This window comes from Lissotriton helveticus, chromosome 2_1 (genome assembly GCF_964261635.1).
Source record: "Lissotriton helveticus chromosome 2_1, aLisHel1.1, whole genome shotgun sequence".
NCBI lineage: Eukaryota > Metazoa > Chordata > Amphibia > Caudata > Salamandridae > Lissotriton > Lissotriton helveticus.
Window position 1 is genome coordinate 740,010,407 of NC_136059.1, and position 144,179 is coordinate 740,154,585.

A 144,179-nucleotide genomic window follows, 5' to 3' on the forward strand; every position below is an offset into this window, starting at 1 on the left:
TTCAATCATAAACAGTGCTCGGTGATTGTCAGAGGAAAAAGGGGGGTTTTCAGTAGGGTAGGGTGTGGTTGGAAAAGATTGAGGGACAAAGAAAAGGAATTGTGTCCTGTAAACAATTCTATCTCAATCCAGTGAGGACAAGCATCCGCACTGTGCAATCAGTGCAAACAGCATTTTCCCTAGCGCACTACGCAGCTTGCAAGTACGAAGTGCACTCAGACCTATTTTTCCTTTCATCCTGATTATTTTTGCTTACCCCAGTAGAAATGCAGAAGTAGAAGAATGTAAAGTGAAACAAGGCTTAATGATTTACTCCCTTCAGCCGGACAACTTTTCAATAGGGCACTGAACAAATGGTGAAGCACCACTATTGGAAATGTACAGGAGCAGCAGTGGCATGTGCTATGGTCCTTATGTTATTTTTCACTGCAAGCACTCCTTTGTTTGTGCTCCTCATGCCTGAGTATATTTCTTTTATCTTGCATCCTAAGGCGTAGAGATAATGTTTAGTTTCAAGTCTATGATCTGGGCATTTTTTGTACTTTACAATTGAACAGCAGATGGTCCTGCATTTACACACCCCTGCCGGTGATACTAAAACCACACTCCTGTCAGTGATACTAACAAAATTGAGGTCCGCCAGCTCACTCTTTATATTTCAGTGCACAAGCCCTACCGGTTGTAAACGTCTCTGCACTTGAAATTTTACATATTACAACTGGCAATCCTGGTTTGCCAGCGCTTAAACACAATGTCCACATTGCTCCTCAAGCATTATAGATACACTAGTGGTAATTGTCTCCTTTTTTCATGCCAACTTGTGAATTTGGTTACCACCATTATCTTTGAATACTTGATGAATGTATAATGTTACACAGCACGAACTGTAGCATGTCCTTTTAGAGGTTGTTTTCATTTACTATGAATGATCTGTTGCTATTAAAAGGGGTGTAGCTACCATTGGTGCAGCAGAAGCAGTGGCAACGGGCCCAGAGCCCTGAGGGGCGCACTGAACCCTGAAAATTGCTGTATTTTTGTAGCAACAATAAAAGTGGTTATTTTCTTTGCTTGCACCAGGGCTCATGGCATCATTGCATCACTACTAGCTATTACCACTCTTCACTCTGCATACTGATCTTTGCAAAGAGCTGCATAAACCCAAGCTACATGTCACTGCAAGCACTGATAGAGTGTTGTATTTTTGTCAAGAAATTGGATTTGTACGCAACCGACACAGTTAGGATGACAATTATTACGAGCCACTGCAGCACCACTGCCTGGGCTGGAGAGAACCCTTCGTTTACCGCTTCTTGGTTTATGCAGACTTTCCTTCTACCTAAAATACAGTTTTCCAAGTGTTTCCTTTAAAAGCACAGTTTGCTTCATAAATGTAACAGTATTGTTAGATTTTAGTGTGCATGACTTAAAACCAGTGAACAGTGCGTGCAATTGTAACTGCATGTGTTTTAGAAATACACAAAACACACACGTCTGTGTGTGTCACGTCTTGCATCAATTGTTTCAAAACTATCCAGGTCCTGTATCCATTATGCACTACTTCACATATGGTTTAAGACCATACAGCATTTGGAGAGGATACTTTTATAATAATAAGAGTCCAGGCTATGTTAGATTTTAAAAGAGATATTAACACGATCAGTCTTCAAGCCTGTGCTGTGCAAGCTGCAGATCTCTGCAGTGGATGTGCTAACCATCTGAGCTACATTACACGTTTACTAAGACACAAGCATAACAGTGTATGTGTGTAAAGTGTAACTGAGGAATACCAATTTTTATGCTGGTTTAGTAGCTCTAAACACTTTTTTTTCTTTAGAACATTTCACTGTGCATTTTTTGCTCATTGTGTTGTGGCTCACCCAATGGACAGCTGTGGCTCGTACGCTCCTGCCTGGCTCATGTCACTCTATAATCAGTCAATTTAAAACAAAATACAGTAAGGCACATGGATGCTTCAAGTATTACTTCAGCCTGCGTTTCCTGAGAGGATTGTTTTTTTCAAATGTTGTGTAGTTGTAGTTTTTTCTACAACATATGAGACTTTTACAGTGCATATTATGAATTGGACTACATCCAATTGTGTTATTGAGTAGAAATTGTGAGTGCATGATTATGATAGGACATGAGTGATAGCTCTGGATTTGAGACAGAATGCAATGCCAGTTTTTCACAGTGCCTGGCACTGGGCTGGGTCCTAAATGCGTTCATACTACACGCAATTCCAATGTTTGTGCTCTCTACAGACCACAGAGAGTGATGATCACAAATGTACTAATTGTAACTGTGGCAATGATTTTGGAACACTTACACAATTGCAAAACAAAACAGTGCCAAAGGGGAACAAATGACAGTGTTTACAGCAGGTGGATGGTGTATGTGTGGGGTGTTATTGAAGTAGATGAGATGAAAGGAAGTATGTGCATGACAGTGAAAGGATGGTGCTTAAGAGGAAATAGATGACGGGCAAGATATGCATATGGGGGATTTCAGAAAGAAGTGGGGAGAAAACAGGCCTAGGTGTAGAGAAAATTGGTGTGAAGACCAGAAATTGTCAGTTCTCATTTTCACAACAAAATATTTTGATACAGCTAGCAAGTAACTAAAAGGCCAAATGGTCTGTTTTTTTTAGGTTTAGGTCTGTCATTGTGTCTGGATGCAGAAATAGAAAACTCAGAGGAGCTCAAATAATGTTTAGTTTTTCTATGCACAGGATTCTTGGTCACGTTTTCAACCATACCTCTTGGAAAATATGCTTAGTTACACTTCTCTGGCTGTGCACCTTTAAGAGATCCCTCACTAATTTCAATGCTTTTAAAGTATTGCCACAGCAGAGAATAGAAACACACATTCTGTCTATAGCTTCTATGAAGGGCCAAGATCAAAGTGTTTACATGTCTTCTCTCCTCCTCCAGACATGCATGTACATTCAAAATCACTCTACATAATGATGGTGGGATAAAAGAATAAACTGTGCTCCAATTGAGAATGTTCAGTAAAGTCTTACAATCGTGCAATCGTCATAGTACTATCCTTTTCTTAACCTGCAGTGTACTTGCCTGTGTGAACAATTCATGTCATGGCATGTGAATCTACATTAAAAACTGTCTCAAGAACTTATTAACCCCTTCGACGCTCATGACGAGCTGGGCTCGTCATGGCGTAGCCTCCTCGCACGCTCATGACGAGCCCAGCTCGTCACGTAAAGTGCGCTTTTTAAAAACCCAGCGTAAGGGCGGAATTCCGCCCGCACGCATGCGGTTAAATTGAGCTAAATGTGTGGAAATAAACTTTTCACTCTTGTTATAAACAAATGTGAAGAGTGGAATTTGCCACTGCTTTTTTGTAGCTGTGCTCGTATGCATAGCTGTTTTTTTCGTGCACATAGCCTTGGCTACCGTACACAGAGATATTACACTGCCACACACAGAGGAACAAAATAAGTGGGAACATTGGCCTTGGTGGTTGCCCATGGTCACCAACCTGGTGGGTGACGGGTGGCCTCAGTGGGCACCAGGGCAGCCATCCATAATTTAGAAATGCCCTGGAGAATGCAGTCCCAGGGTCCATAATATGGTCTCCAAGGGGGCCCCCTCTTTATAATAACATGCAGCCTTGGGGAATGATGTCCCCAGTGCCTAATAAGGCTTGGGAGTGGTGCCTCATGCCCCTCTTCCCCTTTATATTGGAATTCAGCCCCGGTAGATGGATTCCCCAGGGCCTATTAAGGATCTGAGAGGGGGTGTAATATACTCATTTATCTAACATTAATTGATCAGAACTTGCTGAGCGGATTTACACTAAATCACATAAGCATTCTTTGAGGCCAAGTTCTAGCTTTCTGCCAAATTTAGGGCCTCATTATGATGGCGGTGGGACTGCCACCATCACCCCGACGGTGGCGGTCCCACTGTTATCGGACCCAAATTGACCGCCCGCCACGTTATAATGGCGGGCGGATGGTAGGAGGTGGGAGAGAGCGACTACCATGGATCCGATGGTCGGAGGGGCTTGTATCCCTACAACTGTGGCGGTGCCTGCTCAGGCACCGCCGTAAGGATTACAATGACCCTTTCCGCCTGCCGTTAGGCAGGTAGAAAGGGACATAAGTGGCCCGTAGCAGGCTCCCCTTTCCCCTTGGTCCGCCAACATAGGCCCTGAGGGGCACCTATGGTGCTCCCTACATATCCCTGCACTATGTATGCCACAAAGTGCAGGAAAATATACAGGGTCCCTGCAGCGTGTTGTATTGTGGCGTGTGCTGCAGCTGCATGCACACGCTGCAATACAAAAGAAATAGATTGCGACCACCTCAAAGGCAGTCGCATCCTAATTCCTATGGCAGGACCTCCGACAGCCAGTCGGGCGGTCCCATTTCCAAAAGGATGGCAGGTGTAGGAAAGTCTGACCGCCATCATAATGAGGTCCTTAGTGTTAATCCGTTCATAGGTTTGGTCTGTGGCTCAGTCTAACATTCCTATGGAAAAACATTTTGGGACCCCTTTCTGTCTCAGCCCCCCTTGATGGATCCCTTCTAAACTTTCCATGAGCGAACTAGTCAAAAGTAGCACTTTTCATTACACCTCTCTGCAATGCAGCCCCCTGGCGCATACTGGAGGTTCCTGGCGGGCTCGTTGGCCCCCAGGGACCCCCAGTATGCAAGGGGAATTAGTTCCCCCTCTGAAAAAGCGCCAGGTGGCTGCGTTGCAGAGAGGTGTAATGAGGTCACGCCCCTTTTAACACCTCTCTGCAACGCAACCCCAAGGCGCATACTGGAGGTTCCTGGTGGGCTAGTTGGCACACAGGGCCCTCCAGTATGCAAGGGGAATTAGTTCCCCCTCTGAAAAAGCGCCACAGGGCTGTGTTGCAGAGAGGTGTAATGAGGCCACGGCCCTTTTTACACCTCTCTGCAACGCAGCCCCCTGGCGCATACTGGAGGTTCCTGGTGGGCTAGTTGGCCCCCAGTATGCAAGGGGACTTAATCCCCCAACTTAGAATACGGTACGGGGCGCGTTTGCACAGTGGTGAAGGTAGGGGGTGGGGCTAGAGGTGATATGTGTGCAAACATGCCCTGTGGCGCGTTTTAAGTTGAGGAATTAATTCTTCTTCAATCCAGAGGTCCCCTAGGGGCCAACTAGTCAAACAGGTACCTCCAGTAAGCACCTTGGAGCTGCGTTGCAGAGTGTTGTAAAAGGGGGCATGCCCTCTGAATACCTGTCTGCAACGCAGCTCCCTGGCGCATACTGGAGGTACCTGGTGGGCTAGTTGGCTCACAGGGGACCTCAGGATTGAAGAGGAATTAATTCCGCAACCTAAAACGCGCCCCAGGGCGTGTTTGCACACATGTTACCTTAGGCCCGCCCCCTTCCTTCACTATTGAGCAAAATATTCCTGTAAAATCAGAAGAACTATGAATTCCGATTTACTCACCTGTTATCACAAGAGACGTCAGTACTGCATCTTTGAGCTTACTACTAATCCTGAAAAGTAGTTCTAACCATACTTACAGTAACTTAAATTTCCTTCCATAGGCTAACATTGACTGGTTTCACTTGGAAATTTTTCTAAGTGTGGAGTTTTGGAACTTTAAAAAATGCCTCAAAAATCAGCCGAACTACGAATTCCGATTTACTCACCTGTTATCAGGAGATACCTCATTGCTGCATCTTTCAGCCCACTATTGATCCTGAAAAGTAATTCTAATCGCAGTTACAGTAACTTGAATTTCCTTCCATAGGCTAACATTGACTGGTTTCACTTGGAAATTTTTCAAAGTGTGGAGTTTTGGAACTTTAAAAAATTCCTCAAAAATCAGCCGAACTATGAATTTTGATTTACTCACCTGTTATCATGAGAGACCTCAGTGCTGCATCTTTCAGCCCACTACTGATCCTGAAAAGTAATTCTAATCGTAGTTACAGTAACTTGAATTTCCTTCAATAGGATATCATTGCCTGCTATATAAAATATATATAAATTAAAAAAATATTATAAAATATAAAAATATTACAATTTCAATATTTTTAAAAACATTTATTTTTTTAATTTATATAAAAAATATGTAATGTATTTAAAAAAACGTAGTAAATCCGTATAATAAACAATATAACAAATAATATATTTAAAAATTATCATTTACAAAACCTTTTAAATTCACTGAAAAAACCATAGGTTTCAGCCACGTTATAGTTAGGAATTAGCATTTATAAAACCTTAAAAATTCACTGAAAAAACCATAGGTTTCAGCCACGTTATAGTTAGGAATTAGCATTTAAAAAACCTTAGAAATAGGTTGTTGTAACTGGTATTGGTATCTCCATTTTTTTGAAAATTTTAATTTCTATTTTTGAATCTGTGTATCAAAGGTTATATTAGGGTGAGAGGAGGTCTGCCACTCTTTCACAAGGATTATGTCATCAGTGATGTCATCAGTGATGTCATTTGAGATGTCATGAGTGATGTCACTGACCATGTCATGAGTGATGTAACATGTGACGTCATCAGCAGTGCATTGTGGGCGCTCGAGTTCTAGTTAGCTGAACTAACTATAACGGGGGAATTTCAATGGTTTTGTATGCGTGAAATGTCCAGCTAACTATAACATGTATGAAACATATGGTTTTTTCAGTGAATTTCTAAGGTTTTTTAAATGCTAATTCCTAACTATAACGTGGCTGAAACCTAGGGTTTTTTCAGTGAATTTCTAAGGTTTTTTAAATGCTAATTCCTAACTATAACGTGGCTGAAACCTATTTTTTTATAGTGAATATATATTTAGATATACACATATATATATAAATTTTGCATTGGATTGTAAAAAGAAACACAAATCTGAGCAATTTGCTGTTCTGCGTAACTTTGCATCAAATTGATGCAAATCCCTATCTACAAAGAATTGCAGAGATTTACACAGAAATCCTGCGCCTCTTTCAAGCAGGTGTAACAAGGAGAATGTTTTTCATTTCTCTTAATCTTCTCCTCTTTGCATGTGTTTTGCATTCTACAACAGGGAAACACCTTAAATCACAGCTTTTGTACTGGAACACCTTCCAGTACAAAATCTTTGCTTCCCACGACACAGACACCCCTTTTGAGACTGTACAAGGGTGTCTGCGTTGGTGCATAAAGTGCAACTGCAACAGGGAGGTAACAGAACAGCGCCACACCCTAGCAAATGTGGTGGCATACTGCTCTCTCCCATTCATGTAATGTAGCACATGAACTTTACTTGCTGCACTGCGCTGCATATTCTTTACCAAATCAGGGCCCTTGTTTCTAGAAGTTGTGGGCTTGCTTTTAAGATAGTGTGGAATGTTTTATCCAATTAAGTGGTTGCTTTTTTGGGGGATGGGGATTCTCCGATCTACTGTGGCTCCAAAAGATACAATGCTTTGGTATCTCTCTACACTTGTGGGATCGGGAAAGTGAGACTTCCTTTTTGGATACCGCATCTCGGAAACAAGTACCGCAGATCCTATACATTTCTGTAAAGTTGAGTTTGAAATGAAAAAGACCTTTATAGCAAAGTTGAGTTTGATAAGGAAAATAGGCATTTTATTGTTTGAGGCAGGGCGTTGCTAAAGTCAAACAGTAGAGATACTTTTCAATGTTTCCACAGTTTAAGCCTTTTATGGAACTGCAAGACAGGACACCGGAACTGTGACTTCAGGACATTCCCTTGGTATCACAAAGGATTTGCCAATCCTTGCACACCATTGCAAATATGTAATTGCTTAATGTGAGTGTATCATTCGATGTTTAAACAGTTATTTTCCTTTTTATAGCAATGACTTTACTACTTGCAATAGGAGAGATCAACAGCAAAGGAGGGTAGCTGGGTGTTCTGCTTCAGCAATGACTTTTCTGCAGATGAACCGCACAGGGAGTACGAAGAGCTAGTAACTGCTCGGGAAAGCAGTGAAGATCAGGCTGAAAATCCACCAGAGTGTGATTCGTAAAATTCTTCATTATCTCTGTTCCAAATATGTCACATGTACATTAGTGAAAAAAAAGAGTAAGCAAAGTTGTGTGAAATATTTGTTTGAAGCATTTTCAATGCACAAGCACATTAATGCTCTGCATCAACGCCAATTTGCAGCAGAAAAAAAGGTATTCCAAAAAGGAAGCATTTACACCTGCCGCCGTATTACATCCAGCATGCATTCCTCCACATGACACAATTTCACAGGACATCCTTCAGCAGGAGAATGATACATGCTTTGCAAGGTTTATAACGCTTGGACTTCAGAACATCTTTGAAGCGTTAATAGATAAGTACGATGGCGTCTGAAACCTGGGTGTCTAGTTACCAAACAGGTATGTTTTCAGAAGTTTAGACAAGACTGATTCAGAGGGCGCGAAAAGGAGGGTTGAAGGCAAAGAATTACAAAGTCTGGGAGTTAAGTACGAAAAGGAGTGACTGACTCTTCTTGACTTTCTTATCCTCAGGACATATAAAAGTTTTTGTCCATTGGAGCGAAGGGCTCTCACCTGAAGGCAGTCTTTTTCTCAAATAGCCGGGGACAATATGTTCAAATCCGCACATTAGCAAGTTTAATGTGCATGTAAGAGACCTTTGCAAATTCACATCTGTACAACATTAAGTTTCAAACACAAAAAAAGAATTGTCCTGAAACTTGCACTTTCTTTCTTGGTATTCTTTTAAATAAAAATATGTAGTTGTTTGGTTAATGCACTTGCTGATGTATGTTTCACTTCGAAAGTTTACAAATGGTCAGCAGTACAGTATTTGGTATGAGAATGCATTAATCAATTTCACTTCAATGACTAAACCTCATTTATTATCTCATTCATTTGTCACTTAAAGACCTTTATACTAAACAATCCCCCCAGACAGTAATGTAAGAAAAACCTCAATAACACAAAGCAGTGGAGTTCTAAAACTTCTGATTCTTGAATCCTTTGTAGGAAGTCTGAGGAATATTCCAGTGAAACCCTTAATAAGCATATTTAGCGACACATATCCTCTCATCCTCTTAGAGTTAGGCAAATAATCTAATTGGAGTTAGCTTTTTAAAATTATTTTTGCAAACAAATGTATTGATTGAACTTGGTATAATCTTAATATCTTTACCCAATAATAAAAAGTCTATTTCTTCTGAACATCATTTTCTAAGGTTAACCATCAGAGCATATTTTCAGTTTCTAGTCAGGTCAAAAGTTCCCCCTGTTTAGCCAGTATAGACTATAACTTTAAAAACATTGGTAGTCCTTGTTATCAATTTACTGTAAAGCCCATGCTTTGTACTACATTGTTTCTATTTGCAAAGCTCAGAAGACGAAGCTGTGTTTTTTTGCGGTGGGGGCACATTATATTGGTTACATCTGACTGGGCCTTTATTTTGTAACCTATCATTTTCTTCAGTCTCCCAGACTGCAAGACTGCATACATTGAATTTAAATGTATTATTATTTTATTAAAATCACTTCTTGTTGAGGATTTCCCATTCTGGACGTTTACAAAGACTTTAGCAGCATGATTCACATGTGGCTCGTTCGTCACTGCTTTGTCCGGTAGACTTGTGAGCATGCTAAAACTTGTAGCACGGGCAAGGACGTTAGCATGCCTTATATGGACATTAGATGGATTCATATTCATGCAATAAATGCCATCATGCCTTTAGTGGAAAGCAATTTGAATTTTGAGCAACCAGATGTAATGATTAAGCATTGTGGAGGGAATGATTTAGGCACTTACTGGTATGGCCATATCAGTTGAAATGAAAGAAACTTTTGGCAAGTTAATTCATGCTTTCCTCCTTACAGCATTTGCTTATTATTTCAAAGGTAAAAGTCCCCAGATAGAGAAACATGTCAAGACAATTATTTCCACTCACCTCTGGGATATACAAGAACAACCTCTAGTTCAACATGCCTTGAAACTTCTAAAGAGATGGAGTACATTTGACAGCCAGAATAAATAGGATCTTCCTCAGCAAATGTATCCATTTCTATCCATAAGTCTGCACAAAACACATCATGGCCACAAAGGCTCTGTTCAGTCTCACCTGTACTGTTTACATTAGTTCGTTCAGTGAAATATCAAAACAATAACTATTGTGATACCAAAATATTGTAGAGGGGAGGGAGATCCCACATTCCACTGTTTCCATTGCAGGGCAATATTTTGCCCTCTGGTAATGTGTAGTTTACAATAACATGATGGGCTTTATCCACTTAATTTGATATCATCAATATTTGGATTTCAACTTTCGGATGATTTTTGGAGGCAGATTTGGGACACTCTTTCCTTGGGATTCACTACGTTTAAGCCCACGCATCATTTATTCTGGCATTAGGTACCACGGTATCCCTCAGTAATTAAGATATTTAAGTTTATTTATGTTTATACAAGATACCACAATATGTATGTATTTGATATTTGTTAGGCGCCTGTATCACCCGTAGGTCTCACAGCGCCAGCGGGTGTGGAGGGGATGAATTAGTGACTCACTCCTGCCGGAAGAGCCAGGTTTTCAAGAATTTGCGGAAGCTTCTGTGGTTGCGTTGATCGCGTAGCTGAATGGGAATGGAGTTCCATGTGTCAGGACCAAGTTTAGAGAATGCTCTGTTCCCTGTTCTGATAGTTCGAACTTTAGGCACAGCTAAAAGTAGTTTGTTGGAAGAGCGGAGGGCTCGGACAGGTGTGTATCTTCTTAGTTTGTTTGCGAGGTACACAGGTCCATTCCCGTTGAGAGATTTATGAATTATGCAACAGTTTTTAAGGATGATCCTTTTTTTCACTGGCAACCAGTGAAGGGCCTTCAGAAAGGGAGCTGAATGAGAGCGGGAAGGAAGATTGAGGACCAATCTGGCTGCCGTGTTCTGCAAAACCTGGAGTTTAGACAGGTGTTCCTCGTTGCTGCCTGCGAGTAATGCATTGCCATAATCTAGGCGGCTAATGATGAGGCCCTGGACAAGGGGCATCCGAGAAGAGAGCGGAATCCACTTAGAGATTTTTTTGAGGGTTTTCAGGATGCCAAAGCTGGTTCGCACAGTGGTGTTGATGTGCTCGGCCATGGACAGTTTGTCGTCGATGATAAAGCCTAAATTACGTGCTGATTTTTTAGGAGGAGGACATGGGCCTAGGACCAGAGGCCACCATTCATTGGTCCAGACCTTGTGCGCATTACCGAAGAGAAGGATCTCCGTTTTACTGGCATTCAGTAACAGGTGGTTATCAGCCATCCAATTACTGACTGAAGCCATACAGTTGGAGAATCTGACTTTGGTGTCTTCCGGGTCTGTCCCTATCGAGATCAGGAGTTGCGTGTCATCAGCATATGAGACTGTGTCAAACCCATAGCTACGGATGATTTTTGCTAATGGGGACACATAAAGATTGAAAACGGTGGGGTTTAATATCGAGCCTTGAGGGACGCCTTTGTCAATGCTCTGTTTTTTGGATGAGAAGGGGCTGATTTGGACCTTAGAGGACCTTTCGGACAGGTAGCTCCTGATCCATCCTAAAGCTAAGCCTCCGACACCGATCTTAGATAGACGGAGCAGCTGAGTGCTATGGGAGATGGTGTCGAAGGCTGCGGAGAGATCAAGCAGGATCAGGACTGCGGACTGCCTAGCATCGAGAGAAAGCCTTATGTTGTCTAAAATTTCTAGAAGGGCGGTTTCCGTGCTGGGATGGATCAAGTAGTTTATTTTGTTCCAGGTAGTGATAGAGCTGATGATTGATCAAGGATTCCATTGTTTTTCCAAACAGAAGTAAAAGGGAAATGGGGCGAAAGTTGGAGAGTTGGGTTGGATCTGCAGTAGTTTTTTTTAAAATTGGACGGATAGTGGCTTCTTTTCAGTAATATTGTGATATGAGGGGAAGAATTAGTGACTATGAGACAGACACATCTGGTACATCTGGCAGCAACATCCCAGGGAGCAACCACAGCAGTAAACCGGCTACTTTTTTAGACGAGTACCGGCTTTTACGTCATGGCTGAAAAACGACGATGGGGACACCAACCACAAAATCCAGGGGCCAGAGGGGCAGAGGAAGAGGAGGATGTCGTGGAGGAGTCGGAAGAGGAGAAAAAGAATCAAACAAAGATGGGAAACGAGGCAGAGGAAGGGGTGCATGAGAACCAGCACCACAGGCTGCAAAAGAACAACATAATGGATAGAGATACGGTGATACGGTGAATAGAACCATTGTTAAACTCTCTAGCAGTCATTTGAGTGATATAGAAAGAATTACACTAAAGTTGAAGAAATGGCAGACTTAAGTCAGGAAGAAATATAATGACAGAGGGACATTCAGACAACATTCCGGAGTTAGACCTGAACATTGGGGACCTTGATACCCTCCTGACATTGCATCAGTTACAAACTGAAACTGACATAAAAAGGGGTTAGACCGAACATGGATAGCCTTCTGAATGGATTGGGCATTACATAGGATGCTGCAGCCAGGACCAATTTTAAATCATGCTCCACTTTCTATCCCTTGTTACCACACGATAACATTGATGACTTTTATGAAAATGTACTGAGTAATCAGAATAGATTACGTAAGAAGGCATGTTTAAGAATCGTCCACACCAGAATCGTATACTTATAGAAAGGCAGGCTCTCAAATCCCTGGCAGAGGACACCAACATTGCTGTGCACCCTGCAGACAAGGGTGGCAACATTGTCCTACCTAGAAGAGATATGTATATCACTGAAGCTAAGCATTAACTCAGTGATAAAGATTTATTTCGCCATTACACAAAGAGAAGCATGTGCCAACAGTGTGTTAGAGATATGGGACAATTATATTGGAGGTGGGGGAATATTCTTTCTTAAAGAGAAACATTCCAAAACTCCTGGTCCTTTATTTGTTACCCAAAGGACAAATTACCTGTGCAACCCACTAGTCAGGCTAATAATATCATCTAGGGGAAGTGCCCTGGAAAACGTCTCTAAATATGGCGATCATTTTCTCAGGAACCTGGTATTTTATCTTGCTTTCCATGTCAGAGGCACAAAAGACTTTTTAGGCACTGTGAGATTTGGGGGTCTCTAGTTGGCAGAGGTAGGTACCTCTGACCAAATAGGGACCCTTGCGTCTAGTCAGGGTAAGGGGCTACACTCCTAAAATAACCCCTGCTCACCTCCTTGGTAGCTTGGCTTATCTCAGAGGCAGTGGGTAAAGCATTTGTGAACAGATACAGTAATACTGTGACAACACCACAGATGGACACCACACAGGTTGTATGATAAAAATAAGTATTTTTATTTAGACTTAACACAAGACCAAACAACAAAAATCCACGATACTCTACTCAAAAAAAGACTTTAAAATGATTGAAAATAGCTCACTTCTCTCAGGTTGTAAATGCGTGGATGAGCTTGAGGTGAGATAGACCTCGTCTTTGCTTGCAACTCGGAGTGCCTGGGAAAGGGCTCCTACCCTGCACTTTTAACTTCTGAAATCGCCTGCATTTTTAAATTAAACAAAGTGTAATCACTGTCACTGCCTGCAACTCGGAGACCCTGGGTAAGGGTCTCCTGCGCCTTCACTATTTTAATTGCAGCATTTTAAAAAAATTAAACCAACTGTAATTACTGTTATTTCACCCCGCACTCACCCTTTTAAATTGCACTTTTCCCCGGTCCACCGCCGATTCTTAGGTTTATTGTGGAAGGAATCACAGTGCAAGCAGGAAGTGACTGCCACTTCCGACAGACCCAGTAAGTCAGCTGACCAGCAGCTGACTCTTCCCCCTTAATAATCAGGATGCCACTCACTTCGCGTAGCGGGCGCGCCGCCGGCGCACCAAAGGAGCACCAAAGGCAGGCCCGTCTGCGCCCCTCTGTGCCCGTCTGCACTTTCTGCACCCGACCGGGACCAAGGGTCACAACCCCTGGCCCAAATCCAACAGACAGATCATTGTTCACACCCCGTCAACTACAGTCTCATCATCCCCCAGTTCTCCAAGACTGTACCCTAATCCACAGAGATGGCAAGATAGGGAAATGTCTCTGCTGTGGCTTTTCCGTTGACAGTACACAGAGACTAGCAACCAGTCCCTCGAGCAAAACTAACATAACCTGTCCAGTGGCCCCAAATGTAAAAGACTTTACCTCTTTAAACACTAACTGCTCCTCACTCCCAAAGCACGAAGCTGACATCTTCGATCTCCTGACAAACGAGCAACCTGATGCACTGTTTCTAACAGAGACCTGTCTGCATGAGAGCGCGGGTCCCGATGTTGCCGCAGCTCTGCCATCAAACTATGCTATAGTTAGGAAAGACCGAAGCCCCAAAATTGGAGGGGGCATACCCATTACATTCAAAAAGATTTACAGTGCAAATTCAAACCACTAACCTTCACGAATTGCGAAGCAGCACTTTTCAAACTGGCCCTTACCCCCAACTATACTTTTTTAGGTATATTAGTTTACAATCCTCCTGGACACACAGCTTCCTGGGCGGCTTCTTTTCCTAGCCTCATAACCTCTTTGCTCATGAGCTCAGCCATTTTTTCAATTTTTGGCGACCTAAACATACACCTGGATGATCTCACTAATACTACCTGCACGAATCTTGTCTCTGATTTAGCAGCCATAAACATTAATCTCCTCAACACCGGCTCTACACACAAGCCAGGTCACTTACTGGACCCCATATTTTACAATTTATCCTGCATCCGACCATTTTTTAACCAAGTTTAGTTTAAACCCACCAATCACTCTCAAGACCTTCTTTCCCTCCATTTGGGTATTTAAAACGGACTGGAAAGACCTCAACCTGACCACCTTAAACCACCTCTTATACACCAACTTACTCATCATTGACTTAACGGTGAATGCGCTTTCTGACACTGTACACAAATGGCTTCTGGATGCTATAGACACCTGCCTTCCTCTTTCAAATAAAAAGATTGGTAACTATCGTCCGCCTGCGCCATGGTATACCGGCACTCTTAAAAAAGAGAAAGCCAAATGCAAAGTGCTGGAACGTAAATGGCGTAGAGTCTACGCTCCCAAATCTAAAAATATATACAAAAAGTCAAAAAAACTGTACCATAACCTCTGTAAATCGGCCCGAGCTACGTTTGTCTCTACAGCCATATCTGATTACTTGCACTGCTCCAAAACCCTTTTTGGCAGAGTCAAGCAGCTAGCAGGCTCAGAGACCCTAGCGAAACCCCCCCTCTTAATAAAAGTGAATGTGACGACCTTGATCTTTTCTTTATGCAGAAAGAGGAGAAAATGTACTCAGACATTGCGGTTAATCACTGCGGCAGCCCCTTTCAGCCACAGCCTAAACCCTTCCCCCAGCTCACACCTTCTTCACACATGGCTAGCAATTCACCCCATGACCAAGTCAAAGCGCATGATACTCCAACAAATGTACTGGACTCTTGGCCCCTTCTCAACGAAGACTCTTGTAAAGTTCTTCTAGACAGTGTGAAATCTGGCTCACCTAATGACCCTTTGCCAATCTCGGTGCTCAAACATGTTGAGACACCTCATCTGCGAGTCATTATGGACCTTCTAAATGCCTCTCTCTCTACTTGAATCCTCAGTCCCGTCAGCCTGGAAGCATGCCATGGTGACCCCTCTTCTAAAAAGACCCAATAACGACCCGAAACACATTCCAACTACAGGCCTATTTCCTTTCTGCCTTCTCGAAAATTCTTGAGAAACATATCTACACCCAGCTCTCCAAATTCGTAGAAACCAATACAATTCTCCATCATATCAATCTGATTTTTGTACGGATTTCTCTACGGAAACTACAATATTTGGGGTTACGGAATGCTGCGGCATCATCTGGACTTCGGAAATACTGTTGCACTTATACTATGAGACCTAAGCGCCGCATTCAAAACAATATCCCATTCAATACTTGTAAACACGCTGGAGTCACTTGGAATCTGCAGCACAGCTTTAAAATGGCTAACGTCCTGCCTGTCCAACCGTACCTTCCAAATCTTTTCCGCAACTGCCAGCTCCAACAAATACTGTCTACCTTATGGGGTGCCCCAGGGATCCATCCTTAGCCCCTTGCTTTTTCACCTGTATGTCAGACCCTTAGCTGACATCACAGTAGAGGCCGGGCTAACTCTTTTTTCCTACGCTGACGACTCCCACTTTATCTTCTCTCCCTCTAATGGATTTAACTATCGAGGATGGGAGGCACATTTTTTGCCTACCTCAGCCCCTCTCTTTTGAACTCACTCCCCCCAGCTATCCGAAAAGAAACAGTCTACACCTGTTTCCGGAAAACCGTGAAAACCTGGTTGTTCAGACAATAATTCTCCCCAAGCTGTTAACTTTCCAGCCAGTCCACTCCGGTGCCGGGAAACCCTTTTTGGGTAGCTGCTGCGTCTTACAAATTCAACTAATAAATAAATAAATAAGTACCTGGATGCTAACGCAAAGAAAATAAAAGAGTCACAGGGAAGGTGAAGCGTCGGTTCCTTACATGGAGTGGATTGGATGCGTCGGTTCCTTACTGCTGCGCAGGGGAGTTGATGCTCGCTTCCTTACTGTGTGGGTAGGTGATGCGTCGGTTTCTTACTGATCTCCGGTGCGATGCGACAAGATGGCACCGAGATGTGATACTCTTCTCCGGTGCGATGCAACGAACTGACATCTTGGTTACGATGCTACAACGTTGATGGGAAGCGTGCATGCCCGATGGACGTGCGGCGGCTCGATGATCCTTAGAGCCGCAACAGGCTCTGTGACATGCTTCTCTGGTGATGCGATGGCGAACTCTGCGGCGGTGGCACGCTTCTCCGGGGATACGCCGCGCTTCGGCGATGCGATGATGGCAGTGGCCGCTCGCTTCTTCGGCGATGCGATGACAGCCGCTGCGGCGGCGACATGCTTCTCGTCGTTGCATCGCGCTTTCAGCTCCCAGCAACACTCAGTCTCTCAGAAGGCCCAGCACAACAACAGGCACTTCAATTCCCAGAAAGGGAATCCAGGGGGAGTTGGTTGGTATAGTCTTGTATCCCTGAGACTTCAGGCAGGTGGCAAGCTCTAGTTCAAACCCTTGAAGATTCTTCTTAAAGTTGATGAAAAGCAAACTCAGTCCCCTTCTACTTTCTTTGGCAATGAAGCAACTACTGCAGGCCAACCCCCAAACACACAGCACAGGGGTAGTCTCCTCCTTCAGCTTCCCGGTTCTTCTCCTCAGCAAAGGTTTATCTTGATTCCCAGAAGTGATCTAAAGTTCTAGGGTCTGGGTCCCCTCTTTTATAACCAAAATCCTATGTCTCTGAAGGCAGAGAGTGTCTGTGCCTAGTCCAAACCAGTTCTGTTCAGTCCTGGAGCACTTTGTTTGAGGACTCCTCCTTTCCTTTGACAATGTGGGCCATGGATATCAGACACATCACAGGAGGTGGGGCCCGCATTGTGGAAGGCAGGAACAGCCCTGTTCAGGTCCAAGGTGCTCCACTCCCCTCACTCCACATTCATATGGGTCTGTTCAGCCCTGTGCTGACTCACCCTGTCTCCTGGAATCCCCCAGACCCTGTCACTCAAACTCTAGACACGGAATACACAACCTAGCAGAGGCAGGCTTGGACAGTTAGGCAAGAAAATACCTCCTTTCTAAAAGTGGTATTTTCAAACACAGACTGTTAAAACCAACTTCACTAAAATATGTATTTTATCATTCTGAGTTCAGGCATACTAAACTTGAATTTCTACCTAGTTCCCTGAGTCAGTTAGGATTATGAGATGTTACAATCAAATTGCCCATTCTGGCCAATAGGAAACAGGTAGCCTTGCAATAGTGAAAAACGAAAATGGCTGTAATTCACTATCAGGACATGCCACACACATCAGTGCATGTCCTACCTTTTTACTTACAATGCACCCCACCCTTGGGCCTACCTTAGGGGTGAAAACATGTATAAAAGGGAAGGTTTAGGGACTGGCAAGTGGGTGCACTTGCCCAGTTAACATGGCAGTACCAGAATGCACACAGGCTCTGCAATGGCAGGCCTGAGACGCACTTTACAAGATGCTCCGGAGGATGGCACAATAAGTGCTGCAAGCCCACCAGCAGCATTTTATTTACAAGCCCTGGGCACATGTATTGCACTGTACTAGGGTCTGACAAGTAAACCAAACAAGCCAGTCATGGAGTCACTAATCCATACATCAATAACACTGGCACTGTGGCACCGAATAGCAGTGGCACAGTGCCCAAAAGCGTCTAAAAACAGCAAAAACATAAGAGGCAACAGCAAAAAATGGAAGGGAGACCCACGCCAATGGCGCCAGATCTAACAGTCACACTTGAATTAATTCTTTGGGAAGATTTCTGATTGATCACATTGGATGTCAATTCCTTGTATACTATAATTGACCACAAGTAGGACATACACGCTTGTCAACATTTTCTTCAGACTAGACACATACGTTACAAAGCTCATACAGATATGGTCCTAGATAGGATAGAACATTGTTTAAAGAAAAACATCTTCCTATTTGATGGTACTTTTTTCAAACAGACACTGGGGACTGCAATGGGCACATGCTTTGCCCCAAGTGTTGCCAACCTTTTTTTAGGTCTGATGAGGAGGAGAAATTTAAAGATACTGAGAAAGTTCCAGAGGGTGAACAGGTCATACTCTGGCTCAGTTATTATTATTATAAACTTTATTATTTAGTTAATTAAAACCATAACAAAACGAAGATGGAAGAGAATTTAACATTACAATAAAATCAATAAAATTTCTACATAGTACAGTTTAAAATGCAAAATTTGGGATGATACTGGTAGGAGCTTTATCCGAGTGTTCGTCGTTAAAATAGTTTATAATACTGAACATCTCATTTTAAGATATCAAGAGCTTTCAGCCGCTTTTCAAAGGCTATCAAGAATTTTATACATTTGCAATTAAATATTGGGTCTGTTGAGTCTAAGGCACCAATAATGGCTGATCTACAGGTGCGTAGGCGTTTGGCCTTAAAAATGTTCTTTAGAAAGAGTGTTCGCTCCTGGGTCAGTGTTTTGCAGTGGCATATAATGTGGATTACATCTTCTTTTGTAATGCCGCATAGTCGGCAGGTGTTAGCTTCTAGGCGTTTCCAGGCGGGTTCATCCGCCAGAGTCAGTAGTTTGCCGAATCTCTCTGCCATCAGCCTTTTTTTTATAAATACAGAGTATGTTGATGCAAGGTAGGTAGCTGGGATGAGATTGTTATAGCTGGTAATCACGGTCCATGCGTGGGAGAGGTCGGCGAAGATGGCTTTGTCCGTAATTAGTGAGTGAAATTTGGCCGCTTTTTTTAGAACCTGTTTAAAGGACGTGAATGGTAGGTTTTTTCCCCACAAGGTTACCGTGCATGTTTGCTCCAGAGCGCCTGTCAGATATTTGTTTGCGGCAGAATTTTGGTGATTTTCTAATTCCTGCCATAACAAGCTATCCAAGGTGTTATTTGTAGAATTCGATTTAATTCTATACCATGCTCTAATGCTTGTATAGAGTCTTCCCAGTGTCTCGTTCATCAGGCCAAATTCTAAACGCGTCTGGGCAGGAGAAGCTGAGCGTGGAAGTTGCAAGACCTTCTTGTAGATTTTTGCAGTAAGGCTGTTTAAGGTAATGTCATCCTTTCCCTACATGGCTATGCTTGCATAGGATAATGCTGGAAGTACTTTGGTTGCCATCACTGTTAGTAGAGGTTTCAGCGAAGGGCCTTGCAACTTTTTTGCCAGTGAGCTAAGTGCGAAAATTAGAGCTCCGGCTCTCTGCTTCATATATTTTTTTGGGGCGTTCAGAGTGAGCTTGTCATCGAGGTAGTAACCTAGGTATTTGTAGTTTGTTACTCTTTCAAGTGTTTTTCCCTCAAATGATATGTTAAGTTGCACTGTACGACGGTTGGTTATCGACATAGTTTTTGTCTTAGCTAAATTCAGAGTGAGGTTATTTGCCATCAAAAATTGTGATGTTACTGACAGTAGTCTGGACAGGCCCACTTTAGTTAGGCTCATAAGAACAATGTCATCAGCGTATGGGTAAGATGAAAATTACCAAGTTTCGGTGCGTGCGCATTACAGATGTTTAAATTTCCCGAGAGGTCTGATATAAATAGATTAAAAAGCTGTGGTGCTAAAACGCAGCCCTGTTTTAAACCGATCGATGTGTATACTTTTCTTGATAGATGTGATCCATCCCCTAACTTGATTTGTGTCCAAGTATCTGTGTAGAATAGGAGTAGCCCCCTCAGTGTTTTCTCTGGAATGGCCCAGGCTTTCAGTTTCGACCATAATAGTTTGCGATCAACGCTATCGAAGGCCGCCTTCAGATCGATAAAACAGAGGTTCAGGTCCTGCTTCGAACGGTGGCATTTTTCCGCTATCATTGTTATTGTTAGTATGTTAGACATAGTTTCGATGCCGGCTCTAAAGCCGGTTGGATTTATTGGAATTATAGCTTTATCATCTGCCCAGTTGACAAGGTCTTTTAAAAGGAGAGAGGCAAAGTATTTAGCTTCGATGTCCTGGAGTGTTATTAGGCGGTAATTTAACCCCTTCGCTGCTAGGCCTTTTCCCCTCCTGTGCTGAGGCTTTTTTTGGCGTTTTGGAGTAGTGCGCGCTTAGGCCCTTGTAACTTTATGACCACATAAGGTATCCACGCCAAATTTGCGTCCTTTTCTTCCAACATCATGTGGATTCTAAAGGCGCCCAGGGTTTGTGGATTCCCTTGGAGGGGTCCCAGAAATTAACCAAAATATAGTGATTTTTTTGTTTTTTTCAGAAAAATGGGAAAAACGGGCTGCAAATGAAAGCCTCTGGGTTTTTCCCTGAAAATGGTATCACAAAAGGGTTTGTGGGGCTGAAATCTACATTTTCTCAGCTTTCAGGGAATGACAGTCTTTTGTCAGAGAACCGAAATTTTTCACTCAGTTTTGGCATGTTTCTGGGACATAGTCTATTTTTGCTATTTTTAGAGCTTTCCACCTCCTTCCAGTTAATGGTAGAAATGAGTTTGAAAGCAATAATGGATCCTGGAAAGCTTTACATTTTCGAAACGTAGACAATATTCTGAATTCAGAAAGGGGTCATTTGTCTAAATCCATGAAGGTTTCGTTATAGAAACTAACATTTATATTTTGGAATAATTGAAAATGTGTTGAAAAAAACAGCCTTTTGTCTCAACGTTTTCACCTATAACTTTTTCTAATTTTGACAGCTCTTGGAAAGCGATATACCGTTACATCCGTTAGACCTTCCTGGTTGTGGGGATATATAGGACTTGTAGTTTCACCAAGAACCCGACGAACCCAGATCCAAAAACTGAGCAGCAACTTGCAATGGTATTTTTTCATTTACTGGGTATAGTGTACTTTGTCTTGGAAAATGTATACATGGAATAATCTGTATGAAAGACACCTATGTATTTATGAATTGGGTACAAATTATAGAGTTCAGAAACAGTATGTAATTGCACATTTTCAAAGTTGGGAATACTCATACTAGCATGAGAATTATTGGTCATTTTTCATAAAGATTTTTTTTTTACACAATGTCTTTCATTCAAAGGGAGAAATGCTTGAAAGCTCAATTGGTAATAACAGTTGCTTTACAAATCTGAATTACCCCAAGTGTCCCGATAAAAATGGTACCTCACTTGTGTGGGTCGGCCTTGTGCCTGCGACAGGAAACGGCGCAAAATGCAACGTGGTCACACCTAAATTTTGCAGTTACAAATTGACCCTTTTTTGGCAAAGTGCCTACCTGTAGTTTTTGTACCCTAGCTCTGCCGGCACCTAGGGAAACCTAGCAAACCTATACATTTTTGAAAAGTAGACACCCAGGGGAATTCAGGATGGGATGACTCAACTGCCTACCACCAGGTTTTACTACCCAGAATCCCTTGCAAAGCTAAGATTTTGACAAAAAAAACACATTTTCCTCACATTTCTGTGGTGGAAAGTTCTGGAATCTGCGTGGATCAACAAATTTCCACCCACCCAGCATGCCCTCAGGTTTTTCAAAAAAAATGGTACCTCACTTGCGTGGGTAGGCATAGTGGCTGCGACATGAAACGGCGCAAAACGCAGCATGGTCGCACCTCAATTTCCCAGTGAAATTTAGCACTTTTCGGACAAAAAGACTACCTTTTGTTTTTGCACCGTAGCTCTGCCAGCACCTAGGGAAACCTAGCAAACCTATACATTTCTGAAAACTAGACACCCAGGGCAATTCAGGATGGGGTGACTCGTCTGCCTACCCCCAGGTTTTGTTACCCAGAATCCCTTGCAAACCTAAAAATTTGACAAACAAAACACATTTTCCTCACATTTCTGTGGTGGAAAGTTCTGGAATCTGCATGGATCAACAAATTTCCACACACCCAGTGTGCCCCCAGGTCTTCCGAAAAAAATGGTACCTCACTTGCGTGGGTAGGCATAGTGGCTGCGACATGAAACAGCGCAAAACGCAGCATGGTCGCACCTCAATTTCCCAGTGAAATTTAGCACTTTTCGGACAAAAAGACTACCTTTTGTTTTTGCACCATAGCTCTGCCAGCACCTAGGGAAACCTAGCAAACCTATACATTTTTGAAAACTAGACACCCTGGGCAATTCGGGATGGGGTGACTCGTCTGCCTACCCCCAGGTTTTGTTACCCAGAATCCCTTGCAAACCTAAAAATTTGACAAAAAAAACACATTTTCCTCATATTTCTGTGGTGGAAAGTTCTGGAATCTGCGTGGATCAACAAATTTCCACCCACCCAGCGTGCCCCCAGGTCTTCCGAAAAAAATGGTACCTCACTTGCGTGGGTAGGCATAGTGGCTGCGACATGAAACAGCGCAAAACGCAGCATGGTCGCACCTCAATTTCCCAGTGTAATGTAGCACTTTTCGGACAAAAAGACTACCTTTTGTTTTTTCACCGTAGCTCTGCCAGCACCTAGGGAAACCTAGCAAACCTATACATTTTTGAAAAACTAGACACCCAGGGCAATTCAGGATGGGTTGACTCGTCTGCCTACCCCCAGGTTTTGTTACCCAGAATCCCTTGCAAACCTAAAAAGTTGACCAAAAAAACACATTTTCCTCACATTTCTGTGGTGGAAAGTTCTGGAATCTGCGTGGATCAACAAATTTCCACCCACCCAGCTTGCTCCCAGGTCTTCCGAAAAAAATGGTACCTCACTTGTAAGGGTAGGCATAGTGGCTGCGACATGAAACAGCGCAAAACGCAGCATGGTCGCACCTCAATTTCCCAGTGAAATTTAGCACGTTTTGGACAAAAAGACTACCTTTTGTTTTTGCTCCGTAGCTCTGCCAGTACCTAGGGAAACCTAGCAAACTTATACATTTTTGAAAACTAGACACCCAGGGCAACTCAGGATGGGGTGAGTCGTCTGCCTAACCCCTGGTTTTGTTACCCAGAATCCCTTGCAAACCTAAAAATTTGACAAAAAAAAGCACATTTTCCTCACATTTCTGTGGTGGAAAGTTCTGGAATCTGCGTGGATCAACAAATTTCCACCCACCCAGCGTGCCCCCAGGTCTCCCGAAAGAAATGGTACCTCACTTGCGTGGGTAGGCATAGTGGCTGCGACATGAAACAGCGCAAAACGCAGCATGGTCGCACCTCAATTTCCCAGTGAAATTTAGCACGTTTCGGACAAAAAGACTACCTTTTGTTTTTGCGCCGTAGCTCTGCCAGCACCTAGGGAAACCTAGCAAACCTATACATTTTTGAAAACTAGACACCCAGGGAAATTCAGGATGGGGTGACTCGTCTGCCTACCCCCAGGTTTTGTTACCCAGAATCCCTTGCAAACCTAAAAATTTGTCAAAAAAAGCACATTTTCCTCACATTTCTGTGGTGGAAAGTTCTGGAATCTGCGTGGATCAACAAATTTCCACCCACCCAGCGTGCCCCCAGGTCTCCCGAAAAAAATGGTACCTCACTTGCGTGGGTAGGCATAGTGGCTGCGACATGAAACAGCGCAAAACGCAGCATGGTCGCACCCCAATTTCCCAGTGAAATTTAGCACGTTTCGGACAAAAAGACTACCTTTTTGTTTTTGCGCCGTAGCTCTGCCAGCACCTAGGGAAACCTAGCAAACCTATACATTTTTGAAAACTAGACACCCAGGGCAATTCAGGATGGGGTGACTCGTCTGCCTACCCCCAGGTTTTGTTACCCAGAATCCCTTGCAAACCTAAAAATTTGACAAAAAAAACACATTTTCCTCATATTTCTGTGGTGGAAAGTTCTGGAATCTGCGTGGATCAACAAATTTCCACCCACCCAGCGTGCCCCTAGGTCTTTCGAAAAAAATGGTACCTCACTTGCGTGGGTAGGCATAGTGGCTGCGACATGAAACAGCGCAAAACGCAGCATGGTTGCACCTCAATTTCCCAGTGAAATGTAGCACTTTTCGGACAAAAAGACTACCTTTAGTTTTTGCACCGTACCTCTGCCAGTACCTAGGGAAACCTAGCAAACTTATACATTTTTGAAAACTAGACACCCAGGGCAACTCAGGATGGGGTGAGTCGTCTGCCTACCCCCTGGTTTTGTTACCCAGAACCCAGCGTGACCCCAGGTCTCCCGAAAAAAATGGTACCTCACTTGCGTGGGTAGGCATAGTGGCTGCGACATGAAACAGCGCAAAACGCAGCATGGTCGCACCTCAGTTTCCCAGTGAAATTTAGCACGGTTCGGACAAAAAGACTACCTTTTGTTTTTGCGCCGTAGCTCTGCCAGCACCTAGGGAAACCTAGCAAACCTATACATTTTTGAAAACTAGACACCCAGGGAAATTCAGGATGGGGTGACTCATCTGCCTACCCCCAGGTTTTGTTACCCAGAATCCCTTGCAAACCTAAAAATTTGACAAAAAAAGCACATTTTCCTCACATTTCTGTGGTGGAAAGTTCTGGAATCTGCGTGGATCAACAAATTTCCACCCACCCAGCGTGCCCCCAGGTCTCCCGAAAAAAATGGTACCTCACTTGCGTGGGTAGGCATAGTGGCTGCGACATGAAACAGCGCAAAACGCAGCATGGTCGCACCTCAATTTCCCAGTGAAATTTAGCACGTTTCGGACAAAAAGACTACCTTTTGTTTTTGCGCCGTAGCTCTGCCAGCACCTAGGGAAACCTAGCAAACCTATACATTTCTGAAAACTAGACACCCAGGGCAATTCAGGATAGGGTGACTCGTCTGCCTACCCCCAGGTTTTGTTACCCAGAATCCCTTGCAAACCTAAAAATTTGACAAACAAAACACATTTTCCTCACATTTCTGTGGTGGAAAGTTCTGGAATCTGCATGGATCAACAAATTTCCACACACCCAGTGTGCCCCCAGGTCTTCCGAAAAAAATGGTACCTCACTTGCGTGGGTAGGCATAGTGGCTGCGACATGAAACAGCGCAAAACGCAGCATGGTCGCACCTCAATTTCCCAGTGAAATTTAGCACTTTTCGGACAAAAAGACTACCTTTTGTTTTTGCACCATAGCTCTGCCAGCACCTAGGGAAACCTAGCAAACCTATACATTTTTGAAAACTAGACACCCAGGGCAATTCAGGATGGGGTGACTCGTCTGCCTACCCCCAGGTTTTGTTACCCAGAATCCCTTGCAAACCTAAAAATTTGACAAAAAAAACACATTTTCCTCACATTTCTGTGGTGGAAAGTTCTGGAATCTGCGTGGATCAACAAATTTCCACCCACCCAGCGTGCCCCCAGGTCTTCCGAAAAAAATGGTACCTCACTTGCGTGGGTAGGCATAGTGGCTGCGACATGAAACAGCGCAAAACGCAGCATGGTCGCACCTCAATTTCCCAGTGTAATGTAGCACTTTTCGGACAAAAAGACTACCTTTTGTTTTTTCACCGTAGCTCTGCCAGCACCTAGGGAAACCTAGCAAACCTATACATTTTTGAAAAACTAGACACCCAGGGCAATTCAGGATGGGTTGACTCGTCTGCCTACCCCCAGGTTTTGTTACCCAGAATCCCTTGCAAACCTAAAAAGTTGACCAAAAAAACACATTTTCCTCACATTTCTGTGGTGGAAAGTTCTGGAATCTGCGTGGATCAACAAATTTCCACCCACCCAGCTTGCCCCCAGGTCTTCCGAAAAAAATGGTACCTCACTTGTAAGGGTAGGCATAGTGGCTGCGACATGAAACAGCGCAAAACGCAGCATGGTCGCACCTCAATTTCCCAGTGAAATTTAGCACGTTTTGGACAAAAAGACTACCTTTTGTTTTTGCTCCGTAGCTCTGCCAGTACCTAGGGAAACCTAGCAAACTTATACATTTTTGAAAACTAGACACCCAGGGCAACTCAGGATGGGGTGAGTCGTCTGCCTAACCCCTGGTTTTGTTACCCAGAATCCCTTGCAAACCTAAAAATTTGACAAAAAAAAGCACATTTTCCTCACATTTCTGTGGTGGAAAGTTCTGGAATCTGCGTGGATCAACAAAATTCCACCCACCCAGCGTGCCCCCAGGTCTCCCGAAAGAAATGGTACCTCACTTGCGTGGGTAGGCATAGTGGCTGCGACATGAAACAGCGCAAAACGCAGCATGGTCGCACCTCAATTTCTCAGTGAAATTTAGCACGTTTCGGACAAAAAGACTACCTTTTGTTTTTGCGCCGTAGCTCTGCCAGCACCTAGGGAAACCTAGCAAACCTATACATTTTTGAAAACTAGACACCCAGGGAAATTCAGGATGGGGTGACTCGTCTGCCTACCCCCAGGTTTTGTTACCCAGAATCCCTTGCAAACCTAAAAATTTGTCAAAAAAAGCACATTTTCCTCACATTTCTGTGGTGGAAAGTTCTGGAATCTGCGTGGATCAACAAATTTCCACCCACCCAGCGTGCCCCCAGGTCTCCCGAAAAAAATGGTACCTCACTTGCGTGGGTAGGCATAGTGGCTGCGACATGAAACAGCGCAAAACGCAGCATGGTCGCACCCCAATTTCCCAGTGAAATTTAGCACGTTTCGGACAAAAAGACTACCTTTTTGTTTTTGCGCCGTAGCTCTGCCAGCACCTAGGGAAACCTAGCAAACCTATACATTTTTGAAAACTAGACACCCAGGGCAATTCAGGATGGGGTGACTCGTCTGCCTACCCCCAGGTTTTGTTACCCAGAATCCCTTGCAAACCTAAAAATTTGACAAAAAAAACACATTTTCCTCATATTTCTGTGGTGGAAAGTTCTGGAATCTGCGTGGATCAACAAATTTCCACCCACCCAGCGTGCCCCTAGGTCTTTCGAAAAAAATGGTACCTCACTTGCGTGGGTAGGCATAGTGGCTGCGACATGAAACAGCGCAAAACGCAGCATGGTTGCACCTCAATTTCCCAGTGAAATGTAGCACTTTTCGGACAAAAAGACTACCTTTAGTTTTTGCACCGTACCTCTGCCAGTACCTAGGGAAACCTAGCAAACTTATACATTTTTGAAAACTAGACACCCAGGGCAACTCAGGATGGGGTGAGTCGTCTGCCTACCCCCTGGTTTTGTTACCCAGAACCCAGCGTGACCCCAGGTCTCCCGAAAAAAATGGTACCTCACTTGCGTGGGTAGGCATAGTGGCTGCGACATGAAACAGCGCAAAACGCAGCATGGTCGCACCTCAGTTTCCCAGTGAAATTTAGCACGTTTCGGACAAAAAGACTACCTTTTGTTTTTGCGCCGTAGCTCTGCCAGCACCTAGGGAAACCTAGCAAACCTATACATTTTTGAAAACTAGACACCCAGGGAAATTCAGGATGGGGTGACTCGTCTGCCTACCCCCAGGTTTTGTTACCCAGAATCCCTTGCAAACCTAAAAATTTGACAAAAAAAGCACATTTTCCTCACATTTCTGTGGTGGAAAGTTCTGGAATCTGCATGGATCAACAAATTTCCACCCACCCAGCGTGCCCCCACGTCTCCCGAAAAAAATGGTACCTCACTTGCGTGGGTAGGCATAGTGGCTGCGACATGAAACAGCGCAAAACGCAGCATGGTCGCACCTCAATTTCCCAGTGAAATTTAGCACGTTTCGGACAAAAAGACTACCTTTTGTTTTTGCGCCGTAGCTCTGCCAGCACCTAGGGAAACCTAGCAAACCTATACATTTTTGAAAACTAGACACCCAGGGAAATTTAGGATGGGGTGACTCGTCTGCCTACCCCCAGGTTTTGTTACCCAGAATCCCTTGCAAACCTAAAAATTTGACAAAAAAAGCACATTTTCCTCACATTTCTGTGGTGGAAAGTTCTGGAATCTGCGTGGATCAACAAATTTCCACCCACCCAGCGTGCCCCCAGGTCTCCCGAAAAAAATGGTACCTCACTTGCGTGGGTAGGCATAGTGGCTGTGACATGAAACAGCGCAAAACGCAGCATGGTCGCACCTCAATTTCCCAGTGAAATTTAGCACGTTTCGGACAAAAAGACTACCTTTTGTTTTTGCGCCGTAGCTCTGCCAGCACCTAGGGAAACCTAGCAAACCTATACATTTTTGAAAACTAGACACCCAGGGCAATTCAGGATGGGGTGACTCGTCTGCCTACCCCCAGGTTTTGTTACCCAGAATCCCTTGCAAACCTAAAAATTTGACAAAAAAAACACATTTTCCTCAAATTTCTGTGGTGGAAAGTTCTGGAATCTGCGTGGATCAACAAATTTCCACCCACCCAGCGTGCCCCCAGGTCTTTCGAAAAAAATGGTACCTCACTTGCGTGGGTAGGCATAGTGGCTGCGACATGAAACAGCGCAAAACGCAGCATGGTTGCACCTCAATTTACCAGTGAAATGTAGCACTTTTCGGACAAAAAGACTACCTTTAGTTTTTGCACCGTACCTCTGCCAGTACCTAGGGAAACCTAGCAAACTTATACATTTTTGAAAACTAGACACCCAGGGCAACTCAGGATGGGGTGAGTCGTCTGCCTACCCCCTGGTTTTGTTACCCAGAACCCAGCGTGACCCCAGGTCTCCCGAAAAAAATGGTACCTCACTTGCGTGGGTAGGCATAGTGGCTGCGACATGAAACAGCGCAAAACGCAGCATGGTCGCACCTCAATTTCCCAGTGAAATTTAGCACGTTTCGGACAAAAAGACTACCTTTTGTTTTTGCCCCGTAGCTCTGCCAGCACCTAGGGAAACCTAGCAAACCTATACATTTTTTAAAACTAGACACCCAGGGCAATTCAGGATGGGGTGACTCGTCTGCCTACCCCCAGGTTTTGTTACCCAGAATCCCTTGCAAACCTAAAAATTTGACCAAAAAAACACATTTTCCTCACATTTCTGTGGTGGAAAGTTCTGGAATCTGCGTGGATCAACAAATTTCCACCCACCCAGCGTGCCCCCAGGTCTTTAAAAAAAATGGTACCTCACTTGCGTGGGTAGGCATAGTGGCTGCGACAAGAAACAGCGCAAAACGCAGCATGGTTGCACCTCAATTTCCCAGTGAAATTTAGCACTTTTCGGACAAAAAGACTACCTTTTGTTTTTGCACCGTAGCTCTGCCAGCACCCAGGGAAACCTAGCAAACCTATAAATTTTTTTAAACTAGACACCCAGGGCAATTCAAGATAGGGTGACTCGTCTGCCTCCCCCAGGTTTTGTTACCCAGAATCCCTTGCAAACCTAAAAATTTGACAAAAAAAACACATTTTCCTCACATTTCTGTGGTGGAAAGTTCTGGAATCTGCGTGGATCAACAAATTTCCACCCACCCAGCGTGCCCCCAGGTCTTTCCCAAAAAATTGTACCTCACTTGCGTGGGTAGGCATAGTGGCTGCGACATGAAACAGCGCAAAACGCAGCATGGTTGCACCTCAATTTCCCAGTGAAATTTAGCACTTTTCGGACAAAAAGACTACCTTTTGTTTTTGCACCGTAGCTCTGCCAGCACCTAGGGAAACCTAGCAAACCTATACATTTTTGAAAACTAGACACCCAGGGCAATTCAGGATGGGGAGACTCGTCTGCCTACCCCCAGGTTTTGTTACCCAGAATCCCTTGCAAACCTAAAAATTTGACAAAAAAACACATTGTCCTCACATTTCTGTGGTGGAAAGTTCTGGAATCTGCGTGGATCAACACATTTCCACCCACCCAGCGTGCCCCCAGGTCTTCCAAAAAAAATGGTACCTCACTTGCGTGGGTAGGCATAGTGGCTGCGACATGAAACAGCGCAAAACGCAGCATGGTCGCACCTCAATTTCCCAGTGAAATTTAGCACTTTTCGGACAAAAAGACTACCTTTTGTTTTTGCACCGTAGCTCTGCCAGCACCTAGGGAAACCTAGCAAACCTATACATTTTTAAAAACTAGACACCCCGGGCGATTCAGGATGGGGTGACTCGTCTGCCTACCCCCAGGTTTTGTTACCCAGAATCCCTTGCAAACCTAAAAAGATGACCAAAAAAACACATTTTCCTCTCATTTCTGTGGTGGAAAGTTCTGGAATCTGCGTGGATCAACAAATTTCCACCCACCCAGCGTGCCCCCAGGTCTTCCAAAAAAAATGGTACCTCACTTGCGTGGGTAGGCATAGTGGCTGCGACATGAAACAGCGCAAAACGCAGCATGGTCGCACCTCAATTTCCCAGTGAAATTTAGCACTTTTCGGACAAAAAGACTACCTTTTATTTTTTGCACCGTAGCTCTGCCAGCACCTAGGGAAACCTAGCAAACCTATACATTTTTGAAAACTAGACACCCAGGGCAATTCAGGATGGGGTGACTCGTCTGCCTACCCCCAGGTTTTGTTACCCAGAATCCCTTGCAAACCTAAAAAATTGACAAAAAAAACACATTTTCCTCACATTTCTGTGGTGGAAAGTTCTGGAATCTGCGTGGATCAACAAATTTCCACCCACCCAGCGTGCCCCCAGGTGTTCCGAAAAAAATGGTACCTCACTTGCGTGGGTAGGCATAGTGGCTGCGACATGAAACAGCGCAAAACGCAGCATGGTCGCACCTCAATTTCCCAGTGAAATGTAGCACTTTTCGGACAAAAAGACTACCTTTTGTTTTTGCACCGTAGCTCTGCCAGCACCTAGGGAAACCTAGCAAACCTATACATTTTTGAAAACTAGACAGCCAGGGCAATTCAGGATGGGGTGACTCGTCTGCCTACCCCCAGGTTTTGTTACCCAGAATCCCTTGCAAACCTAAAAATTTGACAAAAAAACACATTTTCCTCACATTTCTGTGGTGGAAAGTTCTGGAATCTGCGTGGATCAACAAATTTCCACCCACCCAGCGAGCCCCCAGGTCTTCCCAAAAAAATGGTACCTCACTTGCGTGGGTAGGCATAGTGGCTGCGACATGAAACAGCGCAAAACGCAGCATGGTCGCACCTCAATTTCCCAGTGAAATTTAGCACTTTTCGGACAAAAAGACTACTTTTTGTTTTTGCACCGTAGCTCTGCCAGCACCTAGGGAAACCTAGCAAACCTATACATTTTTGAAATCTAGACACCCAGGGCAATTCAGGATGGGGTGACTCGTCTGCCTACCCCCATGTTTTGTTACCCAGAATCCCTTGCAAACCTAAAAATGTGACAAAAAATACACATTTTCCTCACATTTCTGTGGTGGAAAGTTCTGGAATCTGCGTGGATCAACAAATTTCCACCCACCCAGCGTGCCCCCAGGTCTCCCGAAAAAAATGGTACCTCACTTGCGTGGGAAGGCATAGTGGCTGCGACATGAAACAGCGCAAAACGCAGCATGGTCGCACCTCAATTTCCCAGTGAAATTTAGCACTTTTCGGACAAAAAGACTACCTTTTGTTTTTGCACCGTAGCTCTGCCAGCACCTAGGGAAACCTAGCAAACCTATACATTTTTGAAAACTAGACACCCAGGGCAATTCAGGATGGGGTGACTCGTCTGCCTACCCCCAGGTTTTGTTACCCAGAATCCCTTGCAAACCTAAAAATGTGACAAAAAAAACACATTTTCCTCAAATTTCTGTGGTGGAAAGTTCTGGAATCTGCGTGGATCAACAAATTTCCACCCACCCAGCGTGCCCCCAGGTCTTTCGAAAAAAATGGTACCTCACTTGCGTGGGTAGGCATAGTGGCTGCGACATGAAACAGCGCAAAACGCAGCATGGTTGCACCTCAATTTCCCAGTGAAATGTAGCACTTTTCGGACAAAAAGACTACCTTTAGTTTTTGCACCGTACCTCTGCCAGTACCTAGGGAAACCTAGCAAACTTATACATTTTTGAAAACTAGACACCCAGGGCAACTCAGGATGGGGTGAGTCGTCTGCCTACCCCCTGGTTTTGTTACCCAGAACCCAGCGTGACCCCAGGTCTCCCGAAAAAAATGGTACCTCACTTGCGTGGGTAGGCATAGTGGCTGCGACATGAAACAGCGCAAAACGGAGCATGGTCGCACCTCAATTTCCCAGTGAAATTTAGCACGTTTCGGACAAAAAGACTACCTTTTGTTTTTGCCCCGTAGCTCTGCCAGCACCTAGGGAAACCTAGCAAACCTATACATTTTTTAAAACTAGACACCCAGGGCAATTCAGGATGGGGTGACTCGTCTGCCTACCCCCAGGTTTTGTTACCCAGAATCCCTTGCAAACCTAAAAATTTGACCAAAAAAACACATTTTCCTCACATTTCTGTGGTGGAAAGTTCTGGAATCTGCGTGGATCAACAAATTTCCACCCACCCAGCGTGCCCCCAGGTCTTTAAAAAAAATGGTACCTCACTTGCGTGGGTAGGCATAGTGGCTGCGACATGAAACAGCGCAAAACGCAGCATGGTTGCACCTCAATTTCCCAGTGAAATTTAGCACTTTTCGGACAAAAAGACTACCTTTTGTTTTTGCACCGTAGCTCTGCCAGCACCCAGGAAAACCTAGCAAACCTATACATTTTTTAAAACTAGACACCCAGGGCAATTCAAGATAGGGTGACTCGTCTGCCTCCCCCAGGTTTTGTTACCCAGAATCCCTTGCAAACCTAAAAATTTGACAAAAAAAACACATTTTCCTCACATTTCTGTGGTGGAAAGTTCTGGAATCTGCGTGGATCAACAAATTTCCACCCACCCAGCGTGCCCCCAGGTCTTTCGAAAAAAATTGTACCTCACTTGCGTGGGTAGGCATAGTGGCTGCGACATGAAACAGCGCAAAACGCAGCATGGTTGCACCTCAATTTCCCAGTGAAATTTAGCACTTTTCGGACAAAAAGACTACCTTTTGTTTTTGCACCGTAGCTCTGCCAGCACCTAGGGAAACCTAGCAAACCTATACATTTTTGAAAACTAGACACCCAGGGCAATTCAGGATGGGGAGACTCGTCTGCCTACCCCCAGGTTTTGTTACCCAGAATCCCTTGCAAACCTAAAAATTTGACAAAAAAACACATTGTCCTCACATTTCTGTGGTGGAAAGTTCTGGAATCTGCGTGGATCAACACATTTCCACCCACCCAGCGTGCCCCCAGGTCTTCCAAAAAAAATGGTACCTCACTTGCGTGGGTAGGCATAGTGGCTGCGACATGAAACAGCGCAAAACGCAGCATGGTCGCACCTCAATTTCCCAGTGAAATTTAGCACTTTTCGGACAAAAAGACTACCTTTTGTTTTTGCACCGTAGCTCTGCCAGCACCTAGGGAAACCTAGCAAACCTATACATTTTTAAAAACTAGACACCCCGGGCAATTCAGGATGGGGTGACTCGTCTGCCTACCCCCAGGTTTTGTTACCCAGAATCCCTTGCAAACCTAAAAAGATGACAAAAAAAACACATTTTCCTCTCATTTCTGTGGTGGAAAGTTCTGGAATATGCGTGGATCAACAAATTTCCACCCACCCAGCGTGCCCCCAGGTCATCCCAAAAAAATGGTACCTCACTTGCGTGGGTAGGCATAGTGGCTGCAACATGAAACAGCGCAAAACGCAGCATGGTCGCACCTCAATTTCCCAGTGAAATTTAGCACTTTTCGGACAAAAAGACTACCTTTTATTTTTTGCACCGTAGCTCTGCCAGCACCTAGGGAAACCTAGCAAACCTATACATTTTTGAAAACTAGACACCCAGGGCAATTCAGGATGGGGTGACTCGTCTGCCTACCCCCAGGTTTTGTTACCCAGAATCCCTTGCAAACCTAAAAAATTGACAAAAAAAACACATTTTCCTCACATTTCTGTGGTGGAAAGTTCTGGAATCTGCGTGGATCAACAAATTTCCACCCACCCAGCGTGCCCCCAGGTGTTCCGAAAAAAATGGTACCTCACTTGCGTGGGTAGGCATAGTGGCTGCGACATGAAACAGCGCAAAACGCAGCATGGTCGCACCTCAATTTCCCAGTGAAATGTAGCACTTTTCGGACAAAAAGACTACCTTTTGTTTTTGCACCGTAGCTCTGCCAGCACCTAGGGAAACCTAGCAAACCTATACATTTTTGAAAACTAGACAGCCAGGGAAATTCAGGATGGGGTGACTCGTCTGCCTACCCCCAGGTTTTGTTACCCAGAATCCCTTGCAAACCTAAAAATTTGACAAAAAAACACATTTTCCTCACATTTCTGTGGTGGAAAGTTCTGGAATCTGCGTGGATCAACAAATTTCCACCCACCCAGCGAGCCCCCAGGTCTTCCCAAAAAAATGGTACCTCACTTGCGTGGGTAGGCATAGTGGCTGCGACATGAAACAGCGCAAAACGCAGCATGGTCGCACCTCAATTTCCCAGTGAAATTTAGCACTTTTCGGACAAAAAGACTACTTTTTGTTTTTGCACCGTAGCTCTGCCAGCACCTAGGGAAACCTAGCAAACCTATACATTTTTGAAATCTAGACACCCAGGGAAATTCAGGATGGGGTGACTCGTCTGCCTACCCCCATGTTTTGTTACCCAGAATCCCTTGCAAACCTAAAAATGTGACAAAAAATACACATTTTCCTCACATTTCTGTGGTGGAAAGTTCTGGAATCTGCGTGGATCAACAAATTTCCACCCACCCAGCGTGCCCCCAGGTCTCCCAAAAAAAATGGTACCTCACTTGCGTGGGTAGGCATAGTGGCTGCGACATGAAACAGCGCAAAACGCAGCATGGTCGCACCTCAATTTCCCAGTGAAATTTAGCACTTTTCGGACAAAAAGACTACCTTTTGTTTTTGCACCGTAGCTCTGCCAGCACCTAGGGAAACCTAGCAAACCTATACATTTTTGAAAACTAGACACCCAGGGCAATTCAGAATGGGGTGACTCGTCTGCCTACCCCCAGGTTTTGTTACCCAGAATCCCTTGCAAACCTAAAAATGTGACAAAAAATACACATTTTCCTCACATTTCTGTGGTGGAAAGTTCTGGAATCTGCGTGGATCCACAAAATTCCACCCACCCAGCGTGCCCCCAGGTCCCCTGAAAAAAATGGTACCTCACTTGCGTGGATAGACATAGTGGCTGCAACAGGAAACGGTTCAAATTTTATGGTGGTGAATTTACATTACCTTATTGCAAAACTACCTTGATTTTGGGGGGGGGGGGCATCTGAGTTTGTGGCCCGGGCTCGGTGGTATTCTTGGAAAGTAGCAAACCCAAACAGTTCTGAAAACTAGACACCCGGGGGAGTCCAGGGAGGTATCGCATGCGTTGGTCCCCCAATGTTTTCTTACCAAGAACTCCTTACAAACCTTAAAATTAGGTAAAAATAGCACTTTTCCAAACTTTTTGGCGTGGGATCGCCGTGCCGGCAAAAAAGTCCTACCACCCTGCGTTCCCCTTGTTCTCCCGAGTAAAAGGATACCTCACTTGTGTGGGTGCCCCAAAGCAGAACACCCCAAAAATGAATTTTGAAAAAAGTAGTTTTTAGTCATATTTAAGTTTTACAAATTAAGCCCCCCAGCCTGAGTCACATGCCTTTGGCCCACCCAAACAAGTGAGGTATAAATTTACTCGGGAGAACAAGGGAAACGCTGGGTGGTAGGACATTTGTTCCGGCAGCGAGATCCCACCCGAAAAAGTGGGTTTTTTGACCAAAATTTCAGGTTTGCAGGGGTTTCTGGGTAGGAAAACATTGGGGGACCCACGCATGCCATACCTCCCTGGACTCCCCTGGGTGTCTAGTTTTCAGAACTGTTTGGGTTTGGTAGTTTCCAAAGATGCCCGCCAAGCCCCGGGCCAAAAGCTCAGGTGACCCCCTCAAAAAATAAGATTATTTGGCTAAAGGTAATGTTTTGGTCGCCACAGTATAAATTGGGCCTTTTCCTAAAGCAGCCACTATGCCTACCCAGGCAAGTGAGGTACCATTTTTATCGGGACACCTTGGGGAACACTGGGTGGGAGGTAATTTGTGTGAGCCCAGTGATGCCACGCTTTCCCACACTAAAATGTGTGAAAAAACTGATTTTTTCAAAGCACAAAATGAGGTTTGCAAGGGATTCTGGGTAAAGGAACATTGGAGGATCCACGCAAGCCATACCTCCTTGGAAGCCCCCGGGTGTCTACTTTTCAGAAATGTGTGGGTTTGGTAGGTTTCCCTAGATGGCTGTCTCGCACGGGGCCAAAAACCCAGGTAACCCCTCTTGCAAAAGCTGGTGAACTTAACATTTTCACCATTGTTCCTCAAAGACACACACATACAGGTTGGATTTGGCACGAGGGCGAGTGATGGTTCAGTACATAAAATTTTATTAACAAGATATTTCAAAAAAATGAAATGGTCTGTCAATAAATAAATGCATAAAAACCGAACCAGTGACTCGCAACTCGTGAGCTGTAAAGCCACGACAAGGCACCAACCGTTTTACAGGCCATTAACGCACCTTTCATACCTGATACAAACCAGACCATTGACAGCATCCGAATGGAAAAGCAACACATTACAACAATCACAATAAGGGACAAGGTACACCCTAATGCAGAAAGAGAAAAAAAACAGCTATTACTGCACACCCATCTAATCCGCAAGCACACACATATACTGGTTGGATTTGGCACGAGGGTGAGTGATGATTCAGTACATACAATTGGATACGCAAGTAATTTCATCAAAAATGAAATACACTGCGTATAATTGAAAGTATGATAAACTGAACCACTGACTCACAGCTCGTGAGCTGTAAAGCCACGTCAAGGCACCAACCTCTTTACAGGCCATTTATACACCTTTCGTACGCGTGACACATACAAAACATTCACACCGCCAGCCGCGGACCCATCACATTTCAACACTCACACCAGCAAACAACGCCATTCAAGGGCCCATCACTTTCACACGCCCACATTTCTGACACTGCAACTACACAAAATGATGGACTGTGTGGAGTGTCACTCAACTAGCAGTGTGTGTAGTGACCAACAGAAAGTAACTACTCACACACCGCCTGCCGAGCGCCAGTCTACCCACACCACCATCCAAGCACCAGACCATGCACACTGCCAGCCAAACACCACTCAGCGCACACCGACAGCCAAGTACCACTCCACACACACCACCAGCCAAGCATCACTCCACGCACACCACCAGCCAAGCGCCACTCCACAAACACAACACCAGCCAAGCACCACTCCACACACACCGCCAGCCAAGCATCACTCCACGCACACCACCAGCCAAGCGCCACTCCACAAACACAACACCATCCAAGCACCGCTCCACACACACCGCCAGCCAAGCATCACTCCACGCACACCACCAGCCAAGCGCCACTCCACAAACACCACCATCCAAGCACCACTCCACACACACCGCCAGCCAAGCACCACTCCACACACACCGCCAGCCAAGCACCTAACCATGCACTCCGCCAACCAAGCAAAAATCCACGCACCCCCCAGCACAACTCCAATCCATGCACTATGCCAGCCAAGCACCAGACCACGCACACCACCAGCCAAGCGCCAGTCCATGCACACCAACAATCCAAGCACAATCCTGCACACACCACCATCGAAATTAGAATTTTTTTAAGAATTACCACAAATCAAATGTAGAAACCTACAAATCTGCTAACACAAATTCAAAAACTAAATGCTTTGCACTAATGCAAACCTTAAAGCAGACTAAAAAATATTACAGAAAACAGACCAGACAGTACACTTACAAGCTCAATGAAACTCCCAAAACTTCTTTTGTGTGTGGTACGATTTAAAACAAGCTGGCACACACAATCCAGGATTTGAAGGACAGTCAGGACAGTGCATACGAGACTCCCTCCGCACTTCTCTTCGCCAAGAGACTCTACATCTTTTAGTGGGATTGTCTTTTGCAGTTGTGGGAGGAATGTATTCTGGAAAGTGGCGATCTTTCAGTCTAGCCACTTCCTCCACCACTCCAAATCTTGCCACACTTGCCTGTTCCACTAGTACAAGGCTGCCTATTATAGTCTCCTGAAACTTAACAAAAGGCATCTTTGACTCAGGACAAGATTTCTGGAAAACAACAAAAGCATTAAAGGATGCCAAGTGGAAAAGATGGATAGCCAACTTCTTGTACCAAACGTAAGCCTTTCGAAGAGCAGCATAAGGTTCCAACCTCTGATCTACTCTGTCAACACCACCCATGTGCCTATTATAGTCTAAAATGCACACAGGTTTACGCACTTCAGCAGTCTCACCCCGAACTGGCAGAGCTTCAGTGCTTTCGTCATGGATAGTAGTCAGCATGTAAACATCTCTCCTGTCTGAAAACTTCACAGCTAGAAGCTTCCCACATCGCAATGCAGTAGACTGTCCCCGCACAAGCCTTTTGCAAACAAGTTCTATTGGGAAACCTTTCCGGTTACTGCGCATCGTGCCACATGCAACAGTGCCCACTTTGGCCAACTCCTTGAACAAATGCACACTAGTGTAGAAGTTATCTACATATAAATGGTGGCCTTTGTTAAATAATCGTCTACCTAGTTCCCACACAATTTTCTCAGTCACTCCAAAAGTGGACGGACAAGCAGAAGTGTTAATGCTGGAATCCTTACCGGTGTACACCCTGAAATTATAAACATATCCAGTATCACTGTCACACAGCATATACAGTTTGATTCCATAGCATGCCCTCTTACTAGGAATGTATTGCCTAAAAACCAAGCGGCCCTTGAACAATACCAAAGACTCGTCCACAGCTATTTCTTTTCCAGGTGCAAAGATCTCAGGAAAACGATCAACAAAGTGATCAAGGACAGGCCGAATCTTAAAAAGACGGTCACAATCAGGGTGATCGCGTGGCAATGCTAAATCATTATCAACAAAATGCATCATGCGAAGAAGAAGCATATATCGATCACGAGTCATAACTGCTGGAAATATAGATGTTGCCATCAAGGGACTAGTGGACCAATAAGAAGACATTGATGGCTTCCTTAGCAAGCCCATCAAAAAAGTTAATCCCAAAAACTTCTTCATCTCTTCAACATATGTGGGAGACCAATGGGTAGCTCTAGAATGGGGCTTAAGGCTGGCACTGTGGTCCCTCAAATACTGCTCTGCATACAAATTAGTTTGCTCCACAATCTCCTGCAAAAACTCATCGTCAAAAAACAACTGAAAAAATTGAATTGTCAAAAAATTGTCAGTATTCACTCTACACCCTGGAACACCAGTGAAGTCTGGCAAGTCCGGCTGCACCATGCCAGGGGCAACCCAGACGTCATCACTAACATCAGGAGAAGAAGCCACCCTAGCTTGCAGGCCAGATGCCTCTTGCTGCACTACATCAACGGGAACACTAGCATCCCCAGATGCCTCTTGCATCACTACACCAACAGGAATACTAGCATCCCCAGATACATTTTGCATCTCTACACCAACAGGAGAACTCACATCCCCAGCTGCCTCTTGCATCTCAACATCAACAGAAGAACTCGCATCCCCAGATGCCACTTGCTGCTCAACAACATCAGAAAGACTAGCAGCACCAGATGCCTCATGCTGCTCTACAACAGGAAGACTAGCAGCACTAGATAACCTTTGGCGCACCACAGCAATGTGAAACCTTTTGGGCGCAGCCTTTACCACACTTGCCTCTTCCCGACGAGAAAAAAAGGGAAACCTTGAGGACCTAGGCTGCCGCTCACATGGCTCTTGCCTCTCTACCGGCACATCAATGTCCCTCTCTACCACAGGCACTTCATCAGCACTAGAAGAAGAATCATCATCCGATGATACCATGCGAAGAGAAAACTCACTGCCTGAATCTTCTGCACCTACCTCATGCTCCGAATCGGAGTCAGTGTCTGGACCATGGTCAGAGGAAGACTCAAAGAGCAAACTAACAACCTGCCTAGCAGTCATCGTGCGAGCAGCCATTATCCTTACAAAGCAAGAAGACTACACACACAAGTGAACAACAACCTACACTGTACACTCAAAAACAATTCAAATCTAACCAAATATAAGAACACTCACCAGCACCTACTCTGCTGAAACACAGCAAAAAGAAAGGAAATCCCACTGGAAAGAAAAAAAAAGTATAGATTAGACAAAGTACACATCAAGCAGCAATACAAAAAAAAAGTTAACAATCAAGAAACACAAAGCCACTCAAACAGCAATAACTTCACTTTTCATAAAAACACATTCATCTAGGAAAAGTAGTACAAAAAACATTTACTTACCAAGCACATGCAACTACACAAGCTGCAAAACCAGCATTAACTGAACCACAACCTACACCAATACAAACAGCAAAAGCCTGGATCAAAAACAAAGAAGAAAAAAAATAAATTAATACTACATTTCACAAACAACATAACAAATGAATAAACAACACACAAATTTACCCCCAAAATCACATCCACACAGATGGGCCATCAAAAAGGGCAAAACGGCCAAAAGTACGGGTCGATTTGCCCACCGGGGGGGGGGGGGCAGAAAATCTAAATTTAAAATCCGACCCACCTGGAAGCGACCCTTGCCCAATGGGTCACTTCCTACAATCTAAAATAAGATCCCTGGTGCTAGTGGGGCCATTTCCACCGCACAATCGCAATGCTGTGCACGACCGTGAGGCAGAAATGCCCTGCAAAGAGACATCAGAAGAGAGGAAATTCGCTTACCTCTCCCCTGATGCCTCTTTGCAGCCCCAAACCCCCCCAAATATCTCAAAACCAACCTAACACCTCCAGGCGCAGGAAGCAAATGGCTTCCCGACCGCCTGGGAATCCCTGAAGATGTTGGCGCGTGCTGTGCGCGCTGACGTGATCAGGGATTCTCATGGGGAGGGGGATAACAGAATTACTGTGGTTAACTGTGATGCTGGACAGAGGCACTTGCATCCTTGATTTTCACAAGCGCAATCCAAAAACAATTCCTATGACCAGGAGCTTCTTTCTCCCCATCTGCTGCTCTCATCAGTCTCTGACCATTTATACACATAAGAGGCATGTGAACTCACACAGAAGATCCCCGTTTGGCAACGCCCACCAACTAGCGGAGTGCACCATCTTTCCTAAATTTACCCACTATGATGGACAGCTCACTCAAGGGACCTGTGCACACATTGGTGCGATGGCATAGTAACACACACGGTCACTGGAGACAAAGCAAGCGCTCGAGTTGCAGCACAAATTCAGGAAAACAATCATCAGCCCAAAAACATTTGAGACCTTCCCACTATGATGGACAGCTCACACAAGGGGCCCCTGCGCACATCTGTGCAATTGCATAGCAACGCACACATGGACACTGGAGACAAAGATGGCGCTCGAATTGCAGCACAAATTCAGGAAAACAATCATCAGCCCAAAAACATTTGTGAGCTTCCCACTATGATGGACAGCTCACTCAAGGGACCTGTGCACACATTGGTGCAATGGCATAGTAACACACACGGTCACTGGAGACAAAGCAAGCGCTCGAGTTTCAGCACAAATTCAGGAAAACATTCATCAGCCCAAAAACATTTGTGACCTTCCCACTATGATGGACAGCTCACTCAAGGGACCCCTGCGCACATCGGTGCAATGGCATAATAACACACACAAAGGTCACTAGAGACAAAGCAGGTGATCGAGTTGCAGCACAAATCCAGGAAAACATTCATCAGCCCAAAAACATTTGTGGCCTTTCCACTATGATGGACAGCTCACACAAGGGACCCCTGCTCACATCTGTGCAATTGCATAGTAACGCACACATGGACACTGGAGACAAAGATGGCGCTCGAGTTGCAGCACAAATTCAGGAAAACAATCATCAGCCCAAAAACATTTGTGAGCTTCCCACTATGATGGACAGCTCACTTAAGGGACCCCTGCGCACATCGGTGCAATGGCATAATAACACACACAAAGGTCACTAGAGACAAAGCAGGTGATCGAGTTAGAGCACAAATTCAGGAAAACATTCATCAGCCCAAAAACATTTGTGGCCTTTCCACTATGATGGACAGCTCACACAAGGGACCCCTGCGCACATCTGTGCGATTGCATAGAAACGCACACATGGTCACTGGAGACAAAGATGGCGCTCGAGTTGCAGCACAAATTCAGGAAAACAATCATCAGCCCAAAAACATTTGTGAGCTTCCCACTATGATGAACAGCTCACTCAAGGGACCCCTTCGCACATCGCTGCGATGGCATAGTAACACACACATGGTCACTGGAGACAAAGCATGTGTTCGAATTGCAGCACAAATAAAAAAATAAAAAAAATAAAAAACTGCCCAAAAACACTAGTGAGCTTTGCCTAGGCAGGACAGGTAAGTTTTTTAGCCACTTCAGATAAACACAAAGTAATAGAAATGAAGGACAGAGGCACTTGCATCCTTGATAAATATTAGCACAATAATACTATTTTCAAAATGTCCCCCATAAGCATTTTATTTTGAAAAATCGACCATTCCTCAACATAGGAGGCACACAAAGACATCCAAATTAATGATCCCCCAAAAAGGGGAGCGACCCTTCCCCAAGGGGCCGCTCCCCGAACAACGAAAATGGCAACAAAAAAAAAATAAATTAAATCCCTACCATTCCAGCTGCACGATCGCACGATCGTGCAGCAGGAATGCTCTAAAGTTGCATCGAGGGAAAGGAAAGGCCTTTCCTTCCCCTCGATGTACGTTTCAGCAAATTCCCCCCTGCCCCAGCCGCAAAACAAACCTCTTTGCAATCCGACGCGCAGGAAGCAAATGGCTTCCCTGCGCGTCGGTAAACAAAAGGAACCTCCAGTGACGTCAGCGCGCCTCGCGCGCTGATGTCATTGATGACGCGGGCGGGGAGGGCGGGGGAAGGCAGGGGAAGGTCTTCCCCTGCCATCCCGGCAGAAAAGCAGAAAATCGGGCAGACTCGGGGGGAGCGCTGGCGCTTCCCCCGAGGGTGGGGCTCATGACGAGCTGGGCTCGTCATCAGCGTGCGAGCGCCCTGCTCCATGACGAGCCCAGCTCGTCATCAGCCCCGAAGGGGTTAAAGGGTTTGCGCTGTCTCCTCCTTTGTGTATTGTGGTGATGATAGAGCCTTTCCAGCTTTCTGGGATGCGGTTATAACTTTGAACGTCTGTTAAAAAGCTCTTCGAGATGTTGTGCCCAAAAGTCTGGTGCATCCTTAAAGGCAATTTGTGGGATGCCGTTCGGGCCCGGCGCTCCATTTCTTTTTCCCTTTCAGATGATGGTGATGATCTCGTCAACCGTGTACCAGCCATCTGTGGCTTCAGTACACGTATATGTCCTTTGTGCCGTTGTCGTGCGGTTAGTGTTGTGGTGTTCTTCACAGCTGTTTAAATGTGGTTCCGCAGGTCCCAATGTCTGTTCTGGAGCTTTCCATCGATTTTCTTCAAATTTTGTCGACAGGAAAGTTGACCATACGGTTTCTTGAATATTTGAGGACAAAACATTTTGTGGCCTTGTCAGCTGGTTTATTGTGGTCCAAAATGTATTCGAGTCCTGTAACTTAGAGCTGGCCAGTAAGTGAATCCAAAAGTCGTCGTTCGCCTTCTTTTTCAGCTCCCAGATCCCTTTTTTATAAAGTTTTCTGCGGACAAGAAACGTATTCAAGCAGCTCGGGTCGTTCGCTTTTAATTGCAGATTTTTTTGGCTTCTCCGTAAGGCCCTTCTTTGTTCATTTGGTCCCCAGGGCAGTTTCTTAGTCGGGTGCTTGGTTTTTGCCGATCTTTTTGTTGGTTTCATTATTAACTTTAATTTCGCAAGAAAAAGAGACCGGGCTTGTATCTTATCTGTTGTAGCTCTTTTTACCTCTTGGAGAGCGTCCTTTATTATTAAGGTCCAATTCAGTTTAGTCGAACTGTTCCAGTGTATTCGTTTCTGGGTGATTGTTCCTAATTGGCCTTCCAGGGAATACACCGGTTGCAATGTGTCAGAAAAAAAGTTGAGTTTCAGATGTTGCATGCTGTGATCGCTCATTGTTGTATATTCGATATAAAAAGTGAATCAATGGAAGACTTATTATCATAAAGTCCAATGTGGATTGACTGTAAGGACCGTAGAACGTTTTCTTTGGTGGGTTGTCTTTCTCTGTTCTGCCGTTCAGTACTCGCATACCTAGGTACTCTAGGTCAGTTACTAAGTGAGTGGCTAGGCTGTCCTTTCGACTCTTTGTTGCACCTGTTGCCTGCTGGGGGACGTTCCAATGTATGTTATCTGAGGTTAATATCTCGTCTTCCTCTGGTGTATAAATGAGATTAGAGTTCAAATCTCCCGTTAGAATGATGTTCCAAGTTGGTTCAGAGTTCCGAAGTTTTAGTATTTCCTTGCATAATAAGTTGTATTTTGTCTTTTTTATCTGATGATTCGGTTGGGTGTAGTAATTGATCAATATTGTCGTTTTATGACCATGCTTTTTTTGGCATGACAATTTGATTAACTGTAAACTTGGATCAGGCGATTGGAGTTGTTCTGTCTTAATTTTAAGAGCAGTAGACACATATACCATTAGGCCTCCGATTGCTCTTCCGTAGCTTTTGCATTTTATAGCTGGCACCGTGTAGTGGATGTAGCCCGCCAATGCAATTTCTTCCTGCAGCCATGTCTCTTGCTCAGGTACGTTGATGACCTGTTCATCATCTTGAAAGGAATAAAGGTTGAGATGGACAAGTTCATTGACAAACTCAATTGTAACATTCGGAACTTAGCGTTACATGTACCATCAGCAGTAAAACAGTTGATTATCTTGATGTCAGGACTGAAATCATACGGGACACGATACACACCAAATTCTTCCGAAGGAGACTGCAGGTAATAGCACTTACACTCCCTCAGCAGCCACCCAGATATCCTGAAATGGAGTATTCCATTTGGGGAACTACTGAGGGCTAAACTTAACTGAAATACAGAAGAGGACTCTCTAGATGAACAGGCAATTATGATTGAAAGATTCAGAGACAGACACTATCCTCAGTGGGTACTCAATAATGCCATCAACAAAGTGAGCAAAACCAGTAGGAATGATACATCATTCAATGCCAAAGAGCAGCACAGATGATGAATGTAGGGAAAGCATTAGATTCATCCTGACAATGACAACTCTAATGACATCAAGAGAATGTTGGTCAAAAGTTGGGATATACTTATGAGTGACCCCACCATAGGCCATTCTGCACAGGAAAGACCTAAGATCACATACAGGAGGGGATGAGGTATGAGAGATATACTCATCCACAGTGACATCACCATGCCCAGAGCAGGAATGGAACATAACCTTCAGGGTTTCTTCCTATGTGTTCACTGTACAAAATAGTTACATGCACAACGAATATACTACAGGCAACCACATTCTGGTATGCCTTCCAAGTAGGTCTGTAATTTATACTTGATATGTATATTTAGTATCTTGTATTTCAGTATTGTAATCTTAAATCTGCACAGGAGGAAATGAAGGGACCCATTCAGCTCTACAGAGACATTGACACAGGTTACCTACCATTTTCTTCAAAGGTGCAACTGGATGATGCACCTTCATATAAGAATCATTACACATTTCTTCTGTTTCACTGAGACTTTTTCGTTCCTTTTGGACTTTCAGAAGTGTTGCAGTTTATTTTGGGTACCTGGCAAGATGGTCATAGATTGATCTCCCGTATGAAATACATAATTTCAGATATGGGCCTTAGTGAGTAATATGCCTTTTATGAGAAGGTTTTCCAGTGGATTTATACTAGGTTTCTTCGCTTCCTTATACCTGAAGCATACAGTTGTCATTCTCACCATTTGAGAGAGTATTAGAATGGGGCAATAGCTATTTATGAATTTTTTGTCTCCCTTCCCACTGTGGGTATTGCTTTCTTGGGCCATCACCTCCCAGGGTCATGGAATCCTGCGAGGAGGGAGATCCTTCCAACCACTGCTTCCATTGCAGGACAACATTTTGGCCTCTGGTAATGTGTAACAACATAATAGGCTTTAGCCAATTATTTTTGTATCCTCAATAGTTGGTTTTTAACTTTCAGATGATTTTTGGAGGCAGATTGGGGAACACTCCTTCCATAGGATTCACTACCTTTAAGCCCACATATCATTTATTCTGGTTATAGGTACCACAGTATCCCTCAGTAATTGAGATCATTACGTTTATTTATGTTGTACAAGATACTACAAAATCTGCATATTGTGAAATTGGTGTTTGAATTTGTGCAATATAAAAATGTGTTTACTGAATGTTACAAGACGGCCGACGAGGTCGGTTCCGACAGTCCATGATTGTTGTTTATCTTTATAATACACCTGATTGGTGGTAACTTTGCATGCGATCAAGGCTGTGTGGCAGCCAAAACGCATAGAGCGAAGATGAATAATTGGATTTTTGAAAGCATTTGTACCTTGTCCTGGGAGTGCGTTTTAGACATTTGTGAAGAAAATATATAGAAAGATATTTACATACAAATAATGATATAAAATAAAAACTATAACAAATAAAGTAGAAAGCACTTTAAAATCATTACAATTTTATTATACAAAAAAAGTAAACCACAGTAAAAAATAAATTTTCTAAAAAATATCTTAGAAATTACATATATTTCTTAATATAAAAATATATAATTAAATATGCAAACAAATAATAATGCATAATTAAACAATAATAACAAAACTATTGCATTTCAGAAATAATAAATATACTATTCCCACTCCAGTAGATGCTAAAGTAGGGAAATCGTTAGACTAAGGAGGGGAAACATTTACTAATCCCACTCCGGTCAGTGCAAGAGTAGGGAAAGCATTGGACTCATGAGTGGCAAAATTTGCTATCCCCACACTAGTTAGTGCAACAGTAGGGAATGTGTCGTACTCAGGAGAGGTAAGATTTACTATTCCCACTCCAGTTAATGCAACAGTAGGGAAAGCATTTGACTAAGGAGGGTGTAATATTTTCTATTCCCACTCCAATAAGTGCGACAGTAGGGAAAGCGTTGGATTGAGGAGGGGGAACATTTGCTATTCCCACTCCAGTCTGTGCAGCAGTAGAGCTCACTTCAAATAGATACCATATTTTAAAACATGTATTAAGTGAACAAAAATAAAACTATTAACATAAAAAGTCATATATATGTACATTTTCACAACAATTAAAAAGTTACAGAATTATACATCTTTAAAATAATTATAAAATAAAAAATGTAATTAATTGATTGTTTAGTTAAATTCCCACACCATATACCCACATAGCCAGCAGCCTAAATTTAAAATATATTAAAATACAAAATGATAACACAATCAACATATTAAATGTGTTAAATAAAATACACAAATGAACAATTAATTATTCATTAATTATTACTTAAATATCTTTCAATTCTATCCCCCCTAAAAACACAACACATGCCTAATATATAACATAACATTATATGTATTAAATAATGTACATATTTATAATTGGAATAAACGTTTTTTAATAAATATGTTCTTTAATTAAAATGTAATATTTAATTCATTAACTTCCCACCCTATAGACCTACAAACACAACAACTCGCACATAAAATATAACTTTAAAAATATAATAATTAGACAATATACATAAGTATCAATTGAAAAATGAATACCTAGTAATTCCAAAATTGCTAGTGATTTAACTTCCCAACCTATACTCCTGCAAACACAAGAACCTGCACACAAACATAACTTAAAAAATAATATTTACACAATCGACATAATTGTCAATTGAATAATTAAGAATTAATTAAGAATTAATCAACTATTACTGAATTAACTTCCTACCCTATACCATATGCCCCTACAAACCCAGCAACCCACACATAAAATATACCTTAAAAATATAATAATTACAAAAATGAAATAGTTATCAACTGTATAATTATTAATGAACTAATAATTAATCAATTATTGTTTAATAAACTACCCACCCAACTTAATAAAATATTAATTAAAAAATGTACATAAGTAATTTATCAATTAGATAATGACATTAATAAAAAATATATAAATGAATTATACTTTCCATCCTGTACCCCTATAAGTCTCACAACCTGCTACAACACTATTAATTACTATAAAAATTAAATGAAAAGTATAAATAACTTACAATTACAAACTATATTAAAAAACATTAACAACAATTATACAAACAATATATAACATATACAATTAAAATAATATTTAAAACACATAAGGATAATTAAAAAACAATATTCTATACAATGATAATATTGTACATGATATTCACAACAATGATATGCTTGAAAACAATATTACTTACCTTACAAATTGAGCTCACTTAATGGTTCCACAGAAGAACCATGGATCCTATAAACTGCTAAAAAACATCGTTGGTTATTAATCCCATAAACTGCAGTGAGGGTGGTGTTCACAGTCTGTCCAAAGGGCCAGATTTGAGGCCCTCAACCGCACTCAGCATGACCATCCAACCCCCACTGTGCACAACTGAATAATGTCTGTAGCAGGGACGGGGCTCAGGCCTTCATCATTTCTTTAATACCACATTCATTCATGTAGCATTTTAGCAGAGTTGTATATCTCCATAACTAAGGTACCCCTAGGTGAAAATCTATACAAATCACATACATTCACTTCTACACCAATACACTTCATTTATGACTTCACAAAATACTGTGGAAGAACTATATAGTGTACATAAAAACATATTAAACCTATTATATTTATAATTAAAGTCCTCTGTTTATTATTTTGCTTTATATATCATACACCATAAACAACAACACAGAAACATACATCACAATGACAAGCGAGTAAACATGCAGAATTGTTTTTATTCATAATTCATTACAACTGTGCATTTTTTGAGCATATTATTTTTAAATACTAGACATGCCATCTTGTGGACTGCAAGGTCTGCATAGGGGTGACTTACCTAATAATTTAAAAGTAGGGTTCCTTCCTGTTAATACAGCTTATTTTGATAGGTTCATTGGCGGGTGTTAAAGCTGCAGCAGTCAGGCTACACAAGTAGGTCTAACGCCATGTTTTTCATTGTCATCCAAGTGCATGGCACAGCATGGGCAGCAGACCACAAATTACTTCTAACTTTCCTTCGCCATGTGCTATGGCCTTACTGGAAAGTTTAATATGCCAAATAGAGATTCAGAGGTTTTACCATGTTTTAAATGGCTGAGCACATACAGTGGGGGCTGGACAGCAGAGCCCACTGTGCTGAGTAACAAAAAAGCAATAATGACAATCAGCAAAATATGGGGGTAATCATGCAAAAAGAGAAATTTGCTCACAGCCACCCATTGTATGATGGTGACATTTGTAACAACTCCAGCAGGGATTCCATTAGAACATTTACTTTTATTCAAACATATTTTCTTCAAACATATTTTTTAAACATATTTTATGTTACAATTACTGCTCCAACATGCACAGTGTATGTATCAATATAACCAATATCATATTTTATAACATACGTTTGATTTCAGTACATAAAAATAAATAACATCATACAATAAACAATCTTGTATTGTCATTCAATGTTGTGCCCAATGCAAAAATGTGTAACATATTCAGGTGCTCTTGTAAAGTGCTCGAATGCTCTTCGGCAAAGTTTGAGGTTTATAAAACTGCTAAAAACAAGTGGGTTCCTTGGCACATTTTGGCCCTGTAGACACACTGTGATCATCCATTCTATATTGATTAACATTAACCACTTCAGCGCTAATGACAAGGGTAACTCGTCATGGACTTTCCATTGATTTCAATGGAAAGTCAATGGAGCTCGTCGAGGACCCTTAGCAGCCAAGTGGTTAATAATACATTATGCTAAGCTCAGGCATTATTGTGGTTTTCCTGGCATAACTGTGGCCATCACTGGCACGATTGTGACTCTGGTATTTTGTTGGCTTGCCTGTCATAAAAGTGGCTACTACTGGCATATTGGTGGCTTTCCTCACTGATTGGCGATCTCATCAGAAGGTGGCTATCCTTGGAATATTGTAGGCATCCTTGGCATAGTGGTGGCTGCCACAGACATAGTGGAGGATATTGTTGGCTACATTATAATAGTCCTAACAGAATGGGAAGCTGATGTTTTGGACTAACGTCATGTTTACTAAAAATAATAGCTCACATTTGGGAATAAATACATACTTACAAAAATGGCAAAGTTTACTTTGGGGAAATTAACTATTCATCCAAAGGACATTGATTGTTAATCCAAAATTAAATTGTGGCGCTTGGATATGAAAAGATCTATTTGTGAAAAATGTGTTTATTTCACAAAAATGGCAACATTATATTGAAAGTCAAAATACCTGTGTTTTAAGAAAAAAGCAATAGATGTTTGAGCATTTCGTATCTGTAATATATTTAAAGTTGATCATTAAGGGATAATTCATTTATAATTATGAATCTTTTTTGCGTATAATTTCTTTCTGCCAGATGACTTCCAGCAGTTATTTTACACTCAAGAAAGCATTTAATCATGTATAGTGACATAGCTTGTAATGAAATCATCCATGAGCATTACTGAACGCTGAGGATTGAGGAACCTCCGCTCTAAAGGAGCATCTCCCCTCAAAATCCCACCATACAAGAAAAAAACCATGGGTGGCACATCCTTCTTTGTTCAAGCAGCCAAACTATGGAACTCTTTACCCCCAAACATAAGATCCACCGACAACCACCTTATCTTCAGAAAACTACTTAAGATCTGGCTCTTCCCCACATAAGCACCATACGGAAAAATACATTTACAGCATATCCCTCTGTATATAAGCATTTGTTTTCACTATAGATATATACCTATCTTTGTGTATTACTTTATAAAACATGTAAAATAATTATGTTGTTAAGAGAAAATAAAAAATAAAAACATAATAATAAAAATAATAATAATAATAATAATATTCATCAATAAATAAAAATCATCTTTGGTCTACATGTACATACTTCCATTGTGAATCTATGTACCTTCCATGTACTTGGATCTGTGTGTCTGTTACTTTTCTCCTGAAAAAGCATATCCAATGCACTACCCTATTTCTCATCCTGTGCCTCTATCAATATATTTAATCTAAATATACTTCTTCCTTTATGTATCTATATACTTTCAATGTACTTATGGATCTATATATTTATCAGTTTCTTATAATTTAGCATTTCCAATGCACTAGCCTATTTCTCAGCCTATACTTTGCTCTATATATCTTCTAGCTTCTTTCTACTACTCCTTCTAATGCACCACCCTCAATCAATATATTGTCTACATCCACTCTCTCATTTATCCCAAACCCCATACTACTATGATCGCCAAAATAACCCTTTCTAGACTCTTTCCTGCTCTACCCCTCCTTGCATCATCTGACACCTCTTTTTACTACACTGATCCCCTAAAACAAACCTTTCTAAACTCTACCCTCTGACTCTTTCCCTCCAAAACTCCTTTTTACTCATCCATAAACCTCTTCCTACTGCTAAGACCTTTAAAAAAAAAAGAAAAAAATCCTTCACTCTTTTATCCCATCACTATCCTTTTCAATCAAAATTAACAGACTAACATGTTCTCAAATTCCATATTCCATATTCAACTATACTAATATACTGCCCAAATAACTGAATAACATATCGACTACTCCAATTACTTCATATTTATACTATACTAATTTTCAACACTAATCCTTTATGGGTTCCGGAGTGGCGTGCTACTCGCCAGAAAAGCGCTTCAATACCCATCAGGGGTAACAAGTGCTATATGAATGCAAATCTTTCTTCCCCTTTTATCCATCCGCTATCCTTCTCACTCCAAGTAACAGACTAATATCCACCACTGAAATTACCTCATTTTTCACCATATTAATTCACCACTAATCCTTTATAGGCTTCCTGAATAGCATGCGTCAAAAAGCGAACGATAAATAAATACAAACCTTTGTCCTCCTCTATCCTTCTGCTATCATTCCAAATCCAAATAACTGACTAACCTATCCACCGCTTAAAATGTACTTGCATGTTTCACTATTCTAATTCAACACTAATCCTCTATGGGTCCCGGAGTAGCGTGCTACCCGCCAAAAAAGCACTTTGACGCCTCGTCAGGGGTAGTAAGCGCTATATAAATGCAATTACAATTACAATTACAATGTATGCACTGCACCCAGGGCAGCTGCAAACTTGTGCTGACCTGGAGGCAGCACATTCAAGGGAAAACCAGAACAACAGCTTTACAGCCGCTCCATGTTTTCACTGTGCAGGCTGCACCCGCCTCCACTCTTGAAGGGGATTAGAGATCCTCATGCAGGTGGGCGCAGTAAGTGACTGCACCCACCTGCAAGGGGATGTCTGGGAGACTCCATGGTACCCCCATTCCCCCTGCCAGAGGGCTGCCATTAGGAGACGGGAGTGCGCCTTCTGAGGGATTTTTTTCCTCAGCGCCCGAATCTGTACTACAGCGTGGGCGCAAAGGCAAAGGGTTTCCCTCATTTGCATGGGGCACTCCCCCATGCATATGAGAGAATGCACCTTGCAGATAGTGTTGGCGCTTTAAGTGTGCAAACACTATTAGTACTACAGATGGGGCCGCACAAGTGTCTGCGGCCCCTTCTGTAATACCAAAGTGCCCTGGGGCACGCAAAGTGGGTGCAAAGGGCCATTGTGCCCCTTCCGCACTTCATGTAATGCGGTCCCTGATGTCAGAACTTGAAATACATCCAGCACACTTTGTACACAAATGTAACAAATATACAGTCAAGAAGTGCAAAGTTGTTTCAAAGACGAGTCGATGTTATGTTCCAATTCATCCTTTATTTTTCATTGTTAAAACCTTTTGAAACCGCCAACGCGTTTCATCCTATCCAGGGACTTCTTCGGAGTTTTTAGAGTCAGTTTGTGCGCTTCCCTATAGGTTTACATTCCATGTAGTTTTAACAGGTAATTTTTCTTGGCCCTCTGCAATGTCAGTCCTCAGAAGGTTCGGGATTTGCCCTATCCCGAACCTTCTGAGGACTGACATTGCCGAGGAGCATTTGGACCGGAACCACGTCATCCGGGATACTGTTTCTACCAAAGAAAATTACCTGTTAAAACTACATGTATTGGAGCAATACGCAAAGATTAACCACCAGTTACACCTAGTTTTGTGGCCCAGAATGCATGCGATGGCGGCAGGGAGACAAAGGGGCAGTAGGTGGCAGGATGGCCCATCTTCCTTGATAGGGGGCAATGCTTTTCATCTACATCACGTGCACATTATAAAGCCTCTGCCTAAGAACACTCATAAAGGGTTTGACACTAGTTTTTATGTCCCCAGTCAAGCTGGGGCCAGGGCAGGGAAGCAGTAAATGCTAATCCTGCTACCCTACTTGCTGAGAAGGAAGACTGGACCGGCACCCTCCATCCCAGGATGAAGTGACTCCAAGGGTCAGCTGACTGACCTCCCATTCTGAGTTACAGGGACATAGCAAGATCCAACATTATCCATGCATCTGCATAGCTGACCTGCTGCATGGACATGCTACATGGACCTGCAAATAGACCTGCCTGAGCCCTTCTGGCCTCTTCTGGCACAAGTTACTGATCCCCAAGAGGTGCCCCTCAGGCCCAGGCCCTTTTTGGGGCATTAGTTGAGCTCCCCATTCAAAGAAAGTAGTCATCCTGAAGTTTTAGGCTCTTAGTGTCTGCGAACAGGCCTTTTCATGCCAAGATCTTGGCACCTGCACCTCCCACCAATGCAAAGCCCTGGGAACCGACAGGGACACCTGCAATGCAAGACCTGCACTTTGCTCTACTGCACCAACAGTAAGCGGTGGCCATCCATGCAAGCCTCTAGCAATGACCATCTATGACACGCAATAGGATCGTTGTGCTACAACAACCATCGGCGACACCCAACCTGGTCTTCATGCTACATAAACTCCCATCTTTGATGCTCTCCCTTCTCCTGGTGCTGTTCTCCACCGTAAAGAGAACTCTTCGCACGCCACTTTTGAAGGTAACTGTTTAAGCAGGAATAACATGGTCCCTGCATTAGCCGCATTCCATTGCAGTTGCCATGATCTTGTGACTTTCACCTGGACTCGCACGACTAGATAACCTTGAGTGGTGCTTTGTGCTTTAATGTGTTTTACTTACCTCAAATCCTTGAAATTGCATATCTCCGGTTCCACTGATTGTATTTTTGTTTCTTTATGTCCAAAATAAATCTTTACATTTGTCTCTGTTTTTCTAAATTGGTGTGAGATTTTTCTTGTGTTGTGTTTTTCACTATTACTGATTGAAATGCTGCATATATACTTTACATATTGCCTCTAAATTAAGCTTGAGTGCTTTTGTGCAGAGCTACCAAAGGGTCAAGCTGCCGACTTAGGAGCTGAGCGGTACAAAAGGGGGTGGTGATGGACGGAGCATCTGAACCAATTAAACACTCACACCCAGTCAACAGATCTGGGTTTAATCCATCACCATTCTTTAGCCCACTCTGCCACCCCAGATCAGACATGGCCATATGCAAATCAGTCTGACTCTGTGCCTCATGGGAACAGTCCAGCTAGAACTGCCAAGCCATGCCTTCCCTGGACCGGAATCAAGCTTCCTAAGACCGTTTTTGGCAATTTCAGCCATCTTCAGCCAGGCTTGCTTGAATCCAGTGGCAAAGTGAGCAAAGGACTCAACGTCTGAGCATACCCTGCCAACTTATGGCGAACAAAGCGGCACAAAAGGGGGTGGTGATGGACGGAGCATCTGAACCAATCAAACACTCACACCCAGTCAACAGATCTGGGTTTAATCCATCACCGTTCTTTAGCCCACTCTGCCACCCCAGTTCAGACATGGCCACATGCAAATCAGTCTGACCAGGTGTCTCATGGAACAGTCCGGCCCGAACTGCCAAGCCATGCCTTCCCTGGACCGGAATCAAGCTTCCTAGGACTGGTTTCTGGCAATTTCGCCATCTTCAGCCAGGCTTGCTTGAATCCGGTGGCAAAGTGAGCAAGGGACTCAACGTCTGAGCATACACTGCCAACTTATGGAGAACAAAGCGGTACAAAAGGGGGTGGTGATGGACGGAGCATCTGAACCAATCAAACACTCACACCCAGTCAACAGATCTGGGTTTAATCCATCACCGTTCTTTAGCCCACTCTGCCACCCCAGTTCAGACATGGCCATATGCAAATCAGTCTGACCCTGTGCCTCATGGGAACAGTCCAGCCCGAACTGCCAAGCCATGCCTTGCCCGGACCGGAATCAAGCTTCCTGGGATCGGTTTCTGGCAAATTCAGCCTTCTTCAGCCAGTCTTGCTTGAATCCAGTGGCAAAGTGGGCAAGGGACTCAACGTCTGAGAATACCCGGCCAACTTATGGCGAACAAAGCGGTACAAAAGGGGGTGGTGATGGACGGAGCAACTGAACCAATCAAACACTCACACCCAATCAACAGATCTGGGTTTAATCCATCACCGTTCTTTAGCCCACTCTGCCACCCCAGTTCAGACATGGCCATATGCAAATCAATCTGACCCTGTGCCTCATGGGAACAGTCCAGCCCGAACTGCCAAGCCATGCCTTCCCTGCACTGGAATCAAGCTTCCTAGGACCGGTTTCTGGCAATTTTAGCCATCTTCAGTCAGGCTTGCTTGAATCCAGTGGCAAAATGAGCAAGCGACTCAACGTCTGAGCATACCCTGCCAACCTATGGCGAACAAATCGGTACAAAAGGGGGTGGTGATGGACGGAGCATCTGAACCAATCAAACACTCACACCCAGTCAACAGATCTGGGTTTAATCCATCACCGTTCTTTAGCCCACTCTGCCACTCCAGTTCAGACATGGCCATATGCAAATCAGTCTGACCCTGTGCCTCATGGGAACAGTCCAGATCGAACTGCCAAGCCATGCCTTCCCTGGACTGGAATCAAGCTTCCTGGGATCGGTTTCTGGCAATTTCAGCAGTCTTCAGCCAGGCTTGCTTGAATCCAGTGGCAAAGTGAACAAGGGACTCAACGTCTGAGCATACCAGGTCAACTTATGGCGAACAAAGCAGTACAAAAGGGGGTGGTGATGGACGGAGCAAATGAACCAATCAAACACTCACACCCAGTCAACAGATCTGGGTTTAATCCATCACCGTTCTTTAGCCCACTCTGTCACCCCAATTCAGACATGGCCATATGCAAATCAATCTGACCCTGTGCCTCATGGGAACAGTCCAGCCCGAACTGCCAAGCCATGCCTTCCCTGGACCGGAATCAAGCTTCCTAGGACCGGTTTCTGGCAATTTCAGCCATCTTCAGTCAGGCTTGCTTGAATCCAGTGGCAAAGTGATCAAGGGACTCAACGTCTGAGCATACCCTGCCAACTTATGGCGAACAAAGTGGTACAAAAGGGGGTGGTGATGGACAGAGCATTCGAACCAATCAAACACTCACACCCAGTCAACAGATCTGGGTTTAGCCCATCACCATTCTTTAGCCCACTCTGCCACCCCAGTTCAGACATGGCCATATGCAAATCAGTCTGACCCTGTGCCTCATGGGAACAGTCCAGCCCGAACTGCCAAGCCATGCCTTCCCTGGACCGGAATCAAGCTTCCTAGGACCGGTTTCTGGCAATTTCAGCTATCTTCAGTCAGGCTTGCTTGAATCCAGTTGCAAAGTGAGCAAGGGACTCAACGTCTGAGCATACCCTGCCAACTTATGGCGAACAAAGCGGTACAAAAGGGGGTGGTGATGGATGGAGCATCTGAACCAATCAAACACTCACTCCTAGTCAACAGATCTGGGTTTAATGCATCACCGTTCTTTAGCCCACTCTGCCACCCCAGTTCAGACATGGCCATATGCAAATCAGTCTGACCGTGTGCCTCATGGGAACAGTCCAGCCCCAACTGCCAAGCCATGCCTTGCCCGGACCGGAATCAAGCTTCCTGGGACCGGGTTTTGGCAATTTCAGCCTTCTTCAGCCAGTCTTGCTTGAATCCAGTGGCAAAATGGGCAAGGGACTCAACGTCTGAGAATACCCGGCCAACTTATGGCGAACAAAGCGGTACAAAAGGGGGTGGTGATGGACGGAGCAACTGAACCAATCAAACACTCACACCCAATCAACAGATCTGGGTTTAATCCATCACCGTTCTTTAGCCCACTCTGCCACCTCAGTTCAGACATGGCCATATGCAAATCAATCTGACCATGTGCCTCATGGGAACAGTCCAGCCCGAACTGCCAAGCCATGCCTTCCCTGCACCGGAATCAAGCTTCCTAGAACCGGTTTCTGGCAATTTTAGCCGTCTTCAGTCAGGCTTGCTTGAATCCAGTGGCAAAATGAGCAAGCGACTCAACGTCTGAGCATACCCTGCCAACCTATGGCGAACAAATCGGTACAAAAGGGGGTGGTGATGGACGGAGCATCTGAACCAATCAAACACTCACACCCAGTCAACAGATCTGGGTTTAATCAATCACCGTTCTTTAGCCCACTCTGCCACCCCAGTTCAGACATGGCCATATGCAAATCAGTCTGACCCTGTGCCTCATGGGAACAGTCCAGCCCGAACTGCCAAGCCATGCCTTCCCTGGACTGGAATCAAGCTTCCTGGGATCGGTTTCTGGCAATTTCAGCAGTCTTCAGCCAGGCTTGCTTGAATCCAGTGGCAAAGTGAACAAGGGACTCAACGTCTGAGCATACCAGGTCAACTTATGGCGAACAAAGCAGTACAAAAGGGGGTGGTGATGGACGGAGCAAATGAACCAATCAAACACTCACACCCAGTCAACAGATCTGGGTTTAATCCATCACCATTCTTTAGCCCACTCTGTCACTCCAGTTCAGACATGGCCATATGCAAATCAATCTGACCCTGTGCCTCATGGGAACAGTCCAGCCCGAACTGCCAAGCCATGCCTTCCCTGGACCGGAATCAAGCTTCCTAGGACCGGTTTCTGGCAATTTCAGCCATCTTCAGTCAGGCTTGCTTGAATCCAGTGGCAAAGTGATCAAGGGACTCAACGTCTGAGCATACCCTGCCAACTTATGGCGAACAAAGTGGTACAAAAGGGGGTGGTGATGGACAGAGCATTCGAACCAATCAAACACTCACACCCAGTCAACAGATCTGAGTTTAGCCCATCACCATTCTTTAGCCCACTCTGCCACCCCAGTTCAGACATGGCCATATGCAAATCAGTCTGACCCTGTGCCTCATGGGAACAGTCCAGCCCGAACTGCCAAGCCATGCCTTCCCTGGACCGGAATCAAGCTTCCTAGGACCGGTTTCTGGCAACTTCAGCTATCTTCAGCCAGGCTTGGTTGAATCCAGTTGCAAAGTGAGCAAGGGACTCAACGTCTGAGCATACCCTGCCAACTTATGGCGAACAAAGCGGTACAAAAGGGGGGTGGTGATGGATGGAGCATCTGAACCAATCAAACACTCACTCCTAGTCAACAGATCTGGGTTTAATGCATCACAGTTCTTTAGCCCACTCTGCCACCCCAGTTCAGACATGGCCATATGCAAATCAGTCTGACCGTGTGCCTCATGGGAACAGTCCAGCCCCAACTGCCAAGCCATGCCTTGCCCGGACCGGAATCAAGCTTCCTGGGATCGGGTTTTGGCAATTTCAGCCTTCTTCAGCCAGTCTTGCTTGAATCCAGTGGCAAAATGGGCAAGGGACTCAACGTCTGAGAATACCCGGCCAACTTATGGCGAACAAAGCGGTACAAAAGGGGGTGGTGTTGGACGGAGCAACTGAACCAATCAAACACTCACACCCAATCAACAGATCTGGGTTTAATCCATCACCGTTCTTTAGCCCAATCAGCCACCTCAGTTCAGACATGGCCATATGCAAATCAATCTGACCCTGTGCCTCATGGGAACAGTCCAGCCCGAACTGCCAAGCCATGCCTTCCCTGCACCGGAATCAAGCTTCCTGGGATCGGTTTCTGGCAATTTCAGCAGTCTTCAGCCAGGCCTGCTTGAATCCAGTGGCAAAGTGAGCAAGGGACTCAACGTCTGAGCATACCAGGCCAACTTATGGCGAACAAAGCGGTACAAAAGGGGGTGGTGATGGACGGAGCAACTGAACAATCAAACACTCACACCCAGTCAACAGATCTGGGTTTAATCCATCACCGTTCTTTAGCCCACTCTGTCACCCCAATTCAGACATGGCCATATGCAAATCAATCTGACCCTGTGCCTCATGGGAACAGTCCAGCCCGAACTGCCAAGCCATGCCTTCCCTGGACCGGAATCAAGCTTCCTAGGACCGGTTTCTGGCAATTTCAGCCGTCTTCAGTCAGGCTTGCTTGAATCCAGTGGCAAAGTAAGCAAGGGACTCAACGTCTGAGCATACCCTGCCAACTTATGGCGAACAAAGCGGTACAAAAGGGGGTGGTGATGGACAGAGCATCTGAACCAATCAAACACTCACACCCAGTCAACAGATCTGGGTTTAGCATCGCCATTCTTTAGCCCACTCTGCCACCCCAGTTCAGACATGGCCATATGCAAATCAGTCTGACCCTGTGCCTCATGGGAACAATCCAGCCCGTACTGCCAAGCCATGCCTTCCCTGGACCTGAATCAAGCTTCCTAGGACCGGTTTCGGCAATTTCAGCCATATTCAGCCAGGCTTGCTTGAATCCAGTCGCAAAGTGAGCAAGGGACTCAACGTCTGAGCATACCCTGCCAACTTATGGCGAACAAATCGGTACAAAAGGGGGTGGTGATGGACGGAGCATCTGAACCAATCAAACACTCACACCCAGTCAACAGATCTGGGTTTAATCCATCACCGTTCTTTAGCCCACTCTGCCACCCCAGTTCAGACATGGCCATATGCAAATCAGTCTGACCCTGTGCCTCATGGGAACAGTCCAGCCCGAACTGCCAAGCCATGCCTTCCCTGGACCGGAATCAAGCTTCCTGGGATCGGTTTCTGGCAATTTCAGCAGTCTTCAGCCAGGCTTGCTTGAATCCAGTGGCAAAGTGAGCAAGGGACTCAACGTCTGAGCATACCAGGCCAACTTATGGCGAATAAAGCGGTACAAAAGGGGGTGGTGATGGACGGAGCAACTGAACAATCAAACACTCACACCCAGTCAACAGATCTGGGTTTAATGCATCACCGTTCTTTAGCCCACTCTGTCACCCCAATTCAGACATGGCCATATGCAAACAATCTGACCCTGTGCCTCATGGGAACAGTCCAGCCCGAACTGCCAAGCCATGCCTTCCCAGGACCGGAATCAAGCTTCCTAGGACCGGTTTCTGGCCATTTTAGCCGTCTTCAGTCAGGCTTGCTTGAATCCAGTGGCAAAGTGAGCAAGGGACTCAACGTCTGAGCATACCCTGCCAACTTACGGCGAACAAAGCGGTACAAAAGGGGGTGGTGATGGACAGAGCATCTGAACCAATCAAACACTCACTCCCAGTCAACAGATCTGGGTTTAGCATCGCCATTCTTTAGCCCACTCTGCCACCCCAGTTCAGACATGGCCATATGCAAATCAGTCTGACCCTGTGCCTCATGGGAACAGTCCAGCCCGTACTGCCAAGCCATGCCTTCCCTGGACCTGAATCAAGCTTCCTAGGACCGGTTTCTGGCAATTTCAGCCATCTTCAGCCAGGCTTGCTTGAATCCAGTTGCAAAGTGAGCAAGGGACTCAACGTCTGAGCATACCCTGCCAACTTATGGCGAACAAAGCAGTACAAAAGGGGGTGGTGATGGATGGAGCATCTGAACCAATCAAACACTCACACCTAGTCAACAGATCTGGGTTTAATCCATCACCGTTCTTTAGCCCACTCTGCCACCCCAGTTCAGACATGGCCATATGCAAATCAATATAACCCTGTGCCTCATGGGAACAGTCCAGCCCGAACTGCCAAGCCATGACTTCCCTGGACCGGAACCAAGCTTCCTGGGATCGATTTCTGGCAATTTCAGCCGTCTTCAGCCCGGCTTGCTTGAATCCAGTGGCAAAGTGGGCAAGGGACTCAACGTCTGAGCATACCCGGCCAACTTATGGCGAACAAAGCGGTACAAAAGGGGGTGGTGATGGAGGGAGCAACTGAACCAATCAAACACTCACACCCAGTCAACAGATCTGGGTTTAATCCATCACCGTTAATTAGCCCACTCTGCCACCCCAGTTAAGACATGGCCATATGCAAATCAATCTGACCCTGTGCCTCATGGGAACAGTCCAGCCCGATCTGCCAAGCCATGCCTTCCCTGGACCGGAATCAAGCTTCCTAAGACCGGTTTCTGGCTATTTCAACCGTCTTCAGTCAGGCTTGCTTGAATCCAGTGGCTAAGTGAGCAAGGGACTCAATGTCTGAGCATACCCTGCCAACTTATGGCGAACAAAGCAGTAGGCGCTGGGCATCCGGGTTCGAGTCTCAGCATCGGTGCAACATCCTGTGATTTTGGGCAAATCACCTAATTTCCCTGTGCCCATGGGTGACAAGCTGCACTATATAAATCTACAAACTTTAACTCAATCAGTCAGGCTAGCTTGAATCCAGTGGCATAATGAGCATGGGACCCATCACTGGGCATACCCTTCCCACTTAGGGCAGCAAAAGCAAAAGGAACAGATGATGGACGAAATGCTTTTAAACCTGTGTATTGTTTTTTTAATCTGAGTGTGTTATACTTAGTTTGCCGGCACCCAACCGGGGCTTTACCTCCTGGGGCATCCATTTTTCTGGTGCCACGTGCTTCCTGTCTCATTTCCTATTTAAATGAGCAGTGAACGGACGCGCAGCGCCTGACAGGTTTCTTTTGTTGCAACATTTGCACAGTTGGCTATCAACAGTATCTGCACTGAACTAAATTGATATGCCCTTTAAATTAATTTTTATAGAATTGTTTTGTATACTGCTTTTTAACCTGTGTATTGTTTTTTAATTGGATTGTGTTATACTCAGTTTGCCGGTACCCAATCGGGGCTTTACCTCTTGGGGCTGCAATTTTTCTGGTGCCACGTGCTTCTTAGTTAGCCCTCTAGTGGCTGCACGCTGGTCTTATTTCCTATTTAAATGAGCAGTCAACGGATGCACAGCACCTGACAGGTTTCTTTTGTTGCAAAATTTGCACAGTTGGCTATCTGCACTATCTGCACTGAACTAAATTGCTATGTCCTTTTAATGAATTTTTATAGAATTGTTTTGTGTCCAACTTTTTAACCTGTGTATTGTTTTTCAAACTGAGTGTGTAATACTCAGTTTGCCGGCACCAGATCAGGGCTTTACCTCCTGGGGAGGCCATTTTTCTGGTGCCACGCACTTCTTAGATAACGCTCTAGTGGCTGCCTGCCGCCCTGTCTCATTTCTTATTTAAATGAGCAGTGAACGGATGTGCAGCGGACACGCCGATGGCACACTGAAGGCCCGCCAAATGCACGCCCGTCTGCACCCAAACAGGACCAAGGGCCAGGAAATCTGGTAAAAAAATTAGGATGCACAATACGCTATTCTTCTAAGCAATTGCTAGAGTACCGTAGTATCTCGTACCCCGACTGTAATTTACTTCATCCTTTGAAAAATGGCACTAGCTGCTCCTGCTGCAACTTTATATTTCATACAGGGACTCCTAGGAATTGTAGTACCATAACCCCTTCTTCCCCCACTATCTCACAGGATAACTCTGCTTCAAACACAATATTTTATTTAATAAGGAATTCACCTTTTGGAGTATAAATTGCCACTCTATCCCCAAACACAAGGCGGATATCTTCGACCTGATAAGCAGCAAACAGTCAGATGCCATTTTTCTGACTGAAACATGGCTGCACACAAGTTCTGGCCCTGATGTAGCCTCTACTCTACCGCCCAACTACGCCATATTTAGGAAGGATAGAGACTATAATAAAGGGGGAGGCTTTGCCATAATTGACAATAAATCCCACTCATGTAAATTTGAAGAGTTGCTTTTTACGGGCTGCGAGGTGGCTTTATTCAAGCTTGCCTTGACCGCCAATTCACCTTTTCAGGCATACTAATCTATTGCCCCCCTAGGCCGTTTGGCCCTTGGACCTTCTCATTTCCTGATTTAGTCACCCCTTACTTTCCTAATGCTGCCAAGTTTTCCGGATGTATGTTGTTACAACTCATGCTTTTACCACGCATGCCTTTACAACGCAGGTATTACAACGCAAGTTGTTACAACGACTTACGTTGGGGGGCGCTGGATAGTGGATAGTTTAATTTACTATTCCAACTCCAGTCCCCGTGGATAGTAGGGAAGGTGTTGGATAGTAAATTAAACTATTCCCTATCCTACAGCGCCCTCCAGCGCAAGTCGTTGTAACGACTTGCATTGTAATACCTGCGTTGTAAAGGTACTGCGTGGTAAAAGTTTCGTTGTAAAGGATGTTTCCCCAATTTTCCCATTTTGGGGATCTTAACCTTCATTTGATAACCCAGCTGTGCTATCAACAACAATTTCATCTCTGATTTGGCAGCTATGAATATTTTGCTCTGCAATTCTGGCCCCACTCATGTGGCGGGTCACCTATTGGATCCCATTTTTTCTAGTTTATCCAACATCCAATGTCCTCCTGCTCTCCCTTTAGGTTGGTCAGACCATTATGCGGTCAATTTCTGGTGTATCATCCCAGTAACCGTGTCTGCAGCTACTCTTGGTGCTCAGAAAAATACTAGAAACTGGGGCAAACTGAACATCGAAATTTTCAACAAACTGTTATCTAATAATGTCCCTACTATCAAATAAATGTCCACCACCTCTTTAGGTACAATTAAAAATTGGATTCAAAAAGCTATTGACGACTGCCTCCACCCTCTACTAAGAGGATGAATAACCACAGTCCCCCTGCCCCTTGGTTTACTGACAAGTTAAAAGCTGAAAAAACAAATGTTAAGCTTTGGAAAGACGATGGAGGAGGAACTATGCTCCTTATTCCAAACTTGAATATAAAAAGGCCAAAAAAGAGTACCGTGCCCTCTGCAAGTCAGTTTACGTTTCTTCTGCTATCATCAATGCACAGAATAGTTCACGGAACTTGTTTAGGATGGTCAAAGAATTATCTAGTTCAGATACTCAGCCCATCCCTCCCACCTTAGACGGATTACAATGTGAGGACCTTTAAAACTTTTTTTGCATAAAGTTAAGCAAATATACTCTGCAATGAATGGTGATCAGCCATCTAATTCCACTCAGCAAGCATAGGCCCCTTCTCAGGCAGACAGAAACACTGGTCATGGTGCTACTACCATGTCTGAACCCACCAATAAACTGGAAGCCTGGTCGATCCTAGATATAAACTCTCTCAAGAAGCTCCTAGGTAGCATTAAATCAGGCTCTCCTTATGATCTCCTCCCGATCACTGTGCTCCAGCAACTTGAGCCGCCCTCTCTCATGCTAAGTATGGAGCTTCTCAATGCCTCCCTAAAGGAGGCAATTGTACTGCCAGAATGGAAGCATGCCATGGTTCTTCCACTTTTAATGAAGGCCAATGCTGATCATACCCAGCCTTCTAACTTCCGGCCAATCTCACTACTTTTGTCTTTTTCAAAATTTTTGGAAAAACACTAGGGGTGGGCGGACAACTACGCTCCGTTCGCGGAGTTTTCGAAGTTTTGGCAACTTCGCGCTTCGTCGGGAGCGCGAAGCTGTCGTCTACTTCGTCTACTTCGCCGTCGCGTAGTAGTTTTTCTTCCTCGCGCGCTCAGTAGCATTCTCGCGTGCGCGGTAAAGACTTACCGTGGTTCTGCGTTCGCTTTCTCGCTTTTCTCTCCCGTTTGCGTTCGCGACGATGTTTGGAATCCGGCCGCACAATCCAACCCGACTGTGAGAACGCGATGACGTCATTCGGACGCGCGACCACGTCATTAGGACGCGCAATCTTCTTACAGCGCTATGTTGGTAAGATCGCGTTTCCGAACACGCAGAAACTGCAATCTGGCACAGAATACCTCTCGAGCATGTTAAAATTTTCTCTAAAATGTTCATTTAACCCCTCAGATTGTGATTTGCTTTATTTTTTTTGTGCTAGGAGTCTTCTTTTTGTTTCTACTATTTGTTTCAAGAGAAAGGAAGTGACCCTAAATCTCCAACTTCCTGTTCCTGTTCACCAGGCTCCTCCCAGTGCTTTGTCCATGTGGTGTTCACTTTCATTTGGAATTGGAGCTGGAAGGATTACTCTTTGTGTCTGCTGCATCATAGCATTTAATTGGATTTATTGAGGAATTTGGATTTGAACTTTTCTTTCACAAGTAAGTTTGAGAATTGGTGTACTGTATAAATGTTTTTTTTAACTACAGTTTTCTGTGCTTCTTAATCTTTGCTGCAACGCGACCTTACAGTTTTTGTCATCTTCGCGCGCTCAATGTGCGTGCTCGGGGGCGCGATCACGACGTTTTGTTCAGTTCGCGCTGCCGAACACGCCGAATTTGCATTCTCGCGAGCAATATCTCTCGAGTTGCATAAAAAGCTCCCGAAAATGTAGATGCTGTTCATTTTGCTAATAGAAACTCCTCATGTTGTCATTTGCTCGTAGTTTGCTCGTAGTTTTTGGAGCATGGACCACTCACTGTTTCTGTCCTCTATGCACCTTGTTGTTTGAGGGTGGCCTGACCATGTGGGCGGCTTGGTGGCGGCCTTGTTGTCAAGCCAAGCATTGTCCTTTTGCCATAGGAATGTATTGTCTATTTGTCTGTCTTCTCTTTCTTTTCCTGTTTTTGGGGGTGGCACTGGCCCGGCCATGTGGGGGCGGCCATTTTGTGTGACCTTCCATCCTGTTTGCCGCAGGCCTCCACAGTTGTGTTATTTTTTGCTGCCAGTAGGCCTAGAGTCCCAGACATAGTCAGCTGGGATGCTTGATGTAGCGGTTGCCATTTTGTCTGTTGAATTTAACATCATTTAGGGCATGGGTGGCAATGCATTGCATTTTCATATGTGGTGTTTGGGGTGTAGTTAACTAGTTAACTCTTTGGGGGGGAACTCCAAAATGCCTTTGTTGTTTGTGTTGATGTGTAACTTTCAAACCTTGTAGCTATGGGGACTTTTTTTTTTTTGCATTAAGCTGTGATGTATGCATCCTCCTTTTTCTGGCCATATAAGGAGGGATATCGGCCTGGTTGAGTTTATTTTTTTTGGCCTTTGCCCTTTACCCATGTACCTGTGATGAGTGCCCATGTGGACCTGTTGTGGTAGTAGTAGTAGTAGTGTGCCGTTTTGTATTAGAGAAATTGGCCTGTGTCTTGCCATTGTTCCTGTTGGCTTACTACTGTTCACATCCCCATTGCTATCTGCTGCAGGTCACTGATGCTGCATCCATGATGCACAAATTATGGATAAACAAGTTCCACTTCCACTACATTTGCATTTTAATTCTTTTCTATTCTTACTCTTACTGGATGTAGAAATACTTCTAGTAGTAATTAAAGCTAAAATAAATCCATATTTGACTGATGTTGTTCTGCCTTCTTTGCTTGTAGGTGCACAAAATACTGGAGCAGGTGTCTGTCATCCTTCATCGGCTGTTCTACTGCCAGACGGGCGTCCTTTTGTACTACGTCACGTGTGGTGTGAGTGACTAACCTGACCAGACATCATTTTCAGCAACTTGTGCAACTGAGTGCTGCTGCTGACATCTGAAGAAGATGGCCCCAAAGAAAGCAGGTACCAGGTCCTCCAAAATAGTTGCTGAGAAGAAGGAACTGACACTTAAGTCTGGTGTTGACCCCAAAACCTTTTTTGGGAGAAAAAAAAGTACGCCCAAGCAGATGAGTGGGGGAGAGGTAGCCAGCCTAATCCTGGAAAGCAGTGATACTGAGCATCACCTGGACTTATCGCAAAGTAGTACACATTCCACGCAAGAGGGAACACAGCAGAAAAGCGGTGAACAACAACTAGCGCCTGCAATAGTAGATGTTCAACAACAACAACTGTATGTATCAAAACAACTACCACAACCACCGCCTGCAATAGTTTTTCAAGAACCACCACTGGCAATAGTAGTTCCTCCTGAAGTCGGGGCAGTTCAGGAAATTGAGCCTGATGCAAAGCAAGAAGAGGTAGCACATCCTGCAGGAGATCTATTGGGTTCCAAATCCCCACCAAGGAAAAGGAGGGTTAGTAGTACATTGAGTTCTTCGCCAAGCATCCCTTCTGATGATCTTGATCTCGATTGGGAGCCAGAACGATCGGAGCATGAGAGGGAGGGACATCCCAAGAAGACCAGGCGAGAGAAAAGGAATGTTCCAGGAAGCCTACCACGTATGGAGTGCAATGTTCAGCAGCCGGATAATGATAATGACTCTGATGGTGATGATGAGTCAGACCCAGTCATCACAAGCATTACTCCTGGCCCTGAGGACATGGAGACCAACATTTTTACCCTATCAAGAATGGCTGCGACTAGGGATGTAGTAGCACGCATACCACCAACCCAGGCCACACCAAAACTACCTCCAGCTTCCATTTTTACAATTGCACACAGCCGGCAGCGTCCTACAACCAGCACAAGTTCCACCTCAGCGGAAGGAGGTAGTGGTACTACTGCGCAGCCACATAGTGCAGTTCAGCACACTACCTCCAGTTCATCCGGCATTGGAAGTGGCACCTCTAGCAGGAGACAAAAGTTAAGCTCCCCAGTGTGGGACTTCTTTACAGTTAGCGCAAATGAGGACAACATTGCTATATGTTCCATTTGTCATTCCTCTGTTCGTCGTGGTAAGCTTGGCACAAACTATGGTACCGGAGGCCAAATGACCCATTTGAAAAAACACCACCAAATCAAGTGGGAGGACCACCTACGTATCATGAATACTGGAACCATTAATGTTGGTGGGAAAGCAGTAGAAGGTCCACTCCCCAGCACTGCAGTGGTAGAACCCAGATCCTCCGGATCAGCAACATCTCTGTGGCACCAGAGTACGAGTAGCCCGGAGACACCAAGGAGTACGGGTGCGAAGTCTGCGACACAAAGTACTACATTGGGCATATCTGAAAGAAATACCAAGCAGCAGCGTACCATTCTTAGCATGATTAAGCAGGAGGGAAAGTACGAGCGCAACCACCCAATAGCACGTTTATACAATGCTAAGCTTGCTAAAATGTTAGCACTGGACCTTCTCCCATTTTCTTTTGTTGAAGGGATGGGTTTCCTGGAATTTGTGTCAACCCTCTGCCCAAAATGGAATGTTCCCAGCCGCTACTATTTCGCCAGAGTTGCTGTTCCAGCACTACACCACGACGTGCTGGAATTGCTTGGAAAAACCTTGCAGCAGAGTGCAGTGCATAGTATCCACCTGACAACAGACATGTGGAGCAGTAGTCAAGGCACAGATTACATGTGCATCACAGCACACTGGATCTCTTTTTCAGGTGTTAGAGACAAGATATCTACAGGCATTGACATTAATGAGATTTTTAATGATACTCGCAAACATGCAACTGTAGCCATGTTTGCTATGGAGAACTCGCATACTGCTGCAAACATTTTGGATGAGTTCAACAGCAAGGTCTTTGAATGGCTGCGACCAAGAGGCCTCAGAATTGGTTTTGTTGCCACCGACAATGGCAGTAATGTAGTTAAGGCCATGGAAGATGGCGGCTATTTCAGGGTCCCGTGTTTGGCACACTGCATCAACATTGTGGTTCAAGACTTTCTGAAAAGTGAAAGCAAAGTCAGCAACTTACTGACCATTTGCAGAAGAATCTGCACGCATTTCAATCATTCTTTTAAAGCCCGGAAGCAGCTACGGGTCATTCAACGTGAGTGTAACATGCCAGTCAAAGCACTCATTCAGGAGGTACCAACACGTTGGAACTCTACGTATTACATGCTCGAACGGCTGTTTGAGCAGTACATACCACTCAATGCATATGTCATGACAAGATCAGGGGATAATGCTGTTAAAGACATGACCGTTGAGATGTGGCAATGGGATCTCATTAAATGCCTGACTGAGATGCTACTTCCTTTTGAGGTCTTCACACGTGCAGTCAGCAGGGAGGACTGTACTATGAGCCAAGCAATCCCACTGTTGTACATGCTTGAGCAAGAGCTGAAGGAGGTGTATGAAACGTACGAAGGTATGGAAGGAAAACGTGAAGCATTTAATTTTGCGAAGTCCTTAGCATGGCGCTTATCTCAGAATACAAGGATTCAAAATAAGATTTTGTCACATGAACATTACATTACTGCCACAATTTTGGATCCACGGTACAAATTGTTTGTGAATAGTAATGCATTAATTCCTTTTTCTAAAGAGGATGTTGCCAAGTACAAAACTGTAATAGCCAAGGAAGCCACTGATTTCGAAAACGAACGGCTCTCAATTAGAGGCCTGCCAGTGCCAGCCCAGGACAGTGCAAGTACTACTGAGCATCCTACAGAGTCAAGGTCCTCTTTACAGCATGCGAGCAGTGCGTTTGCTTCCCAGCAGTCACCAACACAAACAATAACACCCACAGGATCTGATTCATCAGACACAAGCAAAAAAATAGCTGCTTGGTTTCTACGGAAAGGGATGGGGAAGTCCGTTGCTGCCGCAAAGCAAAAAGAGGACGAGCAAACCAGAGCACCAATGAACATTGAGCGGATGGTCCAGGCCTATCTGGATGACACAACAGAGGTGTGCATGGAGCAAAGCCCATTGGTGTATTGGTATAGGACAAGAAGCCAATGGCCACTGCTTAGCAGGCTGGCGATAAAGTATCTAGCTTGCCCTGTTGCAAGTGTCTCTTCAGAGCGTGTGTTCAGTGCTGCTGGTGCCATTGTGACTGTGAGAAGGACCAGTCTGTCGCCCAAAAGCGTGGAGCGGTTAACCATGATAAAAATGAACCAGCACTTGATACCACCAGACTACAAAGTCTGTGAATCACAGCTGGAAGAGGAGAGCGAGTCGGAAGAAATAAGTATTGGGTTACAGGACCTACTTCTGTCAGAAGAACCACCAGGGTTTGAGGACGAGCTCCTCTTCCCTGACAACTAGCCCTTGCGGTGCCAAACGTAATCAACATCAACCACAGGTAAGAAGAGAAGTTTCCTGGGAGGTATACTGGAGGAGAGGCTCGTAGTACTAATAGGACAAATATAGCTTTCAGTGAGGGGCACAGCATCTATCTGTTTGCATGTTACACATGTGGTCAGTTAATAAACTATTTCAATCAAACACTGGCCGCTGCCCTGCATCTAGAGTAAACCTTGTGACGTACAACAGTAACCCCACCACAAAACAACATCATAGCATATCTGTAGAAGTTGAAAATAAATAACATTTATTCATGTATAAAAATATTCTCCTATCCCCACCCTAACCCCAACCATAGTCCAAGTCCAAAGAATGTCCCGCAAAAATAACCCCAACACCCAATTCCCACCCACCAACAAAAGTATTCAAAAAAGGGCAAATCAACAGGGTCCATTCCAATTGGCGGGTGTTTGTCCACTAAAATCTTTCTTTCCACGCTCCTCTAATTGGGCCTCCAGCTTGGCCACCCGGAGGAGAAGTTGTTGACGAAATGCACGGCACCTACATTGGCATCCATGCTGTGAGGGGGTGGCAGATGTTGAATGGCGGCGGTGAGCGGCTGCCTGGCCGCGGCGCCGTACTCCTGCAGGTGGAGCCTTGCTGGGGCCAGACGCATTGGAAGAGGCAGCCGCCTCCTCCTCCTCCTCCTCCTCAGCCTCAGCCACCAGCTTGCGGTACTCCTCCACAATGGCCTGCAGTTTCCTTTGCCGGGCCCTGGCTGCCAACTCCTTCCGCGATGGTTTTGAGGAAGGAGTATGAGTATCTATAAAAAAAGAAACAGAATTGTAACTGAAACTCTTCATAATTAATTCAACAGTACATTTCGGCATAGTAGCACTACCGAGCGCAGTACATACAATTGGTGTCTACTTTTAGAATCTATCTAATCTGTCCTCCTGCTTCCCCTGCCTGTAGCATTTGTTGAAGTTTTTTCCGGCATTATACTTGCCCTAGTACTGGGTGGCCTTGAGTACACATAAGAAGAACAAAAGTCTTTTTTGTATCCTTTTAGTTTTTCAAAGTAAGACTCTGGTTCCAGTGACAGTCTTCACCTATGATGAATGTACAAATACATTTAGGGGGCACCCACCCATTAAAAGTCAATGTCTATCCTTCCACCTCCTTCCACCCTAGTTAACTTCTTTCCCTTTTTGTTCAACACATCCCTCAGGTCATGTGATCTGACTTTTAGTCTTCTCCAAAAGTTACACAGCTGAGTTGGAGTCTGATGGAAGAGGCCTTGTTTACTCAACGCAAACTGGTAATGCTACAAAGGGTGTGTTCTTCAACCATTGTATTTTGTCCAGTACAACTTCAAATTCATAATTTCCTAATAAGTCTCATAGCACAGTGAGGAAAAAAATTTCCCCCATCCATCTAGTAATGCAAATAAGTTATCAATATAACTTACCACCGCCCACCGCTGAACTTTCCTCCCCCACTGATGCTCCTGCAGGCGCCGCGTCCTCTGTCCCCTCCTGGATGCCAATCTCTTCGCCGCTGGCCCCGTCAGCACTGGTCGTTAGTATTGATTGTGCACCTGTAAAAACAAGTACAGCTTTTTAGATGCCTGCACACCGCCCCCTATTTTACTAGTTGTACTTTTTTCACCAGGAAGGAAGATTGAAAAAACAGTTACGTACAACAACAATCGTTGTGGCAGTGTAACTTGTCCAAATTGCGTCCAATTTACAGCACTCACATTAGACAGAGTTTTGTTTTAATTTATTAGATGGTCCCTAGGGTCATCTAATCTACTCCTACTATAGTCTTTGGAAAGTTAGCCTGAGCCATATAACCATTTTTTGATCCGTGTCTACTGCTTTGCCCATGTTACCTTGCAGCTTGTTGCACGGTAAGAAAGACACCATTGAGGGCACATGATGAGTCTGGCATACAATTGACAAACCAGTATTGTTAGTCCATAATGTTGCACTTGTTGCCATGTGATGATGACTGCTAAAAACTGGCATAGTTGTATTCACTGTCTAACGTGCAACATTTTTCTCATAGGCAGATGAGAAGAGAAGATCGCCTTCTACGAAACAAGGGATTTGCAGAGCTTTCGAAAGATGTCTCCCACAATTCACACATTACTCTATCGTGCATTAGATGTACAAAATGTACAGTATTTTATCTTCTTCATTTTGCATGGTGGAGCAGGATGTTTCTCATTGAAATACTTCCAGGTTTCAACATTACAAAGCTTGTTAATTATTACAAAAAATAAAGTTTTTGAACTTGCACGTAGACTCTGTGGTATATTTTCAGTGTCTGGGGTGCTGGGGACTGAAACGAGTGAGTGAGCGAAAGGGTCTTCGACTCTTCTTCTTCTGTTGTGGCGTGGGTTGTGTATTAACATTGGGTATATCTAACTATCTTCGTGCGGGGGTCGGGAGTGGGACAATTGGCTATGACCGAGACACTTAGGTAGGTAGACTAGATGGTCATTGGATTATGGGTTCTTCTGACTGAGTTCTTCTGTGACCAGGGTGTAAGGTCCAACCTCCCTATCACCAACATCAACAACATCCTATTTTCTTCTTGTACATAGTTGTGTATGTGCAGAGAGAGAATAATAATAACCACAACAGTAGTAGAAGTATACTAACTGAACAAAAATTAGTAGGTAAACATCTGGTTGTGCATTTTTGTTGGTGGGAATTGAGAGACTGGAGATTACAGAGGACAACGCAAAAGACAGGAGTGGACCCAATGGCTACAGCTATTCTATCATTCAAAAGAATACCGGTCCTTAACTAAAGAGTGGCCAACAGGGCAAGCTTAGCTACACACAGTCTAATAGTAGTAGCACAGAGACTCTAGGGGCAGAGGCAGTTTGAAGGAACTGAAAGTCAGGGATGGCATTGGATAGTTACGCAAAATTTGGAAAACAAATGTAAGACCAAAGAAGGTTTTGCTAACATTGAATTACGAAGGAGCATTCATAGGTTGGAAAAAATAAGGTGCGTTAAAAAGTTAGGGAAATATAATTGTTAATAATATAAGCACTGTAGGACTTACTGGGGCCAGCAGCAGGATCCGCGGTAGAGGAGCGCGCCTCCTGTGGTTGTCCCGCCAACTCGGACCCCGTCTTCTTCTTGCCCTTCGGTGGTGCTGACCATGTAAGAAATAATAAAGAAAGAAAAACATTAAGTGCTGTGAAACAAAGACCTCATTCAAACATCCTCTCAAACATTTTAGGAAACAACAATTCCAATAAAATTGACTTCGAAGTGATGACTACTGGCTTGCAAGATCCACAGACCGTCTACTTATAGAACACTAATCAAATGTGCCATAAACATTCTGATTGCAGAATACTAACGCAGTCAGTACCACCTGACCTACACCACCTATTCAATAATGCAGATGGGCCAATTGGTCAGTACGTTGGCATTTCAATTTTATTTTTACCCGCAAACATTACTTATTCATCAAAGAATTCTACACAATACTTGTACTACTATAATATATATTAAATTATTAATATTACTAGATACTCACCAAGCCCCACGACTTCAACACCTATCAGGTCCAACAGGTCCTGCTCCCTGTCTAGGATGTCTGCCCACCGGTGGGCCAGCTGCTGGTGGGTGCGCCGGATTCCTGAGCAACGGTAGACTGCCCGGCGCACCTTCGCCCACCGCCGGTGACGCTCCTCTGGCAGGTAACCAGACCCTGGCCTGCCGCCTGCTGCCAAGGTCAAGGGGAGGTGGCGCTGCATGAAAAAAACAAGGGCGGCCACCTCCGCCTCCCCGAAAAGATTCCGGGCCTTCACCCCTGATGGGCGCATTCTGCCGCAAGGCAGCCGGCTCTTGGGCGCAGGCGCCTTGCCCTTCGAGCCGGTTCTGCTGCTCCCCTTTGCCATGGTTCTGGGGTGGAGGTGGAGGTTGAAAAGAAAGTTAGGGGGGAGCAGTAGGAGCTTAAATAAAGGAATAAAATAAAACAGTAAAAAAGCTAAAAAAAGGTGGAAAAGTAGAAATAAAATGAAAAATATAAACTTAGGGACAGAGAGAGATAGATGATAAGTAAAAAAAGTAAGAAAAACTGTGAAAAGAGGTAAGGATTGAAGAGATATAAGGTGGATAGAAAACTAGGCCCAGAACCATAGCATAGAGTGTGAAAACCAAGATGGCCGCGCCCATCGCGACCACGTGGGTAAGTTCGCGCGAGATTTCACGTGAACACGCACTTTGTCAGTGCAAACAAGTTGTTGTGTTCCCGAACAAGACGTGCACCGCGCGAACGCGTTATTCGCGACCCGGAAGAGGAAATAGGGGACGCGGGCGGGCGGGACAATTGAAAAAACAAGATGGCCGCGCCCATAGCCCAACCACAAGGGTAAGGTCGCACGCTACAATTCCCCGAACACGCAGACAGCGCCCCGACCACGCACTACGCGCTCCCGAGCAAGAAAACGGCTCGCGAACGGGACCAGCAGGCTACTACGCATGCTCGCGAAGCTCGCGTATTGCGAGAACGTCTTCGCGTAGCTTCGCGTAGCGCGACTACGCGCACTACGCCCACCCCTAAAAAACACATAAACCTACAACTAACCCAGTTTGTTGAAACCTCACATTTTTTACATTCCTCTCAATCCGGTTTAGAGACGGATTTTTGACTGTAACTACCCTTCTTGGAGTTACGGAAATGCTGCATCATTGTTTGGAAATTGGGGACATGGTGGCCCTCATTTTACTCGATCTGAGTGCTGCTTTTGACACTGTGTCTCACACCATGTTAATAAAAGCCTTACAGTCTCTAGGTGTTAGGTGTAGGTCTGGCATTTGATTGTCTTACTTCTTTTCTTACCACAAGGACGTTCCAGGTCTTTTCATCTACGGCCACCTCTAAAATCCACTCTTCTCCCTATGGGGTTCCCCAGGGCTCTATTCTTATCCCCCTACTATTTAATATCTATGTCAGACCACAAGCGGAGATTGTAGAGGAGGCTGGGTTGTCTCTATTCTCTTACGCCGAGAAACTGTCTGGACCTTCTGTCCTCCAGGTGGGGTTCAGGAAAATTGCATCCTGGATGCAAGCCAACCTACTTAAACTTAATGGTGAAAAGATGGAGGTCCTGATTTTGTGAAGAAACAACAATCTCTGGAGCTCCCAACATTGGCCAGCGGAAATGGGTGCCTTACCCCAGCCTACCCATTAAGTCTGCAATTAGGTTTTATCATTGATGACCAATTATCAATGAGAAAACAAGCTGAGAAGGTGGCAGTGACTTGCTTTACTATCTTGAAATGGCTTAAGAAAATTATCTGGATGCTCCTTTGTTCCACTCAAAGAACCGTAGTCCAGGCTCTTGTTACTTCTAGACTGGACTACAGAAACATTCTTTTTCTGGGGCAAATAAGGATGTCACACGCAAGCTGCAAGTGGTGCAGAATTCTACCACCAGATTGCTTTTCCAGATCCCTAGAGCTGCTTCCATCTTTGTCTCTCTGCATGATCTTCATTGGCTCAGGGTAGAGAGGCACATTCAATTTAAAGCCTTGAGCTATATGTTTAAGATCAAGTCTGGCACTGCCTCTCAATACTTGCAAGCTTTAGTCCATCCATAGCTGCCTTCATGTCTTCTCCGCTCCACTACTCAGGGGAAATTCTCAGTTCCCAGGGTTAGACTTTCACGGATGGGTGGTCATTCTTTTTCTTGTCCAGGCCCATCCCTGTGGAAATCTCTCCCTACGTCGCTCCGTAACAAAACTGTTTACAGGAACTTTTGTAAATGTTTAAAAACGTGGTTGTTCAATCAATAAACCTTGGCTCTTCTTCCATCTTCATCAGGCTGGTGCTGGGGAACCTTTGTTGGGTAGCTGTGCGCCTTACAAAACAACAACAACAAAAAATGCTGAACAAATCAAACATTAATTCAGTCGTGGATGGGAGTTCAATCCATCATTCATTTTCCCACCACACCATCCCAGTTTGGAACCAGCCATATGCAAACCTGCTTGGCCCTGCTTCATGTGGGAACAGTCTAGCCTGAACTGCAGAAAAAGTCCTCCCTGGACCGGAAACAAGTATCCTGGGACCGGTTTCGAGGTATCACCCCTCATCAGCCAGACTAACTTAAATCCAGTTTGCACAGTGAGCACATGACCCACGTCTGGGCGTACCCTTACCACTTAGTGCCACAAAAGCAAAAAGAACAGATGATGGACGGAATGCTAAACAAATCAAACAGTCACTCCCGTCACAGATCTGAGTTTAATCCATCATTTACTTCTTCACTACGTTACTCCAAAACTGCCAGGCCATGTCCTCTTTGAACCGGAAACAAGTATCCAGGGACAGATATGCCCAGACGTAGGTCCCATGCACTCCATGCAGCTGGAGTCAAGGTAGTCTGGCTGATTAGGGGGGATAACCTGTAACCGGTCCCAGGATGATTGTTTCCGGTCCAGGGTGGACCTGGCCAGGCAGTTCAGGCTTGACTGTTCCCACGGGGAGCTGGGACAAGACTGATTTGTTTTTGGCTGGGTCTAAAGTGGAATTGCATGATGAGCAAAATAACAAAGGATTTAGGCCTAGATCTCTGTACTGGGGTGAATGTTTGACATTGTTTAGCATTCCATACATCGACTGTTATTTTTGCATGTAAAAGATTTTGGCAATAAATAATTGTATATGAGGAAAGAGCACTCCCAGACCAACACTTTACCTAGGTACAAAAAAAGACTAAAAAATAACTTGTCATCTATTGAAAGAGAAATTGGAGTAGATATACAATGGGCAAACTAATGTCCAAGCTGAACAAGGTCACAACGTGCACAGACACCAAACATTTTCAAGGTCGTCAACTAAACCTGCAAATCATTGGTCCCAAGTTATTAGATGAAACAAGCCAAATTATATAAGATTAAAAAATAGGGTATATAAACAGTGAGGAGAAACACATAATATATTATGTGACACCACTGAATTCAAATTTACCACCAATTTGAATTAGGTTAGTTGTGTTTGTTACAATCCATATGACACCAAGCACTTCAAGTGATACTTAAGTACTGCCCCCACTCTCCTTCGTTTGCACTCCTTTAGGGTTAATGTCTCTCTTTGCACTTCTCACTTTCCTATACTTTCGTCTGCATAAACACTCCTCATAAGCCAACAGTCACTGGTGTCTAACTTAATTGTCTTTCTACAGTCATTGTCTATTACTATGCAGTGTCTTTATGCTTTTAAGTGTTTTCAGCACAAAAAAACTTGCACGATTTGAATGAAAAGTCAGAAGTTTAACAACTTTTTTTTTTGAGCGTGCAGAGTCTTTGATTGTAAAATGTGACTAGACACACTGGGCCCGACTCACTAAAGTAAACTGTGATGAAAGTCTAAAGGTACAACTTTCAGTATTGACAAAGGGCATTTACGAGTAGTAAAGTCAGACTTTTGTCTCAGTTAAACTTAAGTTTTGGTCTTAAGTTTAACTTTCTAGTTAAACTTAAAACCAAAACCTAAGTTTAACTGAGACAAAAGTCTAACTTTACTACTCGTAAATGCACTTTGTAAGTAAAGAAAGTCGTACAGTTATACTTTCGTCTCAGTTTACCTTTGTGAATTGGGCTCACTGTATTTTTGTCCGAGTCAGGTTACGTGTTTTTGTTCAGTTTCTATATGTGATATCACAAATCACCTGTTTGGGTGCCAGTGTGTATTTATTTAATGTTAAATTGCACAGGATTATATCAGTACATATCAGAGGTTGCATACTGAAACACATTAATACCAGACTTTGTAAACTTAGCACACCATTCCAACTTTCAGGAGTGTGCATAAACCCTTTACTAATGCATACAGTAGGTCATTGTCACATCACTTTCTACTCTGTTTACACTTTGTTAGCGCACGTTAGCAAATTGAGCTGTTCTGCACCTTGTCATGGGTAGAAAGCACTATATCGTTGACATTATAATATATTTCCAGTGCTGCAGGCTCCATCCGTCCCTGCTCCTTTTCCCGTGAAAGAAAAGGGAGAGGGTAAACACCAGGAGAGTTGGATGCTTCCAAATCTCAAGATGCAGCACTAGTGGTTAATATGTGCATCCAACTGGGAGTAGGCCTGGAACATTGGCCCACATGCATCAAATAAAGATTTAGCGATTCTAAAATAGCGAGAAATAAGGAATCGCTATTACAGATTCGTTAAACCGAATGCACCAAAAAAATCTGTAAATATTTGCAATTCCTTAAAAACAGCTAAAATATTCACCAATTTCTTATTTACTAAATCTGTATTTGGGAATTCTCAATTACAGAATCGGTAATTGCGAAAGCACCAATCATCTGCCTGTTGTCACCTGAGATTGTGGGCTGGCTTCTAGACAACGTCAACTCGGGTTCCCCACTGGACCCGTGTCTGCTTAAGGTGCTGAAAACCTGTTGGAAAGTGGTCATTCCTCCCCATATGGAGTTTATGAATTGTGTCATCCCGGAGCGAGTCTATCCTTCCCTTTGGAAGATGGCGGTCGTGAAACCGCTTCTGAAGAAACCTGCTTTCGGCCCAGGCGTTCTGAAAAACATTCGGCCCATTTCCCTGCTACCGGCCCCTGCAAAGATGTTGGAGGCCTATCTCAACCTCCACCTCATCACCTATCTTAAGGACCATCTCCTTTTGGATAGATCACAACATGGTTTCAGGAGATACCATACGGAGACTGCCCTTACGGCAGTCACTAATAACATTCGTACTCAGGTTGATAATGGCTATACTACTCTCCTGGTCCTGTTGGATCTTACAGTGGCCTTCGACACTCTGTCTCCCCTCATACTGGTGTCTCGCCTTAGAGAGATAGGTGTCGGGGGCCCTGCTTTGAGTCTTCTTGCCTCCTTCCTTTATGCAAAAGAACAGAGATTGAAGTTGGTCCAGTTCCTCTCTGCTCCTAAACCCTTGCATTGTGGGGTTCCTCAGGGCTCTTCATTGAGCCCTACACTTTTTAACATCTATGTGGACCCCCTTGCAAGGGTGGTGAGATCATTGGGGTTGGAGGTGTTGTCTTATGCAGACGACACCCAAATAATGGTCTCTCTCACACATTCAGTAAAGGATTGTGCTCAAAATTTTAGGAGCTGTATGGAGGCTGTTTCTCAATGGATGGTGGAGAACTTCCTGAAATTGAATGGTGACAAAAACGATTTTTGGGAGTAACCAGGAAATTTGGTCTAGTGAGTGGTGGCCGCCCTCGCTTGGGGAATGCCTCTGTCCAGTCCTTCATGGGAAGAACCTGGGGGTGATAATGGACACTGCTCTCTTCTTTGATCTTCAGGTAAACAGGACTGTCTCCACCTGTTTCGGGATCATTAGGACCCTCAGAAAGATCTCCCACTACCTCTCCCCAGACTTTCGGAAGCAGGCCATTCTGGCCTTAGTATCCTCTAGGCTGGACTATTGTAATGCCCTGTATATGGGCATTAACAAGTGACTTATCCATCGACTCCAAATGGTCCAGAATGCCATGGCGAGGATGGTGTTGAATCTTTCCAGGTACAGCTCAGCCTCAGCCGCACTTAAGAGCTTGCATTGGCTTCCATTGGCTTCCAATGGACCGTAGGATCTCGTTTAAGATCCTGTGTCTGACTCATGAAGCCTTCTATGACGCTGGTCGGGAGGGCATCAAGTCACTTGTTCATCATTATACTCCCAGCAGGTCTATTCGATCCTCAAGCAAAAATCTCCTTACTGTCCCTAGGTTTTTGAAGGCTAAATGGGGTGGCAGAGCCTTTTCCACTGCGGCGCCTAAGTTGTGGAATTCCCTTCCTTTAGAGCTCTCAGGGCAGCCTTCTCTTCTTCTGTTTCACAAGGCCTTAAAAACTTTTTTTTTTCTGAGACATATCTGTAAGTTTGCTCCTACTGTTCCTGTGTTGGCTGTACTGTTCTAGCGCCTTGATGCCCTTGGGCTAAGTTCACGCTTTATAAGACCACAATTATTCATTCAGTAAATGTGGTACAAAAGAAGACAACGAAAAAGAGGAAATAAGTTCAATGTAAAAAAACATCAGGACCAGGAGCTTTAGCTCTCTTCAAAGAAATGATGGCATCCAAAATCTCCTGAAGAGATAACTTTTTCATGGAGAGCCATAGCGTCTGATATAGAGAGGAGAGGGGAGACCATCAAAAAATGTTTGGGTATTTTATTCAGAGAGATGGGTGTCTTCTGTATATAACAAATTATAATAGGACTGGAAAGCATTAACAATGTCTGAATCAGAGAGTGATGAGTTATTAATAAAGACATTTTGAATAGTTATAAGGGTTTTCTTTTCCGATTTCACTTTTAGATAATTGTCCAACATTGTACCCACTTTGCTCTGACCCCCATGATATTTGGATTTTATTTTGAGTAGGATGTTGCATGCATCAATTGTAGCCAGCTTGTTTAAAGCTGATTTAGCTTTAATATGGTCCCGAAGGTGAAAAGGAGATGTGAAAGTAAAATAAGTGTGTTCAAGAGTCTTAACTCCTTGCCTGCTGGGCTAATTCCCCCTCTTTGCTGGTGGGCAGGGGGGCGAGCACAGCGCCCCGTGCTCATGACAAGCTCAGCTTGTCATGAGCCACAGTGGCCATGTGCTCATGAAGAGCTCAGCTCGTCACGGCCACACCTGTTTCTTTAGAACGCTCAGCTTGTCATGGGCACACGGCCACCGTGGCTCATGATGAGCTGAGCTCGTCATGAGCATGGGAGGGGTTAATATATTTAAGGGGGAAATGTATTGGGAATTCAACAGCTTTTTCCTTCTAGCTGTGTAGGCAATGGTAAAGGCTATACAATAGGCATTAAAGGCATCACTAGATTTGTTAAACTGAAAAGAATTCTCATATAAAGGAGGTAGCTTCTAAAATATAAGTTTGAGCGGATGGTAAGGAGTTGTTATGAGGTAGCGGGGACAAATCAAAAGAGGATGAAACAGGAGCATGATCAGAAATAAAAATTGAGCCAATCTCAGAAGATTGGATAGAAGGGATTAAAGATTTTAAAACCAAAATATAATAATTTCGAGACCTGATGTGATGAACATTTGAAAAGAATGCAAACTCATATTTATCAGGGTTACATGTTTTCTATATATCATAGAGTGGACGAGAGGCAATAGCAAATTAAAATGCTTTATGCAACTTATCTGGCTTACATTTATAATTATATTTTATATCAGAAAAGGGGTCTAGCCAATAATATTAGGGTAGGTATTGGAAGACAATTTTAGTTTAAAATTATGCCAAAAATCTGGATCAGACTTAACCAGCCCATAAATATTGAAAAAGGTGACCTGTTTATTATAGATAGTGGCATTACGTAATACCAATTGTCCATTCTTATCACAATCAATTGATGAAATTTGATTTTTTTGAGATTTGTGACATAGAATGGCAACACCACCCTTAGCGCAGTGGCAGCTGTTTTGTCTCATTTCCTTTGGAAGACCGTGGACTGAGGGGAAGTCACTGCGTCCTCCTCCGCCATCTGCAGTTGTGATGCTGAGTCCGGGGAGCCACCATTTTGGATGTCAGGCTGGGGCCGAGCTCCAGGGAAGTGAAAACCGAGGCGCTGTTACCAGCAGCACCAGGGGCCGAAAATGTCTAGAAAACACACAAGGCCCTGAGGAAGCAATCCAGTTGCGAAATACGTGTTGGCACAATCATTAAATAAAGCCTATTGATTGAATTTGAAATGCAGTGCCCTAGAATACTTATTTGGAAGTTTGTACTATCCACTGTCCTGTCCTATCATCTCGGGCTGTTTGGACCTCCAGGTCATAACGTGACATAAGTCTTGTAGATACCCTTCCTCTACACACTGGCCACATCACCCCCCCCTCTTTTATAATGTTTTATAATTTATCATATATGTGTCTCATGTTCATCTAGCCATAGGACATTAAAGATTTCTCTCATTTCACAACATTTCCTTTTTTTTCTTCTTAGTTTTCTGTTTATAACTTTAGTAAGGTACTTCATCTCCTTTTTTGACCAAATTATCTCTGATTCCACCACTCTTGCTGTTCTCCACCCCCCTTAGGTGGCCATGACTGCAGTTTCTAGTTTTTCACTAATCAGAGGAAAAAGATGTGTACGTGCTTCAGCACTCCCAGTCATTAATGTCAGGCTGCCATCCAACTGGTTGTTGGACAAGAGATGGACCATCCTCTGAGTCCATTACAGAAATAAGAGACAGCAGTGCACATTTGATATTTATGGAGTGTAAGAGCCAATATAAAAAACAGCATACACAAAAGCCCTTGGTTTTCAGTGGGTTGCGATGCTGCTCAGTAGTGAGTTACTGCAATAGAACAATAGAACTTGTGAGTATGATCCCACCCTACTTAATTCTACTGGGATGTGTTAACCTTTAAATTCAGTTGTAGAATTGAGCAGATGACAATTTTTCACAGTGGTTTGTGTTTAATTGTTCTACCTGTAGTATATTCAGTTGGTTTGTTTTCTTTAGAGCTGCAGTCATATTTCCAGGTAAGATCAACTTCTCTACTTTCCCTTGCCACATAACATTAGCTTAATTTCGGTATTTTTTTCCCGAATGTGAGTTTATTGGTGTATCTGTTAAGTAAGACCTCCGACCCTGGTCCCAGGCCTTCGCTCTCCCCACAGCTCCGCTTTACCTGCACTGCCGCTGAGCCCTTCTGCCCCTCCATGAAGGGTTCGAGACCACAGCCAGCTTGTCATCCTGTGGGCTCTGCGCCCTGCCTCCTCGCTGTGTCCATCATCATTTACTGTTATTTTTTACTTTAACTCTGTTATTGTTCATTGTTCTTACTGTACTGTCTACTGCGTTTTTTCCCCAAAATCTTGTCTTTCGACCCAGCCGCGACCAGCACCAGGAACCCTGGATCGTCAACTATCCATCGCTACAACACCGACTCCCTCCTCGCACTCAACCCCGAAAGATGCATAGACTGCAAACTGGCCTCACCAAACACAACCCACGGCCAGTATCCCTGTCTCTGCTGCCACCAAACATTCTCCACCACTTCGACCACCAAAGCACCCAGAGCCAACACCGGAGACACCGTCAGCTGCATCCTCCTCAACGTGCGCTCTGTACACAAACACGCCATGGAAATCTGGAACCTACTCGGCTCTCTTTCTCCCGACATCTCTTCATGGAGACCAGGACTAACGCCGCCTCTGCCTCAGACATCAACACCGCCATCCCGAACGGCTACAAGATCCAGAGGAAAGACCATCCCAACCACCCAGGAGGAGGCCTCGCCATAATTCCCAAAACAACCCTCCACCTTACCACCTCCAGCGAGACCCTCCCCTCCGCAGAACACCTGCACTTCCAGGTTAAGACCATCCCCAAGACCACTCTCCATGGGACACTCATCTACAGACTCCCTGGCCCCCGGACACCCTTCACCACCACCATCACAAACGTCATCGTACCCATTGCATCGACGAACTACATACTCATCGGGGACCTCAACTTCCACCTCGACAACCCCAGCAACCCCAACTTCGCGACAACCTTGCCAGCATCAAACTCAACCAACTCATCAACACACCGACACACAGGGCAGGGCACCCCCTCAACCCCATCTTCGCCGCAGGTAAAGGCGTTCATATCAGCCACACAACTACCATGGACCAACCACCACTGCGTACACTTCACTGTCAAAAAACCCAAAGCACCTAAACCTTCCCCTCGCCTGCCACGAAGGAACTGGAGAAATATCACAGATGAGCAACTGAGCTCCACCCTCTACCGAGACGACCACACCGGGGCATCCAATGCAAACACCGCAGCTAGAGAGCTCCACATGTGGATATCCAACTGTGCAGACGAGCTTGCCCGCTGAGCAACCCCGGCAAACAATGCCCCAGAAGACACCTGGTTCAACACCAAGAAGCCAGACGCACCTGCAGATGCCTGGAAAAGAACTGGAGAAATACCAAGACAACCAACAGCCTCTCCACCTACAAGAAGGCCATGACAGACTACCACAGCCAAATCAGAACAACCAAAAGAAACTTCATCCACAACAACATCCTCACCAACTCCACCAACTCCAAGGAACTCTTCAACGTCGTCCAGGAATTCATCAACCCATGCAGCGAAGCCACAAACATCACCCCGTCCCAGGACCTCTGCAAAAAGCTCTGGACTTTCTTCCACCTCAAGATCAGAACTCCCTACGACAACTTCACCGACCAGCCACAAGACACCCCAGCCAGCCCTTCGCCTCCCCAAGACACCAGCCAACCCACCATCTCCAACTGGACATCAATCACAACCATGGACACCGCCACGACCATGAAAAGCATCCACTCAGGGGCCCCCACCGAACCCTGCCCCCGCTAATCTACCACAGAACAGGGGACACCATCGTACCCCAACTACCACACACCATCAACACCAACCTCAAAAACTACCGACCCATCTCACTTCTTCCTTTCGCGGCCAAGGTAGCAGAAAAAGCAGTCAACAGAGAGCTGTCACAATTTATCGAAGAACATACCATCCTCGACCCATCCCAATCCAGATTTTGAGCCAACCACAGCACTGAAGCAGCATTACTCACCGTCACAGACGACATCCGCAACCTCCTGGACCAGGGCTACTCCGCAGCCCTCATCCTTCAACACGTCTCCCACAGCACACTAATCACTAGACTACGAGAGGCCGACATTCAAGGAACAGCCCTAGACTGGATCTGCTCGTTCTTCAGTGGAAGAAGCCAAAGGATCAGACTACCACTCTTCATATCCACCCCCTCTGACATCACCTGCAGAGTACCACAGGGGTCATCTCTGAGCCCGACCCTCTTCAACATCTACATGACTCCCATCGCAGACATCGTCCGACAACACGGCCTCAACATCACATTCTACGCGAACAACACCCAGCTTATTCTCTCCCTCACCAAAGACCCCACCACCGCCAAACTCAACTTCCAGAGAGGAATGCAAGAAGTGGCAGTCTGGATGACCAACAGCTGCCTTAAACTCAACGCCAAGAAAACAGAAGTCCTCGTCCTTGAAACTACCCTCTCAGCATGGGAGAACACCTGGTGGCTCGCCACCCGCGGAAGCACACCAACCCCCTCGGGCCACACAAAGAACCTCGGCATCGTACTTGACGCATCACTCTCCATGAACCGACAGGTCACCGCTGTCACCTCCAGTTGTTTTAACACCCTCCGCATCCTTTGAAAGAACATCAAATGGATCCCCCCGAATCAAGAAAAACAGTCACCCACGCACTCATCACCAGCAAACTCGACTATGGCAACGCATTCTATCCTGGCATCAACAAGTCCCTACCTCACAAACTGCAAACAATACAGAACACGCAGCCAGACTCATCCTCGACATCCCCCTGCATGAACACATCAGCCAACACCTGCGGTGACTCCACTGGCTCCCCGTGGAGAAGGGGGTCACCTTCAAAATCCTCACCCAAGCCTAGAAGTGCTTGCACATCTACGGACCCAAATACCTAAACGACAGAGTAAACTTCCACGTACCCAAAAGAAACCTGCGATCATCCAACCTCGCACTGGCTGACACCCCGCCGAGAACTGCGCTACCCCCCAGCGCCTTGAGACCCTCACAGGTGAGTAGCATGCTTTATAAACCCCCTGATTGATTGATTTAGCAGCAGAAGAAAAAACAACCTGACCCGCCCATTGACGTTTCAGCTTGAGTGATTCAACATCGTTACAATGAGTTTCTTGCAGAAAAGCAATCTGACAATTAAGTTTTGATAATTGTAAAAAGTGCCTTTTGATGCTTAACAGGATGACCCAGGCCACAGACATTCTACAACACAACATTAAACATGTCGATGAATAAAAACAGGGATACAGCAACATTAATGAGGAACTTCAAAAACCACAATGGAAACAAAAATACACCATTCGTATACAATGGAATAACATAGATGAATTACAAAAAACATAAAGAGGTGAAACAAATATACACTTGTGCAATTATAGAGAAAGGTAGAGGAAGATAGAAAAAGAAGAAGAGAGTGGAAATGAGGGTATAGAGAGAGAGGGAATGATAGAATAATAAAAAAGATAGAAAAAAGAAGGGACAGACCAAGGACATTTCGCCAGATCTGAAGTAGAGAGAGAAAGAAATGAGAACCAGGCATGTCAGCACCCAGAAGCAAGAACCACAATGGAGAGAAAACACAGAAATAGAATAGAGAGATTCAGGCAATATAAATCGTGTTTAAAGAGTAGGATTAGGGATTACAACAAGCATCGAGAAGCTATGAGATATTAACTACTTAACAATTTAAGGTCATTGGTTATTTGGGTCCATAGGTAGCTTGGTGATGGTTTGCAGAAACAGTTTTGGTTTAGTCAGAGCTTCAAATGAGTGAGAGACACCTTAATAAGTCATTTTGCAGAGACAAGGATGTAGTATGCCATAACTGATGTTCAGAGATCTCATTTGAGGGCACACCGCTAGGTATTCTTTACATCTAGCATTGGTTGCAGTGGAAAGACCCTGTGAGATTAAAATGTTATGACTGGACCATACAAGACAACATTTTTATCTGGCAGTTGTCAAGACACGTATCAGGTTGGTGAATTATATAATACCACATGGTCTGGTAGATTGAGGCTGAGGACCACTAAGACAATGTGCCTGCTGGATATTAGGAGGAGTAGAAGACTGAAGATTGAGAAGATCAGGCAAACATTTCTTTAAGAAGGTCAGGGCCTTCAACATTCTCTGGTAGACCATACAGGTAAAAATTGCTGCTTCTATTACAATTTTCAAGGGCTTCGTTGTGTAACTTGAGCTTTTGAATTTCTTGTTCTAGCATGGGTATCTTAGTAGCCATGTCCTGAAGATGGCCCACACATTGTTCCATTTCAATCTTTTTGCCTTCCACATTGATCCAACGGTCTTCAATCTGTTGCAGTTCTTCATTGGTAGTATTCATAAAAGGTTTAAGGGCACATAGTTAGTTTTGTATCTATCTGGATTCGGAAGTGACTAAATCAGAGATGGAGGATCATTGTTGGCTCTTTTAGGTTAAGTGCCAGATGAAGATGCTTTAGAGAGATTAAGGGAATTGCTAGCCTTCTTGATGATGTGTACCGGTCGATGAGACTGGTGAATGGGAGTTTAATAGAGTTGTGCGATGATTCACACACTGTAATGAAGGGAAGGGCGATTAATTATATGCGACAGGCATACAACTACATAGTAGGCTGTGGAGCGAGGAGTTTATAGAAGTTCCCAAGGGCTTGCAAGCATGCGGGGAAACAGGGAACAGAAGGTCTCCTGAAATACTACTTCACAGTTTATGTGATCTCATTCACATCCGCTCAGGCTCTGTCTCATAAAGGAGTAAGTGTACCAAATCCACAATGTCACTATGCCACTTAAGCACAATAATAATATATAATAATATATATTAGGGGCTTTAGGCTTAAAGGCTAGAAACAGACTAGAAATGAAACAACACTTATAAGTGTCCCTGAGGAAAAGGGACAAGTCATATATTAGGCAGAAAAAAACCCTCAATAGTTCAGGGTTTCCGATGCAAGCATAATTGTACCAAAGATGCATAAATAATGGTGAGGAGTGAAAGCAGGCTCACCCAAGCATTGATAACCACACTGTAAACCGGAAAAATAATACGAGCGGCGCGCAGATAAAATGGCGGCCACCCACGTGTGGAAAATTATCATCGCAGCTGGAATAGATGGACGGGTTTTTAGGAGCTCCTGTCTGCTCACAAATATGCCCCCATGTTGTGAGGCATGAGACCAGCTTAGGGAGCATTGGGCATGGTCTCGAAGTGGCGAATTCCATTCATAAGCTCCGTGAAGATACAGAGCTTAGCGGTCCACCACCATCTTGTACAGGCGTATAAGCCGTGCACCGGTACTGATTCTTTTAATCTGCTGAAGGCTCCACCGAACTCTATATTGAGCACGGTTAATGTAGTGGCCATGTTACTGAAACATGGCCTTCATGAAAAATAAAGGCCAACTATATTCGTATGTGGCGTATACTTTTGGGGAAGCATAGTAAACATTTTGGAGTGAACGTGGCAGGACACACATTATTGTTGGCTATAGGCATGCACACCTTGCCAACCACAAATGCATGTCACCTGACTCTTTTTAGCACTGGCAAGTTTCAGAGAGGTTCCATGCTGCAAATGTTGGCATACCTTTGCTTTGTGTTTGAGTGCAGTAATACTCCACTTCATGCTCAATTTGATAGATAGAGTGTGGACTTATATAATGCTGCCACCATGGAGAATCAATTTTGTGCTACTCTGTATATGTATACAAGTGTGAAATGCTGTGTTCTGATGATTCCAAACACCACGGACAGCACGGCAAGACAATGCCTAAAGATTGCGGGCAAAAACAAACCAATGGCCGAAATGGGCAGAGCAAAAGCCCCTTTCTTTACTTCAAGTGTATTTCAGTGGTGTGTGGTGTTATGTGGTGACATCAGATTTTCCAGACAGCTCGAGCTGTCAAATAACACCAGACCAAAAAAGGAGGCTGATCTGCTACTTGCTCTGTTGGGGAAAAAACAGGGCAGTTTGCATCTGCAGTGGAGTATTGGTGAGGATTTCCCCTTTCCATTAGAAAGTCTGTTTGCAGAGTACAAACTCTCTGTCCTCACTTGATCATCTGCCATCAGCACCATGGAACAGGAAAGCCCTTTTCAGACGAATAAGCCTCCCTTTACTCTTGGCAGATTTGCTGAAATATTGTGCATGGTCTACTCCCCCAATCAATTTGTGGGCTCCTGGAGTCATTATTTCCGACTGCTAGTCTATTATTATACACATTAATATCATGGTTAGGTACCATGTAAGTTGTGGTGTCAGATTTGCACTTGCACAATCAAAACCCATGACACTGAGCAAGTGCAGACTTACATTTGGCAGTCGAAATTTCAAGAAACACATGAAACTGGTGGGAAGAGACAACTTTGAGAATATTCCCCATGTTCTTTTCACTAATGAGAACAAACACCTCTGCACAAAAAGACTGCTGTGTTCCAGGCTAGCTCAAACATCATGCACCAGTGTGCAGAGCACACCCTCACTTTAAAATTAAAGGCTTACTTGCAGTTTCCTCATTAATCGTCCTAAATCATCCATTCCCATGCATAACTATGTCTGCGGGAGTTTGCGTTTGCTCTGAAAGTTTAAGAATAGAATCCAGTAGGTTAAAGCATGCTGTACTGCTTTTTCTGAAGGGTGGCCCAGCATGGAAATAGAGACATATATTTTTATGCTTGTCAGTCATAAAATCGCTCAGTCTAATGTATTTCCATTTGGATTTTATGGTGCTTCTAGTGTGAAGAGAACATTTACAGTACTTTGAATGTGCCTTTTCCATTGCCCTTCAGATATTTTGAAAAATGAAGTAAGTAAAAATGTGCTTCCTTAAGCCAAGTCTTGAAACTCATGACATGCATATGGATGCACGATCCTAAATGCACTGCATCCATAGTTCAGAATGCATACTTCTAGTAACCTTAACTCTTGTCAGAATAATTTGTAATTGTCTTAATATTCTAATAACTGGTCAGATAATGCAGGTGTGTTAAGCTCCTGCTGCTGAAAGCTGCTTGCATATGAACCCCTCAGGCCACTACTTTTCGGTAAGCTAATAGATTCAAACCCCAACATTCATATATTGACAAGTGACTACGATTCTGCCTGCATAGCAGCCAATCCCACCCTTGGCACACATGTTCCTCCTAACAAACAACTTCAGAACTGTTGTCCTAGCTCTCATATTCTTGCATCTGGATGGTGACAATACTCTGCTCCACTGCCTCCCAGGCTGGCCACCGTAAGGACTTTCTTCATTCTGCTTCAGGTCCCATCTAGGGCCTGAAGAAATATGACTCTCTCCCTGATGGAACTACAGACAGCACCATCCCCACATCAGCTCTATCTACAAAGCTATGATATTTAGCAACCTGTCTATTTGGTTAACAAGCTCATCATCTCCAGTAGTTGTCAGCATACCCACAGCCACACATCATCTGGTTGGAAACAAAGAAGTGGTAAAAAGAGGTAAGAGGCTTTCTCCATTTATGCAACCAGGATCTGGAACAACATCCTGCTACCCCTCTGGATGCACATAGTCTGCACAATTTATAAAAGAGCTGAGCACAAGACTCCTTAACAGGTATTACATTGCAATAAAGTAGTTCACCTTTGCTCTAAGAATTCCAAATCCCATCCAATCATTAGTCCACTGTTTTTGTGCCTTTGATCCTGAACTCAGAAAGAGGGTGGGAAACCCAATAAACCCTTGCGGGCTTGGGCAGGTAATGTTAGATAAAAGAGTGCCAGCAAGGACATTTTTTTGAGTATAAATTGCAGCAAGGAGAATCTATATTTTTTAATTAAAGATCCAAACTAATAGAATTAGTCGCTGGGAATTTAAATGTATTCCGTACCTCTTAAAGAGAGTGATGTTACCACACTAACTAGTAACAGAAAAAAGAAAGAAAAGCAACACAGGAAGTCTTAATATCAAAAAGTCTTGTTATTTACTTATAGTATCAAAAAAGTATCATGATACACAATCAAATATGAGCATTAATCAGAGAATGCATTTCAAATGTACAAGGGATATAAACAATTTCTCCTATAATACATATGAATAAAGTCCAAACTGTAATAAAGAAAGAAACACGGTGACTTCTAATCCACTAAAAGTAAGTCACTTGTGGCAGATGTCTAGAATGCAGAATTGGACAGTATAAGTCGACGTTTCGGTCTTAACGATTTAATTCACAGGACCTTCTTCAGGACAGATAGAATTAGCATCTAGCGGTGACCCCCTAGAAAGACATAATATAACAATTATTGTTATATCCCTATTGTGTTGCACATTTTTTTCAGAAAGTACAGATTAGACAAGGAGAGACAGTAGAAATACACCAGTGTTCATCGTTTAACTGTGCATACTGTTCCATTTAAGTTAAAACAAACTCTATTTAAAATGTATATACATTGAGCAAGTTGGTGTGGAGACAAGACAATGATGTCGAGTTGTTTTGGAAATAAATTATTCCCAACCTATAGCAGTACAGAGCAAATTCTTGAGGAAACGCCACTTATTTAAGGAGGAGAAATAGGCAACCAACTTCTGAGTTAATTTATGGTGTCGATCCCTAGTTTTCTCTACAATAAAGGAGAACAATTTTCACATCAAATGTCATGAGCTAATTTCAATTGATCGTGTTAATGGTGACAAAACCTATCTTTATCTGCATGGGTGTGCAGGAAGCTCCTCGAGTATGTCTCAATGCGTCTTATTTCACGAGGTGTATTCCTTGTATATTAATCCAATGGGAATCTAGAAGAGTAATTAAGAAGACTCAAAAATTGCAACCTCTAGAAAGTGAGAACAAATAATTGCTCACTTAAACATGGGAACGGCTTGTGCGAGCTATCATTCATCACCGGTGACAATATAAAAAGCTGGTTCAAGGGAAGTAACAAACGGAGATGATGCCACTTCGACATGCTCTTTGTTGGTGCATTACATTGGCAAAGTGCAGTGCCCTATTTAAAAAAAGTTCAAGCAGGGGACTAACTGGAACCGTTGTCTAAACCCAGAGCTGGAAAAAAGAGTCGACAAATAACTAGGAAGGATATATAAATCCAGACCTCTTAATTCCATTGTTTTTTTTTAAAAAGGAACCAAAACGGTTAGTTAAATACCGATATGTTCACGGGGTCACTTGAAGCGCCTAGACTGATGTAGACTAAGTTATTAAGATCACTGATTGGGCCACGTGTATTAATAAAACCTGTTTACATATACCGTGCCAGAATGGTGATGGTATAAGTTATGCACAGCTTATGTCCCAGTAAAATTGCAAACGTTACATGAAACCGAAACACACAGATGGCGTTCATATTGCTTTATAAAAGAACGGCATGGGACAGATACATTAATATAACGTTCATTGTTTGTATGGGTTTTCCCTCAAATGCGCATACAAAAAGAACATTGTTTCTGAATAAATAACCAGCAACAAGACCGCAAAATTGAAGGGTCAAAGAAACTGAAGGGTCACAGAAACGCCTTGCTACGCGTTACCATACAGCAATTTAAGCAGAGATGGAAATGGATCGACTAGCTTACTTCAAAATTATAAAGTCACAATGGCATTAACCACAGGTTGTAAATGTCGGGACCGCTATCAACCGGTGTTGTCATGGAAAGAGACAGCTATCTGTATGTCTATTAGCTTGTTCAATTTAAAGCCGGTTACCCGCATTGATTTCTGAAACTATCGCGAGAAGATACGCGATGAAGTAGAAGGAGGCCCGTTTGTATCACGTCTGATACGTTTACATGGCAGCCATTTCTGAAGGGGTTGCAACCTACTTTCTTGTTACCCTACAATGAGGGGCAGAACTATACGTAAAGATTACCTTTAAACGAAGAAATACTTGTGAAATACCACCTCAAAAGATATGGATAATAGACCTGTATACAGAAATATGGACCCGATCATGGAGCATCAAAGCATAATTATATCTCAAAGTACATTATGTTTGTTGTGACATAGCAACTATAGTCACATATACAATTTTGAGTAATACAGTGATTGTCACATGACCTGTCGCAAGAGTGTGCACGCACATTCTAGAAGAAACATGATTCCCCTTGAGGTGCTGTTTTTCATGTCTGACAGCATTCATGAAACCATTTACAGAAACATACAGTAGACTACCTTTATCATGGCTAAGTCCAAAGAGGTCTACATTATTGATCAAAGCCTTCATCATAATAAATCCCATTACTGTAAAAACATGTGAGTATTGATACTTGATAGTATACAGTCAGGTTCTTTACTTATATTTAGATATAACAATTGATTCGCAGGACTTTAGAATCACAAATCATGTTACTATACATGGGAGTTCTGAGGCAGAGACCAGTAAACGTTGGTACTAAAAACATATAGAGTTAACCTCTAGGTCTTTAGACTAGACATGCTAATGTATGCCATTCTGTGGAAGAGTTCATCCCGTTTTTAATGCTATCAGATGACTCAATCCATCGATTTTCTTTAAGGGTTAGCATTTTGTCAAAGTTTTTATGTCTAATGGTGGGTTTAACCACTTCTATAACCCACCATTTCATTTCTTTTTCAGTATGTTTCAGCTGCACATAGTGGTCTACTAATGGGGCATTTTCAACTCTACAGCGGATTCTGGATTGATGCTGTAGGATCCTTTGTTTCACCATCTGTGTGGTTTTACCGATATATACAAGTCCACATGGACATTGGATACAGTAAACCACATTGGATGTTCGGCAATTGGGGAAATGTTTGATCATGGTCTTTTTTCCATTAATCTCAAAACATTTAATGTTGTTTGTTGAGGCACAAACGGTGCAGTGATTGCACTTGAAGTGACCTTTAACAGGTATAAGTTGTTTCATATTGTCTACCATGTCGGAGTCGTGTGTCTCATACGCATGAACCAACCTGTCTCAAAGGTTAGGGCCACGTTTAAATGCAAACATTGGTTTTTCTCTAAGTTCTGAGAGTGCTCCGAGAAGCGGCCAGTGTTTGGTGACTATTTTTTTCAACTGGTTACTGATGGTACCAAAAGTTGTAACACAATGTCTCCTCCTTCTTTGGTTTACTTTCCAAAAGCGCATCACGGTTATTATACCAGGCTCTTTTGAGCGAATTTTTGAGGAGTTTGTTGGGATAACCCCTATCCTCAAAATTTGAGACATAGATATTTCTCTATGTCGGGGGCGTAGACAGCCCCCATTGCAACTCCTTTGAGTTGTTGATAGAAACTTTTCGCAAAAAAGGAAAAAGTTCTCACAAAGAGAAATTCTGATACATTCGACGATAAATTCTGTTGGCACAGTATGTGGTCTTGTGCGTGAGTCTAGAAAGATCCTCTAATATCAATAAAACCTCATTCTGGGGAATATTGGTATAAAGGCTTTCTATATCCATTGAAACAAGATATTCTTCCTCTGGGTTGAAAGTGTGATTCTCAAGCCTGTTAATCACAGATGTCGTATCCCTGATGTAAGTTTCAGATTCTACCGCAAAGGGACTGATAAAGAAATCAGAGTACTGGGCCAATGGTTTCAAAATAGAATCACAGCCGGAAACTATAGGTCTCCCGGGCGGCAGTGTGGCATGTTTGTGTACTTTCGGGAGAATGTAGATGACCGGCACCGTTGGAGCTTAACCAGAAATGCTGCTTCCTTGTCACTAAGCCAGCCACCTTCCTGCCCTAACCGGCTGAGGGATGCTATCTCAAGTTCAAGTCTGGTGGTTGGATTGCTTGCCAGTTGTTTATAGTTACTTTCTACTGAAAGTTGTTTTAACATCTCATTTCTATAGGTCCCATAATACTATGCGCCACCCTTATCAGCTGGTTTTATTAGGGTGTCTGTGAGAGATTCAAGATTTTTAAGGGCTAGCTGTTCTTCCTTGGTCAGATTATTTTTGACAAAGGGCAGCTTTTTGAACAAATTCTCAGTTTCAATTATTACTGCACTTTCATAAGTCAGTATATCCTTAGCCACCATATTGTTCAATGGAAAAAAAATTTATGGCGGATGAAGGCCTGTCACATTTCTCTCTATATTCGATGATTTGGAAGCAAATTTTTTTTTTTAATCGAATCAATCGGAAGAATTTATGAAGCTCAAGCTTTGTTTGAAACTGGCTGTTTCTATTTGTGGGGTCAAAAGAAAGACCCGATGTGAGGACTGTTATTTTTGTTCCAGTGAGAACGTGGTTAGATAAATAAAAAATGGGAATTGTTGTTTCTTCATTCCCCATTCGTAATACTGATTGCGAGTCTGTCGTTGCCCTTGTAAATTTGAAATGCATTCTCTGATTAATGTTCATATTTGATTGTGTACCCTGATACTTTTATGATACTATAAGTAAATAACAAGACTTTTTGATATTAAGACTTCCTGTGTTGCTTTTCTTTCTTTTTTCTGTTACTAGTTAGTGTGGTACCATCACTCTCTTTAAGAGGTACGGAATACATTTAAATTCCCAGCGACTAATTCTATTAGTTTGGATCTTTAATTAAAAAATATAGATTCTCCTTGCTGCAATTTATACTCTTTTATCTAACGTTTGATCCTGAACAGCACTCCACTGCTTTTTAGTTTGTGCTGTACAAATACAACATATACACACTGTTATACCTGGCATCATTGGCATGAGTCTCTCCTCCATTTTTACTGTTTGCCTCTTCTGTTTACGATGTATTTGCTGGAATATTGCTTTGGGCACTGTGCCACTGTTGATCAGTGCCACAGTGCAAGTGCTCCCTATGTGAAATTGATATTGATTGTTTGGCATATATGGTTTACTGTCATTCCCTAGTAGAGTGCACCTGGAGTGCCAGGGCTTGTAAATACAAATGCTGCTAGTGGGCTTGCAGCACGTGTTGAGCCTCCCACAGAAACAGCCTGGTAAAATATGTCTAAAGGTCTGCCATTGCTAGACCAACGTGCAGTCTGGTACTGTCACGCGGGCTGCGCAAGTACTCCTACTTGCCAGTCCCTAAACCTTCCCTTAACTTCATGTTAGTCACCCCTTTGGTAGGCCCAAGGGCAGGGTGCATTGTAAGCATAAGGTAGGACAAGCCCTGATGTGTGTGGCATGTCCTAATAGTGAATTACAGCCATCTTCGTTTTTCACTGTTGTAAGGTTACCTGCTCTCCATAAGTTAGAATGGGCTGCCAGGATTATTAAACGGTAAAATCCTAGCGGGCTCGGGGAGCATGGTACAATATCGAGTTTGGTATCCCTGAACTCAGAGTTTAATAACACATCCGTTTGGGTGGATGGTTTTTGGACTCTGGGTTTGAAAAAAGCACTTTTAGAAAGTGGCTATTTTCTTGTCTGACTGTCTACTGGTCTCTGCTGGTTTGGTGTGTGTGTGAGCTGGGTGGCTCCAGAGGTCTGAATGAGTCAGTGTGGGGTGAGTGAGGCATTTGCATTGAGAGTAGGGGAAGAGTAGCTCCTGATAGCCTGCCCTGCCAGACACAATGCTTTCTCCACCTCCTGCCAGGCGACTGATGGCTCTGTGCCTGCCAGGGACAATCCTGGCTCCACCTCCTGCCGGTCGACTGATGGCCGTGCCCCTGCCAGTGACAATGCTGGCTCCACCTCCTGCTGGGCGGCTGAAGACCCTGCCCTGCACAGTGAATAGGCCAGGTGCCTCGGCCTGGCAACACCCACAACAAACCCAGGATGGGGGGAATTCCCCTGCATGGACAAAGGGATCAAAGCAGAAAAGGGGTATAAGAGAAGGACCCCTGAACCAAAGATTTAGATCAATTCTGACAAGGAAACCTGAACCAAGGACAAGAAGCCTGCTGATCCAAGGACTTGCCTACTGTTTGCTGTGGGGTAATCCTGCAGTCACTTCTTTATTTTTGCCAAGGAACCAGGAGAGAGGAACTGAGTGTGTACTCTCAAGCTTCGCCAAGGAAATCTCCAAGGGCTGGAAGAGTGCCAGCCTCCTGTTGAAGTCACAGGGCTAAAGGACTTTACCATTTGCTGAAAGTGCTTGTTGCTGGATCCTCAAAGTCCAGCAGCTCTGAGGAATCCAGCAATCCCGACGGCCGCCGCCGAATCCAGCCCGACATCGTGAGTGCAGCTCCAGTGTCCCGCACCTTCGACGCCGGGCGCCGGGCCCGATCGATGCTAGTAGCGAAGCCGCTACCGACACCTCGACACCGAGCCCTCTCGACGCCGTGAGCGCTGCTCACTCTTGCAACATCAACATCGACAACGACGACGACGCCGTATCCTGCTTCGCCTCGTGAGCGCTGCTCCTGCCTGACATCTGTCGACGCCGCTGCAGATCGCCCCGACCTCGAAGCCCGATCGACGCCGGAGACTCGACGCCGGGACACCTCGACGCCGTAGATCATCGTTCTTCGTTTTCCAAGGTACTGTGTTGTGGGGGTCTGTTTCGACTCCGGGCTCGACGCAGCGCTCCTCGCGGTCGACGCGAACCTTTGGATTAACTTTGCCTCGATGTCGTGTGACTCCTGTGGGGGTTACATTGTTGCCAAGAACTGTGATTTAAAGAAGAAGAGTTGCTTTTGTTACTAAAGACTTTGTGCTAAGAAGAAACTACATTTGAACTATTATTTTTCCTTCCAAGAGTATTTATTAAGATTGTGGTATATTTTGTCGTTATTTGGTCTTGTGCTAAGCCTTATATAAACATCCTTATTTTTTTAATACTACTGTGTCGTGTCCATTTGTAGTGTATTCACTTTATTACTGTATGTGGTCATAAATGCTTAACGCACTGCCTCTGAGATAAGCCTGTCTGCTTTGCCAAGCTACCAAGGGGTCGAGCAGGGGTTATCTGAGTGTGTGATCCCCTTGCCTGACTAGAGGAGGTGGGTCCCTATTTGTCAAAAGTGTATACCTCTGCCAACTAGAGACCAGCCGATTCTAACATTGGTGGGTCAGCGGTGAGGATTTGAACTTTGCATTTATGACCCATGTGCAATGATTAGTGTGCGCTACATAGTGAAAGCAGACCATAGCGCAGCCACAATCTATCTTGGTTGGATATTCTATTTTTGTTCTCCGCTTTCCTGGAGCTTGTTTCTGAACACTGCCAGTTTTGACCATGAGTGATGCCGGAGTCACTACCCCTGTTGTTGTGGAGGAATTTGATAGAAGTAAGATCAAGGATTACAACAGAAAGCAATTGGACCATTTTTGCAAGCAGTTGAAAGTTCCTACCACAGGCTGCAAAAACAAAGGGGAAGTTCTCAAAGCCCTGGAAGCTTGGCTGGAGGCCAGAGATCCCTCTGTTCCGGTGGTGGTACCGCGAGGGGAAGGGGAAGAGGAGGTCCCAGTGAATGGGCCTGGGTCCTCTCCCGGCAGCAGTGTTTCCTCTAAAGGTCTTTCTCCAGAAGAATTGGAAGACAGGGTGAAGGAACGAGAGAACCAGTTAGAAATGGCAAAACGTAAGATAGAAGGGCAGTTGGAGTTAGAAAATGCAAGAAGCAAGAGAGAAGCTGATATGGTGATCATAAGGTTGGAGTTTGAAAGAGAAAAGTTAGCTTTTGAACGTGAGAAAATGGTGAGGGAGATAGAGCTGAAAACAAAGAGTTTAGAGCTGACTCCCTCTGGTGGCAGCATCCCATCTGTGCCTGCAGAAAGTAGGTTTTATTTTCCCAAAGATGTAATCAAAGATTTTCAGAAGAATGAAGATATTGGCCAATGGTTCAAAGCGTATGAGTTAGCATTGTTGGCCCACCGGGTCCCTGAGAAGGATTGGGGAGCGGGGTTGTGGGATCGCTTTGTGAATGAGGGGAGAGATACCCTGTTGGACATGCCTGTTGAGAATAGGATGTCTTATACCCATATGAAAGATGCTTTAATGTTAAGGTATGGCCTAACCCCAGCAAAGTACAGACAAGCCTTTAGAGAATTTAAGAAATTGCCTGGTACTACGTGGGTTGAATATGTGTCATTTTTTTGCAGAGCCATGGATGGTTGGGTAAAGGGCAGCAAAGTGGAAAGTTATGATGCTCTTTACGATTTGTTTTCTTGGGAGCACTTGTCAAATAACTGTTTTCCAGAGCTGCGCCAGCACCTTATTGATAGCAAGATATCTAGCCCTAGAAGACTTGCTGAGGAGGCGGACCGCTGGTCAGTACCAGGGTCCACAAGGGTCCAGTGGGAAACTCAGCCAAAGGTGGGCACGGTCCCCAGCAGAAGAGTGGGGGGGACAAGGGTAAACAGAGGGAGTTTCAGAAAGGGCCCCAAAGTAATCCCCAAGGGAACCAAGGGGGGGGTACCCAGCCTCCCCCAGTGAAGAAGCCAGAGGCCCCGACAGGTAAACCTGTTCATAGGGGCCCAATGACCTGCTACGCTTGTAAGTAGGTGGGACACCGTTTTTATGATCCCCAGTGTCCCGTGAAGAACTCTAATGCACCACCACGTGCACCCCACCGTCAGTTGGCGAGTGTAGCCCTGGGAGGGGAGGAGATGGTTGCCCCTGGTGGGGAGGGTGCCGCAGAGATGTCCCTGGTCTCTTTAGGTGACATGGAAATGATCCCTCCACCTCCTCTGCCTAGTAACACTAAGACATTTAGGCAGTGGGTGACCATTAATGGCCATAGGGTGGAAGCTCTCAGAGACACCGGAGCAAGTGTGACAGCTGTCAAGTGTCACTTGGTGTCCAGAGAGCAGGTGGTCCCTCATGCATTCTACCCTGTTATAGCTGCTGACAACTCCCAGAGAGAGTGTGAGGTAGCTCAAGTTCCCTTTGAATGGGGGGGGAGGGGTTCAGGTACTCTTCAAGTTGCTGTAATGCCCGCCATGCCTGTTGATTGTTTCCTGGGCAATGATTTGGAGGACTCCCCTTGGGCTAAGGTGGAGCGAGAGACACATTTGAAAATGTTGGGTGTGCCAGAGTGGGTATGTGCAACCACTCGATCGATGACAGCAAGTAAGGGTGTTGATGGGGTCCCGGAGCCTGAAAGTACGGCCCAGGACCCAGCTGTGACGAGAAGAGGCAGGGGCACGGGAAACCATCCCCCATAGTTACCACAGTCCAGGGGGAAACAGACCTTGAGGGGGATGCCCTGGAACCTATAGGGGAACAAGTAGCTGAACTGGGAGACCTGCCCGAGCTGACCCACTGGCAGCAGGATGGTGGTCCCTCCAGGGAAGAATTTTGTGCAGAACAGAAAGCGTGCCCTTCTCTTGTGGGTATGAGGCAGCAGGCCTCAGCCCAGACAACAGGTGATCAGTCAGGGTCACATTTGGTCTACTGGGAGAACGATCTCCTGTTTAGCGAGCCTAAGGCTGCTGAGCCTGGGTCAGCCCGTGTGCTGGTGGTACCCCAGCGCTTCAGAGCCTTCCTACTGGGTTTGGCTCATGACGTTCCGTTAGCTGGACATCTGGGGCAGGACAAGACCTATGACAGGCTTGTCACCCATTTTTATTGGCCTCAGAAGAAAAGGGATACAGATATCCATTGCAAGACCTGTCAAACTTGCCAGGCAAGTGGGAAAAGCGGGCGGAAGCAGAAGGCTCCCCTCTAACCTTTTCCCGTCATCAGTATCCCCTTTGACCAGGTGGGGATGGACATTGTTGGGCCCCTGGACCCCAAGGCAGCCATGGGCAACAGGTTCATCCTGGTCTTGGTGGACCATGCCACACGGTACCCGGAAGCCATTCCTCTCAGAACAGTGACGGCCCCCGTGGTGGGACGGGCACTGATGGGTGTTTTCTCCCGCATGGGGTTCCCCAGAGAGGTGGTGTCAGACCGGGGCACCAACTTCATTTCCAATTATATGAAGTCTCTGTGGAAGGGGTGTGGGGTAACCTACAAGTTCACCACTCCTTACCACCCTCAAGGTAATGGGTCGGTTGAGAGATTCAACCGAACCCTTAAAGGCATGATTATGGGTCTTGAAGAACCAATGAGGCGTAAATGGGATGTCCTCTTGCCATGCCTGCTGTTTGCTTACCGTGAGGTGCCACAGAAGTCTCTAGGGTTCAGCCCCTTTGAGCTTTTGTATGGACACCCGTAAGAGGACCTTTGAGTCTGGTCAAAGAAGGCTGGGAGCAATCTCCTAGGAAACCTCCCCAGGATGTATACAGTTACATGCTGGCCTTTAGGAACCAGACTCGGCGCTTCAGAGATCTTGCTCAGGCAAATCTGGAGGCCAGCCAGGAAGAGATGAAGCGGTGGTACGACCAGAATGCCACTCTGGTGGAGCTTCAGCCTGGTCAGAAAGTTTGGGTCATGTCCCCTGTGGAACCTTGTGCGCTCAAGGACAGGTGGACTGGACCGTTTGAGGTTGTGGAGAGAAAGAGCGATGTCACCTACATGGTGGACTTGAAGTCTCCCAGGAACCCCTTGCGGGTCCTGCATGTCAACCGTTTAAAGCCCCACTTAGAAAGGTCCGAAGTGGGCATGCTCCTAGCTACAGATGCTGGAATGGAGGAGGAGAGTGAGCCTCTTCCTGACCTCCTGTATGCAAAAGAGCAAGATGGGTCAGTGGATGGTGTTGTCCTCTCTGACACACTGACCCCTGAGCAGCAGCAAGATTGTCGCCAACTGTTGAGACAAATCCCTGATCTGTTCTCCTTGATCCCTGGTGCCACTCAGTGGTGTGTCCATGATGTGGACACCGGGGACAGAACTCCTGTGAAGCACAAGGCCTACAGAGTGACTGACAAGGTCAGAGCATACATCAAGGAGGAGGTCTCCAAAATGTTTGCCTTAGGGGTGGTTGAGTCCTCTAGCAGTCCTTGGGCCTGCCCAGTGGTCTTGGTCCCGAAGGCTGCAGCGCCTGGTGCTTCACCAGAACTTCGGTTCTGTGTGGATTACCGAGGACTCAATTCAGTCACCAAGACTGACACGCACCCCTTCCCCAGAGCTGATGAGCTCATAGATCGGTTAGGGGCTGCCCGGTACCTTAGTACATTTGATCTAACGTCTGGGTACTGGCAGATCGCCTTGACTGATGGGGCAAAAGAGAGGTCAGCAGTCTCCACACCAGATGGGCACTACCAGTTCCGGGTTATGCCCTTTGGGATGAAGAATGCCCCTGCCACCTTTCAGAGGCTGGTCAACCAGGTATTGGCTAGACTGGAGGATTTCAGTGCCGCCTACCTGGATGACATAGCAGTGTTCAGCGCCAGCTGGGAGGAACACTTTCGCCACCTCCAGGAAGTGTTGTTGGCCCTGCGCAGAGCAGGCCTCACAATCAAAGCCAGTAAGTGTCAGATTGGGCAGGGTTCAGTGGTGTACTTGGGGCACCAAGTAGGGAGCGGCAAGGTGGCCCCCCTGCAACCCAAGATTGATACCATCCTGGCTTGGGCCCCACCCAAAACCCAGACTCAGGTGAGAGCCTTCTTAGGTCTCACGGGTTACTACAGGAGGTTTGTCAAGGATTATGGCAACATTGTGCACCCCTTGACTTCGCTGACTTCCAGGAAGCAGCCAAGACTTGTGATCTGGACTGACTCCTGTCAGACGGCCTTTGACGCCCTGAAAACTGCAATGTGCACAGCACCCATACTCCAGGCACCCGACTTTTCTAAAGAATTTGTTGTCCAGACGGACGCTTCAGAGCATGGCGTGGGGGCTGTTCTAGCTCAGGTGAATGAAGAGGGCGGAGACTTACCTGTAGCCTTCATCAGTAGGAGGTTACTTCCCAGGGAACAGAGGTAGAGTGCGATAGAGCGAGAAGCATTTGCTGAGGTCTGGGCACTGAAGAAGCTAAGACCCTACCTGTTTGGGACTCACTTCCGGGTTCAGACAGAAAACAGGCCCCTCAGATGGTTGATGCAGATGAGGGGTGAGAATCCATAGCTGTTGAGGTGGTCCATTACCCTACAGGCGATGGACTTAACGGTGGAACACCGCCCTGGTACAGATCACGCCAATGCTGATGGTCTGTCCAGATTTTTCCGCCTTAGTGATATGGACTCCAATAGGGTATGGGTAGTTCTCCCCACATTTCAGCTGGAGGGGACACGTGTTAGACCTGGCATCATTGGCATGAGTCTCTCCTCCATATTTTCTGTTTGCCTCCTCTGTTTACGATGTTTTTGCTGGAATATTGCTTTGGGCACTGTGCCACTGCTGATCAGTGCCACAGTTCAAGTGCTCCCTATGTGAAATTGATATTGATTGGATTCCATGTTTGGCTTATTTGGTTTACTGTCAGTCCCTAGTAGAGTGCACTAGGAGTGCCAGGGCTTGTAAATACAAATGCTGCTAGTGTGCTTGCAGCACGTGTTGTGCCATCCACAGAAGCAGCCTGGTAAAATATGTCTAAAGGTCTGCCATTGCTAGACCAACGTGCAGTCTGGTACTGTCACGCGGGCTGCGCAAGTACACCTACTTGCCAGTCCCTAAACCTTCCCTTAACTTCATGTTAGTCACCCCTATGGTAGGCCCAAGGGCAGGGTGCATTGTAAGCATAAGGTAGGACAAGCCCTGTGTGTGGCATGTCCTAATAGTGAATTACAGCCATCTTCGATTTTCACTGTTGTAAGGTTACCTGCTCTCCATAAGTTAGAATGGGCTGCCAGGATTATTAAACGGTATAATCCTAGCGGGCTCGGGGAGCATGGTACAATATCGAGTTTGGTATCCCTGAACTCAGAGTTTAATAACGCATCCGTTTGGGTGGATGGTTTTTGGACTCTGGGTTTGAAAATAGCACTTTTAGAAAGTGGCTATTTTCTTGTCTGACTGTCTACTGGTCTCTGCTGGTTTGGTGTGTGTGTGACAGGAGCTGGGTGGCTCCAGAGATCTGAATGAGTCAGTGTGGGGTGAGTGAGGCATTTGCATTGAGAGTGGGGGAAGAGTAGCTCCTGATAGCCTGCCCTGCCTGACACAATGCTGGCTCCACCTCCTGCCAGGCGACTGATGTCTCTGTGCCTGCCAGGGACAATCCTGGCTCCACCTCCTGCCGGGCGACTGATGGACTTGCCCTGCCAGTGACAATGCTGGCTCCACCTCCTGCTGGGCGGCTGAAGACCCTGCCCTGCACAGTGAATAGGCCAGGTGCCTCGGCCTGGCAACACCCACAATAAACCCATGATGGGGGGAATTCCCCTGCATGGACAAAGGGATGAAAGCAGAAAAAGGGTATAAGAGAAGGACCCCTGAACCAAAGATTTAGATCAATTCTGACAAGGAAACCTGAACCAAGGACAAGAAGCCTGTTGATCCAAGGACTTGCCTACCCCTTCTGCCAGTGTGCTGTTTGCTGTGGGGGAATCCTGCAGTCACTTCTTTATTTTTGCCAAGGAACCAGGAGAGAGGAACTGAGTGTGTACTCTCAAGCTTTGCCAAGGAAATCTCCAAGGGCTGGAAGAGTGCCAGCCTCCTATTGAAGTCACAGGGCTATAGGACTTCACCATTTGCTGAAAGTGCTTGTTGCTGGAACCTGAAAGTCCAGCACCTCTGAAGAATCCAGCAATCCCGACGCCGACGGCCGCCGCCGAATCCAGCCCGACATCGTGAGTGCAGCTCCAGTGTCCCGCACCTTCGACGCCGGCCGTCAGTTCCGATCGACGCTAGTAGCGAAGCCGCTACAGACGCCTCGACACCGAGCCCTCTCAACGCCGTGAGCGCTGCTCACTCTTGCAACATCAACATCGACATCTACGACGACGCCATATCCTGCTTCGCCTCGTGAGCGCTGCTCCTGCCTGACATCTGTCGACGCCACTGCAGATCGCCCCGACCTCGAGGCCCGATCGACGCCGGGACACCTCGACGCCGTAGATCATCGTTCTTCATTTTCCAAGGTACTGTGTTGCGGGGGTCTGTTTCGACTCCGGGCTCGACGTAGCGCTCTTCGCGGTCGACGCCGAACCTTTGGATTAACTTTGCCTCGACGTCGTGTGACTCCTTTGGGGGTTATATTGTTGCCAAGAACTTGGATTTAAAGAAAAAGAGTTGCTTTTGTTAATAAAGACTTTGTGCTAAGAAGAAACTACATGTGAACTATTATTTTTCCTTCCAAGAGTATTTATTAAGATTTTGGTATATTTTTGTCGTTATTTGGTCTTGTGCTAAGCCTTATATAAACATTCTTATTTTTATAATACTACTGTGTCGTGTCCATTTGTAGTGTATTCACTTTATTACTGTATGTGGTCATAAATGCTTAATGCACTGCCTCTGAGATAAGCCTGTCTGCTTTGTCAAGCTACCAAGGGGGTGAGCAGGGGTTATCTGAGTGTGTGATCCCCTTGCCCTGACTAGAGGAGGTGGGTCCCTATTTGTCAGAAGTGTATACCTCTGCCAACTAGAGACCAGCCGATTCTAACACACAGAAACCGATCAAACGATTCTGGCAGAACCCAACATTATTCTGAGGTAAATACATTACACTATGGAAAGAAAACAATTATTATTATACAGGCACAAAACTTCTTCAATGATTACACTGTGTGACCTTGTGCAAGGCAGATTAAACATCTCAACTCTGTTGTTCTAAATCCTTAGCCCCTCAATATTAGGTATTTCAATCAACCTTTGAACACTACCTGGCTGTGTGATCCTTTCACAGATTCAGTGGTAGTAGCAGATTGGCATTAGAAGGAGTGCGGTGTTAGATAGTGAAGCAGGATACAGAATGGACCAAACCCTCAGGGAGTGGGGACTATAGGGTGTCACTGGTACAGGGCAGTCATCAGTAACTCCTGTGCAGTCAATGGTCACATCATTCTCTGACCCTAATCTATTCATAGCAGATTCCTGTTCTTCCATTTAAAATATAAAATATGGATTTCCTTATTCTCTTTTCCATACATTTGTGTTTTGTTGTAGAAGAGCAGTTCCCGAATAGATTGCCTAGCCTATGTTATGCTGAAAGAGCACTATTATAACTCCTCATGGCTCCACTTACCTCTCTAAGTAGCAAGAGTTAAGCCTCTTTGTGTACCACAAATCAACGTGAGAGGTAGTAAAATTCAGAACTCCTGTAATCACCACAGATCCTCCCCAAATATATTTCTCTGGAAGGGATCACAGCCCACCTTGGTATTGAATTCTTTCTTAGGCAATCATTAGCTCTACTTTTGAGAGCTAAGGCCAACTTGAGCAGTAACCTTGCACATGATGTTGGAGTGAATAGGGCTAATCACCCTCAATCTGCCCTCTAGACACCAGGGACCACATTTACGCAGTATTTTTTTGGGGGGAGCAGCACGCCTGGACATGGGCCCCTGATCTCCCCCCCCCTTGGGACCAATAGACGTTCTGCCCCCCTGGGGCAGATAGGGGTATTCACCTCCAATCAGCCTCCCCCGGAGGGCAAAAAGCACACTTGACACCAGGGATTTCAAAATGGTGCCAAACAAACAAAAGGATGGGGAGGCCCACCCTGGCATCAAGCCACATCCTCTTCCCACAAGGGGCAATCATGTTTTTCTCCCTACCAGGGGGCAGATAGGAGGTTTTTCCGAACTCTTGATCCACGTAGGTGTCTAATTTTAAAAAATGTGCAGGTTTCCTATCCTAGATTTCCCAAGGTGCTGGCTAAGCTAGAGCCAAACATCTACAACTACAGGCATTGCAAAAAAAGAATTGGAGTGCAGTGGGAAAATTTGATGTGTCAATGCTGTGTTTTGGGCCATTTCCTGTTGCAGGCACTGGGCTTACCCACACAAGTGAGGTGCCATTTTTATTCCCTACTTGGAGGGAATTCTGGGTGGTAGGAAATGTGGGTCCCACAGATTCCAGAACTTTATATCACAGAAATGTGGGGGATATGTGTGTGTTTTAGTCACAGTTTGAGGTTTGTTCTTCTTTGTAAGTAAACCATGGTTAGATCCACACAAGACACATCATCTTCGATTCCTCTGGGTGTTACGGTTTCCCAAATATTCAGGTTTCCTTGTCTTTTTTTAGGGGCTGGCTGGGCTAGGGCTCAAAATGCACAGCTACCCATATTGTAATAAAAAGGTCCAGTGTTCAATGAACAAACGTGGTATGTTCATGTTGGATTTTGGGCTCTTCCCTGTTACAAACACTGTGCCCACCCACACAAGTGAGGTACCAATTTTAACGGGAGACATATGAGAAAATAGAATAGTAGAACATTTCTTATTGACAATTGGTTTTCTCTGCATTTCTTTTTTCCAAATTAAAGCCAGTGTATATGAAAGACAACATTTTGGAAAATGCTCTGTCTATCACATGCTACTATGGGTACCCACTAATTCAGATTCAAATCACCAGTGCTCCTAAACTCTAGAAATTACAGATTAAAGCAGTCTCACAAATGGCAGTTTTCCTACTCATTTTCAATATTTTTTTAATTTCAACAGTTAGTATCTGAAGGATCTACACAAACGACTCCTTGCTGAATTGTCTACTTTTCAGAAATCTATAGCTTTCTGGCATCACTCATGATTTTCACACAGGTTTCTACCGCAACTGGAAATAGGTTGGAAGCACAAACAATAGGAAAAAGGACTACCTCTCTGAATATTGCAAAAACTGTAGTAAATCGTAGTAAAAAATAGGTTTTTTGATACAGCTCTGCATGTTTCTGAAAGCTGCTAATATGGTAACTTCAGAACAGTAAACATTTCCTTGATTCGATTTTTAGGAAATTTTCAATTTCCTTGATTTAACTTTTAGGACATTTTTTTTACAGAGCACTTTTTTCCTATTCTTCCCCAAGAACTCTTTATCTAGCTGTGTTTTGCCTATTTCCTCGGTGCTGTCCAAGGGAATCCAGAAACCCTAGATATCATTAGAATCCCTATAATGTTGGGAAATCAATGTGCAAATGTGGTGTGGATACCTTATGGGGAAAGAAAAGTATGGAGATCTGTGAAGTAATCTACATAGCCAAAAAAGGCTCAGCACTGGGGTGAAAAGCATCAGCAGTTAAAGGGTAAATAACACCCAGCAGGGATAGGGAAATGTAGTCTAAATTCCCTTAGTGGAGATTACTTTTAGGCCTTTAGTTACTTCGAGAGTACCTCATCTATACTACTATTATAAAGCAAGAACTTTGGACCTTTGAGGCGGGTAAGCTCGGGAACCACAGCGCCAATCCACACACCCGATACATCATTGTAATTGTCAGGGTGTGCAGATGGACATAGGCTATATAAATAAAAAAAAAACGTTATTTGAAAAATTGATGATAAAAAAAGTAGTCCCTTGCAAGTAGCGCCGGCCGCGACCTGCGTGGTGACATCAGGAGCGCGGGGAGGAGCGGCTTGCAGGAGTGGAAGAGGAGCGGCAGACATCAGCGCGGGGAGGAGCGGCGGACAGGCTGGAAGGAGCGGTGAGGAGCGGCGGACAGGCAGTGAGGAGCGGCGAAGAGCGGCGGGGAGGAGCAGTGAGCGGCGGATGAGGTAGGTTATTTATTTAATTGGGGTAGAGTCAGTGCGGGTCTGGCAGAGTCAGCGCGGGTGTGGCAGCTGAATTGGGGTAGAGTCAGTGTGGGTCTGGCAGAGTCAGCGCAGGTGTGGCAGCTGAATTGGGGTAGAGTCAGTGCGGGTCTGGCAGAGTCAGCGCGGGTGTAGCAGCTCAATTGGGGTAGAGTCAGTGCGGGTCTGGCAGAGTCAGCTAATAGTAGTATAGGGGAGCGGCGGATGAGAACATGACAACATTACAAGTGAGCAAAAAACAAAAGCAAACGTTACATTAAATGTAGCAAGCGGATGAGGTAGGTTATTTATTTATTTATTAAGGAGCGGGGAGCGGCGGATGACAACATGAGAACATTACAAGTGAGCAAAAAACAAAAGCAAACGTTACATTAAATGAAGCAAAAGCAAAAATGACAATCGTGAGCCAAAAAAATACAAGAGCTAGCAAATGGTGCATTACAAAAGTGACAATCGTGAGCGTAGCAAACGGTGCATTACAGGAGGAAAAAGTGACGTGTGCAGGTTACAAAAGCATACAAAGTAAACATAGAGGTATAATACGGAGGAAGGCTCCGGGGGACCCACGGACAACGTCGGGGCGGCGGGGGGCCTGAAGCCTAATTGCTCCCGGACAACGTCGGGACGGGCTGCTTGTTTTATTATATAACGTGTCATTTGACCTGTGCTTACAATGCACACCATATGGGTGCCATTATTATATAAAAATAGGTTTTCTTACATGCAAAAGCACTTTTTGATGCCATGTGTTATTATAGTGCATTTAAGTTGCAGTCCAGCCAGAGGACAGTAGTGCTCCTGACAGTCACATATATTTGTCCCATAGGTGGATAGTGTAAATAGACACAGCAACCCACATATGCCATTTAACTTCCATGCAATTCTGCCCCATCTATCATTGCTTTACAATAAAGTTGCTACATTAGTAAGGGGCTCATTATAAGGCTCGCTGTCCACGGACCACCAGACTCGCAGGGGCGCAGTGGTGGCAGTCTTCCGACTGCCCGATTAGTACCAGGGTGGTCAGGCCGCCCTGGTACCACTACAACGTCCAGGGATCAATTATCCCTGGTGGTGGTACGGTGTGGTAGTGAGGAAACAAACGGGGCACCCCTGTGTGCATGCTCACCAGTACCTGCACGACAGGGACTTGCATGTGCTGTCTTTGACGTTCCCATTGTGGTGAACCATGCCATAGCAAATTGCAATCTCCCGGGGAGCCCATACTGGGACATTGCTGGAGCTGGCTATGGGGGTGGTGGTCCCACAGCCATCTAGGGCTCCAGGAGTGGGGCTGTGTCGCCCCCTTCCAATGTTAAACTTAGGCCCTGGGGAGGTGGTGGTCTCCGGGCTGGGGGTCAGCAACTGCCCCCCTTCATTATTGTGTTTGTGCCGCGAGGGTATTGAGTGGGCACCCGCAGATCTTTTTTATTTAGTAGGATCAATAGTCCCCAGACATCTATATTTTCTCAACTTTAATTTACCCAATAACTACTGAAAGGATTTACACCAAATCATAAAAAGCACATTTTCTGGACCCAAATCTAGCTTTCTATCAAATTTGGTGCAATCCCGTTTAGAGGTTTGGTCTGTACTAGTATTAAAAAAATGAAAAATCCCCATAGACATAACATGGGAAAAATGCTTGATGGATCCCCCCGAAACTTTCAACACAGCAGCTGCACCAAAATGGGGAAGCTTTGTGAACATTTTGTGACAAGTATGACAAGAATGTCATTTAAGATATCATCAGTGATGTCACTGACCATGTCATGATTTATGTAATATGTGCGGTCATAAGCAGTTCAAGGGTGCAAGTCATTGTTAGCTCAGCTAACTATAACTGCTGACTTTCTCTGGTTTTGAATGAGTGAAGCTTGAGCCTAACTGCATTGTCTCTGTAACCATTTGTTTTTTCAATGAATCTATCTATCTATCTATCTATCTATCTATCTATCTATCTATCTATCTATCTATCTATCTATCTATCTATCTATATATATATATATATATATATATATATTAATCATTGAAATGTTCAACATAGTTTCAAATGAGTATAATTAGCTTTTGCAAACCCCTCCCCATCAGAAAAACATGGTAAATTATCACAATGCGAGACTGGTCGACTCTATGAGTATGGGTTATGAAGTTGAAAATGAAGATGAATTAGCCCATTCAGGGCGAAATTGTAAATACTGTGTATATAGTATGTATATATCTGACTAAACGATCTGTAAGTCTGCTTAATGTTTATGGAATGTTGACCAGTTTAGACATTGTTTTGGAATCTATTTTCACCACTATGATTTTGAGTAATTTCACCATTCAAAGATGGCGCTCATGAATTGAAGAGAATTGTCCATTGTTTGTTTCAATGGAAATGCCTTATTTTACTTCCGCCTTGCCGTCGCCAGCTGACACTGACGAAGGCAAGTGCTGAAACGCGTCTGTTGGATTGTAATCTGCGCAATAAACTTGTAATTAAGTTTAGTCTGCTGTGAGTGCTGTTTCTTTGGTCCCTCGGGACTGTGGAGCTTTGAATATATATATATATATATATATATATTCACTGAAAAAAAAATAGGTTATAGACCATATATAGTTAGGAATTAGCATTTACAAAACCTTGAAAATTCACTGAAAAAACCATAGGTTAGAGACCATATATAGTTAGCTGGACATTTTATTGACATAAAACCAATGAAATTCCATATATAGTTAGTTGCACTAACTATATATCGCGCACCCGCAATCCACTGCTGATGATGTCACATATTACATCATTCATGACATGGTCAGTGACATCACTGATGACATCACTGATGACATCTCAAATGACATCACTGATGACATCACTGATAACAACATCCAGTGATTTTTTGTTTCTGTAAAGTTTAAATATGTCTTACATATTGAAGAATGAGTGGATGTGTAAGTGTCTGGACGAAGGATTTAGTAGGTGCATGACTGACTGTATGAGTGAGTGATTAAATGGGTCTCACTGAGTGCATGGGTTAGTGACTAAACTGTCTTAATTTGTGCATCATTATGTCTGTTGTTCTGTAAACTGCTGCATGTGTTGATCAGTAGCTATATGAGTATCTATATGGGTTATTGATTGATTGCCCAAGTATTTGTATGGGAGACTGAGTGTGTGTGTGGCTAGCTGGGAGGTGTGTGACTCTGTGCAGATCAATGTGTACTTGTATCAATGATTGTATAAGAAGGTAAGTATGTGTTAGTATATGTTTGAAAATGTAAGGTGCTCTATGTTTAACTGTATAGACAAGAAAATGGAAGTGTCATTGATTCTTTACAGGACTGACTAGGTGTGTGAGTAACTCCATGGATGAGTGGCAGACTGTGAGTGTCTGTATAGGTGTATGAGTGCATATGATAGTGTTGTAAAGATGAGTGATTGTATGTATGAATGATTGTATGGGTGAATGAGTGAAGGTGTGTGTAGACGTAGCAATCAGTGAGTGCGTATGTAGTAACTAGTATTGGTGTGTCAATGGTTTCAAAAATTATACTCTGTATTTAACACTGGGCGAAACAGAGGTTATATTAAAATGTGAGGAGATGCATTGTATTGTCACATGAATGATATCATCAGTGATGTGGTCATTGATGTCAAATGAGATGTCATCAGTGATGTCATCAGTGATGTCATTTGAGATGTCATCAGTGATGTCATCAGTGATGTCACAGACCATGTCATGAATGATGTAATATGTGACATCATCAGCAGTGGATTGCGGGTGCGCGATATATAGTTAGTGCAACTAACTATATATGGAATTTCATTGGTTTTATGTCAATAAAATGTCCAGCTAACTATATATGGTCTCTAACCTATGGTTTTTTCAGTGAATTTTCAAGGTTTTGTAAATGCTAATTCCTAACTATATATGGTCTATAACCTATGGTTTTTTCAGTGAATTTTCAAGGTTTTGTAAATGCTAATTCCTAACTATATATGGTCTATAACCTATGGTTTTTTCAGTGAATTTCAATGGTTTTTTAATAGCAAATATCATAAGCTGTCGAATGTCAAGTACGTGGTAAGTAAAAACATTTTCGTGTTTATGCACACTGATCTGCTTTGAATGCTGCCCCCCACCCCTCATTTCTATTAGGAGTACTCTCTCTTTGCAGATAGTGAAGGGTAGTTAACGCAGGCCTTTGCCCCCGTTGTAATCCGTCGTGCCTGCTTCTCTCTCCATTTGATTGATTGTTCTCTTTGGTTCATTCTCTATTTACAAACAAGCACAGAGTCGCAATACTCTGTTTAGTCTTTGCAGATAGCGAAAAATCGTGTAAAAAAACAAAAGGAATCGAGCAAAATCAGTAGGCCACTAATGGGATCTCTTTTTGACCTCGCTAAAATAGAAACATTAGGAACAACCTGTTGAAAATAGCAATGTGTATGTACATAAGCGGCGTTCATTTGTGTTCACAGTACCCCTTGTTGATTGTTTGAATCGAGCATTGAATTGTTCGAAGTTGGTTCTCTTAAGGATCTTCTCTGCCTGCAAACAAGGAAGAATAGGAATATTCTCTCTCCCTTTGCAGATAGTGAAGGGTAGGTAACGCAAGCCTTTAACACGTCGTACCTATTTCATTCCTCATTGATTGATTGATTGTCCGAACATTGACTGTTTGGGAATTAGTTCTTTTTGGAGGTATTCCCTGTTTGCAAATAAACGTAGGAAAATCTTTGCAAGTAGTGAAAGGGTAGGTAATGCGGACCTTTCTCCCCCGTTGTAATCTGTCATGCCTATCTACTCCCCACTGATTGATGCACCTGTTTCACCCGGACCATTTACTAGAGATATCTGGCCCAACAAGAGAGCACCCCTAGTGAAAAGGACATATGCAATAATAACGAAGTGATCACTGTATCCTGTTAACAGAAACTTTAGCATGAAACAACCTGGAAAGAAAAGAATAGGAAAACGAAAATCAGTAGGCCACTGATGAACTTTTTATTAAATAACAAACAAAGAAACGATAACAATACGTAATGATAAAACCTATTATTGTCCTAGAAACAAGAAACGTTAGAAGTAAGCCCGTAATAAGAAACCTGAAAACATCGCCCCTCACTGCCCCAAAACGTGTCTGTCCCACCGCCTGCCACGGCCAAATAACGGCAAACTGGGAAAGATAGAAGTCAGCAGACATCCGCCCCATTCTAGAAACTTCCAAAGGGCAACAGGTTTTCGGCTACGCCCAGCCGGAAGCAACACATATAAGGCGGGTCCTGCTGCCACGCCTCGGAGATCATCACGTAGGGTGTAGCCGGAGGAGAGGCCGAGGCCAGCGGGACCCGGCCAGGGGGATTGACAACGCTGGAGAGTTGCAGGGGGGGGAATGTCCGTGTCCTCGACCCTCCCCTCTCTCTCCCAGTCCGGCCGCGGTGGCCCTTGACAGTTTCAGGTAGTCCCGCCACATTCTCTACCAGTCCGGCCACCAACGGCCGGGGCCGATGGGATCCGGCTGCAGCCGATAAACCAAGGAACCCGTTCATGGGGCCAGAGCAAGGGGCGTCTGGCCGACATCCACCGGAAGCCCGGCCCGAAGACGGACGGGACACTTCTTCTTTCTTGAATAATGGCTTTGACAACACTGTGGGGGATGTCTTGCACATGCCTCCGACCCCCCCCCCTCGTCCTCATCGCCTGGTCCGGCCATAACAAATCTCAAGCGAGACGCCGTGGGGTGCACTGGGAGGGAGAGACGGTGCGAACAGGCCTCTCCCGCCTCCCCAGTGGAGGCTTCCCACCTGCACCCTCAGCGCTCCAGGCGCCCGGAAAAGAGTTCTTCCACTGTGGCGATGCTGCAACGTCTCGCCCGGCAGGGTGGAGCCCGTCCGCTCATTTGACCCCGCGATCGCCAGTAGCTACCGAACTCTCAAAATGGCGATCGACCTGGCAAGAGCGGGCCCAGCATAAAGAAATGGCCCGGTCACTGGTTGACTCCACCACAGTAGTCCTCCATGACCTTGAAGATTCTAGAGGAGCCGCGGGAGTCTCCGACCCCCGCAGACACCCCCGATGGGGAATGACTGCCATGATCGCCCGTGGAGTGACGAAACTGTATCCGCGGGACGTCGGCGCTCCCATGCTGGCGCCAGCCTCACTTTGAATGACTAGAATCCTGCAAACCTCAGTTCCGGTGAAAGCACACTGTGACCAGGTAGGAAAAATTGTTGCACCCCCTCCCCTTTTTGACTGATAGTTCAAACCACCGATCCTTTCCTTTGCCCTTTTACCAGAACTTTGGACTGCCTCCCCCTCTTTTACATTTTCTAGAGAAAACAAAACATTAACCACTACATTAGCATAGCAGTTGACACCAGAACTGTTTTCAAATTGAAAACCAACAACATCTTCAACAGAATCCTTTTTGTTTCTGCTGTGACCCTGCTACAGCACAGGCATTGTCCCCAGTAGTAATTCTGCAATGCCGGTAAGAATACCTGTGGTGCCTACTGGACTCACTCACCCCCGCGGCGCCCCACGCCGTTATTTGCTGGGCGGCAACTTACTAGACATCACCTTCGTGCCATCTAGATTTCAGCGCGTTCTGCTGCCTTGGAACTATTCGCACAACAGACTGCTACTGACGACCCACCCCCAGGCAACATCTTCTGAATTTTCATAATTTGAAAGAACTAGTAACATGTCCTCATCAGGAATTTCCTCATGAAAAGTCTGCAATGATGATTCTTGTAACTCTATGGTCTCCAAACATTCGATGAATTCGCCATCAAGAGATTGATCAAAAAAATCATTCAAGTCATCTCCTCCTTGTGAGAAAATTTCATTATTGGTGCTGTCAATTTCAATAAATGTATTGGATAATTCAAAAGAAATTGCCACGGTCTCTTCGTTGTTTAAATGTTTTTACTGTTTTTGTTTTGTTGTATATATTTATAAGTTATTAAAGTTTTATAATCCTACTACTTTGTTGGAGTGCTATATATTTTTTATGTGACACATAAATGTAAAAACTTTGATGTACAAAGAGTCATCCCTGGAATCTTCCGCTTCAGGCTCGGTCCCCTCCCCAATCACAATACAGGATGGTTTTCAGATAGTAGGAACACGTGTGGTGTGACGGATCTCATCGGGTGTGGGCCTTGATCTACTATAACTCCTTTGAAGAGGGGTGATTCTTTACAGCTGGGGCCATAAACTACATCTGCAGGGCTAGCTGATAGCCTGGACAATCGGACACAGAGGAAGAGGAGTGTCAGAGGGTGCGGTAGTGAATAGGGCGAAAGGGAGGTGTCGGGCGGGCACAGAGTGTGATTCTCAGGGAAGAGCAGCGCAGATGGGGAGAGGTTTATTGCCCATGCATAACACAGAGAGCGGGGGTGACCAGTGCCTGGGGAAGATGCTTGTGAGGGTGGGGAGCCATGCTAAGGATCGACAGCGTGCAGAGAGTGGGTCTGGTCAAGGCATCTAAAATGGCTGCCGTGCACGACAAAAGTGTGGCATTTCAAAAAAGGCAAGATGGCGCAAACAATGTTTTTCAACACTTCCTCATTTCCTTCGAATCGAACGTTAACAGACGTTGGTGCATATTACCAAAGTTAAGCGATATTTATCGCTAACGATGCTTACCAACGAATTTTTTACGGCTAAGCATCGTCAGAAATTATCGAAGATAAACCTTGCTATTATCAAGGTTTATCGCAAATGCGATAAAAAACGACCGCAATGCATTAATATCGCTGAAAACTCAGCGATATTCATGCATTACCGAGCTAATGCTCTTAGCCATGTTATCCACCTCCCATTGGATAACATGGCTAAGAACTGCTCAGGGCAGGTGTTAGTTTTTGGAGATATTCGCGCTTAGCGCGAATATCTCCAAAAGTTGGTAATAGGAGATATATATCTTGCATGTTGTAATGCAAATTATTGTGGTATATGGAACTCATACCATAATCTCTCAGGAAAGCAGAAACTGATCCTTTTGGGACCGCCTGAGAAGGCCTAGGGGGTGAGGGGTACTCTACTTTGCCCCCTTTTCACGTTCCGAACTATTTTATTTTACTCTCTTCTGTAATTACACAAAATAGCAGCGATAAGATGCATCAGAGACACACAGTGAGAGAAAGGAGGCCGGAGATGAAGAAGAGATGTCAAATACACATTGGAGATAATATAGTGGGAGAAGGGAAGTAAATATGAGTAAACTTACCATGTAACATAAAAATGTTGCACTCTATACTATAAGTCTCATTTTATACTACAATCACTTCGCTACAACCTCATAAATTAAAAATAAAAATGAATAATGTCTCAAACAATTTTTGATTTCTAAATATAAATTTATTCTTCTGAATTTTCTAAATTTGAAAGAACTAGTAACATGTCCTCATCAGTAATTTCCTCTTCAATCATCTCACCTGGAATCTCCTCATTAAAAGTCTGCAATGATGATTCTTGTAACTCTATGGTCTCCAAACATTCGATAAATTCGCCATCAACAGATTGATCAAAAAAATCATTCAAGTAATCTCCTCCTTGTGACAATATTTCATTATTGGTGCTGTCAATTTCAATCAATGTAGTGGAATCATTCAAGTCATCTCCTCCTTGTGACAATATTTCATTATTGGTGCTGTCAATTTCAATCAATGTAGTGGACAATTCAAAAGAAATTGGCACGGTCTCTTCATTGTGAGCCATTTTATTTTGAAATTGCTTGCTGTAAATTGCAGAAAAAAATAATCACTTTCATTTATTGTTTTTAGTAATACATAATATAAAACTAACTTTATCAAGTATTTAGTATAACAGAAGGACTGCAAATAAATAACAGAAAACATTTTTCAAATTATCTTCAAGTGTACAACATAGTTCCCCTTACAAATTAACAACTCACCTTTTTAAAAGTAGGAGAAGTGTTAGTACTGTGTAAATCAAACACCAGAAATTCACCACCAAAAATTCCTCACAAATGTACCTCAGACAGTAGTATCACAAAATGGCTGTGGTTTCCTCTCATTTGAGATATATACATAACCAATTAACTTTCATCACACACAAATACAAAACCAAAGTAACATTTTAATTGGTTCTAAATTTCAACACTTTCAAATGTGTTTTCCCCATGCAATTTTCCATAGGACATTTACATACGTCTACAGCCTGAATGGCTGAACGGAATTACACCAAACTTGGCAAAATGGTACATCAAACCTAAGAGGTCAGGAAGGATCTACTATGCCCCCTTATGGTCATATGCCCCTTCGCTTTGGCCTCCTCTTGTCTCTCAATCCTACCGAGAGACAAGATGGCGGCCGCTACGGACTGTTTGGAATGTTTACAGACGCCGGAGAACCAATCAGCTTCGCAAAGCTCCGTAACGCGAAAAGTACGCGAAGCGGAGCGCTGTTACAGATATATATCTTTTTTTGAACGTTAATTTCTCAAAATCCACTGGAGCACATATATTGAGACCTAGCAAAGGCACATCGGGCTACCAGTCCCTAATATTTTGCCAAGTTTCGTGCAAATCCATTCAGCCGTTCGATTATTATTATTATTTTTTTTTTTGCCCCGCGGGGCCCTTTTAAAACCTCCACATCAAACCTAGGGGGTCAGCGAGGATCTACTATGCCCCCTTATTGTCATTTGCCCCTTCGCTTTGGCCTCCTCTTGTCTCTCGATCCTACCGAGAGACAAGATGGCGGCTGCTACGGACTGTTTGGAATGTTCACAGACGCCAGAGAACCAATCAGCTTCGCTTCACAAAGCTCCGTACCGCGAAAAGTCCGCGAACCGGAGCGCTGCCCGGTCCGCTGTTACAGATATATATCTTTTTTTGAACGTTAATTTCTCAAAATCCACTGAAGCACATATATTGAGACCTAGCAAAGGCACATCGGGCTACCAGTCCCTACAATTTTGCCAAGTTTCGTGCAAATCCATTCAGCCGTTCGGGCTAAAAGTGAGGCCAACCGCCCTATGGGAAACTCAATGTTAAAAACACGTTTTGGGACCCCCCTTTTTTCTCGGCCCCCCCTTGACAAAACCCCCCCAAAATTTTAGGGGCTGCTCGGAAACAAAATGTTCCATTTTCCTGAAAATTTCAGCCAATTCCGTCCACAAACGCCAAAGTTATTAGGCATAGAATTTTCAAAAATCCCATAGAGAAAAAATCCTAACTATATATACCTACTGGCGACCGCCAGTAGGTAATATATATATATATATATATATATATATATATATATATATATATATATTCCTCACAGCAAAGGCTCCTTCCGAGATACTGGGACCCTGGAGGGGTGGTGCACACTCCGGCGGAGCGTGCCGGAAATTACAATCCAAATCCCTTTCCAAAGCGTGTCAGTGCGCTCTCAGGAAATGAGTCAGAAACACCAGTCAATTGAACACAGGTTTAATCCACACAACGCGTTTCGCCTTGCAGCTTGTTCACGTGTAGACTGGTCAGAGCTCAAATCACATTGATAAAGTTTTAGTACAAACAGCGAAGAGGGACAAAAAAGTTACACCAGAATGGCAGTCATCTTGTGATGGTACGTAAATTAACGAACAATGCAGTATAATTTGAACAAAGTGTTAATGTTAACTCTCAGACAGTCAAGACGTTATCTGCCAATGTTAAAATTGTTGCCAACTTGGAGAGAAACATTTCAAACACTGGTGTTGGGGTAGCGTTTATCACGAACTGGTACAGTCATACCCCATAAAATCAATGGCAAGTGCCCCAATATGTAGAGGAAAAGTACCGTTCAAGAAAGTCAGTCTACACCAAAGTGACCGCCATATTATAGTGGTGCACACATTCAAGAGTACTCAATGTAAAATTCAGGAGTAGTATAAAATAAATACAGTATATTGTAAACATAGTGTTAAAGTTAACTCTCAAAAGGTTGACACAATATCTGGCAAAGATATGATTGTTATTGACTACGAGAGAAACTTTCAAGCCACTTGTAATGGAGTAGCGTTGTAGACAACTCGATACGGTACTGCCCCACAAAAAGTCAATGCAAGTGCCCCACTATGTAGAGGAAATGTACTGTTCAAAAACATAATCAACAAACATTGGTGTCAAATATATACATAGTCTACTTTGAAAAGGTTATCCATGCGGCCAGCATAGTGCTCAAAGACTAATCAAGAGAATAAAGTTGTCCGTGGCAAGTGCCCCAATGTGTTGATTCGATGTACCAACTCTATTATTCATGACCCTCTTCGACAAAGTTCAAAACAGTGTGAAAAATAAAGTGACATACGTGACCTCTGATAAGGAGTGCAAAGGTTAGGTACGCCCGTGAAAGTGAATGTTCGTGAATGGGCCCCTTTCTTTCCTCCTGTAGAGAAAGAAGAAAATATGCATTAAAAAAATCATCAAAAAATAAATGTATGAACACATGTGAACGAATAAGTCATCTGTACAGTAATTCAGTTCAGAAAACCATTAAAGAGTAACAATAACATATAAAATATACAGAGCCATGACTCTCATTCCTTGAGGTGAATTGCCAGTTCTTCGTCCATGTTAAGACCCCCAGGAATCTTAGTTTGGAAGTCAATTATCTACCGTGATTCTCTTTTTCTGAGAGCGAGCACCCTGTCTCCTCCTCTTGGTTTCAAAGGAATGTGTTCCAAAATCAGATAGCAACAGTCAGTGGTATTGGAGAAATGATGCTGTTCAAAATGTCTGGCAACTGGGTATTTGGGATCGTGGTTGATTACGGCTCTGAAATGTTCCAAAATATGTTTTTTGGCAGCACAGGTAGTACTGCCTATATACCATAGTCCGCAGGTACATGCAATCACATATATAACAAAGCTCATACCACATGTGAGAAATTGTGTGAGTTTTTTAGTCACACCATTGTAGGTCACTGTGTCTTTGTATTTGCTGTTTTTACAGGCCTTACAGTGGCCGCACGGATAGAAGCCAATTAGCCCATGTTGTGTGATCGGGGGGTATATGGTTACATCATTTCTTACCACTAGGTCATGTATGTTTTTATTTCGTCTGTACGTGATATTAGGTCTAACAGGTATGGAGCTTCCTAGGATCCCATCAGTTTTAAGAATGTCCCAATTTTTAGTTATGATGCGTTTCACTTTCTGAGAGTCAGAATTGTAGGTGAGGATCATGCGTGTGACATCATTATCGTTTGATGAATTATCACTCGGTTTGTCACAGAGAGTCTCACCTCTTTCCACCTCCGCAACTCTGTTGAGTGCTTTGGTAAGAACCCACTGTGGATAGCCTCGTTTGCGAAATCTCTCTACAATATTGGCACTCTCTTCATTGAAAATCATGTTGGTATTACAGTTTCTCCTTGCCCTCAGTAGCTCACCATAAGGAATGCTCCATTTCAGTGATTCAGGGTGACTACTGAGGGCATGCAGAACACTGTTGCCGGCAGTCGCCTTACGAAATAATGAGGTACAGATCTTGTTGTTCATTATTTCAAGTTTGACATCAAGGTATTCAGTCATGGTATCGCTGATATTACCTGTCAGGAGGATGTTATATTTATTGCTGTTCAGTTTGCTAATGAAGCAGAGTGCTTCTTCCCTGGTGCCATTCCGCACGATGAACAAGTCATCAATGTAGCGTAGCCACATTATGATTTCAGTCAGATCACCAGAAAGAGTCGTGCTTTGCAGTATCTCCTGTTCCCAGAACCCCATAAAGAGATTCGCGAAACTAGGAGCAAAGCACAACCCCATCGCAGTACCCTTGATCTGCCTGTAGAGGGCACCATTGAAAGAGAAAATATTGTTTTGGAGACAGAAAAGTATAATTTCAACAATCATTTTGGTATGTTCCCGATACCTCAGGGCTCGGTTGGACAGAAAGTGTTCACACGCTTCTACACCATGTTGGTGATCTATAATGGTATACAAGGAGTGGACGTCTAGAACTACAAATAAATAATTGGGGTTACAGTTGAGGTTCTCTATTCTACAAAGAAAATCTTTGGTGTCCCGTATATAGATGGGTAACTGGCAAACAAATTCACGTAAAAAGAAGTCAACATATTTGGAGACATTTTCACTTACGCTCCCTATTGAGGACACAATCGGGCGTCCAGGAGGTTTGGTCTCATGTTTATGTATCTGCGGTAGGAGATACAAAATAGGGAGTTTAGGAAAGTCTCTTTTGAGGTAGCAAAACTCCTCGCAAGTAAGTAGGCCTTTATCCTACCATAACACAAGTTTGTCCCAGATACAGGTGATACTCTGGTTGTAAGTCAGAGAGGTCACAGGTATATAAAAGTTGTTGTCGCTTAATTGGAGCATGGCCTCATGAATGTAGTCATCCCTCTCCAAAATCACAATGTTCCCTCCCTTGTCTGCAGGGCGAATGATTATGGTGGTGTCATCATAGAGGGTTTTAAGGAATTTACGCTGATTTAGAGAGAGATTGTTGTTATTCTGCATACTATATTTACTCTGCTTATGTCTCAGGTCAGTGAGGTCTTTATTCACACATTCGTGAAAGGTGTCTATACTGTCATGCGGGAGTATAGGCAAGAAGGTAGATTTAACCTTGAAGTCAGTTCTAGCTGCCGCATTCTGTTCTAATTCCATGCTGTCTAGTATTTGGGTCGCACCGGTCTGCGTATTGTCATTATCGTTGTTGTTATCCAACCCAGCTATAGTAATCAGTGCATCCACATCACCAATCTCAAGGTTAGTAACAAGTCTCTCATCATTGGAAACAGTTTTAACATTGTGTCCCAGTCTTTTAAGTTTGTGCCATTTTTTGAATTTCAGTTTGTGCACAAACTTAAAGGTATCAGTCCTGGTGTCCGTGTAGTTAAAACAAGTGGACGGACAGAAGGATAATCCCAAACACAGAGTTCTTTTCTCATTTTCAGTCAGATGTTTTTTCGATAAATTAACAATTGTTTTGTTTACCATTTCAGCATCCATTAGTATGTCTTGTTTGAGCGCGTTGTTCGGCTTCCCACGGCGCCCTTTGTTTTGTCGATATTGCCAGCGTTGTTTAAGTCGTTTCTTGCAGTTGCGGCGTTTCCCCTTGTCTTGCCTTGTCCGCGTCCTCTTCCTCTCGGTGCCGGTGACGCATGTTCCCTCGCATTTTGACGGTCTTTCTGCATCACCCTGAACTCGTCTAAAAAATTGACTTGTTTTTTTGGTAATAGATTCATCTCCAGAGATACTGCCTCCAGTGATGTCGGACTCTGTATCACTTATAATATTGCTTTCATTAAGATTGCTGCTGGTAATGTTGATGTTCGCTTGTTGTGACTGACTTCTGTATAGATGGTCATATTTCTTGCTAAAAGTGAGAATCCTTCCACAATCATAATCGGCATAGTTTCTGTTAATTTTTCTCTGTTTTCTGACCTTGATTTTGTCCTCATATTTATATAGGCGTTCCTTCATGGCCTCATGCATTTTCTTCAATGTATCTTTATCCATTACCTGGGCCAATTCATCTGTTATCTCTTGAATTTGTTTGAGTAGTTCATCTCTGTCTGACCAGGCAAACTTAATTAGAATCTCCATCATTTTCCTGGAGCTTAATGCGGAATTTTCGGACCATTCCTTTAACATGGCTGGATTAGGTGCTTCATAGGTGGGGGTTATAAATATTCTGAGGCCACGCGGTATCATGGCTTGGTCTACATAGTTCTGAACAGTACATTTCCTCTACATAGTGGGGCGCTTGCCATTGACTTTTTGTGGGGCAGTACCGTATCGAGTTGTCTACAACGCTACTCCATTACAAGTGGCTTGAAAGTTTCTCTCGTAGTCAATAACAATCATATCTTTGCCAGATATCGCGTCTACCTTTTGAGAGTTAACTTTAACACTATGTTTACAATATACTGTATTTATTTTATACTACTCCTGAATTTTACATTGAGTACTCTTGAATGTGCGCACCACTATAATATGGCGGTCACTTTGGTGTAGACTGACTTTCTTGAACGGTACTTTTCCTCTACATATTGGGGCACTTGCCATTGATTTTATGGGGTATGACTGTACCGGTTCGTGATAAACGCTACCCCAACACCAGTGTTTGAAATGTTTCTCTCCAAGTTGGCAACAATTTTAACATTGGCAGATAACGTCTTGACTGTCTGAGAGTTAACATTAACACTTTGTTCAAATTATACTGCATTGTTCGTTAATTTACGTACCATCACAAGATGGCTGCCATTCTTGGGTAACTTTTTTGCCCCTCTTCGCTGTTTGTACTAAAACTTTATCAATGCGATTTGAGCTCTGACCAGTCTACACGTGAACAAGCTGCAAGGCGAAACGCGTTGTATGGATTAAACCTGTGTTCAATCGACTGGTGTTTCTGACTCATTTCCTGAGAGCGCACTGACACGCTTTGGAAAGGGATTTGGATATATATATATATATATATATATATATATATATATATATATATATATATATATATATATATATATATATATATATATATATATATATATATATATATATATATATATATTTATATATAATATATATGTATTAAAAAACTATAAACAATCAATTTACATATTTACTATATTAAATTAACAAATTATCAATAGATGAATAATTCATTAATGGCCTTCGCCCTGTACCCCTACTAAGCAAGTGGTCCGCATCTAAAAATATAACAAAAAAAACAACAATTCCATTACTTATATACGTTAAATAATGAATAAATAAAATGTGTAAATTAAATATTGCTTATTTAACTCCCATACATACCTACTTACATACCTACATTTCAATGAAATAATAAATTTCGAAATAATACTTGATTTATAATTACCTAACTAACTTTTCACTATATGCTCCTATAGGCCTAGCATCCCACAACTAAAATATAAGTGAAATAAACCAGTACTTCAAATTCCAGCTAATTGATCAATCAATTAAAAAATTACTCAACAATTTATAATACATCGGTATTTAAGCATAACTTCATTAACTTCCCAACTTATACCACTACACATCTGGTACCCCACAAGTAAAATATAAGTACAATAAATAGGTATTACCTAGGGGCCGATTAGGATGGCGGTGAATCCGCATCCTCCGGGCCGGTGGAAGCCACCGCCGGCCTGGAGGATGCGGATTCACCGCCGCGGCCACAGAAAAGACCCACCGCCAGATTAGGATGGGGGTGGGTTTGCGATGGGACCAGCGGTGGACGGCAGGTCCGTCCGCCGCTGATCCGCGGGGTGTGGAGGGCTATTTGGTGGCGGTGTCTGCAAGACACCGTCAGCCAAATTACGATGTGCAGTGCAACATGTTTTTCCACGGCGGCTTTTCCGCCATGGAAAAGCATGTGGTCTTTGGTGTTTGGGGGCCCGTTGTGGGCCCCCAGTGTGTCGGGTGTGGGGGGTGCAAATGGGGGGTACCTATGGTACCCCCCAGCATTTACATGCACAAAGTGGCAGGCACCGCGCGGTGCCTGCCGCTTTGTGCATGTAAATGTAAAACATGCATTTTTAACCTTGCGGCGGGTGCTGCTTCAAGCAGCACCCGCTACAAGGTTAAAGATATGGGATGTGACCGCCAGGGTGGTGGTCACATCCTAATTGCACCGGAGGACCGCCGCTGCCCCTGCGGACGGTCCCTCCACCTCGGGGGGTCCGCCATCCTAATAGGCCCCTTAGTTTGGATAATTAAATAATTAATTAAATATTAATAATTGATTCATAATTATAGTTCCTAATAAACGTTCTACCCTAAACCCCTACAAACTTAAGAACCTGCAAATAACATATAAAAAAAGTAAATTAGTATTACAGAAATTGCATAATAAATATTAAACATATAATAAATAGTAATCATATAATAAATAGTAATCATATATTTAAATACAATTTATTAAATAAATACTAATTATGTATTACCTAATTAACTTCCTACCCTATCTACCTATAACCCCCACAACCCACTACAACATTATAATTTACTATTAAAGAATTTATAAATAATTCTAAATTGCTTAAAATTAGAAGCTGTATTTTAAAAACAATTAATAACATATACATAAACAATAATAACATATAAACTAATATATCAGCTGCAATACATTAAAATTAATTAAAAAACTATATTTTTACCACTTTTTTTGTGAAAATGATATTGAAAACATTATTATTTTCACAAAAATATTATTTACCTTAACAGATGATGGGTCTCATTACGATGGCGGTTGGATGAGTGTCCGAAAGCCATTGTATCGGGCAGGTGTCCAACCGACTACATGTCAGTCACTCCACTTGCCATGCAGGCAGTCGGAATGCTGCTCTTATCCATTGCAGCTTGCGCTGCAGCCCTAGAAACGGACTGCAGCACAAGCAGCAGTAGAAAGGGGCAGTTTTCAAACATCCATGCTTCCATGGTCGGACACCCATGTAAAGGTAGAGGAAAGAGGGATATCGTAATCCCTATGGTGGTGCCTCCTCATTGTAGGGATTACGGTCAGACGATGCTCGGAGGAGTCAGTCAGTCCCTCAGCCTGCTGCAGTCAGACCAACTGCATCCTAATGCGACTGTCAGACCTCTATGCTGGATGTTGATGGGACCTCCACCGACAGCCTGTCAGTGGCGGTCTAACCAACATCACAATCGGGCCCGATATTCTTGTCAATGATATATTTTCATTGCGATATTTGTGCACAAAAATAACACAGTGTGTTGGTTGGAATGCCCACCAAGCCACCTCAGTTTGGACCCATCCATATGCATATCAGTCTTGACCCTGTTCCTCATCTGAAAAGTCCAGCCCGAAATTTCAAGCCGGGTCCTCCCAAAACTGTACCACAAGCAACCCAGGACCAGTTTTGCCCTTGTATGGGTGCTTCTGCCGTCTATACGAATGACAGTTTTACCCTTGGTCTGGGCTCTTCAGCCAGGGATAGCTTGGTTCCAATGGCACAGTGAGCCCACATCTGGAAATACACGGGACACTTGGACTGCATCCCAATTCATCGTTTTTCACCCACCATTACACCTCAGTTTGCACCCTGCCAAATGCAAGCCCGTCTTGACCCTGCTCCTCAGGAAGAGAAAATAGTGTTACAAAGTGGCCGTAAAAAGACATGCTTATGCCATACAAAATCCCTAAGCAAAGAAAGGAAGAATAAAGATTATAAGAAACAATGAAAGCAAAGAAGACAGAAACAAAGAGAGGAAAAGAAATGAGAAAGAAATACATAATAAATCCCTGTTAACACAATATTACCTAAAACGAAGGGTTGTAAAATGAAAACCATTGACAGCAGGGGAAGTGTAGGAATGTTAATTCACGTTTTAAAAATCCACACGCTGTTGCCTTTAGAACTCATAAAAGAGCAGACAGTGTCCCATGCTCTAGCAGCTCTAGCAGCTATATTTTATCACTCTGTGCCTGGCCAATTAATCTAAAAAACCACACAGGAAAGTGCACATGAACTTTCTCTTTTATCAACTTGGGGAGATTCATGAGTGCTTCATTGAACATACCAAACACAGGGGACAAATGAATAAATATTTAGGAAAAAAATAATTTTTATTTTGTAACACTAACAGTCATTTTTAAGTGCAGGACAATGAACCGTACTGCAGTTTCCGCTGGAAGAGGCCCAACTAGGAAATAAAGAAATCATTTTTTTATGGCTGTCAGTCATAAAACATTTAAGTACAATGTACTCCTGTTAGGCCTTTTATGATGTTTCCCGGCTAAGTAGAAATATCACCAACCAAAGCACTTTGCAATTTCTTTTTTTGTTGTCCTTAACATACTGTAAAATGAGAAAGGAGCATGTTTAGTGAAGCAGGGCTATTAAATAAAAAAGAGCATGGTTGGCAAATGTTTGTGTTCCCCTTAGAAGTCATAATATCAACAGCTATTCCATAATTGCTAGGTAAATGTAAGTTCACAGGCAAGTAAGCATTGTCTTAGTGGTTTCAAAGAAAGCAAGCATTGCCTTAATGGTTTCAAAGTTTAAAAATAAATATGGAACTGATTAATCATCCAAGTCCTGCGTCTAGAGCTCAATAAACTGTGTGTCGTCCACGGTTGTATGTGTAAGCACATTTTATGTTGCATATTGAACTGATCTACAGTAAGGCCTGCAAATCTTTCATCGATATGAACTAATATCAGCTCCAACGCAAGGGAGAGATAGGGGCATATTTTGAACATGGCGGCCTGGTGGCTGCCACTTTGTCATGACTGGCCTTAGCTCTCTTAGTTGAGGCCCAGCCACCATATTTGGAGGTCCCTGACAGGAAGGTCGCAACATAAAAGTTGCCACAAGAGAACACTGGGGTGGGGGGCTGGACAACTCCGTCAAGGGTGGACGGTAGGCAGACCAATAAAGTATGTCTGTATTTCAGGGCATACTAACAAGTGTCCAAGAGAAGCACCATAGTTGAAGGGATATCCTAGGATCAGTGGCCCATAAACCTTTGCCCAAAGCAAAATTGCACGAGAACTTTCACAGCCAAAAATGGCACAGTTGCACAGATGATAAGGAACGTTTGACCTTATACTATTAAATACATTATTTATAGTCAGTAGTTTGAGCACCTTTCCATAATTTTCTGTTTCTCGCCTCCTTATATTCAATCTAAATTGCACTGTGCGTGAACTTACCTGACAGACAAGCAGTGGGAGAGAGACAAGTGTATCCACAAATTTGATCTGCGCACCCACAAGGCCTAATTCCAGAGCTAATACTGACAGAAGCAAGGCAAAGGCAAGGTTTTCAGATATGAAAATAATTGATCAGATTGAACATAAAAAAGTCATAGCATCACCACAGAGGGGAGGGTTTGTTCCACCCATTTTATCTCGTGTGCTTTAGAAACAAGGGAAGTGTGGGCATTGTGGTGTTTGGACAAAATATCAAGGGGGTCATTACGATGGCGGATTTCCCGCATACTCCGGGCCGGCGGAAGCCACCGCCGGCCCGGAGTATGCGGGAAATCCACCGAGGAGGCCTGAAAGACCCACCGCCAAATCAGGATGGCTGGTGGGTCTCCCAATCCGTCCGCCGCTTTTCCGCCGTGGTCGGAAGGCGACCACGGCGGAAAAGCAATAACATGGCTGGCGGTGTCTATCAGACACCGCCAGCCATATTAGGATGCAGGGTGAGTCATGCTTTTCCGCGGCGGCTTTTCCGCCGTGGAAAAGCATACGGACAGTCACTTTGGGGGCCCGTTGCGGGCCCCCTGGGTGAAGGTTGCGTGGGGGGTGCACATGGGGGGTACCTATGGTACCCCTCTGCCCTTGCGTGCACGAAGCGGCAGGCACCGCGCGGTGCCTGCCGCTTTGTGCATGCAAATGCACACCTTTCGTTTTTTGCATTGCGGCGGATGCTGCTTCAAGCACCATCCGCCGCAATGTAAAACATACAGGATGTGACCGCCAGGGTGGCGGTCACATCCTAATTGCTATGGAGGGACCGCCGCTGCCCATGCGGACGGTCCCTCCAACTCAGGGGTGGCGGACGGACGCAAGTCCGTCCGCCATCCTAATCGGCCCCCAAGTTCGAAATAGCGGATGCAGAAATATCGGAGATAAAATTTTGTGACACAGCAATATTGTGATGCAGAAATATTGTTGTCAGAAATAGCGATTTTACTAAGAAGCAATACCATTTTCAAAAATATCTTTATTGGAAATATAATTTTCAATAATATAGTTGTAAAAAATTATCGTTCTTTAACTATCTATATATATGTCAGTGTGTATATTATTTATTTATTGGGTTATTATTGTTAGTATAATTGTTAACAATAGTTTGAAATAGTTTGTAATGTTCAGTGATTTATAATTTATTATTTAATTATAACGGTCATTTAAATTGTCGTATTGTCGTATTTGTAGGGGTGTAAATTAATGAATCAATCATTAATGTATTATTAATCATTTAATTGATTATTAATTATGTAAATTGTGTAATAACTATATTTTTAAAGTTGTGAGTTGGAGGTTTCTGAATTTGAAGTTGTATAGGGTGGGAAGTTACTTAATTAATAACTAACAAGTAATTCATTATTTAATTGATTATTACTTATGTAAATGTTTAAAAAGTATATTTTTCAGCTATTTGTTTGTATGGGTTGGAGGGTTTGTAGGGGTATAAGGTGGGAAGTTAATGATTAACTAATTAAATAAAATAATAAAATAGAGTGGGAAGGAACATGAGTAATAATCAACCATTAATTAACAATGTATTAATAATTATTTAATTGAATATTAATTATGTAAATGTTGTAATTATGTTTTCAAAGTTATTTGTTGGGTGTGAGTTGGTAGGTTTGTAGAGGTATAAGGTGGGAAGTTAATGATTAATGAATACATTAAGTAACACATAATGAATAATTGATTAATTAATCCATAATTTATAAGTTAATAATATGTGTTACATTGATTTATTTTAGTAATTTTAAATGTGGACTGCTAGGTTTGTAGGGGTATAGTGTGGTAAGTTAGTTAAGTAATAAAAATTGGCCAATTTTTCTAGATTGATAATAAATTATTAGATTGTTTAGGAATTATGTGAATTGTTTATTTTATATTTATATATATATTTTTGGGCTCAAAAATAAAGTTAATGTTAGGTGTTTTATATGTTTATAAAATTAATAGGGTTATGTTTCATATGTGTTTGAAGTGAAGTATTTCCCTTACTGTAGCATAGACTGGAGTAGTAATAGTAAATGTTACCCTTCTGAAGTCCAATGCTTTCCCTACTCTTGAACAGATTGGAGTAGGAAGAGTAAATTGTAACCCTCCGTACAGAATTTTACTAACAGCTTTCCCTACTGTTGCATAGACTGGAGTAGGAATAGTGAATGTTACCCCTCCAAAGTCCAGCGCTTTCCTATTGTTGCATAGACTGGAGTAGGAATAGTAAATGTTACCCCTCCGAAGTCCAATGCTGTCCCTACTGTTGAACGAATTGGAGTTGCAATAGAAAATTGTACCTGTCCGAAGTCCAATGCTTACCTACTGTTGCATACCCTGGAGGGGGAATAGTAAATGTTATCACTACAAATTCCAACACTTTCCATACTTTTGCACAGACTGGAGTGGGAACAGTAAATGTTACTCCTTCGGAGTCCAACACTTTCCCTACTGTTACACAGACTAGATAAGGAATAGTAAATGTGACCTCTTCGAAATGCAATGCTTTCCCTACTGTTGCACAGACTAGAGTGGGAATAGTACATTTTACCCTTCCAAATTCCAATGCATTCCCTACTGTTCCCTACTGTTTAAAATAGTACATTTGAAGAAACAACCCCAAAAATGTATTATAAATTAACATTTATAAATAAAAAGTTGCTCTTTCTGGACTTCATAGACCCGTGGGGAGTGGCGCGCACGCCGGCGGGGCACACCGGCAATCACAATTCCAAATGCAAAACAAACAGTTTAGCGCGCTCCCAGGAATATCAAACTCGGCAAAATCTGGCATTCACCTCCAAGTTTATTCACGATGCGTTTTGCTTCACAACGAAGCTTGATCACGTGAATTGTACAACCACTGGGGCTACTGTTATTGAAAAGCCATCATAAAAATAGAAATAGGACTGGAATGCATTACTAAAGACGCGATGTTCGATACAGGGCAATACCGTAATGTGCAAATCAAGGTTGCTCAGAATTATTCGTAAAATACATACATAGATAAAATAATAATAATAATATGTAATAATATGTAACTCTCAATACTGGCATAAATGGCTGTACATATCGCATTACTCAAATCTGCTAAAGAGTTTTCCAAAAAATCATATACAACAACACTGTTTAAACTGTAAACAGTTAATTACTCAAAGTTCTGTTCGACCCAGCAGAGAGAAAGAAGACACAAAAATGGTCACAAACGCAATGCTGAATGTGTGTGTGCGCGGCCCAATGACCAATAAAGTTGCATGCGACTAGAAACAAGACAATAGTCTCTGCTTGTCCAGGAAACAACAAGCAACAAGTCAACAGCACCAGGGTAAGTGCTGCTTACCAATGGAAGGCCAAATACTATGTCTTAAATACCCTGGTGGTTACTGTGGCTGTGGTGTTATGTGCAAAGGCGCCAAGTTAATGTAAAATACAACTGATTTTAAATAGCCCCCAGTAACAAAGCAAGAATAATGTGCCACCTGTTGCCATGGTGGCAAAGTCATGTCCTGGTAGGAGGGGTAAGTACCCAGTTCAGTCCGTCCTAAGTGCAGGAGTTAAGGGCATGATAATCTCATGTAAGGGGAATCTACTGAGATGAAGGGCATACATTCTGCAATTGTAAACAACGAGGCCAGTGAGCAGTGCTACAGTGCTGTGCGTTTCGAAATATATAGTCATGATTATGTTGAAAAATACATAACACGTTACCCACAGGTTGTATAGTGACGAAGTGCTCATGTGAGAGATGAAAAGAAAAAAGGGTAGGTGGTCCGTGCTGGTGGATACCGGTGAGTGGACCCCTTCCTTTCCTCCTGTGAGATAGAAAAGAGAGAAAGAGAAATAGTGATTAAAGACAAGGTTTACTCAATACATTCAAATACCTTTAAAAATGAATCCCGGAACGTGGTTGGAGACAGAGCGGTGGCGTAAAGGTGAGATGTGACTGTTTTGTACACAGTGTGGGCACTCAGTGTCCCTCCTCATCTCTTCCTTTCTCTCCCTCAAACTCTTTCTATCTTCTTCTTCCTCTTACACTGTTTGTCTCTTTCTCTCTCTCTCTCTCACTCTTCCCCTGTTTCTCTGTTCCAATTTCTCACACTCTTTCCCTCTTTCTCTCTCTCTGTTTCTCTCTCTCTCTTCGTCCTTCTCACTGTTTCTCTCTGTCTTCCTCTCACTTTCTTTCTTTTTAACTCTCTCTTCCTCTCACTCTCACTGTTTCTCTCTTTCTCTCTGTCTTCTGCTCATTCTTTTTTTCTCTCTCTCTCTCTGTCTCTTCCTCCCTCCTTTGATGGACGCATGATGCACAATCTTATCTTACTTTTTATGTAACAGGCTGTGAATCATAAATTGATGTTCACTCCCTCAACAACACCAGAGCTGAACACACGTACAATCTGCGATGATGCGTGGCCATCCTCAATGCATGAGAAAGTTGCTTCGGCATGTGGTGGACCCTCTTACACACATGCCAGTGGCGGAAGGTGAGCAGAGAGACTTTTTTCCGCAGCAGCGGGCAGTCACCTCTGGGCGGTGGGAGTGGATAGTGTGCAGCAGTCTGGGCGCACAAGAGCGCACATACACCTCCGAGCAGTAGGAGTGGATGGGGTGCAGCAGCCTGATTGCGCTTTGGCAAAACAGAGAATTACGTGTGTGCAGTTGTATGTACTCTGCAATTACTAATTCTATACTATCTTTCAGATCAGTAAACCTGAGGGTGCGCTATGTCCCGGCACGTGGTTGGAGACACACAAGTGGCACAACAGGTGAGCTTCGAAGATTTTCTCGAGTGTTAACACTCCCTCTCCTCTCTTTCTGTGTCTCTTCCTCTCTCACTCTCTCTCTCTCTCTCTCTCATTCTTTCTTTCTCTCTTCGTCTCTCTCACTCTTTCTCCCTCTCTCTCCCTCTCTCTCACACTGTTTCTCTCTTTCTCTCTTCCTTGTTTCTTACTTTTTCTCTCTCACTCTTTCTCTCTTTGTCTTCCTCTCTCTCTTTCTCTCGTTGTCGGTCTTCCTCCCTCACTCTTTTTCTCTTATTCTCTCACTCTTTCTTTCTCTCTCTTCCTCTCTCCCACTCTCTCTCTCTCTCACACTATTTCTCTCTTTCTCTCTTCCTTGTATTTCACTCTTTCTCTCACTTTCTCTGTCTTCCTCTCTCTCACAGTGTCTCTCTCTTCCTTGTATCTCACTTTTCAGTCTTCCTCTCTCTCTCAATCTTTCTCTCTCTCTCTTCCTCTCTCTCTCACTGTTTCTCTCCTTCTCTTTTCCTTGTATCTTACGTTTTCTCTCTTTCTCTCTCACTCTTTCTCTGTCTTCCTCTCTCTCACTCTTTCTCTCTTCCTCTCTCTCTTCCTCTCTCTCTTCCTCTTCCTCTCTCTCACTCTTTCTCTCTCTCTCTTCCTCTCTCTCACACTGTTTCTCTCTTTCTGTCTTCCTCGTATCTCACTTTCTCTCCTTCTCTCTCTCTTACTCTCTCTCACTCTTTCTCTCTTTCGCTATCTCCTTCGCTGGACGCATGAAGCACCATCTTATCTTTCTTTTTTTCTTGCAGGCTGTTATTCACAAATGGTCCAGTGATGACACGCCATGGCTGCAAAAAATTTTTTGGTGTTGTTTCGTTTTAATACTATGTTTAATTTTATTTGTTGTTGTTTGGTTTTAAGAAAATATTTTATTTTTAATTGTATACATGACTGAGATTCTTATTTGTCCAACCTCACAAGCATCTTCTTATTAATGTTTCACAGAGGAACACCTCTGGGCCCAAGAAGGTTGTTGGGGGTATGCTAGTGATGTGGAAAGAGGGTGCGTTACCTGCTAATGCAGGGAGACACAGCGTGAAAGGGGTATCTCTCACAGAAAGAGCGCTGGTATGTTTGACTCGGACAGATGTCAGCTGACGGACTGAATCACAAAATGGCTTTTAAATGCTCATATAGTATGACTTATGAACAGTTTGAACCCAGGCTCGCAGAGGGACACCTGCGGACCATGCGCTCAACTCACAGAGGCAGAACTACGGGCCGTCCGCTCCCAAACGAACAGCAGCGTAGTAGCTTGCAGACGTACAGGCACTTCAGCGTAGTAGCTCGCAAAGGTAGAGAGATGCGTACGGACGGACTGGCTTCTAAAGGCATAGCTGCGAAGTGGTGATGTTGGGCACAGGGAGCGTGAAAGGGTTATCTTCCTACTGGTGTCCTGGAGTGGAAGTCGTGCAGCCTGGCACTCACCTGTTTCTCCTTTATTGTTAATAAATCTTAAACCTTCACTGCGTCCATATCATCATTACACAGAGCTATGCTATATTAATTTGCCCTGGGACCTTTCTTTGATATTTTCACTCAATGCGATACACAACTGGCATAAAGAAGTATTTGTTATTCCTTTGGCTTTCACATTTTCATCCTGTGAACCTTAGAGGAGTGTAGACAAATTTATTGATATAGGGCTACACAACTTTGATTAAATTCTACGTTGAATATATATCAGCAATGAGAAGAGGTGCCGCTCGTAGCCGTACATGTGAGGGGACCTTGACTTGCTGAAAAATCACCGTGCCTAATCTTTTATGAGAACTTGAACATTTTTAACATCCCCGTGTTCACCGCCTGAAGTGCTAATCTCCTGGGCTTCGTGGACTCCGTGGCTGGGACTGCCTGTGCCGATTAGGGCCAGCTGAGAATCAACGTGGGTGGGACTGCGAGGACCAGCCTGCACAGCGCGCCCATCACCGCTGCAGCTGGGGCCTCTTCCCGCCCTTCCTCCCAGCAGCTTGAAAACGGCTCGCGGCCCCCGCTCCGCGGGAGCCGCTCGTAGCCGTACATGTGAGGGGACCTTGACTTGCTGAAAAATCACCGTGCCTAATCTTTTATGAGAACTTGAACATTTTTAACATCCCCGTGCTCACCGCCTGAAGTGCTAATCTCCAGGGCGTCGTGGACTCCGTGGCTGGGACTGCCTGTGCCGATTAGGGCCAGCTGAGGATCAACGTGGGTGGGACTGCGAGGACCAGCCTGCACAGCGCGCCCATCACCGCTGCAGCTGGGGCCTCTTCCCGCCCTTTCTCCCAGCAGCTTGAAAACGGCTCGCGGCCCCCGCTCCGCGGGAGCCGCTCGTAGCTGTACATGTGAGGGGACCTTGACTTGCTGAAAAATCACCGTGCCTAATCTTTTATGAGAACTTGAACATTTTTAACATCCCCGTGCTCACCGCCTGAAGTGCTAATCTCCTGGGCTTCGTGGACTCCGTGGCTGGGACTTCCTGTGCCGATTAGGGCCAGCTGAGGATCAACGTGGGTGGGACTGCGAGGACCAGCCTGCACAGCGCGCCCATCACCGCTGCAGCTGGGGCCTCTTCCCGCCCTTCCTCCCAGCAGCTTGAAAACGGCTTGCAGCCCCCGCTCCGCGGGTGCCGCTCGCAGCCGTAAATGTGAGGGGACCTTGACTTGATGAAAAATCACCGTGCCTAATCTTTTATGAGAACTTGAACATTTTTAACATCCCCGTGCTCACCGCCTGAAGTGCTCATCTCCTGGGCTTCGTGCACTCCGTTGCTGAGACTGCCTGTGCCGATTAGGGCCAGCTGAGGATCAACGTGGGTGGGACTGCAAGGACCAGCCTTCACAGTGCGCCCATCACCGCTGCAGCTGGGGCCTCTTCCCGCCCTTCCTCCCAGCAGCTTGAAAACGGCTCGCGGCCCCCACCCTGTGGGAGCCGCTCGTAGCCGTACATGTTGGGGGACCTTGATTTGCTGAAAAATCACCGTGCCTAATCTTTTATGAGAACTTGAACATTTTTAACATCCCCGTGCTCACCGCCTGAAGTGCTAATCTCCTGGGCTTCGTGGACTCCGTGGCTGGGACTTCCTGTGCCGATTAGGGCCAGCTGAGGATCAACGTGGGTGGGACTGCGAGGACCAGCCTGCACAGCGCGCCCATCACCGCTGCAGCTGGGGTCTCTTCCCGCCCTTCCTCCCAGCAGCTTGAAAACGGCTTGCGGCCCCCGCTCTGCGGGTTCCGCTCGTAGCCGTAAATGTGAGGGGACCTTCACTTGCTGAAAAATCACCGTGCCTAATCTTTTATGAGAACTTGAACATTTTTAACATCCCTGTGCTCACCGCCTGAAGTGCTAATCTCCTGGGCTTCGTGCACTCCGTCGCTGGGACTGCCTGTGCCGATTAGGGCCAGCTGAGGATCAACATGGGTGGGACTGCAAGGACCAGCCTGCACAGCGCGCCCATCACCGCTGCAGCTGGGGCCTCTTCCCGCCCTTCCTCCCAGCAGCTTGAAAACGGCTCGCGGCCCCGCCCTGTGGGAGCCGCTCGTAGCCGTACATGTGGGGGGACCTTGATTTGCTGAAAAATCACCGTGCCTAATCTTTTATGAGAAGTTGAACATTTTTAACATCCCCGTGCTCACCGCCTGAAGTGCTAATCTCCTGGGCTTTGTGAACTCCGTGGCTGGATCTGCCTGTGCCGATTAGGGCCAGCTGAGGATCAACGCGGGTGGGACTGCGAGGACCAGCCTGTAGAGCGCGTCCAACACCGCTGCAGCTGGGGCCTCTTCCCACCTCTTCCTCCCTGTATATATTCTATAGCCATTTCCGCATTAAGCGGGACGCGTGCGGGACCAGCCGGGCTAAGCCCTGGCAAAGGGCGGGCCGTCTAAGGCCATCCGAGGACGACCGAGGCCGGGCTGGGCCACTCCCTTTGATGCTTGGCATTGTTCTTCTCTGTTCCTTTCTCTGATATATGGTTCCATAACTATTGTTTGGCTAGTACAATTAAATTGTCCAATTTATCAACATGGCCTTACGCTCAGGGAGAGGCAGGAAGATTATTTTGAATACTAATAGTGGGGTAGTCTCGGGGACATTGGATCAATTTATAATGCGAGCTAACGGAATTTTAGAAAAGGAAATTGCCCTTACTGAAAAACGATTATCAATTGATCTTTTAACGGGCAAGCGTTCTTCTCTGGGCTTGATTGGGTTAGTGGAAATTCCGGTCCAACACAGTAGTCTTGCCCCTTTGGTTGTTACCAGCCCAATTCATTGCTCTTTGTTGGAGGGTCAAAATGATTCAGTGACTTGCCCTATTATGAGCTCTACCACATCCAGTATTATTTCTAGCGGCTCTAGCCGTAGAACCTTTAAGTCACCACCGATACTACCCCCCGTCCCCCAGATAGAAGAAAATCAGGTGCTGGGTGCTGATAAGAATCCTATCGTGACATCTAGAATATGTAAAAGGAAGAGAGGTGGTGGCCACAGGAAGGGTGGTTGTGCAAAATAAAAAAAAACTCAAAGTTCGAGTCAAGCACCACAGGTTGTAGCCCATTCCTCTGTTCTGAGTGGCACAAACAATGATGCTGACCAACCTTTGAACTCACAAAATTCTAGTGAGGAATTTTTTGCTAAGATGGAAAAATTGGTAAAGTCATTAATATTGCCTTTGGTGGAACGTACGAGGCTAATTAACACAAAATTAGATCAGTTAGAGCTGTTGATGTCAGGGAACACCTCTACACTTGATGCAATTGCGAAAAACATAAAAGGTAGAAATGCTATAACATCTGCTAGTACAGCACTAGGAACTAGAAAGCCTGCTAAAGCTGCTCAATCAGTGATAAATGTAACCCCTGTAGCTCAGAATCCCCAAAATAGCTATAGGGCGAAATATTACAGCAGATAGTAGGGCCCAAATTAATGGGGGAGGGACGCTGGCTGCCCCACCACAGATACCCGATCCAAAACAAGTGGTTGAACAACCCCTAAAAAATGCATCCCAGGGTAAAGAAGTCTCCGGAAGGAGGCTTCCTTGTGTTAATCTTCCCCCAGAATCTGCCCCTTTTACTATTATATTAACGGGGGTACCGGATATTAAGCCAGAATCTTTAGAACTAGATAGAGAACTCAAGAATAAAGTAATATTCTGGCTTAATAAAAACAGGAGGTTACCCCTTGGTTCAAATACAGAGATCCTGAATGTAAGAAGAGTGTCTTGGATGGGCCGTAGTTCTAAGGATCTTGAGGGTGATTGCATCATCATTAATTTCAGAGATCCGTGGGTTGTGGATTATATCTGACGGGAAGCAAGGTTTGCCAGATTAGGGGATATTCAATCATTAGGTTTAGATTATTTTTATCCATATGTGAACTCTGGATTGCCCCGCCCACTATATAATCACGGTAGAGGCAGGCCTTTGGCGAGAACCAATTGGATTGGGCACCACATTATTTGCCATTGAGAAATAGATTTGAGCCGCTCATGGGTTTGGAGGGGGTGAACTGACTTCCGACAGCCCCCATTTGTATTAATGTGGCATACGAGGGAGGAGTGGACATGGATGTTAGCCCTATGCGGATAAGCTAAGTGAAGGAACAGCCCACAGATGAGGTATGTGGAACTGAGATGGTGGTAGCCAGTAATACAAATGTATGCGTTAACCCGGCTTACTTAGTAAAAGATCAGGGTGGGAGGGATAAGATCGAGCTTGAAGTGAGGAACGTACTAGGCTCTGAAAATACACATTTGGCCCCATTAAGTAGGCAAGTAGAGGGGTTCCCCTTTCGCCTAATTTCATGGAACATAGCTGGCCCTGTTTGTAAGCTAAAGGATGAGGCGTGGTTAAAATATATTGAAACCTTTGATATAATCTGTCTCCAGGAAACTTGGAGCAGAAGGGATAAAAGTCTAGATGGGTATCAATTTTGTAACGTGCACGCTGAGCCTTCACAGGCTGGTAGGGCTAAGGGTGGCCTAATGACCACTATCTCTGTAAAGTATAGTACTATAAAAACACTTACACTGATGGAATCTCCCTGGTACCAACTGCTTATGATTAAAAATCTATTCCCAGTGTCTTTACTCTTGGTGAATTGGTATTATAATATATTTGATCACCATGCTACGTCTGTTTTTGATAAATTACAAGAGGAAATTGTTAAAGTGACTCATATCTACTCTCCACTTTTTATCATGTGGGATGGGGATTTTAACTGTGTATTATGTCAATTTAGTGGATCTAGGGTTTGTGGGGTGTTAGATCCAAATGATCAACCATTGGCACACTTTAAGCATACAAAGCAAGGTGATGCGTTGAATAACATTATTGTTATAATTGATCTTTGTGTTTTGGATATGAGAACTTTTTCTAAATCACTGGAGATACCCACTTACCAAGGCACAGGGGGCCAAATGAGTGTAATCGATTTTGCTCTGGTCTCCAATAGGTATATTCATTTTATTAATGATTTCCAGATTGAAGTGAATCCTGCTAGCGACCATAATCCTTTAGTTTTAAGTCTGAGCCCTAGGTTTGAGAAGTGTCAGAACCTCGACCAGCCGACAAAATATAGCCAGAATCGAGGTGTAACCTTGAAGTGGGATAGGGTCGATGCAAAAAAATTTGAGGCAGAGATTTTTAAAGCAAATGGTACAAGGATTGATGCTTGCTTAACACCTATCTCTGAGCCCGAATTAATAAGTAAGAACTTCGAGGCGCTCTGCGGTAATGTGGCATTGCACCTCATAAAAACCGTTGAATCAAAGAAATCAAGGGGGTACAAATGGTTTGATGCTGAATGTTTGGCAGCACAAACAAGTTTAACAAAGGCACTACACAAGGTACCCCGGGATAGGGAGTTGGTTGGTAAGGCAAGGAGAGCATATAAGGATGCTATTAGCAGGCGTAAATTAGATCTAAAGAAGAAGGCTTGGGATGATCTGGAAAAAGCTTCGGCTTTGAAGGATTGTAGGCAATTCTGGGAGGTAATAAATCGCCCATTCCTAAATAGTGAGGAAAAAGGTAATATGGTAACCCATGTACCGGGGGACACCTGGGAAGCCCATTATTCTAAAAATTTTAACCCAAAAGGGGTCCGGTTGACAACAGTTATGGAGGGAAGTAGCGACTGTAATCTGGAGTCAGCATCAACATTAAGGGGCCTATTACGATTGCAGTTTTTCCGCATCCTCCCGGCCGGCGGAAGCCACCGCCGGCCTGGAGGATGCGGAAAAACCGCAGCGGACCCACCAAAGACCCACCGCCACATTAGGATGGCTGGTGGGTCCTGGTTTCCGTCCGCAGCTTTTCCGCCGCGGTTGGCTTACAACCGCGGCGGAAAAGCTCTAATATGGTGGCGGTGTCGCTCAGACACCCCCAGCCATATTAGGATGGGCTTTAAAAAATGCTTTTCCGCGGCGGGTTTTCCGCCGTGGAAAAGCATGTGGAACTTCACTGCGGCGACCCGTTGCGGGCCCCCTGGGTGAAGGGGGGTGGGGGGTGTACATGGGGGGTACCTAGGGTACCCCCCTGCATTTGTATGCAGAAATCGGCAGGCACAGCACGGTGCCTGCCGCTTTCTGCATATAAATGCAATGTATGCATTTTTACCATTGCGGCGGGTGCAGCTTGAAGCCGCACCCGCCGCAATGGTAAAAATAGAGGATGTGACCGCCAGGGTGGCGGTCACATCCTAATTGGGCAGGAGGGAACTCCGCAGGCCATGCGGAGGTTCCCTCCTCCTCTATGGTCGCGGACGGACTCAAGTCAGTCCGCGATCATAATGGGCCCCATTGTCTCTCACTCTCCTTTTCTGAGGTTAAGGTAGCCTTAAGGAAGGGCATTTTACTAAAAGCTCCAGGCACAGATGCAGTCCCCTTAGATATTTTTAAACACAATGTTGAGGTGTGGGCTCCATTGTTATTAAGTGTATTTAGTGCGGTTGTGGTCGGGCGTATCCCCACCTCATGGCAAGAGGCGGTAGTGGTACCGATCTTTAAAAAAGGAGATGAAAGTGACCCGTGCTGTTACAGGCCAATATCGCTGATAGAAGCTTCCTGTAAGCTGATGGGAAGGGTGATACTGGCCCGCCTGGAAACTTGGGCGGAATCATCGTGGATTGGGCTGGTATCATCGTGGATTCGCAGTATGGGTTTAGGCGAGGTAAAGGGACTACAGAGCAGTGCCTGAATCTGGCACTAATAATGGGTAAGTACATGAAGGCCAAGGGTGGTTGTATACACCTGGCCTTTATGGACTTATCCAGTGCCTTTGACACTGTATGTAGAGATAAATTATGGCGGATGATGGAGGTCATGGGGTTTGAGGAAGCGCTGGTTACCCTGCTACGTAGATTACATGCTGCCACCACCGTGAGGATTAGATTTGGCCCGGGAGGTGAGAAGACAAAACCTATCCTATCTACTGAAGGTGTTTGCCAGGGCTGTATCCTGGTGCCCTTTTTATTTTTGGTCTACAAAAATAGCTTGGAAAGCTTTCTATTGGAAAATTGCTCAGATTTCCCAAAAGTAAATGGCAAGCAGGTGCCTATGTTATCCTATGCAGATGACACTGTGTTAATGACCCTCACTGCTAATAGCATGCAAACTTGCTGGAATGCTTTTAATGATTTTATGCAAGGGTTAGATATTAGGGATAATTTCACAAAGTCTTTTGCTATGGTTTGTGGCCCTAAAGGGGCAAAAACCCGTAGGTACGTGGTAAATAAGTTTACAATTGAAAAAGTTGACTTTAATTACTTGGGAAATGTATTCAATAAAACTCTGAGCTGGGATCCTTTAATAGCATCTCTTGTCCAAAAGGCTACTCAATCTATAGAGGCCCTCTTTCGTTTTTCTAGTAAATTGGACAAAAAACCGATTGCAGAATTAAAAACTTTGTACAAAGCTAAATGTTTGTCTGTTGCAGCGTATGGGGCAGGGGTGTGGGGGATAGATAATTGTACTAAGATTCAAGTCATGGAAAATAAGTTTATAAAGCGTCTTTTATCAGTCCCATCCGGTTCCTCTAATATTTTTTGTCGTACCGAGATGGGTCTAGAATTTGTAAGTGACATTATACATGTCTCCCCTTTGCTCATATGGGGCAAAATTTGGCAATCTGAAGATCTCCAACTTACGAAAGAAATTTTAAAAGACTGCATTAAACTTGCCCATGCTATGCAAATCCCATGGCTGTTATATATGAGGGGAACTCTGCATAAGATTGGCTTGGGCCACATACCCCGAATCTGCTGTGAAGGGTATAAAACCAATAATTGCCTATCGTACCACTTTGGGTATGTTCAGAAATATTGATTATACATCATATAATGGGGGCAAACTGCAGCAGCAGTTTTATTTGTCCTTTACAATGCATAACCAATGGCGTTTTTACTTAACAAGATTTCGTTTAAATACTTTGCATTTTCTTTTTGCTTTTCCAAAACAAGGGGGGTGGTGTGAGAGGCTACCCCCTGCCCTTGCAATAATAAGGATTCCCAAAGCACCCTGCATCTCTTTCTCTATTGTACCTTGTATAAAGACCCTAGAAATCGGTTTATTAAGCCTGTCTTACTGAATGTTGGACCCTGTACTTACAAGGAGGGATACGAGTATTTAATGTCATTGTCTACCCCAGCGATATGTAGTGCTGTGCTTAGCTTTATTAGACTGGCACTCACTATTAGAAGACGATACTGATTAGTATTAATGGAAACTTTATGTGCCCATCTGTTATATTTGTGGTAGACCAATTGCTTTCCAAAGTAGAAGCACATTTGCACTTTTCCTTAGATGAATTGTACTAGTTCCATGATTTTATATTATATTCTGTTTGTTCTAAATTGTATACTTTTATCATTCTGCTCTTTCTGAATCGAAATAAAGTTTATTGATGATGATGATGAGAAGAGTTATTGGTTTACAGATGAGGTTTTCTGGAGAAGTTGTTTGAAATTGGAATACTCATAATTTGAATAGAGTACATCCATATTGTCTGCTGGATGTCCCCCCTCTTGACTAGTGACTTTATTTTCATTACAGGGCGAGGTCTCCAATACCTGAGTGGTTACCAGGTGAGGTGAGGCTTGTACCTCATACAAGACAGGTGAGTGTGACTGTTTTGTCATAAGATAGCCAACTAATGATAGTATGGCTTATGCATTAGAGCTAGGAGATGAGATTGGCAAAATATTTCACAACATGTATCTATGTCATTATCTCTTACAGACGTGAAGATCACACTGCTGGTATTGAGGTATTATGTACAAGTTTGGAATGTTTTTATGCACATTTGGGCTCCAGGAGAGGGGCTGCCCAACACCCCTCCCAACATGAGTAAAGCCCTGGGACTGCGGGGACCCCAGCGGGTCCCCGCAGCCCCAGCAAGCCCCCTCTAATTTTTTTTTTTAATCCACCGAGACCTAGCCCACCCTGGGGTCTCATTAAAATAAAATGCAGGAACCTATGACCCCAGCGCAAATTGCGCCAAATATTTTTTTGTTATTGATAAAAATGCTTTCTTTGGCCCTAGGGGTCCTTCTGAGACACTCTAAGCATGCCTATGTGGTCAGGGTGTTTCTACCCTACCACCTTCTCTTGTTTTATACCTTTGTTTCTCTCTTTTATGGTGACTCGCTTCTACCGAGTCACAAGATGGCTGCCAACACTTCCTTGTTGATTTATTTATTTATAAAACTTCTATAGCGCACAAATACCTTACGGTGTCTCGGCGCTGGAAAGTACAGATCACAGATTACAGAGGGTTACCATAAAGAAAGGTTTACTGATTAAAAAGCCAGGTTTTAAGGCGCTTTCGGAAAATTAACAGTGAGGGACTAAGTTTGATGAAGGGAGGAAGCAGGTTCCACAGTTTTGAAGCAGCAACTACAAAGCGTTTATCTCCCCATGTAGCTTTTTTGTACGTGCGATTTGGAGCTGTTGGGCTACGGAAGAACGTAATGTTCGACTAGGGTTATATACAATAATTGCCTTTTTGAGGAATTCTGGTCCAGTATTGTTCAATGCATTATATATAATACACAAGGCCTTAAACTTTGTACGGCTTCTGACCGGCAACCAGTGCAGTTGACGAATAATGGGAGAGATAGAAGAGTACTTAGGTGTGCCGGTTAGGATCCTAGCAGCAGCATTTTGAACAAGCTGTAATTTGTTCAGAACTTGCTCCTGCGCGTTCAACAGTAAGCCATTGCAGTAGTCCACCTTAGATAGGACCATAGTAGACATTAAGGTCTTTCCTGCATTAGGGGGAAGAAATGGAAGCAGTTTCTTTACCATTCTTAGGGTAAAGAAAGAGGCTGAGACCACCGCGTTAGCATGGTTGACAAAAGCTAGCTTATTGTTTGGAGTGTTGCCAGCCAATCACAGTGAAGCTCGTGCACTGGACTTAGGCTCTGCCCAGATATGGAAACT